Source organism: Rhinolophus hipposideros (genome assembly GCF_964194185.1).
Source record: "Rhinolophus hipposideros genome assembly, chromosome: 6".
In the NCBI taxonomy this organism is placed as follows: Eukaryota; Metazoa; Chordata; class Mammalia; order Chiroptera; family Rhinolophidae; genus Rhinolophus; species Rhinolophus hipposideros.
In genome coordinates, this window is record NC_138052.1 from 39,539,249 (window position 1) to 39,664,796 (window position 125,548).

General features: G+C 35.0%; 1 protein-coding gene across 7 annotated transcripts; it reads left to right on the plus strand.

Annotated features, from left to right (window-relative positions):
• Nucleotides 1-10,901: 10,901 nt before the first annotated feature.
• Nucleotides 10,902-72,918, plus strand: TANK (TRAF family member associated NFKB activator). 7 transcript variants are annotated; one of them, XM_081051394.1, is made up of 8 exons: nt 10,902-10,997; nt 30,320-30,467; nt 43,519-43,627; nt 44,739-44,929; nt 61,390-61,466; nt 62,083-62,198; nt 67,578-68,158; nt 71,627-72,918. In XM_081051394.1, the coding sequence occupies exons 2-8, from the start codon at nt 30,369-30,371 to the stop codon at nt 71,801-71,803; spliced, it is 1,350 nt and encodes a 449-aa protein (XP_080907520.1). In that variant the 5' UTR covers nt 10,902-10,997; nt 30,320-30,368; the 3' UTR covers nt 71,804-72,918. The 7 variants fall into 7 exon arrangements, with proteins under 7 accessions (XP_080907520.1, XP_080907517.1, XP_080907521.1 ...); XM_081051391.1 differs by having other exon boundaries at nt 10,907-11,001; nt 43,516-43,627; XM_081051395.1 differs by having other exon boundaries at nt 10,907-11,001; nt 43,516-43,627; nt 62,086-62,198.
• The last annotated feature ends 52,630 nt before the right edge of the window (nt 72,919-125,548 follow it).

The window sequence follows — 125,548 nt, forward strand, 5'->3', positions numbered from 1 at the left end:
TGTGAAATAGCCAAGACACTCTATCCGGGCAGAGCAACCAGATACTCAAACAAAGCAGCTGTTCCTACATTTTGTGCAAAAAGCTTTCTCCCTACTATGACAATGCTACTTGCAGACTTCAGTTCAGTTACAACCAACAGTGGTATGCAAAATGAGTGTCAAGAGTGTCAATGAGTTAATCTTGTACTGATTTATATTAAGAAAATGTATGCTGAAAAAGAAATGTTTGTAAATTACTGAGAATTTTTGCTTTCATATTCATAAGTAAAATTAATCTGTATTTTTATTTTTTGATAAAAATACCAAAATTTTCCATGTTCTAAAAAAGTTTAATGGGCGTTATTTGCTCCTTGAAACGTTTAAAGAGGAAATTAACACTGATTGTCCTTGGCACCCACTTTGGGAAGTAATTCTTTAAAAGCTTTCTAATGTTTTCTGTTTTATTGATCCGTTTGGGTTTTATGCTATTATTTCACACAGTTTAGGTTATTCGTTTTGTATATAAATGATCCTTTTCAACAAATTTTTCAAATGTATTAGCATACATAGTTTTCTCTTGCACTTTTTAAATTATTTTCATAGCTACATGGATAACTCTTTTTCATTACTAATTTTGTCCAGTTTCTCGCCCTCCCTCTCTTTTTTTTTCTGATTGGACACGTCAAAGGGTTAATCTCTTGGATGTATCATTTTTATGCTTAGTTATTTTAAAAATAGTTTTTGCTTTCATCTTTATTTCTATTTTATTAACGACTCATTTTAGAACATTTTACTTTTCCTTTTCTCTGTTTTTGAATTGAATGCTTAGTTCATTTATTTTTATTCCTTCTTAGTTTGTAATTAAAGTATTTAAGGTTAGGAAGTTTTTCTGAGTACCATTTTAACTACATCTCACATCTCACTTTCACATAATAATTATTTTATGGTTTTTTAATTGCAGTCTTATTTCTTCTTTAATCCAAATCATTCAGTTATTAGGTTTTATTAGATTTAGAGAAAAACTGAGTAAACACTACAAATAGTTCCCATATACCACCCTGCCTTCCCCTGCCATACACAGTTCCCACTATTATGAATATTTTACATTAGTATGGTCCATTTGTTACAATTAAGGAACCAACATTGATACCTTTTTATTAATTTAGTCCATAGTTTATTCAGATTTTCTTAATTTTTTTCCTCTTTTTAAAAAATTGAGGTAAATCACAAAATATAAAATTATTTTGGATGCTATTGTAAATGGAATTGTTTCCTTAATTTTCTTTTTGCATTGTTCATTGCTGATGTATGGAAACATAGCTGATAATTTTGAGTATTGGTCTTGTATCCTGAAACTTTGGTAAATCATTTATTAGTGCTAGTAGCTTTCTTGTGGATTCTTTGGGGTTTTCTATTTGTAGGATAATGTCATTTACAAACAGAAACATTTTTCACTTACTTTCTAATTTGGATGTCTTTTATTTCTTTTCCTTGTTTAATTGTTCTGGCTAGAACTTCCGGACAATGATGAATAGCAGTGGTGAAAGAAAGCATCCTGTCTTCTTCCTGATCTTAGGGGGAAATCTTTCAGTCTTTCACCATTTAGTATATTAGCTGTGGGTTTTTCATACATTCTCTTTATCATGTTAAGGAAGATCCATTCTATTTCTAGTTTTCTGAGTCTTTTTTATTTTTTAATCATGAAAGGGTGTTGGATTTAGTCAAATGCCTTTTCTTTATCAGTGGAGATCATTACGTAGAGTGTTTTTCTTTTATTCTATAATATGGTATATTGCATTGAATGATTTTCTTACGTTTAACCACCTTTGTATTCCAAAAGATACATCATACTTGGTCATGATGTATAACCCACTTAATATGCTGTTCAGTTTACTACTATTTTTGTGGAGAATTTTTGCATCTTTATCCATAAGTAATACTGATTTTTAGTTTTCTTTTCTTGCGGTGTCTTTGTCTGGCTTTGGTATCACAGTAATCCTGGCTTCTCAGAATGAGTTAGGAAGTATTTCCTCCTCCTCTACTTTTTTTTTTTTTTTTAAGAGTTTAAGAAGGATTGATGTTAATTTTTCTTTAAATGTTTGGTAGAATTCACCAATGAAGGTCCTGGACTTTTCTTTGTTGGGAGGTGTATGATTACTGCTTCAATCTCTTTATTTGTTATAAGTCTACTCAGATTTTCTATTTCTTCTAGATTCTGTTTTCGTAGTTTGTGTGTTTCTTAGGAATTGTATATCACATCTAGGTTATCCAATTTGTTGACATACAACTCTTCATAGTATTCTCTTATAATCCATGTTATTTGTATTTGGTTGGTAGTAATGTCCACACTTTCATTTCTGACTTTAGTTATTTGTTATTCTCTTCCTGTTTCTTATAAGTCTAGCTATAGCTTTGTCAATGTTGTTGATCTTTTCAAAGAATTAACTTTGACATCATTCATTCTAGTGTTTTCCTATTCTCTATTTCATTTATCTCCGCTCTAAATCTTTATTATTTCCTTCCTTCTGCTAGCTTTGTATTTAGTTGTTTTTTTCTTTTTCTAGTTCCTTGAAGTGTAAACTTAGGTTATTGATTTCTTACACTGCATCTCATAAGTTTTAGTATGGCATGATTTGGTTTTCATTTATCTCTAAGTAAATATAATTTCCCTTATGATTTCCTTTCTGACCATGGTTGTTTAAGATTATATTGTTTAATTCACACATAGTTGTGAATTTTCCAGTTTCCCTTCTGTTATTGATTTCTGGCTTCATTCTTATTTGGTTGGATAAGATACTTTGTATGATTTCAATATTTTTAAATATAATGAGATTTTTTTATAGCCTAACATTTGATCTATCCTGGAGAAGGTTCTATATCTACTTGAAAAGAATGTGTATTCTACTATTGTTGAGTGGAGTGACATATATTTTATATATATATATACACATATATATACACACACACATATATATTAGATCTAGCTCGTTTATACTATTCTTCAAGTCCTCTCTTTCCTTTTTCATCTTCTGTTTTCTATCAATTATTAAAAGAGGCGTAGTAACATCTCGAACTGTTTGTAGTACTGTCTATTTCTCCCCTCAATCTTATCAATATTTGCTTCTTATATTTTGGGGCTCATTGTTTGGTATATACGTGTATAATTGTTACATCTTCTTGATAAATGACTGTTTTGTCACTATATAATGCCCTTCCTTACCTCTTGTAACAGTTTTGACTTAAAAGCTCTTTTGTCTCATATTAGTATAGCCACCTCATCTCTCTTTTCGTTAGTATTTGCATGGAGAATCTTTTTCCATCGTTCTACTTTTAACTTATTTATCTTGTGATCTAAAGTAAGTCTCTTATAGACAGCATCTAGTTTGATCATATTGTATTATCCATGGTTCTAAGCTCTGCCTTTTAATTGGAGAGATTAATCCATTTATATTTAAGGTAATTACTGATAAGAAAGGATTTCTGTCACTTTGCTCTCTGATTTCTGACATACCATTTTTCTGTTATTTACTTCCCCCATTACTGCCTTCTTCTGTGTTTAATTAATTCTTTGCTGTGTACCATTTTATTCCCTTCTCATTTTCTTTTATTTTTTTAAGATATTGTCTTAGTGGTTACCATGGGGATTAAAATTAGCAACTTAAATTTATAACACTCTAATTTGAATTAGTACTAAGTTAGCTTCAATAATATATAAAAACTCTACTTGTACAAAGCTTGGTTCCCTCCCTTATGTTATTGTAGTCACAAATTTCATCTTTATATGTTGTGTTCTTATTAACATAGATGTAGAATTATTTTTAGGCATTTGTTTTTTAAATCATGTAGGAAGTAGAAAAAGGAGTTATAAACCAAAAATACAATCATGCTGAATTTGATTTTTACCTATGCGGTTGTCTTTACCAGAATTAATTTTTTTGTATGACTGAATTATTGTCTAGTGGCCTTTTATTTGAGCCTGAAGAACTCTTTTTATCATTTTTCATAGGGTAAGTTTACTAGCAACAAATTCCCTCAGCTTTTGTTTATCTCAGAATGTCTTAATTTCTCCTTCATTTTTGTCAAATAGGTTTCAGACTGGTGGTGGCATGTTTCATTAATACCAATTGTAATAGCTATCCTAAATTCAAAAACATCCAAATGTGCATCTTGGAATTTCAAGCACGATGCATGTCATAAAGCAGAAAGGACAGAGTGAAATAGGAGTCCACAGGTGAACACACAGTTCTAACCTGGAAGGGGAGTCAAGTGACGTCCTGCTTAGATCAGACCATTTTTCTGAGGCCTCAACAAACCAAGTAAAACATAAGAGAAACATGTTCTAGGATGAGGAAACCACATGGGCAAACACTTGAAAAGGACAAAATAGGGAGCATTTGAGATATTGATAGAAGCCCAAAATTACCAGGAAGAAGAGGGAGCCTATGAGTCTAGAGAGGTAAAAAAAAAGCTTCATAATGAGTCTAGAAAGGTAAAAAAAAAGCTTCATCCCATGCTTAGAGTTTGGATTTTATGCTAAAGGTAATATGAAACCAATGAGAAATTTTAGATGACACAGGAACATAATAGCACTTAGAATTTGACAATAGTAAAAGTGAGGAGAAGAGCGAGGAGGCTTGTATGGTAAATATGAATTATGGTGGCTTGAACAAGGCAATAGAAACACAGTGGCCATGAGGCCAGAGTGTAACAATAGGGACACAGATGTGCATGCAAGAAATGTATTCAGAGAAGTATTCACCTGAGTTACCTTCTTGGGTGATTGATTAAATGTTGGGAGGTAAGAGTTTTATATCTTTGTTATATGGGCAATATGTTCATTCTTCCTATATTTACAAGATAAAAATGAAGGTACAATTTTTAAATCTACTTGTAGTTACTTACCATTACATTTAAAGAAACTAAAATAATATATGTTCAATTATCATAGTTAAAATGAGAGTCTAACTATTATTTCCTTATTTCCACACACAGAAGATAAGAAAATGAGTAAATTAGAACTTTTTACTTCCTGCCACCTATGTTTCACCCAGTTGAATTTTTAGTGTTATAATCAGGAAGTTTAGAATTATTATTATTAAATTATTTACTTATTTATTTCTTTACACTTATACCTTATGTTTTAAAAGTTCCCTTTAATATTCTCATTATATTTGCAACAAGTTTTTTCTTAATCTAATATTTAAATTATTTCAAATATTTATTTTATATCAGAATTTTGCCTTTGTTTTTTTAATTATGATTCCCTTAATGACCAACCAAAGTGTATCTTCAATTATTTCAGGAAATAAGTGGTATATTAGATACCTTGAGGTATCTAAAAATGTCTTTGTTTTTATTTCTTACATGAATGATAACTTGGGTGGGTATAGAATTTGAAAGTGAAAATTTTCCAGGCAACTGTAGATGTTATTCTAGTCAGCTTCTGAAGTTTAATATTGAAGATAAGTCTACTTTTCTTTATTTTTCTTCCTTTGTGAGTGATTTTTTTTTTCTGCCCAGATTCTTGTTGAATTTTTCCATACTTTAGACACAGGTAGTCTTCCCTCACCCTCTCAAGCCTGGACTAAGGCCTCTCCAATGTGTTTTCAGAGTATTCTACACTTACCCCTATTATAATATTGTACTACTACATTGTGTAGTAATTGCCTGCTTCTTGTGGGTCACCCACAATAGCACTAAGTTTTTTTTTTAAGGTAGAGCTATATCTTGGTCATCTTTATATCCCTAACTTTTAGCAGATATCAAGGACTCACATTTATTGATTAAATGAATGAATTGATATATCATTTAATATCAAATTCTTTATCAGGATAGGTATTTGGTACCTTTAATATGTTTCAAAACTCATTGAATCCTTTTCATTTCTACTTTGCATTGAAGTATTATTTCAGACATCTTTTGATATATCTTTGGTTCCTATTTCTGTTTAATTTACTCTGATCTCTTCTTCAGGAAGAAGTTGGAGAGCTATCTTTCCTCTATTACATTTAATGGTTTTCATCTATTTGTCCTTTCCATTTACATTTTGAGAGAGTTTTGCATACTTTTACTCTAATCATTGATTTAAGGTTCTGCAATATTGATTCCATCCTTGATTTTGTTCAAATAATATTTGAATTTTGCCATTGCATGTTTTATGTTCTTACAGCCTTAACTTATTCAACTTTGTTTTTATTTCTCCCTGCCTCTTAACTAGGTCCCTCCTTATCTTAGTCTAACATCTTATTTCATCTCTTCTTTCATAGAAAATACAAAGGAGATCCTTTCCATTTACTTATGCTTCTGGTAAACCATTCTCCAACTTTCTCTGCATTTTGAAGACTCTGTCCTTCTTGATGCAGCGTAATCTTTTCAAAGGGATACTTTGTTTTTTATTCACTCATTCTAAGCCTTGTGTATCCTTTACTAACCAGATGTATGGATTTTCCTTGGTTCTTCTTATTATCTTTCAGATTTCTATTAGTTCTTCTCATGAGCTGCCAGATTTCTATTTGTTCCTTGAGCTGAGAGACAAGTAAACATGCATAGTTCACAGGAAAATTTTCGACCTGAAGCTGACATTGTTAATTTTGTCACTATGGGTATTAGCCTGTGGTGAGATCCTTCACCTTTATTAGCTGATTATTTTACTATGAAGAGAAGAATTCCTGGTTAATATTTTCCTTGATAGGAACCACATATGAAAAATTAACTCCCATGGAGAGACAGACATACGTCTCTCTGTCTGCCTCGCCCCTTTCGTTGTTGGCTTCACATATCCTTAAATACGGAGAATTACATCTATCCACTCCCATTAGGGTCATGTTGGTATATTCCAAACTATATCTCCAAAGTGGAAAATAGAGAGAAGTACTAAATGAGGAACATTGAGTCAAGAAGGTGTAAAATACTATTTGTGGGTAACACATAGTAGTGAAATTACTGTCCAATTCACGAGTAGGTACTTTGAGGCAGATAGCTTTCTTAATATCTTTCAGGCCAGCAGATTTGCTCACTTGCATACAACAAAGATCATGTCCATTTCAGCCCCACTGTCAAATTTTGTCATTAGGATCCTTGTCAGCAGGATTACAGCTACTCTTTTGTTACCTTTTTGTGACTTAGGAAAAGTCTCCCTCTGGGGAAGATTCAAGCCCATGGGGGTAAACCTTGGCAAGTGAGTATGTCTGTCAGGAGGGTGGCCTGGACAAGGCACAGCCTGCTGAGCCATACACACTGGGCCTGGTAATCAATCTTACATTTTGATGCTATTATGAGTTCTCATGTTTTTCTAATTTTTCATTAGGCATTTAGTTTAGGGAGTCTGAGACACAAACAGGTAGTCCAGATGTCATCCTAAATCAGAAGTCATCCAGATTCTATTAATAGGGATATTTCACATCAAAGATTTGAGTGAGATTATTACTGCATACCTGACATGCCAAGTTGTAGTGTTTATACGGGCAGCTTTCTTAAACCCAAGATTTCTATCCAGAACTCAACAAAATATTAAGCAGTTTTTTAGATCCTAAAGTATTTTTAATAAGACTGCAGTTCCCATTTTCATCCCACCCTACCTCACAGTACCACTTGTTAACCTAAGGTATGTAGTAATATGAATAAAGGAAAGGAAAATTGGAGTAAAATTATATCACTCATTTAAAAGATTATTCCTCAAATAAATATTTTAACTCAATTCCTAACCTTGATAAATATATTGTATGTCAATTCTAAAAATTTCATCATCATTATAGAAGAAGAAAAATGTTTGACACTGTTTTAGCACCAAACTCATCCATCTACCACAGTATTCATGACTGTTTCACACATTGGAGAAGCATGCAGCCATTTCTCTTCATAACAACAACATCATGTGATTGGAAAGAGAAAACATATATATTTCAGAAATGTGTATGTTTAATTTTTTTCTTCCTTATTCACAGTTTTCAGCACTTCCATATTTCAAAATGCTTATGCACTCAGTTTTAGGTTCTAAGTGTATTATGAAATTCTACTACTTCAACTATAAATCATGAAGCAGCCCTTCAATTTTCTCCAAACCAATGCTGAATACGCTGATCTTCACTAAAATTAAAAATTTCCGCTCTGCATGAGACACTACCAAAAAAATGAAAAAACAAGCCACAGAGGAGGAGAAAATATTTGTAAAAGATACATCTGATTATTCAAATTATACCATGTACTCTTAAAATTCAATAATAGGAAAATACAAACAATCCAATTTTAAAATGAGCCAAAAACCTTAACAGATACCTCACTAAAGAAGGTATACAAATGGCAAATAACCATATGAAAAGCTGCTCCACATCATATGTAATCAAGGAAGTGAAAATAAAAACACAATGAGATACCACTACGTACGTATTTAAATGGCCAAACTATGGAACACTGGCAACACCAAATACTAACAAAGACGTGGAGCAACAGAAAATCTCTTTCACTGCTGGTGGGAATGCAAAATGGTGTGGCCACTTTCGAAGGCAGTTTGTCAGCTTCCTACAAAATTAAACATATTCTTACCACACAATCCAACAATGATGCTCCTTGATATTTACCCAAAGGATTTGAAAACTTATGTTCACACAATAACCTACACACTGATGTTTATATCAGCTTTATTCATAATTGTCAAAACTGGGAAGGAACCAAGATGTCCTTAAGTAAGTGGGTCGGTAAACTATGGTATATCCAGACAATGAAATATTATTCAATGCTAAAAAGAAATGAGCTATCAAGCCGTGAAAAAACATGGAGGAAACTCAAATGCATATTACTCAATGAAAGAAGCCAATAGGAAAATGCTACATATTGTATGATTCCAACTATGAGACATTCTGGAAAACGCAAAACTATGGACACAGTAAAAAGATCAGTGGTTGCCAGGGATTGAGGGGAAGAACGAATGAATAGATGGTGGAGCACAGAAGATTTTTAGGGCAGTGAAATTAGTCTAGTATCATATGATGGACATACGTCTTTATACATAAGCTCAAACCCACAGAATATATGTACATAGAACACTGAGAGTGAACCTTAATGTAAACAATGCACTTTGAATGATAATGATTTGTCAATGTAGGTTCATCAGTTGTGACAAATGTACTGCTCTGATGGGAGATGTCCATAATGGAAGAGGCTCATGCATGTGTTGACTTAAGGGGAATATATGGGAAATCTCTGTAGCTTCCTCTCAGCTTTGCTATGAACCTAAAACTACTCTAAAAAAATAAATTATTTTGGTCACAAGGTTATATACCAAGAAGTTTCTGTGTGCTAAAAAAAAACAGTTTTTAAAACTATGTCTTGGCTTTAACTTTTAAAAGTAAGCCCAATTTTTTAAAATGCATTGCAACTTGGTAAGTTTTTAAATCGTTGGAGATATCAGCTTAAGGAAAGAAGTTCACACGTCCGTGGTTCAGAAGTGCAGGTAAAAATTGGGGCAGCCAGAACCTGATCCTCCTGCTCTACCAAGAGAAAAGATACTATCACAAGTTGCTGGACTCCCCTGTGGAAACAACAGCTTCTAAGTTATATGGACCACATGACCAGAAAAAAAAAAAAAAAAAAAGGAGCTCAAGAACTCCAAAGCTAGGCTTGAGTCTTTAAGGATGAAGAAAAAAATCATGGGCTGAAGTCGTGTTCTGTCATGGTTTGGCCAACACCACTAGAAGGAGAATTCTCAACTTCAGAAATTTTTTCAAGTCTATGGATATAAAGTTATGTTCCAGAGCAGGCTCCGCAGGACAAAAATATATAGTATTCACGGTCATTTTAATCTTGGCTATCAAACTGCTACTTCAACATCCTTAGTATGCTTGTGGTTGGTGGTGAGGTCTTTTCGAAACACTATGAACCCATGTCAAACATGTGCAAAAGCAGTGAGAGTTTTAAAAATATTTTAAATTAAATAAATAGGTCATCACCATAGAAGATTTCTGAGAGTGCTACATACATTCAGCCAGATGCAATCGTTCCAGTCAATGTGGAGAGTCCCAGCCTTCGGTGTTCTCAGGAAACTTCCACATGTGCTGCGGATTTGACTGCTCTCTTTTCCTGAAAGGAATCCCCCTGGCAGCGGGGAGAAGCCAGCATGACATGAGTAACTCTGGACAACACTTTTCATTTGCAGAGCATTCTAAGCTTTACCACATGCTTTTGCTTACATTATCAGACTGATTCTCCCAACTATCCATCCAGTGAAATACGTTATCATTGTCTGCATTTATCAGATTAAAAAAAAATAAGATTCATTAGGTGAAGCAACTTGTCTTAGCCAGGTACCAGAACTAAAACTGGGAGTACACCTTTCTTGAGTTATCGCTCTAAATTTTCTGTCTTGAAGAATGTTCAAACATGACTAGGAAATGGAAAAGTAGGGCAGTCTTAATTCATGGGAAATTTTCTAATAAAGGTCTACTTACGTTTCACAATTTTTCAACTTTAGAAAATACATTTAGTGAAAGGTGTTACTACTTGGGGAAAAAAACAAGTGTGTGTGCGTGTGTGTGTGTGTGTGTGTGTGTGTAGTATAGTGTTTCTCAGAATATGGACCTTAATTACCTTCATCACATTCACAGGGGGATCTGTGGAAAATAGAGGTTGCGCGTCTTCATCCAGTTGCTCCGAACTCTAGGAATCTATGGGGGTGAGTTGGAAGAATCTACACCGTTAACAAGTTGTAAATGCACGCTAACTCACATAAAGGGTGATGTTAGACCTAGTTATTGTTTGGCAAAAATCTAGCTCCTTCAATTGACCTTTCAACTTGACATTTGACGCCTCTCAGTGACTGTTTCCCCGGCGGGGCGGGGCGGGGCTTGGGTGGGCGGGGCAGGAGGGGTGCGGCCCGGCCGGGGCGTGGTGTAGAGTGATAGGTTAATGGCTCCGCGCGCAGGCGCTGCCCTCTGAACTGGAACGGAAAACAACTTCCGGTTGGAGTCACTCTGCCGGGTGCTGCCGACCCGAGGTGTGAGAGACCGGCCTGGAATCCCTGAACTGTGGGTAAGAAACTTCGTGACCGAATTGGTGTTTGCGAACACGGCGACGGAGAACTTGTTTGTGTGAGAGGGATGCGCTGGCAGGATTCGCGCCGCAGGGAGAGAAGCTGAGGAGTAGCGGAGACGACCAGCTCTCAGAATGGGGTGGGACTTGTGCAAGAGAAACCACCGGGTCTGCATCCCGGTGCGGACCCGGGAGGGGCTTTCCGGGCTCGCGACGTCAGCGCCGCATCGACGTCCCCCGGAGCGACGTGCGAGGGGAGGGATTCTGCCCCACGCGGATTTGACGTCCTCGCTTGGAAGCTGGGGCGGCGGGGCTTGCGATGTCAGGGCGAGCCGTGGACCGCGTTCGGCGTGTCAGACGTCCTTCGGGACGGGCTGCCTTCCAGAAGCTCGTACTACCGTGGTTACTCTTTCGAAAATTTCTTACTAGATTCTTTCAGTTGTTTTATCCAAGGTTGTTGCACAATTCTCTGCTTTCTTGTGGGGTGTCATCATAGCTCTGTCAATGAGAAGTTGGGTAACTTCCCCGAGGGTCACGGAGATGATGGGTGTCGGAGGCGGAAAGAGCGAAAGCTAACCCTGCCCCTAGCGGGAACCCAGGTGTAAACTGACGGGGAACGACCTACAAGTGTAAAAAAGCTACATTTGTTAAGAAGTGAAGATATTCAAAGCAAAGAGTAGTTGTGTCGCTTACTGTTACGCTGTAAGAAGCAAAAATAGAGCAGCCTTGCTATGGACAGTAACATTTGTTTCCCAGATGCTTTTGACAAAGTTATCATAAGGGAGAAAAGGTAGGAAAAGGAAGCGAATGACATGGAAGCGAAAGAAAACAAAATTATCTACTACGGTTGGAATACACATTTCAAATGAGAGGTAGCAGAGAAACAAGCACTGTATTTTATTGAAAAACTATTTTGTCCCCGTCTTTTGGGAGGGGAGGAAAAGCTGAAAATGATATACAACCGTATATAAAGCAGAAAATGACCTTCCTTCTCAGCCCTGCCCCCAACCAGAGGTACTCCAAGGCCTTTCGCATTTCTGTCATATGTATATAAACATGTTATTTCGCTTTCTTATAAAAATGAGATTATACATGCATCCTATTCCGTTATCTGCTTTTTCAGATAAAAAATATATATATATATGGTGGAAGTCGTGCCGTATGTAGCTCTACTTTATCTTGTCAGAATGGTATTCCTTTGACTGGATGTACCATATCCTAGGTAACCATCTCTTAATATGGCCTGCCCATATATTTTGCCCTTTATTCTTCAAAATTATATGTCATTAGGATACAGATATATTAATCCTTTGTGAAATAATATGGCAAATATTTTCAAGAACTGTTAGTCTAATGCCCAGTTTTTGTAATACTAAAGGTGATCCCCACTCAAAAATTATTAAAATATTTTCCTATATTGTCTTAATTCCTCTCATAGCTTTTTATACTCTCCTCATTAAAACATCTAAAAATTATTTTTGTACATTGTTTAAAGTAGGGATTGAGCCATTTTTCCTGAAATCATTTTTAGAAACCAGTTGCTTCCCAACTGACTACCCAGGTGTACTTGAGTGTTGCTTTCTGTTTTGGGGGGGGGGGAAGGGTTGGTTGTTTATTTGTATTTTTGTTTTGTATTGTTTTTTGTCTTTTCTCATACAAATATTAATCTCTTTGATTATGGAATTTGGTTTTTAGTAATTTGTAAAAAAAAGTCCCTCTTCATTTAACGTTTTCAAATATTTTTAGAATATTATTTCATTCTGTATCAAGCAAAATTTAAAGCAAACTATTCATGTTTCATTAAAATAATCCTTTGGAGGGTTTAACTATTTACTCTCCAATAAATTCTGTTTATCAAGGAAGTGTCTTAGCTTACTAGGATTTTGCAAAGAATGGCTTTTGGATTGCATCTGAAGTGCTTTGGTTTTTTTGGTCTGTTTGCATTGACAAGCAATTTTAAATAATAGATGTTGACTGCTCATTTGGTCTATTTCTTGTTCTTAGGACGATTGATGTCTTTTTATTACTACCTTAACTAAAACATTTTTATCAGGAATGGATTTGTCCTATGACTTTTTGGCATCCATCATGACCTATCATATGTTTTTCTTCTTTGACCTGTTAGGGTGGTGAATTATTTTAGCAGATTTCCAGTTGTGAACCAAGCTTGTAATTGGTCATGGTGTAATATTGAAACACCATATTTAAAATCAATAATTGAGTTTCATCTGTAGTCATCTTTTTCTGTTATCTTTGTCAAAGTTTGATGTCAAAGTTATGCTGGTTTCCTAAAAGGAACTGAGAAGAGTTCTTTCTTTCTCTGCTCTGAAGTAGTCTGGATAACATAAGAGCTCTCTGTCCTTTGAAGGTCTGAAAGAATTCATTCATGAAACCATCTTGGCTTAGAAGTTCATTGTTCTTAAAACAGTAATAATATTCAGCAAAAGGTCCAGAATTTTAAAAAGCAAAAATTCCTGAGAGTAGTTTGAAATAAATGAAAGAATCTGAAAACACCAATTATGCTGTGAACAAAGAACTACAGTACTGATCCTGGTAATTTTTTTACCCTCTCTCCCCCCAAACACTTTTTTTCATGGTCAGGGAAAATGCAGTAGGTAGGCTGAGGCTAATAATAAAGTTTGTTGCTGTTCTTTCTCTCCTCTTCTACATGGGTTAGTTCTTCTATGCTCTAAAAGGAAACAGGAATGGAAAAGCATCAATTTCAATTTTCAACTGGAAAAGCATCAATTTCAGTTTGTTGTTACTTTCCCATTTTTGTTGGGAAATTTCTTGCTTTAGAAGTAATAACCAACCTGAAATTTTACTGTAGCCAAATCCCATAGGGTGGTTTCAAAATAAGTGGGTGAGAAAATACACAAACGCAGCATGTTCATACTTATTTAAATATGAAGTGGAAATCATTAGAGTGCAGGTTATGTGTGTGTTGTGTGCACACATAGAGCAGGGCTGGCTTTTAAGGAACACAAACAGTTAGCAACGTACTTTTGTGAACTGTGGAGGATACTTCAAGACAGTTATAAGTGTTATTTACAGAGGGATGCAGTCATTATATGAATGCTTCAATATTTAAGTATTTTAATTGATCATCTGTTAATTTAGGAAAAAAACAATTGACATGATTTGGGAACATACCCTATAACGAAGAAAGACTGCATGTGTTTTAAACCCATTATCCAAAAGTAAATGGTAAACAAAAACAGTCTATTGATGTAAAACTTCACTGTTCTAACTACTCTGATATAATACTTTAGCTAATTAGCTTTTACTACTATTTATCCATTTTGTTTTCTAACACCTTATAAGCATGAATATTACTGTTTCATTTTGTTTTTAATTATATTAAGGGCCAGGTTTTAGTTTCTATTTCCTGTAGGATTTATGCTGTGGCTGCCATTCCCCCCCACTATCTTTTATGCTTGCTACTGTGGTTTTCTATCATAGGTAGAGGGAAAGAGGAGGCTATTATCTAGAAGGTACCAGCAATCTCTTTATAGTCTAGGAGCAAGGTTCTAAGTCATCTTCAAAAAAGGATAACAGAGAATATGGAATGAACTGCCTTGTGGGTGGGTGGCTAATTAGTGTACAAAATCTTTTGAACTAGGTGCAGTATTTGAACAGTTGTTCAGAAAAGTTGAAGAGGATAGGAACAGGCAGTGGCACCAGGTCCTTTGCAACTGAAAACAAGTCTTTGGGACCTATGTAATACATGTGTCATAGTTTTTCAATCCCTAGTCTATAGAAACCTTTTATTCATTAATTGTGGTAAAATACGCATAACCATCTTCACCATTTTCAAGTGTTGTACCTTTCCTTAGTGTTGAATGTGTTCACATTGTTGTACAACCAAGGAAAAGATTTCTTAAGAGACTTATTTTTTCTTTTTTTTAGAATAAAAGCTCTGGAAACTAAATAATATGATAGTTGTTTGTTTCTTGGGCAAATGTCCTATACAGTAATCTGATTATTTTTTCTTTTACCGTCAGAAGTATATTCACTATGAGGGTAATTATCAGTTCTAAATTGTAAGAGTAAACAGTTTGAGCACCGATGATCTACAACAGCTTTCACTTACCACCAATACTTTTCCTTTGCAAAAAAGAAGTGTCTGCTGAAAGTAGCCTAACAGTGAAAATAAAGCCTGTCTTTCAAGTCATTACAGTAAGGAATTATTGGAGTTTGAGTGTAATAAGGAAAAATAATACGAGTTTCATTTTGATGGTTATTTAGTAAGTTTGAAGTTACAAGAATCCTTGAAATATTTGTGTAGAATGAGGTATAGAGAATTGTTGTCTTGAGCTGCAGAATAAACACAAATCAGGTAATTTTGCTATGGAGAGTGACTTGCTGAAAGAACAGAAATCAGGGACTCAGGTCACGTCAAGATAATATGTTATTTTAAATTGAAAAAAATCAGCTGTTACTGGGGAATATTTAAATGGTTTTACTATTCATAACCATTTGTTATGTGACATTTACTATGATGTAATTTCATGACTTCATATATTTGCTATCCCTAAACTAGAAATGCCATTGCTTTGATATTGATGTTTCTCAAACTTTTAAAATCCATATTTCCTTTTGATAAACACTGAAATCTCAAAAATCCTAGGAGATTTTAATATGTCGCCTCCTTCCCCACAGTCGTCTCTTAACGTCTCCTCATACTGAATATAAACTTTCTCTTATAATTTCTTCATCCAAGAATATTCTGCAGAGCCCTATTTTATATGCTGTATGACAATAGATTTTTAATATTAAATAGCTATCTTCAAACTGCATAACCTCCCCCATACCCATCTCCAGATTCTACCATGGCCCCTACTCAGAAGAGAGGATACCCCTTGCGTAGCTGAGCAAGCTAACTGAGCAGTGCCATGTTTATTATGTTTACCTCAGAGAGGTAGAATATCACATGTCCAGTTTTCCCTTTGTTGGTATATTTGTTTAGTTGTGTAGTTTAACTCATAGAATTTGATAAACAGTCTAAAGGAAAGTACTATGGGAGAAAAAAAGTAAGTGAGGCAAAACTGGGACTCATGGGTGTGGTCTCTGGCTGTGAAGTCTTTTAGAAGACAGCACAAAAAGTTTCAGAGTTCTCACATTCAGCAAAACGGAGAACCTGGTCTAGGGAGCTTTCGGTTTGATCTTTGGGATTGCCTTACCTTGTTTATCCTGATGTATTTAGCCAACCAGTTTATGGAAGATATGCAGAATCCAAACTCTGACACTGTTGGATTTATGATATTTGAGTTTCTATTATTTCTGCTGGCTGATTGGGACAGTATGGTGCATTGTGCTATGGATATATCCATAACTGAAGTTTACAACCTGGAAAGTGAGACTAGAAATGCAAGCAATCATTTTGGGGAATTGGTTGCTAGTTATCAACCAATTTGCTTGCTCTCTTAAAGGTGGGAAATGATCATGAGTAAATGTTAGGAATGACAGTTCTCTTCCATTTTCTTTCTTCAAGTAAGGAAATACATATATTGAGTGTCTTTAAAGGTTTACCTTAACTATCTAAGAGAGAGGATGGTCCTTTTATTTATGTGTATGTACATTATTGACTTATTTTCTGTCGTTTGCTTTTGATGCTTTTTGTGGGTCATGAGGCAAACATAAAACTAAGATATAGAAAAGACAGGATGTAGCCCTCACTCACCTCTTTGTTTGCTAAGGTGGCAACTTTTTGAAATAGAATTTCAACTGTTGTTATTCATACACCAAAGGACCGGGAAAGGCAGGTGCCTTTCTTTTCTAGGGCAAGGAGGAAGAGCTAGCAGTTACTCACGGTGATGTCCGTCCTCCATCCTGAAACCGTCTTAGGTTTAAACTGGCCTCTCACCACCAGCATAAACACTGGCAAAACACCTACCCAGAGACACAGTGGTCTCAGCAGTGGGAAAAACCCAGCAGCAGGGCCTTTCCTATTTCCCAAGTCACCCACACTTCCTATCACCCCACAAAAAGTATAACTTATTAAAGACTTATAAATCATTCTAGGGAGAAGGTGATGGGAATATACCTTTAAGCCTGTGATTCTTTTCAATCTTGAAAATATATATATGTTTATATATATATATACACTTACATATACACACACATATATACAAATATATGTATATATATGTATATATATAGAGAGAGACAGAGAAAGAGAGAGAATATCAAAGTTGAGCTACTCTGGTTGAACTGGACAATAGGTGGTGGAACATTGTTTGGCTCACACACTCAGCCTCAATGGGGCTCTAGAAGCACCGCTACTTACCTTGATTATTCATTGATTCAGGATGGGTTAACTATCATTTGTCAGCATAATACTGGTTGTCAAAAGACAACAGGCTTAAGATATTTTGTGTATAAAATAGGAAAGAAGTTCATTTAAAAAGAAGAAGGAGGCTGGAAGAATTACAGTACCACTTCAGAAGATTCAATATTTCTACAGTAGGAGAAAGAGATACAGAAGGAATGAAATTGCCCAAAAACACAGTTCAAAAAAATTTCCGAGAACTGAAGGATCAAATTCCAGATGGGTTAAGTACAAGATCAGGAATCAAAATGGCTCTGAACTTCAACAAAAACAAATGGAAGCTAGAAGAGAGCATAGCAAAGCTTTCTAAATTCTGAGGAACAATTACTTTCAACCTAGACCTCTTAACCTGGCAAATTATCAGTTAAGTCAGAGGATGGAGTAAAGATATTTGCAGTTATGCAAGGTCTCAAAAAATTTACTTCACACTCTCAGGATGCTACTAGAGGGCTAGTTCACCGAATGAGAGAGTAAAACAAGAAATGAAGATTTGGGATACTACAAATGAGGGATCCAACTAGAGAGAGATGAACAAAGGCAATCCTCAAATTCAAGGTGAAAGAAGGTCTCAAGATGAAGGCTTTCCTCCAGACATAGAAATAAACAAGTCTAGACTGGAGCAGTCAGAAAACTCATGAGAGATTCTTCTAAGAAGATGAAATTAATATAAAATAACTGAGGTGTCTGAGCGAATTAAAGAGTTGTATTGTATTCGTGATGATAAGAACTAAAGCAAACAAGTTTTTTTAGGGAATAAGTTTTTCAGGAATGGAAAAGGAACCATAGTATATTACATGGCTCAGCAGTGAATAGCATTTACATACTCATAGGAAAATAAAAGCTGAACGTGAATCTAACCAAAAATAGGGTATAACGAACTATATTGGGAAAATAGAGACAATATAAAGTGGGGAGGGTGGTTGTTAAAGAGAGCTTTATTCTTATTTTGCATAGGGGGAAGACAAGTAAAACTGAAAAATCAATAGTGGAAATATTAGCGTGTTATCTAGAATCCAGAGATAAATATCAGAAAGAATCAACCAAAAGTGCTGAAAAGTGTTGCCAAGGTGAAGCAGGAAATGGGGAGGAGGGAGAGGCGAGCAAGGGACTACTGTTTTTCTTAAGCCTTGTAAAGCTATTTGACTAATTAAAATATAGATATGTATAGCTTTGACTAAAAATAAAATAACTAAATTGGGGTGAAATGAGCTAGAGATTGAACTTTTACGTTCAATCCTAGAGACCTGGATTTATATGGATCTTCCATTTTCTAAATCTGTGACTTTAGTGAATTGACTTAAACTTTTGAAGCTCGGTTTCCTTGTCTGGAAAGGGAAGATAATATATGCTCCTGAAGAGGGACTATTTAAAATAAGGCAGTTGATGTAAAACACCTGGCAAGTGGTATTACTTCAATAGTCCCTAGCCTGTCCCAGGAGAAAATAAGGAACCACCTCCTTCATTGTTGAGAAGCTTGCCATTTGGGCACAAGACTAAGATTGTCCTTCTGGTCCATGGCTGGATGCCTCTGCCTCTTTGGATTGAAGGCTTGTCATTGGGATATATGTCCTTTCTTACCTATCTGTAGGTCGTTTGAGAATTTAAATAGAATTCAGATGATAAGAGTATTGGTAAAGGGGCCACTGCTGCTTGGTGAGAGAGAGCTGTGGTCACACTCACATTTCTCTCTCAACATGAACTTCAGTGCAAATGCCATTAATGGAGTGTCTTCCATTAATAGATAGAACACTTGTCATATAGACCGATTTGAATTGTGGAAATTTTATGTAGCCAAGATCTTTAGAGTCCTATTGCTCGGCCATCTGCCAAAGTATTAAAATACCTTTTTTCTTTTCTTTTTGAAGAACATTTTCTACCTTAGCAACTGCTGTTTTTGTTTCTGGATGCTATACATTTCTGGAACAATTCAAAAAGCAGATCACTATGGAACAAAAGAACACTCTGAAAGCCTGTTCCCCTGCGTTGGTCCATATTTGTGTAGTGTTTTACACAGTACAGCTTTCCCAGTTATGACTAGACCCCCTATGTGATTCTAAACCTGTTTCACAGCTGTCCTTCCCTCTCCTTCCCCCGAATATGATCCAAGAAGTCTTGGACAGGGTTTACTGATCTTTTTTTTTTTTTTTTTTTACCACCTTAGATGATTCTAATGTACTGACTGGTTGGGAACCCATGTGCTACAGCGTGTTCTACCTCTAACATTTTAAACGGGGGGCAGAGGAAGGAACTGAGGTCCAAAGAAAGGTTAAATGACTTGCTCACTCATATCAATAACAAGCATGTCTAGACTGGACATGTATTCTATATGCCAACTCTGATTTTACCTTTGGTTGACTAGGCTTTTCAATTTTGATTATAATCTATAAATTGTCATAAGAGAGAAATTAATACATTTTAAACAAGATGTGGTCTCAGTTAAAAATTAAGTTTTGGAATCTTTATTTTATAGTATCTTTCTATTTTTTCTAGATACAAAAGGAAGTGAAACAGCAAATCAAAAATTTTAATAAACTTTTACTTCCCTACAGCAAGTGTTAGGGTTTACTAGGTCTGAATATTCATATTTGAGAAAAATCGGTGTGGCCCTGAAGAGTGGAAACTTGGGTAATTTTGGCACAAATACAGGTTTAAGAGGTTGGTTTGTCACGCTACCCAAGGATTTTTTTGGTCCCGTCTCGAGTATTCAACAGTTAGAGTGAGCTAAGTGTGTTGCATGATGTATCTGGTTTTAAATTTTTATCATATTATGCATTTAAAGTCATACCCTAAACATCTTGGGAATGACTGGAAATAGAGATCTGGAAATCCTCGAAACCTCATGTATTTTCTCATTGGAGTTCTCACAATTCTTTCTCATAAAACAAGTTGTGACTCGCAAACATTTGCCCAGCAGCCTCTAGGTGTCCTCAGGGAAATGAAAAGCAGGGGTATAAGGAGCTATCGAGTCCTGTGCCAGTGGTTAAGAGCACAGAGTACAGCTTTATAATTAGTGGGCTTTTGCCTGTTCTCATTTTTCATCGGTAATATTCGCAAGGCTAAATGACTGCTCAGCGCTTTAAACTGTGATTTAAGAAAAAACAGGCTTATCGTGAAAAGATCCTCTGTCTCCTAAAGTTTCATTCTTTATAGAAGAACTCTCTCCTTTCATAAATGGTTTTGTTCTTATTCAGTAAATGACTCGAGATGCTGGAGGGGCCCTTAATTTGTTAACTAATGAGATTTTAACTACCTCTTTTTCAAAAACAACTGGGCCCTTTATGAATCTGGTGCAACCCGTGACATCTCTTATATTATTGTCTTCTTTTGGGGGGGACCTTTTTAAAGATCACTTGCAATTATTTTATTTCTCAAACTTTTGTGGTTAAGACCAGAAGATAGGTACAGTGCCCTACTCTTGTGCAAGATCATTATTAATACTATTTTATTGTCATAAATTTCGTAGAGTAGAAGAGACTTAAGAAAAATCACGCATTCAAACACTCTACCAGAGAGTTATTTTTCCTGTTCTTTAATGATGTGTAAGGATTAACAGAACAGAGCATTAGATAACATTCCTACCTGTTTAGCTAACAGTCTCTGCACATAAGACAATAGACTTCTACTAAAATGCCTTTCTACTTTATGCATTTCATAGTTTTCCTTCTAACATCATCCAGATTCTCTTTTTCGATTTACATTTGGGAGCAAAAAAGTGTACATCTTGTGACATAAAATGGCACAGTAATGAGTATTGCTTCTTCCTCTCTTCGCTTTTTTTTTTTTTCAAAAATGTACTTTTTTTTCCTGTCCTTTTTTGTTTGTTTGTTTGTTTGTACAAAGTTTTGGTCTGGTTGACTGTCCAAGGATTTACCAGTACCAGAGAACACTGGACATTCAAAACAGGACTTGAAGAATATAAGCAGGAGGGAAGGCATATTTCGCCTCCATTTCTTCCTCTAGATTTGTTATCACACAGTTGCTACATTTTTTCCTGCCTATTGTAAATTATGTCTCTTCAAGCACCACTTTTGTCCAAAATTGAACTAAATATCTCCCTCAAATTTTTCTTCCTGTTTCTTTATGTCTGGCTATCATCTCTGTCTGCCTAGCATTTTGAAAAATATGGCTGGTGAACCATCTTCAACAAAATCACCTGGGTTACTTTGCTTATCAAAATGCACATTTCAGGGGCCAACTAATATGGAATTGCAGAGATGTGAATGCTGATTCGTCTATTAAACAGATCCAGTTGGCCAATGAATCCTATTGATTCTGCCTTTAAAATATCTCTTGAATCCATTCATCTGTCACTTCCCCTGCTCTAGTTTATGCCCTTATCTTTCACCCAGAATCCAGCAGTCATTTCCAATAGATATCCTCACTTTGTCTCCCTCATTAGATTGTATTCCGTGCTGGTATCTAGTTTGCCTTTCTAAAACATGTCGATCTCCTGCTTGAAAATCCTTCATGATTCCTGACTGTCAGCAGGGTAAAGTCTGAATTTCTTAGAGTGACATTCAAGATGTACTGTAGTGTGGTCATAACTGAGTCTGCTACATGTAGTTCATGTAGTTAGTACCTTCTATATCTCTAGGGGGTTCTGGTCCAATTGCGGTCTATATGAATGGTGCCCCTCGGGGTTTTGCCATGCCTGGTGGCCCTGACTATCTGTCTTAGCAGCACTGCCCCCCCCCCCGTCCTCTCTGCACATACACTGGACTTCCATAGGTAGAGTACTCACCTCCAGTCCCTAAATGCACTGTACTAGTGACTTCTCAGTACCTCTGCCCTTTCATAGTGAATGTTCTTTCCCCTCTCACTCTCTACTTGGTGACATCCTTCTCATATTTCAGGGCCCAGTTTGTCAAATCCTCTCCGATGTCTTCCACAACCACTCTTTGTAATTGTTCCCGCTATTGAACCTTTATCCTGCTTATACCTTTTATTTAACAGTTCTCTTTTTTTTCTTTTGGTAAAACTTACATACAATTAAATGTACAAATCTTGAGTGAATTATTTGGTGAGTTCCTACAAATACTTCTTTCTGTTGTGCTTCCCCTATCAAGACATGCTCCGACCGTTTTACACATTAAAATCGATCTGCTGGTACGGTCAGTCATTTTCATGTGTGTCTACCGTATGAAATTAACAAGTTCTAATTAGGGAGAAAGGGCAAGACTATGACATTGTCTCTTTCCCATGGGAAAAAAGGAGCACCTACTATGTGTTCAGCATTGAACCAGTCTTGAATATTGTACCAGTTAGGATACAGCTCAGCTCGTCTCTTACAACACCCCCATAAACAGTGGCTTAAGACAGACATTTTATTCCATTCACATATTACAATTCAAAGTCTAAGATCTCTGGAGCTGACCAGGCAGCTCTATGATGTCAAGAACCTAAACCTCTCCATTCTTGTTGTTCCACCATTCCCTTGTTCACCCACCCCGGAAGTGTTCCCTCACCACAGGGTGCTGGGTGACTCACCCAGCATTCCACCCCACTGGGAAAGGAAAAAAGGTGAAGAGATCTCGTCTTGGAAGTTATGTTTACTTGCCAATGTCCAGAAAATGTGACTACATGACTACACCAGCTAAAAATCAGGAATACAAGAAGAGAACAGATACGAGGAACAGATGATGACATACATGCTTCGTGTATGATTTCATTTATTCTTCATAATAATCTTGCAAGCTGTGATAAGACAACTAATCATAAGTGAAGCTAAGTGGCTGTGTTAGTACACGCAGACTCAGGAAAAGCCCCCAGACTGAAAATCGACCTCCGTGAGGGGAGAGCAGGGAAAGACTGAAAAAAGAGACTGGCCACTCCAGTCCAGTAATTAGTAGTTTATTCAGGGAAATTTGGGATGCTGCAAAATGAACTGGATCCTCACGCTGCTGGGCAGGCGCCAAAGAACCACCTCACTCCAGTCAAAATGGCTATCATCAATAAGTCAACAAACAACAAATGCTGGCGCGGATGTGGAGAAAAGGGAACGCTAGTGCACTGTTGGTGGGATTGCAGATTGGTGCAGCCTCTATGGAAAACGGTATGGAGGTATCTCAGAAATCTGAAAATGGAACTACCCTATGATCCAGTAATTCCACTCCTAGGCATCTATCCAGAGAAATCCAAAACTCCAATTCAAAAATCTGTATGCACTCCTATGTTTATTGCAGCACTTTACACAATAGCCAAGATATGGAAACAACCGAAATGCCCATCGGTAGATGACTGGATTAAGAAGCTGTGGTACATTTATACAATGGAGTATTACGCAGCCATAAAGAAGAAAGAAATCTTATCATTTGCAGCAACATGGATGGATCTAGAGAACATTATGTTAAGTGAAATAAGTCAGAAAGAGAAAGACAAGTACCATATGATCTCACTTATATATGGAATCTAAAGAAAAGACTATGTGAATGAACTAATCAGAAACAGTTTTGGGGACACAAAGAAAAAACTGAGAGTTGTTAGATGGGTGAGGGGGGGGGAGGTTGGGGATAAGGGGAAAGGTGAAGGGATTTGGAAGGAGCTGGTAACCACAAGATGGCCTCAGGGTTTTTTTTGAAAATTAATTTGGGGAAGGTATTCAATAATGTTGTAAAGATTTTGTTGGGTATCCGATGGACATGCGTCCTATTTGGGAGACCACCTCAGGGATACTGTGGATACCTGATCATGGCATTGTACACCAGAAGCTAAACATTAATGAATGCCAACTATAATTTTATATATATAATGTGATGGTTCAGTGTGAGGTCGGAGGGATAGTGGATGGGGGGAGGGGGGTTCACAGTGTGAGGGATATAAATGATGAACGTCTAAGTATTACCTTGTCTTGTACACCTGAAACTAATAAATAAAAAAATAAAAATAAATAAAATAAAATAAAATAAATAAATAAATAAAAAAGAATTATTCAGGGTAAGGGGCCGGCGTTGGGGGGTGGGGACTGAGATGGGGGGACGGGTAGTCACAGGTACTAGTGCGTGAATGTTACCATGTGTGGGAAATGATATGGTGGACCATGTCACGGCAACAATGAAGGAAGCCTGTGCTGGTGCCGCCGATGCAGTGGGAACAGGAACCAGCACACGGCAGGAGGCAAGGGAGGAGCGCTAGCTTATGTCAGTATGGAGGTGGTCAGACAGCCTCGGGGTGTGCAGAAAGTAACTTCTGGCCTGTCCTGGGTCCAGCTTGAAGGACAGACAGCAGTCACGTCACGGAACACTGTCTCCTGCATGGGCTAGAAAATCACAGATTGGAGATCCTGAATCCAAAGGCTACACGTTTTCTCATTCTACCTAGTAAAATGTTAGGAGGGAATATATAAATGTTATTAAACAAAGTCATTAATTTTCACAGTGTTATGGCACATTTTCATGTCATATTTTCTCAATATCGTATCATCTTCTTTAGGACATCCTATATAACTTTGCTCCATGTTTCTCACCATCTTGAAATTAAATGCCGTCATCGACCAGTTTGTAACCAAGGCCTAGTTTGTAATACAATTTGAAACAAATATCTATTCCTTTTAAATCTATGATCTCATTTATGAGGAAAAATAAGTCACCGTATTTGCCAAGCAAAAGCTTCTATTCTGTTATTTGTTTGGAAATGCTATAAAATCATAAAATTGAAGGGGATTATGTCATTTAATCCTTTCGTTTTAAAAGCAAGGAAAATTGAAGTCCAGAGAAAATACAAGATTTGTTGTTTATTTCATTCCCACCCCTATTTCTTCTCAAATGTCATAGGAAAAGCTCTAGCCTAATCAGTCATTTCTATGAGTAACCATTATTGTTGTACATAAGAATTGTCTCAGGTTTGCAGAGTTGTTCTAATCAGTAGAATCAAGGTGAACAATGCATATAATCCTGGCCTGTTTTAGTGAAGAATGGATATTATCCAACACTAAAAAACGTTGTTATAGCTCTCAGGAATCTGTTTTAGAAAGGATGACTGCTATTTGATAAATCAAAAGGAATGGGTGAGGTCACTCCTACCCATAATTCAAAACCTAATTCAAATGTCACCTACCTCCAAAGCTTTCCCTAAACCTCATAAATAGATGTGGCCACTTTCCCAAGTCTATAGCCTTTGGATATCTGAGTTTAGTCATATACAGAGGGTGCCAAAAAAAAAATAATGCATATTTTAAGAAAGGAAAAAACTATTAAAATTGTAATACTCAATATATACTGATAACAAAAGGTGAATACAAGTCACGTTTGACTTCTGCAATCACAAGAGGTGCTCCAAGTGGTTACCATCAGCATCCAGACACTTCTGATTATGGCGAGCTACTGCTTGAGCAACGTTGAACGAATTGTCCACTTGTATACATTTTTTGGCGCCCCCAGTATATGTTTTAAGTTGCAGCTAATGGTGCGCTCGTGAGGATAGGTTTCATTTCTTTTTGTTCTCACTCCATCAGTGGTGCCCAGCATAGGCTTCATTCATAGTTGGCACTTAGTAAATGTAGTGAATAAGCATGTATTATGCCTATCCACCATGGTACCTTGGAAGAATACTTTGCAGCACGCTTTCGTGAACAATCTTGGAACTGAGAATTCGTAGCTGTAAGCAACTATTTTAACTCCTCTGAGCCTTATCAGTCAAATGGGAATATGAATAATAAGAAATGCAGAATTGGTGGAAAAAACTTTGTAAAAGGAACACAACTCTAAGGCAATACTATCTCTGAAGCCCTTTGCTGCACCCAATATGGTGCTTTATATGTAGTAAGCAAACGAATACTTTTTGTAATTGAATGGAATAGTAATGGGATATATTTTATTAAAATAAAATTTTGGCTCTAGCAGTTGACATATCTTTGTTGGAGCTGAGAAACTATACTAAGGGAAGATAAAATTCTCTCCCTTGTGCAGGCTGCCTCTCCTATACCCTAGGACAGTTCCATTATTGAAGGTATCAGGGATCAGTCAAAGAGGAAGCAGCATGCTGCCCAGGGATTTTCTTGGTGCTTCCCTGCTGGGGAAGACCTGGGAGGCAGAGCAGGAACTTGCTAACTTCCATTTTCCTTCTAGCAGCAGTCACCCAGGGGGAAAAAGGAACTACTGATGTGGGTGGGTGGGGACTGTCCTGGCTTCTGGAAAATTGCCCTGATTGGGAGGGTGGGGGAGGAAGAGCAGTGCTTTGCATTCTATCTTCCCAGCTACCTTTAATCTTTTCCTAGTGTGATGGAAGCAATCAGCAAACCAGACCCAGAAATAAATTACAGTGGAAGGCTTTCTTAAAAATACATTTAACGGAATGAAACCTTAACTACAAGAGTATTTCCAAGGCAGAGTTTGCTCAAGCTTGGACTTCCTTGTTTTGGGGAAGGAGAATGGCCATAAGATTTGGGTTTGAGCATGTTTACTATAAATAAAGTCATTTCCCTGGAGCCTGGCAAGTTTTGCAGAAGACATGCCAAACTGTAATTGAAATGTGACTGCCTCTCAAATTGTGAAATTAATTTTACACTTAACAAATGCTTTAAAAAATAGAGGAACAAGTGGCTTTAAGTTCAGGGTGTTAATATTTGAAATCTGTCCAATTTAATTAGCTGGGTCCCAGAGAATTTCGTTTTTCTCTGATCAGTGTCACGGATCTCACACCCAATTCTCTTCTTGGTGGTGAGATAGGAAATAAATGTATCATTTATTTACTTCTATTGACCTGAATTATATCTCCCCAGCATACATTTTTATTTCAGGAAATACGATGCATCCATGTGGGATTTACTCTATAACTCTTCTTAGTGACATTTGTGTGATCTAATTCGAGGACCTGAAGTGAAGGCTTCACATAATTTACTTGCATATGATGCAGCTATTTTTAATTCTGCATTTACATTTTAAAAAACAAGAATGCACCTTCTTGATGGAACAGACATGCATTTTTAGATTCACAGACTCAAGAACTGTAGAACAAAGAAGATTTTTAGAAATTGATTGCAATTTTTTTTTTTTGTATTGGAGAAAAAGAAACTTGGGTCCAAAAAGATTAGTGGCCCTGAACTAAGGTCACAGGATCAGATAGTGATAGAACAAAGCAAGAAACTAGATGGGTTCCCTAGTCAAGGCTCTTGTTTGTCCCAGATTTTAAAATATAAGTGAGATTTACATTGATAGTTGTCTTGACATGTGCAGCTTTTTAAGAGTGATAGATAACTTAGCTACTTAAAACCTCCAATTTCTACATTAGCATATCACTGTATATTATGGTCCCTGTAGCTACCCTTATTTTTCATTCCTTTTTTGTATACTTATTTTTAATCTTGTATGTAAGCCACCTTAAATCCTGTTTTGATTGATTTAGTATATAAATAAAGTACTCGAGGTGATACTTTGTATTAATGCTAATTACTTATGTTTCCAAAGTGTCTGTGGCATGTCAGAAATCCTGGCAATGTTAATTATTCTAACAGTATTTCATCTTTTCCATCTATCAGAGGTAGCAGTAGAAACAAGCTTCCTAAACTGAAAAACTGGCTGATAGGATTGAAATATTACCTAAGTATTTAAAAGAGCAGTGTGATTTATTGTCATCCAATTTTTGACAAGGGTGCCAAGGCCAGTCAGTGGGAAAAGAATAGCTTTTCAACAAATGGTGCCAGGACAGTTGGATAGCCACATGCAAAAGAATGAAGCTGGACCCCTACATCCTACCATATACAAGTCGACTCAGTATGGATCAAAGATCGAAATGGAAAAGCTAAAATTACAAAATTCTTAAAAGGAAAAGTAGTTGAAAATCTGTGTGACCTTGGATTAGACAATGGTTTCTTAGCTATGACATGAAAAGCACAAGCAACAAAAGAAAAAATAGATCAATTGAATTACATCAAAATTGAAGACTTTGTGTGTCAAAGGGTACTATCAAGGAAATGAGAAGACAATCTACAGAATGGGAGGAAATATTTGCAAATTTTATACACACACACACATAGTATATCGTCTTGGAGAAGCATCTAGTCAAGTCCTTTGCCCACTTTGTAATTGGGTTATTTGTCTTTCTAATGTTGAATTGTAAGAGTTCTTCGTATACTATGGAAACTATATATATAGTTAAATTATATATTTTATGTATATATATTATATCTGATAAGTGTCTAGTTTCCGTAATACATAAAGAACTCTTACAACTCAACATTAGAAAGACAAATAACCCAATTAAAAGGTGGGCAAAGGACTTGACTAGACGCTTCTCCAAGATATACAAGTGACCAGTAAACACTGGAAAGCTGCTTAACATCATTAGGGAAATGCAAATCAAAACTATAGTGAGGAACCACTTCACATTCACTAGGATGCATATCATTTTAAAGTGGACAGTAAATGTTGATGAAGATGTGAAGAAATTGGAATTCTTGTACATTGCTAGTAGAAATATAAAATGGGACGACTTCTTTGACAGTTTTGGCAGTTCCTTAAAAAGTTAAACACAATTATAATACCATCTGACCCAGCAATCCTGCTCCTAGGTATATATCCAAGAGAATTTAAAACATATGTTCACACAAATACATGTATACAAATAGTGACTTTATTCCAAATAACCAAAAAAGGGAAACAACCCAAATGTCCATTAACTGAGGAATAAGATAAACAAAATGTGGTATATCCACAATGAAATATTATTCAGACATAAAAAACAGTGAAGTACTATTACATGCTAGAACATGGATAAACCTTGGAAATTTTATGCTACTTGAAAAAAGCCAGATACAAAGGTCGTATATTGTGTAATTCCGTTTGTGTGAAATGTCCAAACTAGGCAAATCCATAATGTTAGCAAGCCGATAAGTGGTTGTCAGGGGATCGGGGGAGAGGGGAATTGGGACTAACTGCTGATAGGTACAAGGTTTCTTTATGTGGTAATAAAAATGTTCTGGAATCAGATAATGGTGATTGTTGCACAACATGGTGAATAAACTAAAAACCACAAAAGTGTACAATTTAATATGGTGAATTTCGTGTTATGTGAATTATATCTTAATGTAAAATACTAAAATTTTTTAAGAGCATTATGTACCCAAAGATAAAATGGAAAACTTTATGAAAGATTACAGACTGAGATTACGAAGGATTTCCAATCATAAAGAAACTAAATAATTTGGTACCCCCCCCCCCCAAAAAAAGAAAACCTGATATAGAACTGTCTATTCTGTGGCTTTCAGAAGATTAAGAGAAAGCTCCTGTGGTTTGATTTTTACAGCTGGACAGCAGGAATCAGTCATTAGATCACCCTCTGCTCAGAGCCCAGGAATATGTTTAGAGATGTTGTGTAAATTGCGATGATAAAACCAAATTACCTTCACTGAGTAAATCACCTATATTTCAGAAACAACAGGGAGGTTGGAAAACTGATAGGGAATGGAGGTCGGACTTGAAGGGATGTGATTTTTCTTTTTTAATGTACAATCCAACAGCAGTTCTTCCTAGATTTTGTGCTAAAATAAGAGCATTTTCACACATCTTAATTGCTCTGCGATAACAGCGTGAACTCCATCCACAAACATTTATTATCTATTTAATTTTGCTCTAATTTCAGTGTAGCAAGAATTCACCTTGTAAGTGGGAGTAACTGTCCATTTAGTAAAAATAAACCCCTTCCCACGTCACTAACCCTGTTGTACATTTCTAAAAGTATTAATAACAAATGGTCATTTATATTTCTCCATTTTTAGGTTGCACTTACAGATTACTGTTTTAAAAGTAGCATCTTTATGAACTGGAATCCCACTTGCTTCTTAAACATTAAAAAGAATATTAAAAAATTATAGAAGTTAAAGTTTCACAGTCTTATTAGGATTTTAGATGAGACTTTTATGCCTTTATAAACCTTTATAGTATTTGGTGGTAATTTAATATTCGTAATAAACCATATAGAACTGTCTTCAAGATGCATTTTAAAAATGAGACTTACATAACTTAATAACTATATATTGTTCTGATTACTTTCCAGACCTGTCATTTACTCCATCCTTTATAGTGATGCTACAGGACAGAGAGGAATGGATAAAAACATTGGTGAGCAACTCAATAAAGCTTACGAAGCCTTCCGACAGGCATGCATGGATAGAGATTCTGCAATAAAAGAACTGCAACAAAAGGTATGTGGGTTTTGTTGTGAAAGTTATTTATCCTGCTAAATGGAATTTGAGAATTTTTCGCAACTCAAAAAAGATTGCATTGTGAGAAATGGCCTTGAAGAACTATAATTACTGAAACATGGGGATATGTTAATGGATAAAATTTGAGATTTTCATTTGTTGTCTTAAAAACATTGAGACCTGTGGGAAGAGTTCATTTTAAGGTGATTGTGTTAAGGAAAGATGACAAATGTTATCTTTCATAAAAAATTTTTAAATAAAATGACGAACTGAAAGGTAGAAGTATCACTGTCTCAGCTAGTTTTATTTAGGGGTTTTTACGTTGTTTCTTGGCTGGCAGGAAGACAGTACAAATTTTAAAATACGTAGAACTAAGTTTGTTAATTTATAATAGTCTTCCATTTTTTAACTATAACAGTTAAAAATAGACTATTTCAGTGAAATCTTTAATGACTTACCAGAAGTTTTAGCTTTTTAAAATTACGCCTGTACATATTGTACCATAAGGTGATCCTGTGGTTCCAAAAGAACTGGAACTGCAGTCCAGGAAAAGAAGCTGTGGAGGTAGATTAGAACCCTGTCACGATTACTATGACGAAGTAGTCTGTACTACAGTCTTATTCAATCAAAATTTACTGAAGGAGTAGTACGTGCTTTAGAAAAGTCTTCCTGACAGTGGGATAGAAGATAGGTTAGAGAACAATTGTGGAATTCAGCTCAGCAAACATATATTGATGCTAAGCAATGTTCTAAGATCCAGGAATGGAAAAATCAGTGGCAACCATCAAGTTGCACTTTAATATATATATTAATAATAATTATATGCAAATATCTTTTTATACATATATTAAATATATATCTACACATTATACTAATATTTTTAAAAGAAAAAAATGAATGGCAGTCATTTCAAACAATCAAACTAAGGCCAAATTAAGTATTAGGGATGAAATGGGGAAGAGATCTAAGATTTATTTAGGAGATAGAATGGAAAGCAGGTGGCAGCTGAATGGAGGCCACTTCTGAGGGTGGCAGGATAGATGCTAGGACGATACCCAAGTGTCTGGAGTAGAAGACTGGGTTACTGGCGGTGCTGATGGCTGAAACCAGGAATGGAGAAAAGGTGCAGATTTGGGGATAAGGAGAGAAGGTGTACAGTTAGATATTAGTTATTAGGTTTGGTTACTTGTGGGGCATGCAGGGAAAATGTCCAATGGATGTTTGCAAATATGGATCTAGCAGCCTATGTGGAGTTCTGAATTGCGAATTGTAGGTACAGATTATAGAACAACAAATTTTATTACAGCCTTGAATGTGGATAACATTTCTGAGTTACAGTGTATAGGGTAAAGAAAGAATTGAAGGACAAAAGAGTAAGAGGAAGGAAATAAGGTAGTCTAGTTGGTCACTGGAGATTCAGAAACAGGTTAAGAAATTTATGAACAAGAGGAGAAACACCTATTGCTCTGAGACTGCAGGGAACAAGATGGAAAATAGCTACAAATGAAGATAAGTTTGCAGATAGGAGGGGGTGCTGGCCAGAAGTTAGAAGGGTTATCATGTGTCACTTATATGTAAAATATAAAAAAGTCAAATCTGTAAAAAAAGTTAAATGGTGGCAACCAGGGCTTGATGGTGTTTAAGGGTACACACTTGTAGTAAATAAGTACAAACAAGTAGTAAATAAGCCATAGGGATCTAAGGCAGAATATACTGAATATAGACAATGATATTGTGCTATAATTCCGTACTGTGATAAATAGCCCTGCAATAGTAATGATATTACAGTATATAAATGTATCAAAGTAACACACTATACACCTTAAACTTTCAAAACGGTACGTGCCAGATTTGTTCAGTAAATTCATCTGAGCCTTCAGTGAATCGTAATCTTTTTGCTAGTGGAGGGTCTTGCCTCAGTGTTGATGAAAATGCAGTTATTTACAAAGTGCAATAAAATGAAGTGCAATGAAACAAGGTATGCCTGTAGTATAATGAAATAAGAGTTCTGACATTGGGTTTTATACTTGGATCTCATTCAGTATATTTTTTAAATTCACTTTTTTTGTAAAACTTTTATGGTAATACATTTGTACTTCCTTTTGACGTTTCTTGGGATTTTATTTTATGGAACATTTATTGTTTTTGAAATTATAGAATCACATGTACCAAGTGTAAATCACTAATTTGTCCTCATATGTCTACTCCCAGAAATGAGGTAGAACTTTGCAATAAAGCAAGCTAGGTATTTCTTACTTAGAATCTTTAATAATAAGATGAGATGTACAAGTTCTCAAACTTCTAGTATGAGGATAAGAAGAGCAGAGGCTCTGAAGTCAGAGCTGAGTTTTTAAATACCATTTCTGCCATTTCCAAGATCTCCAGCCTGGATGACTGGAAGGTTGATGATGCAACCACAGAAATACAGAGAATGCTGATTCTGGGAAAAGAAGTTATTTGATTTGATTTGGATATTTTGAATTCACGTGTAATAGAAAATTGGCCAGGGAAAGATGATCAGCAGGCAATTGAAATGTGGATCTTTGGAAATAAGGTACCAGTTGGGGGTTCTTTGTAGAGATGAGATTTGAAGTAATAGGAGAAGGCGGTACCAAGGGAAAAGAGAATAGAGTAAGAGAAGAAGAGAAGCAAGAGGACAACCTTGGAGAAGTCGCCTGTCATTCCGATGACTGAAAAGGCCCCAAAGGATGTGCTGTGAATAAGACTAGTTGCCTAACATTATACTTAAAGAATTGGTCTGTCGAGTGACATCAGTAAGAGGGCAAACGAGGAAGTTCCAGGCCCTGATTATTCCACAAAAATGCCAAGCTATAGACGGACTGAAATACATTGACAGGAGCTCTGGAAATCAGTCAGTGATCTAGAAGCACCAAGTGAACAGCTAATCAAGAAAAAGCCACATTCAAAACAGTAGGACATTTCATGGCGTTTCTACTCTCCCCTGATCCCTACACCAGGGTGTGATGTGCAGTTGGGAGAAAGCAGCCCGATTCTTGGGAATGGTAGCATAATTAGGGTCTCAGGCTGGCAGCAGTAGAAGCCAGTAGCGGGTATCATAGGACATGGAAACGGCAGGAACACTGCAGTCAACATGTGGGCGCAAGAGATTGCAGGAAGAGGAATACAAGAAGATATCTAAGGCCCCAAGAAGAAGCTGAGATAAGACTCTGGGAAATTAAGACACTTCCAAACAGCCAGGAAAATCAGGGAGAAAAAGAAAAAGCACATACACGCACAGGCCCAGAGTACACACCTAGAAAATACCTGAGAAGACCTTTACCTCGGGTTAGTTTCAAAGCTAAGGAACCTACTAATTAGTGAAGATTTTCCATGCCAGGCTATAAAGTCTGAGAGAGGTGGCTGTTTATTCAAATGCCCAGTTTCAACAAATCACAAGGCATACAAAGCAGTAGGAAATGTGGCCCTTTCAGAGGAACAAAATAAATTTCCAGAAATAGTTCCCGAAGAAACACATGCATCAGACTTACTAGAGAAAGACTTTTAAAACAGCTGTTGTAAATATGCTCAAAGAGCTAAAGGAAAACACAAAGAACTAAAGGAAGTCAGGAAAGCAATAATATGAACAAAATGAAAATAACAATGTTAAAAAATTTTTTTAAAAAGAACCAAACAAATTCTGTACCTGAAAAAGACAATAAATAAATTTAAAATTTCACTCTAGGGGTTCAGGAGCCAACTTGAAACATGTAGGACTTCCAGGACTGTGTTGAATAGAAGTGGTGAAGGGGGGGCATTCTTGTCCTGTTCCTGATCTTACAGGAAACGCTTTCAGTCTTTCACAGGGGACTATTATGTCAGCTGTGGATTTTCCACATAGGACTCTTATTATGTTGCAATTGTTTCCTTGTATTCCTAGTTTGTTGAGTGTTTTTATCATAAACGGGTGTTGAATTTTATCAAATGCTTCGTCTGCATCAATTGAGATGATCATGTGGTCGCCCCCACTTCATTCTGTTCCCACACTCTTCATTCTGTTAAAGTGGTACTACATTGACTGATTTTGTATGTTGACCCATCCTTGCATTGCAGGAATAAATCTGACTTGGTCAAGGTGTGCAATGCTTGTAACGTGCTGCTGAATTAGTTTTGCTAGTATCTTGTTGAGGATTTTTACATCAATATTTGTAAGGAATATTAGTCTAGTTTTCTTTTCTTGTAGTATTTTTGTCTGGCTTTGGTATCAACATAACGCTGGCCTCACAGAATTAGTTAGAAAGTGTTCGGTCATGATCAGTTTTTTTGGAAGGATGTGAGAAAGATTGGTGTTAATTCCTATTTCAATGGTTGGTAGAATTCACTAATGAAGCCACTGGGTTCTGCGTTTTCTTTGTTAAGAACTTTTTGATTACTGTTTCAATCCCTCCTAGGGTGTTTCCCCGAAAATAAGACCTAGCCAGACCATCAGCTCAAATGCGTCTTTTGTAGCAAAAATTAATATAAGACCCGGTCTTATATTACATTACATTAGACCGGGTCTTATATTAAAATAAGACCCGGTCGTATATTACTTTTTGCTCCAAAACACGCATTACAGCTGATGGTCCAGCTAGGTCTTATTTTCGGGGAAACACGGTAAATACAGGTCTATACAAATTTTCTATTTCTTCATGGCTCAGTCTTGATAGGTTGTGTATTTCTAGGAATACATCCATTTTATCAAGGTAATCCAATTTGTTGGTATGCAATTGTTTTTAGTATTTTCATAACTCTTTGTTTTTGCTAATATGGTGGTAATGTCACCTCTTTCAGTTCTGATTTTAGGGATCTGAGACTTTTATTTTCTTAGCCAATTTAGCTAAAAGTATGTCAATTTTGTTGATCTTTTTGAAGAACTCTTGGTTTTGTTGACTTTATTAGTTTTCTATTCTCTATTTTGTTTATCATTGCTCTAATCTTTACTATTTCCTTCTGTTAGCTTTGAGGTTAGTTTGTTCTTCCTTTTCTAGTTTCTAAAGGTGAAATGTTAGGTTATTGATTTGAGATTTTTTTTAATATAAGCATTTATAGCTAAAAGTATCCCGCTTAGTGCTGCTTTCAATGCATCCCCTAAGTTGTGTTGTGTTTTCATTTTCCTTTGTCTCCAAGATATTTTCTAATTTCCCTTGTGATTTCTTCTTTGACCCATTGGTTACTTAAGAGTGTGTTAACTTCCACATATTTGTGAATTTTCCAGTTTCCTTTCTGCTATTGGTTTCTACTTTCATCCCCTTGTGATTAGAAAAGATATTTTGTATGATTTCACTCATTTCAGGTGCTGTGCTATATAAATTACTTTTTCTTGTACTGATAAGAAAGGTGAAGGATACAGAATATTTATAACCATCCCATTTATTAAGCAAAGAGCCTTTTGACTAACCAGTGAGTCTAAGGTAAAGGCCTCAAATAAAACTAAATTTAGGGGTGGCTGGATGGCTCAGTTGGTTCGAGTGTGAGCTCTGAACAGCAGGGTTGCCTGTTCGATTCCCACATGGGCCAGTGAGCTGCACCCTCCACAACTAGATTGAAGACAATGAGCTGCCGCTGAGCTGCCCAAGGGGTAGCTGGATGGTTCAGTTGGTTAGAGTGCGAGCTGTTAACAACAAGGTTGCCAGTTCAGTTCCCGCATGGGGTGGCGGGCTGCACCCTCTGCAACTAAAGATTGAAAACGGCAATTGAACTTGGAGCTGAGCTGTGCCCTCCACAACTAGATTGAAGGACAACGAGTTGGAGCTGATGGGCCCTGGAGAAACACACTGTAATGTGCCCCAATATTCCCCAATAAAATTTAAAAAAAAGAAAAAAAGACTAAATTTGTGCTCTGTCTTTTTATCATAAATTACAGATCCAAACCTTTTTCTGACAATAAATGTGAAGCCATAAGGATTGTCTTGTTAGATTGGTTTTTTTCTAGAGATAATCTTGATCCATCTGAAATATAAACTCTCAGCCTGAAGGCTTATGTTACCTCTAAAACCTTGTAAAACATGTTTTAAAGGATTGCATGAAGGCATAAAATGCCTTTATTGTACATACTATTTTTTTTAATTCCTTTACTTTTACTTAAGGTGTAAATGGCCTTATTATTGTTTACCACCCTTTTTTTCCTTTCTTTCTTCCCCAAAACATATCTCTGCGGTGAGAATAGAGCAGTTCACTCTGTTTTTTTCCTACTGAAGCTACTCTTATTAGAATAAAGATGCTTCTGACTGTTTCTAATCAAAGGCTTATTTCTTCTGTTGTACTTGTTAGTACTTTGCCATCGTCTCATTTTCCACCTATCAGAATTTGGAATGATTGTATCCTTTGTTCCAGGTTTTTATTTCCAAAAATATGTCCTGTCAAAACTTTCAGACAGGTATGCTAGGTTCAAGAAGATCCATTAATAATTAGGAATATTTACATTCTGATATTTATTCAAAACTATTTTGAGCACCTATTGAATGTACTGTATCAGGAACTGCTCTAAGTACTGGGTCTACAATGATAAGCAGCTGTGCTCCCTGCTTCGTGGTACAGTGGCACAGTCTAGGAAAGCAGACACTCGTCAAACAATCTCATAAATAAGTTTCAAAGTCTGAGAAGTATCAGGAGAAAAAGGTTAACTGCTATTAGAATGTCTATTAGGGGCTTGACCTAATCTAAAGGTGAGAGAGAATAATCTTTATGAAGTGATTTTTGAAAGAGCTGGGTTGGGACTTTCTAGGTACAAAGGCCTGTGTTATAAAGACCCATTGGACTAAAAGAACTGAAAGTATAAGTGAAATAGTGCAATGAGAAAAGTCAGGAGCAAGACCATGTAGGGTCTTAGAGGCCATATTGAGAATTTTTGGTTCTTTATTCTAAGAGCACTGGCGAGCAATTTAAAGTTTTTGGGGGGAAGGGGTGGGAGGAAAGTGGTTGTTATGATTAGATTTGCATTTTGCACATAACTCAATAACTAGAGAGTAGAGAATGGATTGGTAGATTTAAAGAGAGCAGTTAGGCTATTGCAGTAGTTTATTAATGGCTTGAATTGTGATTACTACATTGGAGATGAAAAAGTAGACAGATTTAAGATACCTAAGATTAAAATTGACACTTGCTAATGGATTGGCTATAGAACAAGTAGATGTCAAGTATGGTTATAGCTTTCTGGATAGGTAGTGGTGCCATATACTGAGAGACGGAATACTAGCAAAGGACCCAGTTTTGCAGCGAGCAGAGCAGCAAGAGATGGCATAGTTGGAAGGAAGAGATCATCAGTTTTGAAGAAGTAAAATTTGAAGTATTTTTTAAGTAGCACTTGGCTGCATAGATCCAGAGCTTAGAGGAGACGTCTGGGCTAGAAGGAGAAATTTAAGAGTCTGGCATATAACCAGCCACCGGGGATGAGAATGCCTAAGGGAACACATGGAGCAAAAGGAGGACCTTCGTAGAGCTAGATGCACTCAGATGGTAAGCCTTAGTGGTTAGTTAGGGGTTTGGGCTTTGTAGTCAAAGCCTGGATTCAACTCCCACCTCTACCTCTGTGCCTCACTGTTGTCATCTATAAGCTCAGAAGGTTAGTGTAAAGACTAAATGAGATAAAATAAACTCTGATTTCGGTGCATAAGTATTCAGTGAAATAATCATGTGGTGATAATGTGTTGTTGAATAATTGGGTTACAGAACAGTTACAGAAGAGTTCGCAGTTTTTAAAAGTAACATGTACATTTGCACAGGAGTTCTGAAAGGGCACATACCGAAGTATAAGAGCCAGAAGCACCTTTATTCTTTCATTCCTGCTAGGAATGAAAGGCAAAGTAAAGGAAGAAACTCACTTTTTACTTTGTACATATCTGGATTTTTATTGTGGTGGTGATGGTGGACATTTTGTTGTTCTTTGCCTTTTTTCAATAAATGTGCTACTTTTGTAATTTTTAACAGCCATTAATTATTTTGACCTTGTTTTTCTTAGACTTTATAAACATTCTTTGTAAACTTTGAACAACCAGGCAACCAGGGTTTTTGTTTTTTTGCTTGACAGAATGTTTTTATTCATTGGAGATACCACAATGATTTCTCAAAAAGAAACTTCTGAGTCCTAGGTTACAATGAACTATTAATACGAGAAAGACTGAGAAATCGGGCTTAGAGCAGGGGGTGGTTGTGTGGTACGTCTGGTGACAAATTGCTCAATGGTATTCAGAGCTTCAGTTAATGCATGCCATTAAATAATAAAGACCTGGTCTTATTAAATAAGACCTGGTCTTATTTTCGGGGAAACACGGTAGTAGATATTATGTAGATATCTTGATCATTATTAAAGGAAGAGAACTAACATTTGCAAAGAGTTTATTATGTACCAGATATTTTATACATGCAATCTCCTTCAATCCTTCAGTCAAATATTATTTTCATTTCAAAGAGAAAGAAACCAAGGCTTACAGAGACTAATTGAATTAGGACCAAAACACAAGATTGTAAAACGAAAATAGTTTCTCTTAGTTTACCACTTGACATACTGCGAAATCGGTGGCAGCCCTGTCATCTACTAATAGATAATCAGATTGATAATCTGATCTGTCAAATTGGAGACCTCCTAGATAAGTCTTGGTATTGGTAGGGTGAGGGAGGGTACGACTTACAACCTAGTTATAAGCAAACTCAGCAGAAAATGGTTGAAGGATGAACTGTGTAAACCAGGATCTCTGAGTTGCTAATCCTATACATCCTCATTTTTTTAACTTAAAATTGAAGTTTATGTTTAGTTTACCCGAGTGTCAAAACATTTAGTTTGTGTCTAAAGTGCTGTGTATTGGGACAATTAATATTTAATAATCTTCCTTCATGAACTGTGGAGCTCCTGTTGAGAACATTTGTGATAGCCAAGCAAATCCTTCAAGAAAGGTTTTGTTTTCTTTGTTAATCTTGGCACAGTTTGAAAGGTTTTTAAATTGAGACTTTTTTTTTTAATCCATTCAACCCTTATTAAATTTTTATTCTTTTTATACGTAGAGGAAAAGAGTGGTATTTTTCAGGATATTGAGGTTAGTTCTTGAGGATGAGAAGAGATAATGTTTGATCTATTTTAGAGTATTATAGATGACTTAAGGACACTTGAACTTTTTTCTCCCCATCTAGGAAATAAGTGCTTTGGAAAATACGAAAAAGGAGAATTTTCAATGTCAACAATAGGGAAAAAAATTCAATTTATAAAGCTCTGTTTTAATATTTATGAAACTCACAAAAACTTGAGCATCTGTATGTCCAAAATTATAAAGAACATGCTATCATAGTTTTGAAGAGGGATAGAAATTTTGCCTGGATAAAGATAACGGGACATTACTTAAGCTTTTGCTTGATTTATGATAGTCGAGAGGATGTGTGCACAACAATTTTAAATAAATTTAAGATGTGTACTTATGATCACCATTGTTTTAAGTTTTGCTTCTGAAGACTAAGAAAGAATACAAACTACATTGTGGCGCAAGTACCTAAGTACCTGTTTTACCTCTTTAGATGATGTAGACCACTTGTTTTGCTAGTCGTTAGAATTGGAAGGAGTGTCAAATACACAGAAGCCAGAGTCATCTTGGCCAGATGGTGTTTGATACAGATGGATGGTTAGTTGTCATGCAGATCTCTTAGTTGGTAACTTGTTGCTGCCATCTGACTCAAAGAATCATTCACACACACTGGCTGTCAAAAGCATCTTCTCTTCTGTCTGTTTTAGCTGTCATGTCTGTGCTCTGTACAGAAGTGTTGACAAGACATTGCTGTTGTACATTTTCAATGTGGTTGTTAGTGATTTTCTGTTTTGTGGGGTCTTTGATAGTGCTGAAATTTACTTGCTTTGTAACGGTTTTTTAAAAAATACTGTGACTGCGCAATAATTATCTGACCTTCTAAAAGGACTTTTCAGGTTATAAGTTTATTCAGATCTGTTCAGTGAACAAAATCATTTAATAAAAAAAAACACTTCTTATTTCTTTTAGTTTCCAAATACAGCAAATAAACTAAATTCTACTGGTTATTTCCCAATATATATACCCTTTGGACTTTCCCTCTCATAGCCTGTGGTCAAAATCTTTATATTATTTTCTCAAATTAGTACCCTTTTTTTTGACGGTATAAGCTTCCCCCTCCCCCCCAAAAAAACAACACTTAAAACATTGCCTATCTTTTGCATCCATTTGTTCTTTTTTTTTTTAATTAAAGTTTATTGGGGTGACAATTGTTAGTAAAGTTACATAGATTTCAGGTGTACAATTCTGTATTACATCATCTATATGTCACACTGTGTGCTCACCACCCAGTCAGTTCTCCTTCCATCACCATGTATTTGATCCCCCTTACCTTCATCTATCATCCCCCTCCCCCCTTACCCTCTGGTAACCACTAAACTATTGTCTGTGTCTGAGTTTTTGTTTCTTCATTTGTTTGACTTGTTCTTTTGTTGTTTTCAGTTTTATATACCACATATCAGTAAAATCATGTGGTTCTCGACTTACCCAAAAAATCTGAAAACATTTTGTATCTTTTTTTGCATCCATTTTTTCAAACTTAACTTCCTTTTGTCTTCTTCACCCATTGACCTTGTCTCTATTTTTCCTGTTTCCCTTATAGAAATATAAGCAAAGCGTTTTCTCCATTCCTTCTGGTCACTTCTGAAGGCGTATCTATTTCTATGATATTACTTTATCAACTTAAAGTAGTTTAGGTATTTAAGTAATGTGCCAGACACTCTGCTATACTCTGGAGATACCAGAAAATAGTCTCTACCCTTGAGGAGGTCATAGTTTAAAGGGAATCAGACATATAGACAATTAGAATATTATGATTTCTATAATGTTAGTATGTGAAAGAGCAGTGAAAGAACGTGGACCATTGCTATTCTATTTCCTTCCTATACTTTAAAAGTATTAGTTTTTAAGTTATTACAAAATTTGCTTGAGTTTATAAAGTACTTTATTACGTGGTTTAAGAAGTAGTTCAAAACTTCAACATGAAATTGTTGATCTATTGATTTTGCTAAGCTAATGAGGATATTTTCAGCATTGTTTATTATGTTACATGCAGATGTGCTGAAGTGTGATTTTAAGCCAGAAACTAGAAGATGACAATTACTTGGCAGAGGTTTTCTGAATTGGTTCCAAAAGAAAATACAGGTCATTTGGTTTTTCATTAATGTGGGGAAAAAAATATATAGTAGATGGAGAATGGGCTGACACTTGAGTAAGTTACACATTTATTCTGGGCCTGTCCCTAACTTGCTAGGTTTTTTGGTACTGGTTACTTAATGTCTGAATAGCAGTAAAGAATGGGCAATTACTGGTCAATGTTTGTGAAGAGCTTTGAGTTCCTTGGAGAAAGTTCTGAATACACAAATGTACATAGAGAAGACTGTAACATCAACTTGTTTGCTGATTCCTCAGCCCTGGTGGCTCTGTGTAACCCAGGTGAATTTAAGGTATTACAGAATTTGCTGTAGACGTTTGAATCCTTCTTTCAGTCAACCTACCCACTCTTTCTAGGGCCTTGAATGTAAATTTATGTAGGAATAAGGCGTCACGTCCTGGGAAACCTGGCCTTAGACTGAATTTTGGTATCTTAAGATTTAGTTCTGATACTCACAATTGTAGGACATATGGTCCAAACAGACTCACAAGACTTACTCTTCTATTCGTAATAATAAAACTTACTTGGATTTTTTTTAACTTGGATTCTTTATTTCCTTTAATTTTTAAAATTATGTCTTTTCAATAAATATGTACTGACTACCTCCTATGTATAAGTGTATATATGTATAAGTGACTTTGCAGAGCTCTCTGGGAATATCAAGTTATATAAGACTACACTCAGGCAACATGCAAGGATGGTATATCACTTGAGTTATTTATCAGTTCTGTCAGTTATGTTTGAAGGGGATTATAAAATTTCACCTTTTATTTGGGAAGGTGTGGTATTTTGCTTTAATTTCTTAAGCTAATTTATTTTGGGAATCTAGGAACGGCTATGTAATTTATAAAGAACTTTAGACTTACTGGCCTCTGAAATAGATCTTTAGACTTAATGGGATAAAGGTCTGTGGAACTTTAGACTTATTGGTCTCTGAAATAGAGCTTTACTGATTTTGACCTTTGATTATGAATCAGTTCACAATCAAATATTTAGTATCTACTGAAGTACATGCTGAGATTATTAGGACTCCATTTCATATTTCAAGAAATTTACAATTTAATCATTTATTTGTTCCTTCAGTGAAAGAAATTGGTTAAAAATCCTCTTATTTTTTGGTAACATATTTGTAAGACTTTGTACTAATTTAATAACTGTAATGTAACATGTTCAAATTTGTTTTTATGTTTACTCTAATGCAAACCGTGTCTTCTTTCATTACTTAATTCTCACAGCCATTGCTAAAATAGCAAGATGAATGGATTAAAAATATAAGGGAAATTGTGGTATTTAAGATATCCGCTAAAGATTAACCATGTGTTCTCTTGACTTCTTAAAACTTTTCTTAGAAATGTTGAAGATCAATATGATTTTATAATTTGTACATGTCCCTTTAGTTTTCATAGTATCTTAATTATAGCCACACGTCCCTTTTGGTTTTGTCCTCTAAAAATAAATTCAAAAGTATTTATTAAAAAGACATGAAATCTTACCTTTTTTAAAGTTAGTGGAATATTTTTATAGAATAACTTAATATATTATTCATTTTATCATTCAAGCCTTTTTTTTCCTTATTATTAAGGATTAACTTCTAAATTACAATTTGTGTCCTAACTGCAGAACCACGAAACCGTATGTTGATCTCTTAACTGAAATTTTCTTTAAGATGATTTTTAAAATTTTACAGTGTTTCAAGTATTTTGAATCACAGATGTCTGTAATGATTATAAATACATTTCTGGAGCCAGTTTTTAGCTCACAAATAAATGTTCAACACCTGGGAAATAGTGATATGGGCAACTCCTATGTATACATAATTATTAATAAGACAGTAAATGTTATGTACAGATATTTCAGTAAATATCAAACTAACTGGTTTTTATATCAGCAGACTGAGAACTATGAGCAGAGAATACGTGAGCAACAGGAACAGCTGTCACTTAAACAAACTATTATTGACAAGCTAAAATCACAGTTACTTCTTGTGAATTCCAGTCGAGGTATGTTCATGCTAATTTTTTGTGTATTTCTTGAACCACTTATAGAAAAGAAAGGTGGAAGTCAGGTTTTTCTATTTTATTACTCCTTTGTTTCTCATTAGTTCTGATATTTTAATAGCGGTGGTACAGTTACATATGTTTAGTTAAGAAATGATCATTGTGGGATATGGGAAAATGGACATTAACATATCCTATATGGTGGAACTCTAAGTTGATGAAACTTCCTAGAAGACAATTTACCAATAAATAACAAAAGCTTTTTAAAACGTCAGTATCTTTTAAACCAAAAGTGTAAGTTCTAAGAATATAAGAAAATATTTGTTCATGTCCTAGAAGATATGTATGCAAGCATGCTCATCACAGCATAACTCTAATAATGAAAAACTAGAAATAAAGAAATGTCCAACAGTTAAATTACAGTCATCCATATAAGGAATAGCTACGTAGCCAAGAAAAGTGATGATAATACATTAAACTTACATGACATGTAATATATAGCAAAATAAGCAAAACAGGATACAAAAATAAATATTTTATTTTATTTATGCAACAAAATGATTTTTGTGTGATATATGCAGGGGGAAAAAAAAACCTCTGATAAAGTATAAACCAAAATGTTAATAGGAATAACTCACTGGTGATAAAAATTGTAGATAGCTTTTTTGTTGTTGTTTTTTTTGGCATGTATGCTTTTAAAACTTTTTCTGTAATCATGGAGTAGTTATGCAAATGATTATCTTAAACAAGAAATGCATACCTGAAAATATGACTTATATAAAAGTTTAATTGCTATTACTGATGGTTCAACTGCAAAGAGCATAATTCTAGTTTTCTAAATTCTACAGGTTTTATACACCACTGATTTTGGTAGAGGAAGGGTTTTGTATGTTTAGTGGGAACGAAAAAAACAAATATGCAGCAAATGTGCCAAAATCTAAATGGGTAAATCTAAATTGTCAAAGTAATTATTTTCTGAAGAATTTTTAAAAACTCATAGTTTAAAATCTCTGCTCTTTAATATTAGGGGTATGGATTTCTATTCTTTTTCTTTTCCAGGTAGTACCAGAAACAAGGGTTTCCTACTTATGTCCAAGAGGGTTTTGTTTTACAGATAACAGTTATGGCTTTGTTCCCCTGCTTGAAGACAGTGAAGCAAGGAAGAATAATTTGACTCTTGACCAGCCACATGATAAAGTAAAATCAGGAATACCAAGAGAAAAAGAATCAAAGGTAGACTGCGCTGCTGGCTTATTCCCTACAGGAAATGAGAAATCAGGTTGCACAGACTTCCTGGATGATTTGGTCAGTATTTTATAATAACTTGGGTGGGCAGAAACGGGGGAGAGAGTGGACAACGTTCTCTTCAACACTAACATTGCTTCTGCAAAAAGCAACATTCAAATGCGGATACATAACACGTCTTCCTCATTTTCCTGCAGTGGATCCACCACTGGAAGTCTAAACAGAAGTTTTGTATATACAGTTAAATGACTTGCATGTTCCTAAATAGAAGCAATATTTTCAAGTAAAAGAAAGTCTTAAGTTTCATATTTTCTAGTATTTTCTTTTCTGTATCACAGGTATTTAACAAAGAAATAAAAGATTTAGCAAAGAAATAAAAGATTAAGTTAAGGTAGATAGTAAGATCCAGATAATTCTGCATTAGGAAAGAGCATTCTAGAGTTTTCCTCAATTGTCTGTGCTTAAATTAAAAAAATAAAATAAAAATCCACCTAACCAACTGATGCAAAAGTCTTCACTGAAGCAATATAAAAAGGAACATTCCATATCTGCAAGCAGACAACTATTACAAAAGGATGTTCATGCTACATTGGTTAGAAACAACCTAAACATCCATCAATAGCAAAATGGTACAGCTTTATAATAAAACATTTTAGAAAAATTAAAATAAACTAAACATATATTAATATTCTTAGATTTTAAAAGATATGTTGAGTAAAAAATGGAAATTACAAAAACGACAAAAGGAGAATGATTTATATAAATTTTTAGATGTATAAAACGACATTTTTTATAAAAACACAAATATGTAGTAAAAGTATAAAAACGTGGATAGGAAGGGTATATACATCTTTAGAAAAATGATCACCTCTACAGTTGGAGAGAGAAGAGACTGTGATTCTGAGAAAAGAGCAAATTGGCAAAATATTAACACTTTTTAAAGCAGGGTAGTGGGTATATAGATGTATATTATTCCCCATGTTTTTTTTTAATTTTTTAAATTTGTTTAAAAAGGAATTTTTTATTAAATGTATTGGGGTGACGTAGGTGAGTAAAATTACTTAGGTTTCAAGTGTATATTTCTGTGATACATCACCATATACAAAGGGTGCCAAAAAAATGTATACACATTTTAAGAAAGGAAAAAACTGTATTGTAATATTCAATATATACCGATAACAAAAGATGAATACAAGTCACGTTTGACTTCTGCAATTACAAGAGGTACTCAAAGTAGTTACCATCGGCATCCAGACACTTCTGATTATGGCAAACTAGGGCTTGAGTATAGATGACATGTCTTAAAATGTATATACATTTTTTTGGCATCCCCGGTATTTGGTCCCCTAAAAAGGAATTCTTTAAATGAGATGACTTGCGTTTTAGTGGATGAAACAGCTTTTGAATAAAATAAGATCTCCTAACAAAGAGGACTCTTAACATTCACAAGGCCAATTAAGTCAAGAGTGCTATATTTCTTTCCTTCTAAATAATGTAGATTTTGGCTTTGTGTGTCAAGATTATTCTGATCCAATAACTAAGACCGTCTTAACTTGTTTTTATTTAACATCAAATCTGACAAATCCAATTTTGATATTTTTCTATAAATAAATATTTTAGAATGAGAAGTTCTCTGTCGTATCTCCCAGTTCATATTTTTTAATTCAGAATAATTGTTTTATCTAAAAATGTTGATAAACACAAGAGACCATGGTGCTGGATCATGCTCATGTTTATTTTGCAAGAGACGAAATTCAGAAACAATGATTCTGACTTTTTGAATACAGTTTCATTATTGGGTCTATTATAGTACATTATAAAATCACTGACCTACTGTAAAATCCTGACAGAAATTTAGTGCTTAAACAATAATTACATTCCCTTTTTCTGTTTAAAGGATGTCTAAATGTCATTATTTACTATTAATTTTTAATCAAAATTCTTATATTTATTCCAGTTATAACATTTCTTTGAAGATAATAAAACATATCCAGTTCAAAATATATAGACAGTATTTTTGAAAATAGTAGTCTTGGTTAGAACAAAAAGGATGATGTGAAAGACTTTTAAGATATGTTAATAATTTAGTTTATTTCATATTTGGATAATTTGTCATTATGAAAGTTTTAGAGTTTATTTTTCAGTCAGTAAGTGTTAAAAGGAACTCTTCAACAGAATTAATTTTTTAATTACATTTGTTTTAATTTTGTAAGATGTCTTTTATCTATAAAATATATATTTGGATATCTAGGCTGAAATTAAGTAGAAGTAACAGGAATAATGTCAGAGATAGCTTATTTCCAAGAATTACTGATATTGCATCAATTTTAGCTTCATTTGTGGACAGACAATAAGAGGAAAAATGATAAAGCTCTTCGTAAGAACTGAGTTTAAATTTAGTGAGTTCTCTTAATTATCTTTACTAATAGGGGAAAGATTTATGTGACAGCCACATATATAATACTTTTAATAATTCATCAACTCAGTCTTCTAAAAATAAACTGTATTGAATTTTAACTTTTTCATCTTCCTTTACATATCTAGAACCAAAGTGCCAGTGAGCACCAGATATATAAGGGATTAAAGAGAAAGGGAAATATATTCTAAAAGAGGATAAGTTGAATTATTGAGTATTTGAGAGTTGGCTGCATATTCATTGTAAAATATTAAGCCTCATTTAGAAAAATATTGCCCAATCCAGTACTGAAATTAAAATATTTTCCATTGGCCTATGTTGATCTATACTTACTGAGTTATAATTAAATTCGCTCTTAGGTAATACAAGTAAAATCCTTTTCTAAAGACCTTTGAATAATTTAGATATATTAGGGTTTTCTGAGATGAAACAAATTCTATGTTAGTTGATTTCAATTTTGTAAAAGTGTGTATCTACGATACAATACAAGAACTAGAAGGCAGAGTGCAGAAATGGCTAAGATAATGGTACATTTGTTTCTATTTTCAGTATATTTTTATATTATTAGTCTTCTCAAAAAATGAATTGATTTCCAGAAATCACATTTCCAATCAGTTAGCCTAGCCTCTGTAATGAATTAGGAAATTAATAGAAATGCTTTGAACCAGTAACAGAAGGAAGCCAGTACCAACCACCCACGGTCCTTTCCTCCTTCTGTTTGGTGGGTGGTTTGAGGGTTTGTTTTCTTTAGACTGTTTATTTTGCTTAGGACTTGGTTAGACTATTTGAAAGGGAAAAGACCCATGGACGTTTCGGCAAATGGCAACCATGGCCGCCTTGGAGAATGAGACAAAGAGTAGAGGAAAGAAGGGTATGTTGAGGGGAAAGAGGCCCTTTTAGAAAATTTCATTTGAAAACACGAAATTCATAGTTCAGCCTCTGTTCATGCTAATCCTACACAAACAGCATGCAGAATCCTTTGAGTTCTAAAAGGTCATCCAGAAGTCAAGACAGAGCACCTATCGTTGGATGACCTTCAGTACTCTGCTTACAGTTTAGAAACATTAGAGAAGTACTCAGTTCAGTTGGAGAAACAAAGATTTGGAGACTCAAAGCATTTAGCAAACATTATAAGACAATGTGAAGTCCAAGTTAATATGACAAAATGAAATCCTAATTATAATTTATGGTGCAGATAAAACATACAGGACCTTATTTTAAAAATAACAATTCCCAGTGAACTCAAGGAGGCTTGAGCAGGAGCTCAGCAATTAGTTCAAGTAGGGAAAAGAAAACAAATTCTTACTTGTCCGTATCTTGCTGTTCATAGGTACATAAACTTAAATTGTCTACAAGATTTTAATGGAGAAAGAATAATTCCTAGACAAGAACCAGAATTATTCCAGGCCACTTTGGAGAGCATTATGTAAACTGAAAGCTAAAACTGAGGAGTATGAAATTACTATAATCTTTTTGTTTTGTTTTGTTTGTTTTTTTAATTTATTGGGGTGACAATTGTTAGTGAAATTGCATAGATTTCAGGTGTACAATTCTGTATTACATTATCTATAAATCCCATTGTGTGTTCACCACCCAGAGTCAGTTCTCCTTCCATCACCATATATTTGATCCTCCTTACCCTCATCTCCCTCCCCGCCCTTACCCTCTGATAACCACTAAACTATTGTCTGTGTCTATGAGTTTTTGTTTCTCATTTGTATGTCTTGTTCTTTTGTTGTTTTTGGTTTGTATACCACATATCAGTGAAATCATAGGGTTCTCTGCTTTTTCTGTCTGACTTATTTCGCTTAGCATTATACTCTCAAGATCCATCCATGTTGTCACAAATGTTCCTATATCATCTTTTCTTACCGCCGAATAGTATTCCATTGTGTATATATACCACAACTTCTTTATCCATTCATCTATCGAAGGACATTTTGGTTGTTTCCATGTCTTGGCCACCGTAAACAAAGCTGCAATGAACATTGGAGCACACGTGTCTTTATGTATAAATGTTTTCAAATTTTCTTTTTTAAGTGACATAATCATGGCTTCAGAAGAGAGAGTGTTCCCTCCCTTTTTGTTACTTTGTCCTAGAGCCAGTCCTTCAGTGAGAGGCATTTACCAGCGGTGTGTTCTCATTATTATGTACGAGTTCCAGCAGACAATGTATGAACTTTAACCCTGTTCTGCTTTCCGACCTTCTGTAGCTTATAAAATAACACAAGTCTAGTTCTTGGATGGTATCCCCTTCCTTGAACTGTTCATACATCATGTACTCTAGACTTCGGGTGAAGCTTTCACTTAGGGGTCTTCATCTAGTTTTAGGCCCCCATGGCTTCTCTCAACACTAGATAGTTTCTCAATTGCGAGTCTCTTAAACAGTATTCATGTGTTTGTTAAATTGCTATATATCATCTAGGTATCTGGTTTCATATATATTATAAAAGCCTTAAAACAGAGGATCGTATACAGGTATATGGTAAATATGTCTTAAGTCATTTGAACAAAAGTTAGAAATTAGACCATTAGTGAAGATATGTAATTACCAAGTGATTTCTGTGGGAAAGCCAAATCTGGTTTACGTTATCTAAACAGAGTACATTTTCTAAGAGAGGAACTTGAAATAAATGTGACTGTTTATGTTCATTACTCAACTTTGTAAAAAAAAAAACTGTCCCTGTGTTCCTTTAATGCTTGATTCCTTCTTTTCATCATCTTTTATTAGGTAGCAATGGTGATTGTGCCCACTATATTATTCCTCTTTGGAGACTAGTCTTTGTAGACTCTCTAGTAGAATAATAATTAGAAGGAAAAACATATCTTCAACCAGTTCATTCATTAAAGTTCAGAGTTTTTTGCAAAGTGTCATAGTAAATGTATCACAAACTCTAAGAAAAAGTATATTGATATCCAAAGCATTTTAATATTGACATTGAAATTTCTGTTGCAGAAATTTTATTTCTGAATCTGAATTATTAATTCATCCTACCCCTTTCCTGTTCTGTGTCTCTACTTTTTAATTCAATACATCATTTTAAGGGTTTTGCCTTGTCATAATACTGGAAATAATTTGGGGTAGGGGGGCGGAAAATGAGAAGTAGCATATCACTTTTTAAAGTCTTTTCCCTGCTTCTAAGCAAATTTGAGTATCTCTAGTGTGGCTTTTTTCCCTTTATTTCCCCCAACTCCTCCTTTCTCACATTTCCCATTTTTCTTTTTTCTACTTTTCTCTAGAACTCACAAAACAGAGCTTGTATATTTTATTTAGCCCCGATTTCTCTTGACCAAGGCATAAGAGGCTATTCTCTCAACCTCAGTAGGTTAGGACTAGACATCCAAAACCATCCAGTGTAGTTTCCTTATTAATATATTGTAATCTGTCATCCTAAAAGTTTTCAAAATCTGTTTTGAAGATACTCGTTTTTCAGTATTACAAAATATGTGTTTTTTTTGTTTTTTGGGTTTTTTTTTGGTTGTTGTTGAATTATGTGAAGAAAATCAAGCTTCACACAGATATGTACTTGAGAAAGGGAAGAGTATTTTAATAACCTTTTTAGAAATTGTGGATATTTTTCTGCGATACTACACCAAAACTCAAGAAGTAGTAGATAAATGTGTTACCTGCAGTATAAAAGCTGAAACTAATAACTGTCTGCTACATTAAAAGCCATTGATCTGTCTGGTACTTTGAATCTATCTTTTTCCTCTACATAATTTTGTAGCATCATGAATTGTTCCTTTGGAAAATAGTGGCTCACTGATCTATGCTAGTCTTCCATATATTGAGTTAGTTCATCATATATTTTTTAATCACATTTAACATCATTACTGATCTTATTAGAAAAGTGTTTGAAGTACTGGACAGCTGTCAAGCTTACTGTAATGGGTACAGATGTACCAAAATTTTAATTTTCAGGTGAAAACCTAAATTTTTTCATGGATATCAAATCTTGTCAGTTGTATTTTTGTTTTGTTTTTTAAGTGAAAGGCTAACTTCATTTGCTTATGAGGAAATGTCTGAATAACCAAGCTTGCATGTCAGTCATTCTTTCAAGTGAAAATGGTGTTCCATTAAAAAGTGGTTAGTTCAGCTTGCAACTCAAACCATCGCACAAGTGCTTTTCCCCAAGTCAGCCCTTCTACTTCAGTGTGAAATGCAAGCCCTTTTGTGTGTATTTCTCATCTTGTCATACAGAATATTAAAAATATGTTAATATATAACTTGGGATCAAAATTCCATAAAATTAATAATTGTTACTGCCTCATCAAGGACATTCTTGAGTGACATTGGCTTTTTTTTTTTTTTTTTTTACTGGGACTGTGGCATTGAAGAATACAGTGACTATAGTTTGGTACCATTGCCTTGGTCATACTCAGGCAGCAGCAGTTTTACTCACCATTGCTTTTGTATCATCAGTGTAAGTGCCAACACAGTAAAAAAGACAAATAATATAGTATTGTGACAGTGGTTGACCGCATGGATGTCAGGGTCTGGGATTTGATTTTACCCTGTTAACAGGCTAATAAGTTAACCAGTTACTGCTTCATGGATGCTGGAAGAAGACATGCGACTCCTAGATCAGAGAAAAAAAGTCTTTATTATTCATAGTACAGCACGCAACAAGAGCATTACATTTGCATTGGTGCCACCTAGGGAGTGACATGGTAGACCAGTTGGATGCATGAGCATGCAGTGGTTGCATTAAAGGAGAACACTGAGCTTGGGAACCTCACCATTTTATAGCAAGTAGTAAGCAGCCTGTTCATTATCTGAGAGGGAGACGTGATACCTCGTTCTTCAAGTTTTCCCTCTACAAGCATAACCCCTGAGAAATATCTCGGGCCTTGTATTCTTGGCATGCACTACAAAAATATGCGGGGATACTCGGGGGCTCTGCAGATTCTCTCTCCCAACAGTGGATCCCTTGAAAGGATCTCAGGACCTCCAGGGATCCTAAATCAAATTTTAAGACCCACTGATTTACCAGATTGTAATGTCCTGTTAGAAAAGTCATGTTGCCTTTTTCTCAGTAAATTATTTAGTTTTCATGCTACTAAGAAAATGTCGTGCTCTAAGAATACTCTGGTATATCCTCAGGAACCCTCATTCTTACATAGAGGTCATATTGCTTGCTCATCAGTCATTTTTACATTTATTGGATAATAAATTGTTTTACATCTTTATACTTTAAATCACGATACCTGTAACTTACTCCCAATTACTTATCTATATACCTACTACATCTCGAGCAAACTCTGAATTTTCACTCTAATCTATTAAAACATAGTGTGGTGCCTGCATACTATGTACTCTGGTCATTTTTAAAGGCACAAGAATGTATTATAGGATCTGAAATCAACAGTAAGAAAAACACTTAACTCCCTTTAACCACAGAATCTCTAGCTAGCACTTTTCCCAATATAGTATTTAACAACCTCTTACTGGATTTGTAGTCCTCTCTAAGATATTGCTAGAATTTGGCAGGGGAATGGAGGGGAAGGCTCACCTAAATTTTCATTTGCACCAATATGTTATGCTCTCTAAACTTCTCTGTTGCTTGCTTAGGTAGTCTTGCTATATTATGAAAGCTGACTTTTTCCCTGAGATATTTTTTTTCTTTGCCAGTTATACATCTTTCCATATGCTTGATAATTTGCTCTAAGATAAATAGATATGCCCCAAAATTCTAATTAAACTATTGTAAAATATATCCCAGGCATTATATATGTCATTACCCTGTGATTTTTTTTCTTTCTTTCCTAATAAATCCCTTTTGGAAAACCAAATAATTCTGAGATGGGTATCTTTTTGTTTTCTCTCTCCCATTGTGTTTATCAATAGTGGAGTGATTTTTGTATTTCAACTAAGTAATTATATATCGGATGGGTTTACCCACTCTTATTTTTATTCCTAATTGCTCCCCACTGCTCAACATTAAGGGCAGCATGTTTCCCTGTACATTGCATCCAAATAATGCTATAGGGGGTCACTGACTTGTCCATATTCCCTGAAAGTGTCATCTGGAATGTATTCCTGCTGGATGGCAAAATGGCCACAGTAAATCTTTTTCCTTCTTGCCACTATTGATTGAACATTATCTCCTCCTCTTTCCCCATGCTGCAGCCATTCCTGTCCCTAGCTCTTGCTTCTCATTTTATCCTGAGGACAAAGTGATTACATTTTTGTAAAGCTGAATCTAAACTCTCTCCCTACTTTTCTGATAAATGTCTATTCCTTTTTGACAAGAAAAATATATTAGATCTTGGTAATTAGCTGTTTTGACTAACTTCTTTTTTGGCAAAATAAAAGGCTGTTTTGGGTTTTACTGTTCCAGGAAAGTCTAATCTGTTTCTTTAAGGTTTTGTCTTGCCTTAATATTTTTTGATGCTAAGGAGGATGGCCTTAATGTTAAAAAATGGGAGTAAAGATTAGAAATGTGAACCAGATATTGAGGGTAAGGTGATTATATTATGTTTTTAAACTTTGTGGTGTATAATAGACAACAAGTGAAAATGTATTGGATCAAAAGAGAATTGAGAGTGGCTATCGAGAGAGGGTGTGCATGAAGATACAGACTTTAAGGATGACTATCAATAGACCTGACATGAGAATTAACGATAACAAGGGTGTCTAATGAGGGAAGAACAGTGGGCCCATGTAAGTCTGAAACTGATAGAATGTCCACATTTATGGTCTACAAAGAAGAGAGACCAAAAAAAATACTGAAACTTAAAAAGAAAACCTAAATATATCAGTTGCCAAAAAATAATGTTTCGAGGAAGAGAAGCTGGTCAGTAATGAAATACTGTCAAATGAGCATTAAACAGAATGAGAGCTTTGGGAAAAGCGATTGGTGATTGTCATCTCTGGAAAATCATTGTGAAATTTCAGAAGAATGGAGGGATTTAAAAAACAACACCTGAGTTTGGGAGTCTATTCTAAAGGAATGGGTACCGAACAAATCAATCCTCAAATCAATCCTAACAGTAATAACTCTCTATATTAACAGTAATAACATACAAAAATTAACTACCTAAGGACTTTGGAGACTGAACTTCACACATTTTGGAGGGGAATCAAAATGTAGACCAAGTATGAGCTCAGGGTAAATTCCCAGTTTTCTGTGATTTTTTTTTTTTCCCTAAGGGTGGCCACAGTTGGCTGAAATTCCAGTACAAAGCCCCACCATCTTTCTGGCTGGAAGCACCAGGAAGGAGAATGAGCCCAAAATAACCATGGTCACCAAAGTGTGAGGAAAGAAGCCCCAGAGAGCAGAGAGCCAGAGGAAAACCCTACGTTCTGTGTGTAAACTCAGCCCAAGTCTCTGGCTATCCCCTGAACCCATGGATGTGTAGGTTCACAGGATAGACAGCCAGAGGCTTAAAGGACTGAACTGAGATGGGAGCTACTGTGCTTCAAAGAAGTGACAGTTTGGAGTCTCAGCCTAACCAACTTAATTGCCTACAAACACATCAGTACCCTTCAGCACCATGTAATATCTCCACAGCGTAATATTCACAATGTTAAGGGTACAGTCCAAAATTATTCAACATGTAGAGAGTCGAGAATAGCACCCATTTTCAAGGGAATAGATACCAACCCTGAGATGATCCAGATACTGAAACTGCAAGACAAGGATTTTAAATCAGCTACTATAATTGTGCCCACTCTTCTATTAGAGGATAGTTAGGGAGCCGAGGACAGGAGTTACGGTTTTGAAAGGATAGATTTAACAGTAAGATACTCCATTGTCATGCTGTCGAATGGTTAACTTCTATTAGCAAGTTTGAGAAGTACTTAGACTGTGAAACTTTGGTTAAGAAACTATTGGCAAATTGCCTATGTAGAAAAGTGAACTGGGTTGGCAAAACTTGAGAAATCTTTCTATGTTATTTTTGGATGTAAATTTCTACTTGTGCATTCTTGAGCACAAAACAAGCCATACCAAAGGGTTTTTACCCCAGGCAATATTTAAACAGCAAAGTTTGGCTTATAGCTACTCTTCAGTAAGAAATATTTTTGTTGTATGGCAGACAAGTTTTAGAATCTTAAAATTACTTTGCACTAGTGCACTGTGTAAATGTTATAGCTACCTTACCAGATAACCTACTGTAGTATTTTTGCTTCTCTAGGAGCCAACCAAGCCCTGTGCCTGCCAAGTTAAGAGCATGGGTTCCAATTGCAGCTACTCCAACTACTGGACCTGTAGACAAATTATTTGACCTCTCCACAGTCTTATTTACTATAGCAAACTTTAAAATCAAATTAAAGTACTTAACTCACAAGATTCTGTGGATTAAGTGAAATAATACATGCAAATTGCTTAAATATCTATTTTCATGAATATATTTTCTGTTCACCTTGGTAATGGTATAACAAAATGTGTGGTTAATGGAAAAGATTTTCACAAATCAGTTCATTTCAAATGTAGTGTTTGGAGAAGGAATGAGGGGCTAATGGGAACCTTATTTTTTTTTAATTGGTCATTTAATTTATTCACTTTCTATTTTGCATAAAAAGCATCCCCACCATTAGATGTTTCTTCCCATTAAGAAAATAAACTCAGACATGCAAAAGGAACCTAACACAGAGTAAAAGACTCAAAAGACAGACAGTGGGAAAGTATTAATCTCACTCTGCTTAAAATTAACTTCTTAGAATTAAATTATAATAATTGTGACAGTACTGGTAAAGGATCTTAACTTTTTTTTTTTAAGAATGTTTTATTGTAACATTGAACTGATAAGAGATTTTTGGGGAATTTACATTAAACCAGAACCCTGTAAAGAACTTGGAAGTAATTGGAGTATTTAATTTTATTTTTATATTGTTTATTTTTTTGCCACTTCCTTCAGAACTCTGGGATGGATCCCATTTTGCCCTGGAATTGTTCCCAAACTGGCAGTGGGTTTGCCTAGCACACTGCATTCATGCAGAGCAGACAAGACTCCTAGAATTTGTGTTCCTCTTGCTTTGCTAGATTTTCAGTAATGTTAATGAGGGTGAGAGCAGCACAGATTTCACGTGGCCATAAATTCTTGTAAATGCAATTGCCTTATATTTTTTAAATTTACCTTTTGTCCTCAAACTTTCCTTTTACTGTGCTTTTATAGTTGTTCTTATCAAATCTCTTTTTTGTATTTATTTTCTGTTTCTACTTTCTACTTTAATCTCATGTCTCAGCCCGTTTCTCACTTTCTTCCTAGTTCAACCATATTCAGTGTTTGAATTTAAGCATAACATCTTTGTCTCAATGTGTCTAAAACTGGTTAGGAAATATTCAACCTGTTTCTCCTTTAACATTTCAGTCTTAGTTTTAAAAATCTAAGTTATAAGTGAATCCTTATTTTCACTTTCTTTTTCCATTGCTCATTTCTTTCCTTTTGCCATAGTAAATTTTATCAAGCTGGTATTTATAACTATTCCACAGTTTATATTCCCTTTACTAAATCATCCCATCTCACCTCAGTTTATTTCTTGGTTTATATTGTTCCAGAAAGGAGTGTAATTCTCTTTTTTTGTTTTAAAAGCGTAATTCTATTAAGCCTTATCCAGAAATAAAATCAAATATTAGCTACACTCGGGTGCCTAATCTATCCAGAAATATTCCTTTTGTATGCAAGGATCTCAGCTAAAGTTTAGAGGCAGTCTTTGATATCATGTTTCCCCAAAAATAAGACCTAGCCGGACAATCAGCTCTAATGTGTCTTTGGGAGCAAAAATTAATATAATACCCAGTCTTATTTTACTATAATGTAAGACTGGGTCTTTAATACAATATGACGTGATATGATATAATATGATATATTATATAATAATATAATACCGGGTCTTATATTAATTTTTGCCCCAAAAGATGCATTAGAACTGATTGTCTGGTTAGGTCTTATTTTCGGGGAAACACAGTATGAACACTGGAATAATGTGATGGTCATTGCTATTGGTCAAATACATATCGTTGAGCACTTACCACCTATATTCAGTATTAGGCTTTAAAGTTTAGATTACTTCCATATGAGAGAATATACATTGTATTGAGTTTAGTATTATCTTCAAAAGTTTCATAACTCAATTTAATTTGCTGACTTTAGTTGCTTAATATTTTTAAGAAAAAACATTCTAAATTAAAATTTTCATCGCATTTTTTTCCCTCCAGCTTTATGGAAGTATAATTGACAAATTAAAAATTGTATATATTTACAGTGTACATGATTTGATACATATGTACACATTGTGAAATGATTTATCACAGTCAATCTAATTAATATATCGCTTCACATAGTTATCTTTTTTAATGTGATGAAAACATTAAGATTTACTCTCTTAGAAAATTTCAAGTGTACAATATAGTAGTATTAACTATATCACTAATGCTGCACTTTTGATCTCCAGAACTTATTTGTCCCAGGTAACTGAAACTTTGTCCTCTTTGACCAGCATCTCCCCATTTCCCCACACCCCTAACGCTGGCAACTACCATTCTATGAATTAGACTTTTTTAGATTCATGCAGTACGTGTCTTTCTGTGCTTGGCTTATTTTACATAACATAATATCCTTCAGGTTCATCCACGTGGTCTTGAGTGACAGAATTTCTTTTTTTTAAGTTTGATGTAGCCTTAAAATATTCCTATATATTTAATATCCATATATGTGTGTATATATCACATTTTCTTTATCCATTCATTCACCAATAGACACTTAGGTTGAATCCATATCTTGACTGTTGTGAATCATTTCTGCATTTTTCAGATTGGTTTATAAAAGGAATAAAATACTCCACTTATAGTACCAAATATTTTAAAAGGAAAGCCTTAGGGAAAACACACATTTCTTTCTTTGGGATGTTGATAACCCAACAGATCCTGAACTCTAACAAAAATATTTTCCATTACCTTTGTGTTAAGAATAAATCTGACTTTGAACTAATGAAGTATTAGCCACTTTTTGTTTTTTCTCCTTAAATAGGATTGCTTATTCAAATAGCCCTTGAACATATATTTTTTCATAATACTCATCTAGGAGATGGGTAAATTGATTTACATATATTAAGCTTAAGTTGATTTACATATACTAAAACAAAATTCTCCCGTTTCACATAAAAGGAAATTTAAGAAATCATTTCATAACATCTTCCAACTGTTTCAAATGGGTTTATCTTAATGATTTATTTGAATGATTTATCCAGCGCCATACTGGAAGTGTAAATGAAAAGTACGACGTGTAAAACTCTTATTTCAGTATTCATTCCACAAGTTCAGCATTTCCAAACTAGTACTTGGAACAGTTTATAATGTTAAGTATTTTAAGTTTTGGTACCTCAATATAAGTTCATTTGTTGAATGATTTAACGTTTAAAATCTCCTAAAATATAACGTTCAAAGTTCCTTGCTTTCTTATTTGAAGTTGCAATAATTCAACTCCCTGCAACACAGCGTCCACCAGGATAATTTTTGAGAATAGAAGAAAAAAATACAAGTTATCTCCTCTAATGCTAACTTACTCTCTGGGATGTTCAACAAACTGAGTGATCATCATTAAGTAAGATAATTTAGCATTGAAGGGAAAGTTTTAGTTTTTGGGAAAAATGTTGGAGTTGCCATTGACTACAATAATCCTAAATTCTTTCAAAAATTAAACAATCGTTTTCAGAAAGATGTGTTAGATTGCTAAAATGGAAAACAGCGTTAACATGATACATCTTTTATAAATAAACCCTACTTCAAAATGTCTGTCAGAGTTTTTGTTTTTTGTTTTTTGTTTTTGGAACTGATGTTAAAAGGTCCCTTTTTGAAATTTTTTCTTGGGATGCTGGAGATCTAAATTTTTTATTCAAAATACATCAACAGATTTATTTGGTATGAATGATAGAAGATGCAATGTATTGCTTAGTACAATTACTAATACTTTTCTTTAATAATAACAGTAAGCAGAGCTAAATAATAAGAAGCAGAACTGTATTTATAGTCCCAAAGAAGGTGAAGACCTTAGATACTTCCTAGAAATTCCTCAATAAATGAGTTCTCCCTTTACTCCCTACCAGTACACCCAAGGATCTTTTTCACATAAATGCACTCATACCAATAATCACATCTAAACATCACAGAAATAAGTTGACGTGTTATTTGCCAAGCCAAACAACGGTTTATTACCTTTCCCTTCACCTCCTTCTTCTGACCCTTTAGTTTTTACAGTTTAACATCAGAAGCAGTCGTTCGTAGTTTATTTCAAAATCAGTACTTTGAAAATTAGAATAGTCTTTATCACATTCTGTAACTGTCTTCATTTTTAGGCTAAAATTACAGAGTACTTCTTTTTTTGGTTCTTTCTAGCTTCCATTAAATATTTCTTCATATTGAGAATTTCTAGTAGTAAAATTTAAAAGATTAATCATTCCATTTAATTTACTTATTTTTTATGATTTGTTTAACATATTAAATTGTCAAATGTTTCTATTCTCCTAATAGTACCTCTTTTGATATAGATTTCATATAATATAATCTTTTAAAGGTTCATTTTCATACTTGTACATCCTGAATGGTTGGCTAGATTTAAAATGTTGCCTTTCTTCCTAGTCCACACTAAAAGCCATTGAGTGTTCTAACTGCACATAACACTAAAGAAATACTTTGTCTACCACTTTTAAAAACAAACTGTGAATGTGAAAATGTCTTCTGATGTGACTCCTATTTTATAAGCCCAGTAAAGCAGTTGTAATCCAGAAAAAGACATGGCCTAAATGTTTGTCAAATAAAAAGTTTGCAGCAGCAAATTATCTTTATTTTACCTTAGCTTGACAACATAAGCTATAAAATCACAAATTGTTTGGGTTGCCAAGATTTTATTTTATTAATTACTGTAAAGTCATACTCTTTTAAAAATGTAAACCAAACACTGGTATTTAGAAAATACCATATTATGTTAGAAAGCATATTAGAAAAGCTACATTAGAAAAAGCTGGAAAAGTATAGCAATAAACTGAAATAAATTGGAAAATATATTAATTTTAAGAAAAGCAAACAGGAAGCAAGTCTTAATAAAGAACAAATAGACGCCTAAGAAATTGAAAGAACATTTCAATTTCAAACAAGATTAAAAGATGTCTCAGATGCTAAAAAACAATGAGATAAAGTCACTCATTTTAATAATAGCTATGATGACCTTAATTGAATAAAATCTAAAGAGTTACTGCATAAATGTAAATGTCCACTGGTTTGAATTTGAACTTATATATAAGACCTATACAGTTTGAACTGAATTATAATTTATGAGTGTATAATATTAGAATTTCTTAAAATCTTTGAATTTGTAGGGTTTTTTTAGCTTTTTAGGTAAACAGAGTTTTCTAGGTATATTGAAGATTTTTTAAAAATCCAAACCATATAGTTGATTATCATGTTTTTCAGTGTTGACTTTTAAATGTCAGAATAAGTGTAATACCAGTGTAAGCCACAGGGTGGGAGTGAAAGGCAAGAACTTGTGTTGAAGTAGCTTAAATCCCTAATTGGCACTATCTTTAAAATACTTGTTAAATGCTAATACTGTAGCTTGGTTTTCTTCCTCTTAATACAGCTGCATTCCTCAGCAAAGCATCTCTGACAAAATATAGAGACATTGATTTAAATGTTTAGGCCAATAATGGAAAAAAGGTGTAAACACATAAATAGATTTTTTTTTCCTAGTTTCTGATCATATCAGGTGCTACTGGTGATCAGAGGAGCAATTTTGATCTATATGTGAATTTGAGGAAATTCCTTGAATTATCAGTATTGGAAATAGTAATTGAAGACATAGTTCATATCTTCATCCTATTATTCTACCTTCATTTTTCATTTTCCCTGATCTCATTTAAAGAAAAAACATCTATTGTACTATATATGTGTGTGTGTGTATATATATGTATGTATATATCTATATATATGTATGTGTGTGTATATAAGTGTGTGTGTGTGTATATATATATGTATAAATATATCTGTAAGCTCCCTAAACTTATTTTTCAATGAGGAATATAAATTTTCCATTGCGTTTTCTGTTAACCCAGTTTTATTTGAGTTTAGAAGCAATTTAAAGTGGTAATCATTTTTGTGTCTTTAAGGAAAGAAGACAAGAAGTTTCTTCTCCTAGAAAAGAAACTTCACCAAGGAATCTTGGAATTCCTTTATTCCATGAAAGGTAGTTCTTTCTGTATCCTTTTTTGCCAACACTGAAAATTATAAATATTGAAATACATTCTTATGTACATAGTTTTAAATTTTAGCAATTGTAAGAAAATTGAGCAGCCTCTTAAAACTAGAAAAGACCAACCCAAGCCTCCTCCATATTAAAACGACCTAATAAGTCATACAGTTAATAACAGAAATGGGTCTAAAAACGGAATTCTCTAACGCTCTAATATTTCAATAGATCAAGTATTATGGCCGCATTGTTTTATACAGACAGCTCTTAATGTGAACCTTATCAAAGTGAAAAATACTAAATTTTCTTCTTAAGAGGCTTACAGTGAACAAAAGTCAATGAGAGAGCCAGCATAAGTGTGATATATGAATAAGTAGATATGCCAGTCTGCGCTACATACATGTATTAAAACTTTTAATTTTTCACCTGGCTCTCCAAACATTAGAATTTTTTTTTAACATTTTCTAGGAATTTAAAATTTTTTTTAACTAAAGTTAAAATCTTTCAATAATTATTTTGTGGTACACAAAAAAAGGTGCTATGTAAGTTTAATTATGATTTTAAAATGTTTGAAGACATAGCCTTACATTTTTAAATATTGATTTATTTTTAGCAGTTATCTAGAGAAGACTTTCTGGGACCTGAAAGAAGAATTTCATAGAATATGTATGCTAGCGAAAGCACAGAAAGACCACTTAAGCAAACTTAGTATACCAGCCACTGCAGATGGTAAGGTTTGATTTAATGTAATATTAATTTTGCTGGTTGAAAGTGATTTATTTTTGATTGTGAAAATATTTCTAAGTGCTTATTAAATGCCAACAATCTGCAACTTGTACCTCACACCACTTATAATTGGTAAGTGCTGTTTAAGTTGTGTAATGTATTACATTATATAATTACTGGCTTTTTCCTGTCTCTGTTGTGTGTGGTAAGACATAGATTGAATTGAATGACATAATTTAATGAGAAATTTCACCTTGGAAAAAATACAAAATAAATATAGGATGTATCTCTCAAAAGTTTTCAGTTGCTATTTGGGGTCTTACTAAACATAAATTAAAATGTTAGTAACCAACCTTGAAGCTGCACTACCATATATGAGCTAAGTAAAATTATAACATCAAGTTTGTTTTTAACTTCTGCCTGAAAATTAATTGAACGCTATGGATAGATTCTTGCAATTTGGTTCGAGACATAAACATTACACATTTCACGAGGCCAGTTCTGTTGGAGGCACAAAGTACAAATTTAGTAAAAAAAATAACTTAAAACGAACATCTGTTTTACACATGTGTTAACAGTGTATTCTTTAAAAGCTCCACCATTCCCTAAAACCCTGGACTCTTCCGGGTGTTTGCATCAGTTCCATATGAATGGCATAGTACTCAGGATTGAATCTGGCTACCAAACACTTCTGTAAGCAAAAAGAAGGTAAACTGATCACTTAGGATAAATTCTCATTTACCCTTGTGATCTGAGATATTCTACATAAAATTCCCAAGAGATGTGACTAACAGTTTTTACTCTGAAAGATGTTGCTGCAGTGCTAACGCCCCTTTCATTAAAGATCACTTTCCATTCCTTATAGCTCTTATATCTAGGCTATTTAAAAAAATCATTCTATAGTGTAAATTCATTTTTTTCTTACTACTGCCGTTTTATTTTCAGAAAAGGTATACAATGTGATGTTAGAAGAGCAAAACAATCTTTGTGGATACACACAATTTATTGCTTCTGCTGCCTTCCTCCTACCTCTCCAAAAAGAACTCCAATTTTTCCATCTTAATTTTTGTCATTTTCATTACAGATTGATCTTTTGTGCTGAACAAAGACACTAAGTACTTCTAAAGTAAAACAATTCTTTTTATTTAAAATATACTAGCTTTAGAAATGTAGTACCTAGAATTCATAAACATGATTTTTGAACATCAGCATCTTATCAAAACATTGTATGGTGATATATTCATTGGCCCTACCCCATTATCAATGGCTTAATACTTTGACCATTTTTAAATTGCACAAGTCTAAATCTGAGTATGTATCTGTCAACTAGAACACTGAGTGTTTGACTTCAGTTTCTTCCCCACTGAAACTGCTTCCTAACATTTTTCTTATGCTTTATATTAAGTGTCACAAATAACAAATACAGCATTATTCTTGAAATGTTTTAGATCTGTTGTGCTATAGATTCCAGTGAAGTTTTGTTGGGTACAAAAAGAAACCAAAATAGCAACTATTACGCTTCTGACAGTAGTAGTAAATCAAAAGGGAAAAGAAAGAAAAAGAAATATTTTGGAAAAAGATGACTGTGTGGGGTTTTCTTTAAGGATAAAAACTACATTGAATGAAAATATAAAGGAGCTATTTCAACTGTGATTTGCAAAATACATCTGGGAAAATTATACTTAACATTATTGTCCTTATGGTTTTTTTGTTGTTGTTAAGATTTGATTTTTACTTTTAAATAAACAGATATAATTCATGAAAATGGCTGAGTTAGTAGAATTGTACATTTCTTTTTTATTACTTTCTTTTTCTCATCCACATAATCGCCTTGGGAAGGGATAAAGACAAAATGTATGTTAAAGCAATTGTGGCTTCAAAAAAAAAGCAGTATTTGGTTTATAAAAGAGGGTCCTATTCCAGTGGTGATCAGGATAAAAGAATATAGGATTCGAGATTACAAACAACCATCAAATCTTTTTCTTTTGTCAATATGCAAGGTAGTTAAATTGTAAAATAGTTTAAGTGGGCAGCCCATATTTAAAATTTAAAAATCTAAAAATATTTCTCATTTTACTGTTTTTCCTTGCAAAAATAAGTTTTCTTGCAATAAACAAAATAGAAAAGCAATTTGCTTACCTGATCATGGTTCTCAGCATAGTGTTAGGATGACAAGTGCTTACAGCACCTCGTCTGAGCTTTAAGTTTTCTAAGCTTGGATTTCTAGTAGCCTTTTTTGGGGGGAGGGGGAGGTTAGATAGTAACTCCCATTGCTTGAGCAGATTAATTCAGAAGATTTTAATGTAGCCGGGGTATGCCAGCTAGCTATCCTGAAAGAAATTATCTGCTTTATTACAGCTGTTTGGGTTTCCCTGTTTTGTTCACAGGAGGATATATCAAATACTAGAAAAGAAATTCAAAGTACATCTCTGTCATTTTGTGGGTTCTACTCTATGTACAGAAAGCATCATGTTCAAATTAGCATAATGGTTGCAGGCACAGGCTCTACAGTTAGGCTGCCTGGGTTCTTGTACCAGACCTACTGTGTTTCCCCAGAAATAAGACCTAGCTGGACAATCAGCTCTAATGCATCTTTTGGAGCAAAAATTAATAAAAGACCCGTTCTTATATTATGTTATATTATAGTAAAATAAGACCGGGTCTGATACTAATTTTTGCTCCAAAAGACGCATTAGAGCTGATGGTCTGGCTAGGTCTTATTTTAGGGGAAACACGGTACCACTCGTTCATTAGCTATACAGCCTTCTAGCTGTCAAGTGGGGATAATGTGCCTACCACGTGAATATTTTGAGTATTAAATGAATTAATGCACATACAATGAGCATAATAGTGCCTGGCACATAGAAGTGCTATTAACATTAATCATTGTCATTATCAGCAGCAGCAGATTCTTCTATATTCTCCGTCTTCTTGCAAAGATCATTTTGATAAATGTTTCCTTTCTCAGGTGTTACAGAATTTGAGTACCCCAACAGTTGGTTTTTCTGGATATTTTATAGGATTTCTTACCACTCTTAAATCTACTACCAGGAAAATGACTACTTGAGAGTTAGTGGACTTTAAGAATCTCAGAGGACAAAGAAATTCTGCTAAACAATGGAGCTTGTTCTCAATTACCATTCCTACTCCCGGATTATCTAGTAAATGTACATTATTAGACTAAGCTCTGTAGGGAAGAGCATACAGATTCATTCAGAATGCGATTATTGAAAGCATATTATGTGCCAGGCACTGGGCAGGGTGTTGGGAATAAGTGGACCTCAAGAAACCTACTTTAATGGGAGAAAGAGAGAGATGCTTACAAATACAATGCAGAGTATTTAGTCCGCGGAGCACTCAAGAGTCATGCCTAAACCAGTCTTGGGAAGCTAGAGAGAGCCATTCAGAGAAATCAATGTTTAAGCCAAGAAATAAAGAACAAATAAGAGTTAGGTAAACAGTAGTGGGAGGGTACACTTCGGGCAGCCTGCACAGCATGTGCAAAGACCTGAAGACAAGAAAGCCTGGCTATTTTGGAGAATTCTACCAAAGCTTATTATAGCTGGAGGAAGGAATGAAACAGGTATTGTGAGAAGTGAGAGCATGGAGAAGTGACCAGAAGCCAATCATGAACAGTTTTATATGACTGAGGGCTGAGGGCCTTGGAGATCCACGAAAAGGTTTTGTTAGAAAAGTAGCACGACCAGACTTGTACTTTAGAAAAACTGAGGGAGGGTGAGGGGGAAGCAATGTAGAGAAGGAATTGAATATGAGATAAATTTAGAGTCAAGGAAGCAGTTCAAAGGCTATTGTAATAATCCGATAGTAGAAGATGGTATGTACTAAAGAGCTGCAGCGAGTATATAACGGTAAGCCAAGGAAGTTGGTTGCATTGTGCTACCATCATGTCCAAAAAGAAAATACTGTGTTGGAACGTGCTATGGCATGAGACTGCAACAACCAGAGGAAGGGAAAGGAAGTGACAGTAAGTGCCCACTACCCTGGACAGACACTTTGCAAGGTGCTGTGTTTACCCTGTCTGCTTAAATCGGCATGCTTGGTAAATTTTGTGAATGTACAGCTTCACTGATGACTTTTTAGACTGCTCTTTTTTTTTTAATTTTTACCATTTGTCAATTTAATGAAAATACACACATTACCAACCTCACTGCCTTCTTAAAGTACCAGTGTGGAGCATAGCTGAGCTTTTTCTTGTATCGGGATCATCAACATGGAGTGCTTTGATCATTGGAGGTTTTTGCATTAAGAAATGGAGCCCTTGTTGGCCCAACACTAGACAGTAGTGTTTTCTGAGTTCTTATCTTTGTTTTTTTGTTTTTCATGTCTCCTCTCCTGCATTCAGCTCTTGTTGATGTATATATATATGTGTATACATATATATATCTGCCTTCAACAACTCATATCCATACCTTTTAATTTGGTACTTAACCAGCTATGAGCTGGTGAGAAACATCATCAGATTTTACAATAAATCTGTAATAAGTATAAGAGTAAAATGTATGTATCTGTGAAGCTTATGGCTCCAATTGTGACTCCTCAGATGCTCTGTTTACTTACTTTTTAAGCTTTTGCCTATGTCTTGGAGAGCTGGATTTGTTGCATAGTGACTTCTGGATAAATGAGCTACAGAGGCCCTGGTATCTACCTAATGTCTACCTGTTATCTGCAGAGGCCTTTTGTTTTTATCTGTAAGATGAGAGAATCATATATTAACATAATTTTCTGAATATATATCCCAAAATGTCATCCTTCTTTTGCCTCCGCTGTCTTCTTTCTCCTCAACCCCAGCACCACCACCACTCCCTCACATAGATTATTGAGAGTAGACAGTGGCTAAATTGATTGGTGATATACTTTGTCACACAGTGATATTAGGAAAAATAAATGACCTAATTCATATAGATTATTAACCTGTATATATATATATATATATATATATATATATATATATATGCGCCTACTAAGGATTTTCCCTTTTAATAACTTCTTTGTCTAAGCAAGCTCACAGTTGCAGCTTTCATTACTGACAAAATGTTTAAATGTATACACTACAAGCAAATGTTTTTTTAAGTGTGGAGCAGTGGAGCTGTGAACAAGATACAAAGCTTACAGCAAAAGACCTGGGAAAAGACAAAGCAGTTAAACTGCGACTAATAAGCTACGTTCTAGTTCACCCACTGGAGACTGCTGATATTTCTGTGTAAGATAGTAGCAAATGAAACAAATCCCAATTGCGATCAGCTTGTATTAAAAAAAAGAAAAGAAAAAATAATATTCATCTGTCCAAAGCTAATTGAACATTCAGATTGTTAAGAATGATTGGAATGTGACTGTTTTCCTTTTGTGTTCTTTTCCCTGTAGAAACACAGTGCTCAGTGCCTATACAGTGTACAGATAAAACAGATAAACAAGAAGTGCTGTTTAAGCCTCAGGCTAAAGATGATATAAATAGAGGTACACCATGCATCACATCTGTCACACCAAGAGGACTGGGCCGAGATGAGGAAGACACCTCTTTTGAATCACTTTCTAAATTCAATGTCAAGTTTCCACCTGTGGACAGTGACTCTACTTTCTTACATAGCACTCCAGAAAGACCCAACGTCCTTGGTCCTGCCACATCTGAGGGTGCGTGCCAGGAAAAATGTAATTTGGAGCTCAGAGACAATCCAGGAAACTTTGTTAAAACAGAAGAAACTTTATTTGAAATTCAGGGAATTGACCCCATAGCTTCAGCTATACAAAACCTTAAAACAACTGACAAAACAAAACCTTCAAATCTTGTGAACACTTGTAACAGGACAACTCTGGACAGAGCTCCGTGTTTGCCACCTGGAGACCATAATACATTTTATGTAAATACATTCCCACTTCAGGACCTGTCTGATGTACCTTTGCCTTCACTTGATTCCCCAGGAAAAGCTATCCGAGGACCACAGCAGGTAACTGTTTTGTATTAACAAATGTATTACGTGTGAACACACATTTTTGCCAGACATGCACAGATATGCACCTCTTTCAGGTTACCAGACATCTTTTTTAAACTAATGACTAGCCAAACTTAAGCTCTCAATGAAAGATCCAAGCCCTATAATAAATGACATGAAATTACAAAAGATGAATATGGTAAAGCCCTCTTATAAAGTACCTTAAAATTTATGGCACATTTTAAAATACATGTAAGCCTTATCCATATCTAGGTAGTTTGTGTCACTTTCTTAGTCCCTTATTCAAAGCTCTTTTACTTAACCATCAGTGTTATAATAGGATTCTGTATTAAATTTCATACTGCGAAACAAATGGCATTTTTCTATTAAAAAGTTTGTGTAGATCATATTCATCTTTATAAGAATGCATGATGTTTCATAAGTAATCACATGTATATTCCTATTTCTTAAAATAAGTGACCTGTCTTTCAACTAATACTGTTTTACAACTAATAAAGTAATACTCTTACATTATCAGTGATACAGTACATAGATCTGTAGGGTTTGGTTTTGGTTTCTAATCTAGCACTAAACATGCAGCCTAATATATATTTTTTTTAAAATCTCTCCATATATATGGTTTTAATCAAATACATTAATGTTCCTAAAGCGCACAGACAGCATACAGCCCCCCAGTCCACTCCTACCATCCCTTTTATTTAGGTCCTATCACAGGATGATTCTTTCAGTTTAAAAAATTTTTTTAATGCCTGAAGGCAAATGAAAATATATAATTGTTAAAATAAACAGAAACTCAGGAAAGTACAGATTGGTGTATGTGTCGATGTAAATTGCACACATTTGTTTGATTTCTCTTTGTCTTAAACAACTTGACAAATATCCTTTGGCTTTATAAGTACTCTCATAGGCTGCAGACTTTTAAATCAGCATACAGAGGAGACAATAGTCAAGCTGCGGTATATTTTAGTAGTAGTGGGTGAAACTAGGCATCTCTGACAATATGCTTTAATTATAAACTTACTTGTCTCTTACATTGCACCTTATTTCATATCATAGTCTCAGTTATAGTTGCTACTAAATGAAGCAAATTAAACAATTTCATTTATTGCAAGTAGAATTCCTGTGGAGCTGTGAAGTGCATCAGTTCTAATGCTTGGTACTTTTTTCTCCATTATATCTCTTGCTTGTTCTTTTACTAGTTAGTCTGTGCATTCATGTTTCAGTAGATGGCACCCTGCATTGTGCATTTGCTTTCTGTGCCACGGCAAAGGAAACAGCTGGTATGTGATTACAACTTGATGGAAAAGTATTCAGCTTAAAAAATGCAGGAGCATTGGTGTTGAGCTGTCACAAGACATGGGGCATAAGGTTAGATAATTGATATTTTGGCAGGAAAGGGAAAATTATCTTGTTTTGAAGGCTATGTTACAGTTTAGGATTGAAAGAATATTCTTAAAATGGGTGTTTTTTTCATATTTTGCTATTTTGTTTATATTAATAAAGCTGTTATAATAAATACAAAATTCTTGAATTGATAACAAAGAGTGAAATCATGGTTACATATTTCACATTTTTACTTTTTATTAATTATTACTACTTAATACTTTTTATACAGTCAGCTATCATTACAAATCTAAATGTATCTGCTTATTTATGCTCTATGTGATTTTCTTTTCTTCCTACTTTTGCTGAGTCAGTGATTGGGATCCCAGCTGAATTCTATGAGGAGATCAAATCTGAACTAATAGTTCCTAATAAAGAAGGATAATACGGACTTTGAAGATAAATTGGCAGATTGGTTCACCAAATTTAGAAGCTAAGTTGCTTCTAAGTCTTTTTCTTATTATTTTATACGTCTTAAATAAGAATTATTTTAACATAATCTTTCATTTATATCCATATCAATATCCCATTAGAGTGGTGCATATTAATCAATTGTACTTTTTGTTTTAACTGCAAGTGGTAAAATTTAAATCTAATTAACTAACTAGGTTTTTTTGCTTATACATTCACTATTACTGCTTTTCTTTTATCATGGAAGAAAGATTTTTCTAAAAATTGTTTTACCCCAAATTTCAAAATATTTTATTTTAAATATTACTATTTCTTATAATAAAATTACCACTTCTCACAAAATGAATTGAGTCAGTGTTATTATAAGCCCTCTGTACTGATAATTGAATGTATCTCAGTGCTTTGACAGACTTGGTATATTTACACCAACTGTACATAGCTGTCCAGTAAAATGTTTATAAGGAGACAGTGATGTCCTGAAACCCAAATGCTTCAATTAGTAATATGTATACTGTTTATGTAAATGATAGGTTAACTAGAATGAAAGGGAATGAAAACCAAAACTGTATCAGATGTTGGACTAGGCTGTTACTTTAAAAACATTATTAATAGGAGCACAAAAAGGTCTCTTTCAATTGACTTTTTGAAGCATGTTTCCTCAAAGTATCAGAATCTAACTGTGTCAAGGTAATTTACCTATGTCAAGGTAAGAAAGCAAATTTAAAAAATAATTTGGTTTGCAGCATTTTAGGAAATACGGTCTTCCAGTTAAATATTTATTGAGCACCTACTATGGAACTAAATGCTTTTTCTTGCCCTTTTAGATGTTTTTTTTTTTTTAAGAATAAATTCAGTTTTTTAAAGGTATTTATGTACTGCTTATAATGGAGGTGATTCTATTGAATTAATGATTTTCTGTATTTCTTTAATTGAGCAACTATTGACAGGTTTCACTTCGTTTTGCCCCAAGAAAGAATAAATAAGGCCAGACTCTGCACTATGTAACAGGAGCAAAATAAGAAATCAAAAGAATGCATTGATGTTAGCTTTTGTTAAATGGTTAATTTAATTTTTAAGGTTTCAAGAAACAAATGATCAGTGGAATATTTGTAGTACTTTCAAAGAAAAAACTTTTCAAAAATCAAAACAACACTTATTCCTACGTGATTTATTCATTGTGTATTTGCTTATAAATAGTGAAATTTAAATTGCTCTTCATCAACATGCATGTACACATACATTGTGTTCAGTGTACTCTGTATTAATAAAGGCTCTATAACTTAAAATTTCTACTGTAAAATTGAAAAGATAGAATTTAATTTTTTTAAAGTCTCAATTATTGACTGTTGTTTCCAAAGTACTACTTTTGTGACAACATGCATTAAAATAGGCTGGTATTAATCTGGGAGATTTTTAAATATGTGAAGATAAAGTTCATGGCTTTGTACTTTAAGTTATTCTTAATCAATTTTAGTTATGCCCTTTATGAAAAAGAGAATTGAGTCATGTCTCATGCTAACTCTATGGAAAGGTAATATACTTTCTTTCACATTAGGGAATTTCATATATGTGTACATAACCCATTCAAAAAACTTGAATTTGAAATACAATGAAGTTGATTTTAAATATAAATAACGTAAGATATTTTTGTTTATTTGTTTCCTGCAGCCTGTTTGGAAGCCCTTTCCTAATCAAGACCGGGACTTATCGGTACTAAGTGGCACAGGCTCAGAACTGCATATACCTCGAGTATGTGAATTCTGTCAAGCAGTTTTCCCACCATCCATTACATCCAGGGGGGATTTCCTCCGGCATCTTAATTCACACTTTAATGGGGAGACTTAAGATGAGTTTGAAAGCAGATATATCAAGTTCTATATGATGATTTGGGGTTTGTGATACTATAAATACTTGATGGCAAACTTAATACATTTATTAAAACATCACAGCTAATTGAATTTTTTCTAAATGTATATGTAACTTTTATTATCTTTTAAAAGGTCATTCTGTACAAAACTGTTATTCATTGTATTCATGTTTGCAGTGTTTATTACTGTAATTCAAAATTATGTATGTGACTTACAGAATTATATAACCATAATTTATGTTCTTTTCAAATATCTAAGCTTATTGCTTGGATTTCTAGTTAGATATATTGAGTTTGGTAATGTCAAATGTTTATAGGGTTTTTTTCATTTGTTTTCATTTAAAAATTTAGATTATTTATGCTATAGGTGATATTCTTTTTGAATAAACCTGTAATAGAGAATAACAGACAATATAAACGTCTAAGTAAATACCAAACCTAAGATATTTGTTGCCCAGTGATAAAATCACTGGTAGAATTATTTGAACACTTTGGGTTTTTTTTTAAATGATATACATAGTTTTAATTTTTACTGTGTGTATAGCTATGTGATGAAATGAGTTAAATATTAAGAGTTACTTATATTGTGATCATTAATGTGTTCTTTGTTCCTAAAGTAAAAAATATAAAGGAAATAAATCACATTTTGGGGAAGTTTATAAAATTCATGTTTTCTTTCCAGTAACTTGACAGAAGAGTGATACCAGATCTGGTGATAATTTTATTACATCTAGTAGATCACTTTGAATTTTTAAATTATTTTTCAAACTAACTTATTAAAGATCGTATTTGTATTTAATTGGAGCAAATCTAAAACCCTGTAAAGGCTATATTCATATTTATTAGCTTATATTAGTAATATTCACATTCTTGTTGAGAAATTTGGTATTCATTGTTAGCAGTCTGATGGATGGCCACTGGAAGACATTTAAGAGAGAGGAAAGCTGCAGAATTTTGTTTAAAGTGACACTTCCCTTTCATTTGTCTTCCCTGTGATTCTTATCTTTTAGGTTCTCTCCCTTTCCCCCTGATTTTTAAAAATGTTTAAGGCATGACTTCAATTTTATGCAGTAAACATTGATTTGTAACTCTCAGAACAGAAATTTAAGCCTTCTTTGGAGCAAGGGTTTTGAAAAGCTGGAGTGTCTAGGATGAGGGAATTGCAGCAGACCCCTGTGCTACAGTGAAGACCCTTAACTTGAGAAAGAATGAGAGTGGTGCCTCAACTTCTCAGGATGCCAAGCACATCACATTGACGTCTTCCTCACCGAGGTGACATACTGATTATTAGGTATTCACTGTGAAGGATTCTGAGGCATGTACATCTTTCTTTCATTGCCACTGGGGCTGAATAGAAATGCCTAGACAATTATCCAAGTCTTTTCCCTTCTCCCTCCGCCACCTTCCACCTACCCAGCCTCCCCTCTCGCTTACTACACGCAGATACACACACATACACACACACAATTAAAAAAAAAAACTTCCCAGCGTGTACCAGCTAGAATATACCACTGTACCTATCTCGTGAAAGGGGATTCCTTTTCCTTCTTTTCTAGAAGAGGAAAAATCCCTCTCACACAGTTGACATCTACCGGTGCTGGCCTGCTGAGAACCAAAAGAAACTACAGCCCAAAAGTGACTCAAATTAGTCAAATTACACTATTTTTTTATCGCGGATCCCCCTTCTCCAGTCCACTCTTTGCCCAACTCTACCACTTTTAGTAAGGGCAGGGAACTCGTTTTCTTTGGGGTTCCACTGCTATCCTAAGCTCCAACTTCGAGGGACGGAGGCCCTCTTGGGCCACAGGAGAGGCAGTCATACAAACAGGCTCCTGTCCCGCACTGCAGAGGTGGCGCTGGCTGCAGCTTGAAATGTGGAGTGGGCACCAGCCATGTCTCTGCCTCTGTCTTTTATTACTGAGTCGTGCAGGGGCTGCCTCTTGGCATCTGCTAAGCGTGGCCGGGTAAGAACAGCTCCCAGGTAAAACTGCACACGCGAAACGCTGAGTCTGAAAAAACCACCCCCGCCGAGGCGAGGCAGTTGTGAGCGGGATGCCTGAGAAGTGGGAGGTGAATGTCCTCGGGAGGGCCCCCCGGTGCAGCTTTCCCCGGAGGCTGAGGCTGCTGCCAGCGGGGACATCTGCTTTCTTACACTCCCGCCTGGCTCACCCCGCCCCCTCAGCCCGGGTTGCGTGGTTATTTTACCAACACGGGGGGGAGGGAGAGCTCGGAGGTAGAAAAGGGGTGGATGGAAGCTCAAGAGATGTTCTTCCCACTCCCTCACGTCCCCTCCTTTTTCCTTCACATCTTTTAACCTTCAAGGTAAAGACTTTATAAATATGAAAAGATAAGCGTGTCTGCTGGCTCCTAGGCCCGCCTTCTGCTCCCGGGGCTCTCGGGTGCCGGGCCTCGCCCTTCTCTCCATCCTCCCGGGGGTCCGGCCAGGTTCCGACGGTTCAGCCAAGCCGACCGGGTGCGCCCAGCCTGTGGCGCCTTCTCTCCCGGGCTGCTGCCTCGACAGCTGCTTCTAGCTACAGTAATTAGACTGTCAGTGCTTGTTAGAGGAGAGAGGGGAAAACACGCTTCTGACAGCAGATTCCAAGACTCCCCAGTTAATTTCTAAGAGATCTTTAAAGCATTAATTGAGGTCCCCTAACTCTCCCCTCCCGTCACTCTCCCCAACTCCTCCTTTCCCAAAAATATCTTCAGAAGAGAATTCTCTCCGCGTGGAAGCAGTATTTCCCGCAAAACTGCAAGCCCGCCCCCGACTCACGCACTACACTATTTTACATCTACACATAGGTGCATGCAGTATACGTGTAAGGTTAACTCCGCGGACGCCTCGTCCAAATAGGAACCAGGATTGCGTTTAAAATAAATAAATAAATAAATAAATAAATAAATAAATAAATAAATAAATAAATAAATAAATAAATAAAATAAGAAGGAAAGGGGGGAGGGAAGCAGAAGTCGGGAAGAAAAGAGAAAAGCAGCAGGCTGATTACGAGGTGTCAAAACTGCCAGGAGCAAGAAGGTGATAGCAATCAGGGGTGAGAAGAGTGCGGCATTCGTGCGGGGCAACTAATTATCCGTCTCATTTGAGAAGAGCAGCATTTGAGGCAGCAGCGTTCGCCTGCTGAACGGTGACAGATTGGCGCGGAGGAGAGGGGAGGTGTTAAAACAATGGAGCCGGGCGCGCGAGCGCTGCTGCATGCTAATCAGCCCTCCCTCCGCCTGCCTGCCGCGCTCTCTCCTTCCTCCCGGCCTCCCTCCTCCGCGCTCCCTCCTCCCGCCTGCGGCGCTCCCTCCTTTCCTGCGGGCCCGCCGCCACCCGCTGCCTGCTCCCTTGCTTTCCCGCGTGTCCTTCCCGCCGGTGGCAAGTGGAACCCAGCCACCGCCACCGCGTCCACCGCGTCCCTCTGGCCGGGGGTCCCCGCGCAGCCCCCCGCAGCCCCCCGTGTCTGGCCCAGGCCGCACGCGCAGCGAGCACCGCCGGTGCTGGTGCGCCCCCGGGGGCCGGCCTGACTGAGGGCCCGCGTTCTCGGTTCCAGGTCTTCGGGAAGAAGCCAGGGAACATGCATTCTCTTGCCCACTTGCTTTCTGCTGGCAGGTTGCACGCGTTGGGCAGCTAGCGGGAGCCCAAGCGAATTCAGGAAGGGCGCGCGACTGCCAGGGGCCTAAGAGAGTCAGGGCCAGAAAGGCAAAGAAGGTCCCCGGACCCGGTCGTCCCGCGGCTGCCACCTCACGTGCCTCCTGCCGCCGGCAGCCCGCCTGGGAGCAGCCTGTAGCAAAGTCTCCCTTGCTCGTGGAGCCCCGCAGACTCCAGCACCCTTCCATCCCCACCGGGCCAGAACTAGACCACATGCTTTAGTCAGCCCAGAGAGGAATACAAAGGGCCTTAACACTAGTTGTGCTCCCAAGGCTTAACCTCCTGACCCCAATACTAGACCAAGGGGCTTCTGGACCCCGAGAGAAATACCATTAAACGGTGGCGGGTAAGAGAAAGCCTTTGAAAAACTGGCCACTCCACCCTGTCCCTCAGAGACTTGGAAGCCTGAGGGGGCCGGGGCATTTCGGGCAGCACTGCACCCCGTCTGGCTGCTCAGCTCGGTGCTCTGGTTTGAGAGAAGTTGATCAAAACAGCAGGGCTTTGGCCGTTCCTCGACAGAATCCACCAGAACCCGAGTCTCTGCTGGAAAAGGTCTCCTACACCTGTTGAAGCTGGCCTGCGCGACCTGAGGTTTTGGATATAATTTCCTCCTACTTTTTGAGTTTAAAAGGTGCTTGTTGAGCTTAAAGCTTTTGCTTAAAATACACTTTATTCCTACATTTACCATTACAGATTTACATAAACTACCCTTAGAAATTAAAACACATTGAAACATTAAGGCTCTTGTGGCTTAAGTAGGTTAAAGGGAACACAGCTACAGAGAACTGGTAGGAATTTGGACTGAATGGGAATACAATTCCTTCTCACGGGGTTCCCTGCTATTTAGTTAACTAGGTGTGTCTCAATTAACATAAAACTTCCTTCCCCCAAGCCATAGATGGAAAAGGAAAGCAGCTGAAAAATAATCCATGCTATAGAATTTTTTTTTCCTTCTGACCTTTATCATTGCATAACTTTAAACACCCAATCATTCCTTTAAATTGCTTTAAAATGTGAAGATTTGGTAAAGCTTCGCATGTACATGAGGGCTTCATTGATATTCTCTCTACCCTTCCTGTTTGTAATGTTTCATAATAAAAGTGCAGCACAAAATAGAAGATAAAAATCACGAGAAATTTTGGTATTTTATATCATCATCATTGATCTAATCATATATGAAAAACTACACAGAGTGAATCATTTTTTGCTTTTAGACTATGCCCAGGCATACCAATACAACAGCTGAAAGTAAAATTGTTAGGATCTACTAAAATAGTACAGAATGTTTAACAGTTTTTAAATGGAGAATTCTTAAAACCATTATATAAAGAATTGTGTGTAAATAAATGTTAATGCTTTTTGGTTTCCACTGTTTGAAAAACCACTAAGTATAGGCCTCTCTGCCCTTAGTGCATCACAGACTTTCCAGGGCTGGAGTATCGTCTGGCATTTAGAAAACTCTCTGGCATCTGAATCTGTTAAAATAACAACCTATCTAACAGGGGAAAGAAATTAACTTTACATTTATTAACGTAAACTTGGAGACTCATGCTCTATCAGCATCAAAATTAAGCACTCTATTAACTATTCATCAGCCTTTTCTTCATTAACCAATTCTATAGAAGCAAAGTATCTCTCTGAAGCAGTGAACCTATAGAGTTCAAATAAATTTAGTTCAATTCTATGTTATGTTATGTATTTTTTAATATCTAATCAAATTCATCACCTTCCAACAACTGGGTTGTTATGGGTTTAATGTAATTTCTTCTCAGTCTGTAAACTGCACACATTTGCATCATGGTTTTAATGGTGTATTTACCGATAAGTTTTTATTTGCACATAAGGACAAAAAGGTGAAGTGAAATTTGGTCCCAGTGGAAACCTGTTAGGTTCCCTGAACATATGGCTCATTGGGCTGTTACTTCCTTTTTGAGATCAATTTCCAAGATTTTTTAATATATACATCAATTTGACACCAGTTATAAAGAAAATATATTGGCTTTGAAGATGCCTCCACCTGGGGCATATCTCTTAGTAACAAACCGTCTAATCAGGTGTATCTCTGAAGGAACAGTTTTCCATTCTCCAAGAAAGGGGCATAATTTGAACCCAGTCAGAACTGACAGTTGATTTACACTGTCTTTGAAGTTAGGTGGTTCCTTGGGTTCTTACAATGCCACAATGATTTGATTAATACAGTTTAGGGGTGATTGCTTAAATCTCTTTTTTTCTTTTTTGGAAAGCTATGCATTTGGAATCCACAGTATTACAATGATTTGTCTCAGTAGATACAAGTGATGCAAGTCTCTTGGAAGTGTGTGGTGCCAGCTTAAGACTTAAGGGGAAAATCACAGCACATTGAAAAAGATGTAAATGTTCAATTGGTAAAAAAGGGGGGAAAACCCATGCTAAAACATGTGCCTATTTCCATTAAGCTTAATTTACTATTCAAAACAAGTTTTTCCTAATAAGCTCTATTGTTTCTTTCTGTTTTGTAAAATTTAATATGTGTGAGACAAAAACCAGATTCAGAATGTGAATGAAGTCTGTTTAGTGAAAGCTTGTTGGAGCTTACAATTCAAGGAGGGCCTCACATTAAAAGCCACATCACCTTATAACACTGATAGGATATAAGGAAGCAATTTTCTTAGGTCAGTTCTAGAACCAGTTTCAACTAGATTGCTAACGTCCTCCAGCCTCAGAGTTCCTCATGAATGAATTGGTACACTCAAAGTGCAGCAAACACTAGAATATTCAGAACGATGTTATGTTGATGTTTACTTAATAGCTTTAGCTTTCTCTTTATTGCAGTCCTCTTCTTTCTGAAATCTCAATCCTCAAATAGGACTGGAGATAAGTTCTCAAATACGTTATTTCTTTGTCCTATCTGTACAAGGTTGTTTGCGTTTAGGTCACTCACACTTCTCCAGAGTATTTGCACCTGATTATGGGACCCCTTGATGTTGAACTGGTCTCCCTCATTTGAACATCTCCTTGGAATCTGGAATGCCTGGATAACCTGGAGTGTGCCCATGCTTCCTTTGTTATTTAGGGGTATATTGTGAATAAGCTTTTAAAATATCTTGCTTATATCCTTTGGAAGCAATATACAAAAGATGAGTTGTCGCTTATTAATTAATTCAAAGAATAATTGTTTTAGAAATATCAAAATCTTAAAGATCACATAATCCAACGTTGTTTTTGTGTGGACAAAACAAATCTGGGTCTAAAGAGAATGAGTCCACGGGGTGGCAGGTTAGCTCAGTTGGTTGGAACATGTTGCTATTAATACCAAAGTTGCGGGTTTGTTCCCCTGCACGGGCCTGTGTGAGCTGCGCCCTCCTTAAAAACAAACAAATAAATAAGCAAACAAACAAATAAACAGAATGAGTCCTTCAAACCCACTCAAATAGCTAGAACCCAACTGAAACTCTTGTGCCTTGGAATCCACTATTTTTTCCATAATAATCCCTCACTTCAAAAAGATACACTTTTTCATTGGCTTTGTACTTGGCTTCAGAGGAAGCCTAAATCATCCTATCAGAAGTCTTTTCTACAGAGAGACTAATCATTAGCTTAAACCACAGAGACAGTAGGGAACCTGACATTCCTTGACCAGGTAGGTGTATTATTTATGGGTTATCAATTTATCAGCCCCCAACAAGGGCCCAAAACATTTTTGCTGGGAGGAAGTAGCACCTCAGCACACTGAGTGTTGAGCCTTTCTCACTGCCTGCCCCAATAAGGGAACAGCCAGTGTTAGAACTTATTTTTGAAGCTTGAGATACCAACCAAGATCAGAAATAAGGCAAAAAAGGATTTGTACCTCTAAAGCATGGAGTTAAGCCTCATCATAACTCCGAAAACACAATGCTAACTTTTTAACACTCCAAATTCTAAACCAAAAGTTATATGGGAAAGAAAAAAAAGTAAACCAGTATGAACTGGAAGGGCGCCTATGTATTTTCTAAAACTATTAAACTCGAACTAGAGCATTCTCTAAAGCAAACAAAGATTTCATTTGGTTCAAGAAGAGTTGGCCTTCACTTGTCTTGCGACAGCCTTGAGGCTCCTCAGGAGGTCTGGGCATTAATTTATTATTATCTTTCCTCGACTGTTGGTGAATCCACTCTGAAAGCAGCTCTCGTTAGACAAGTAGTCTCTCCTTTTTAAAGTTGTTAAATTGCAGTAATCGCCAGTGAGAAAGGGGCATCTTGTATGAATGTATTCATACAACTTCAAGCAAAAGGAACCAAGCTCCCTGGGAGTCCAAAGGATCAGTAAGGGTGATAAAGCTTCCTTGAAAAAGCTTCTCTAACCAGGACAGAGGAAGAAATGCCTGCAGCAGGTTTCCTCTCTCTCTCTCTCTCTCTCTCTCTCTCTCTCTCTCACACACACACACACACACACACACACACACACACACACACACCCCTCACACTCCAATATGCAAAGACCCTCTGTTTTGTTTGTTTTTTCCTGAGGTTTTACCATTGACACTTGGAAAATCTTTCAGCATCTACAAGGCCTGGAAGAGATCCGTTTGCGGGTTAGAGCATTTGATGAACTTCAAAGCAGATTTTGCTCTGTCCTTCCACCTGTGAAGTTTTCAAGTCCCAACTTTGTTTCTTTCAAAATATTATAAATACCAATGAGTAATGTGGCTCCATAGTAAGAGTTCAGAAAAACTATATAATTCTGACATAGGAGTACCATAGTAATGGCTCCTCTGCTTTCAGACACGTTAAGGTACCATCTACTGTACCAGCTTGGAAAGGAGCCAGCCTCAGGGAAGAAACGCTGGTCCGTTTTCTAGACAACAATGACACTGCCACTTCCTCCAAAATATAAAGACATTTCCTAGCGTTTCAGTCATTTCTTCCTCCTCCATCCTACATGTGCTTGGAAAAGTATGCTGTGGGGGTGACTCATTTCCTTTCAAAGGCAAAGTCCCAATAAAAATGTCCTGAGTTTCCTGGTATACATTAGAGAATGAGCCTTGATTCTTGTATGGTTTCTTCAATAAAGTATTTTTTTAGTTATGATAGCCACGTTTAGCAAATAAAAATACAGGATGCCCAATTAAATTTGAATTTCAAATAAACAACAAATAATTTTTTACCAGGTATGCCCTGTGCAATATTTGGCAACCCTGCTTTTAATATATCATTGACTATCAAGATGTGAAATTAAGCCTTACTTAACAGCTTTTTGCTTTTTGTGGGTTTTGGGGAGAAGGGTTGTAGAGGCAGTGATTAGGTGTAGAGCAAATATCCCTTTTTGTGTCTGGAATTTTCTTTCTTCGTTTCTCATTCTGCAGGGAAAGTCTCAGGGCCTCTTAAAATATCTCTCAGCATTCGCTGTACGAACTACTCCCCTAGCTTTTGATTATATAATGTTTTGTATTGTGTTTAAATGTGTTTATATAGTCTCCTCCATGATAATGTGAGCTTTTCAAAGAGAGGGAATGCGTCTCACGCCGCTCCCTCCCTTCCACCGAGTTCCCTGGCGTCTTTCTTGCCTCTCCTCCTAGGCTGCCTCAGGTGAGTCAGGAGACACTCCGGGAATTCATCACTCCCACGTGGGGCCCAGGTGTATAGGGAAACCGACTCGGGAGTTGAGCCCCCGGAGGCGCACGTTAGGGAAAGGGGAAAGCACGGTGGGCTTTAGGGCCCTTCCAGCCCTGCTCTGCGGACGGGTGAGGGCCTGAGACAGGCCCTTCCCTGAGGCCTGGATTGGAGGCCGCCTACCGGCGCCTTCGCGGGACTGTCCCGCCCGCCGCCTGCTGGAGCCGGCGAGGCCCGGAGCCCTGGCGCCTGGGCCCCGGACGCCACTGCCCCGCGAGCGGCGCGGGCCACCGACTGCTCGGAGCGCCCGGGGTCGCGGAGGCCGGGAAACCTCGGCTCCGGGGCGGGGAGCGCCCAGGCCTTTCCTGGCCCCCGGCTGCGCCGCGCTGCGCCTCGCTTCAGCCGGGCGATTCTTCTCATTTGTTGCATTGTTTGCATTAATATGAATATCTTGTTCTGTTTGTTTTGTCTCCTGGGAGCCAATAAAGCTGTGAGTTTTTTCTTGACACCAAATGCAGCTCTACGGGCGATCAATCAATGGGTAGTCTTCGGATAATCTGTGAGAGTGAGAAATCTAATAAAGCTAGCGACTAAAAAAGGAAAACAAAATCTATTTTTCTCTTAGGTTATCTACGTCAGGATGAGTGTGTTCCACTTATGCTGCTTGAGGTGGGTTTAACTCTTGTTCATTTTTTTAAAAAAACAAATGTATTTAAATGTCAAGATGGGAGGGGAAGAGAGCTGAAGGAAGAGTGAGAGAAAGAAGAGGGCTGTTTCGGGGCCTCTTACATTTTCTGGTGATTGGTGGGTTCTTGCAAGAAGAGGAAAGAAGTGCCGCTCTAACGACCCAGAAAATGGAGAGAGATGTAGGATTCTAATAAGATGCACTTGGCAAAGAGGTCCTTCCGCAGTTTTCCAAGCAGACAGGAAATGTAAATTAATAAGGAAGTTAACGAAGTAATGATAATAAATCAAGTAATTATTAATGTCCCTTGCCCCAATCACTTGTTTCCTCCTGCTAGACGCTAAACTCCCAAAATGCATCTTTTGAAGGCGCCTCATCTCTTCAGAGCAATTCAAGACAGATGAGAAGGGTCTGCCTCGGCTGCTGCAATTCTCCTCGCAGCACAATGCAACCCAAATCACTTATAAACAGATCAAAATAACAATCTGAATTATCTAACATTCACAGCTGAACTGAAGAGCCCAAGATTATGTGATGAATTGTTAAATTGCAGTAGCATTGTTTTGGATTGCTAATTAAAAAAAAAAATAAGCAAACCCCATGACTCTAGATATGACAACTGAAAATACCCACAAATTATTTAATAAATGAAGCGTCTAACAACTTTAACACTTCCTGGTCGCCTTGTTAATAAATGTAATTTGAGGTAGATTTTTTAAATCTTCAATCTAAACAGTGAATTCATTACGCGCCATTCAGATCTCTGGATGCCTATGGACTTCTTGGAATTAGGTGTTAAATAGACAAAAGTGAACCAAACTGCCTTTAAAAGCACAGCATGACCATGTAATTCTTTTTCCAGTTTGTGGTAAAAAATGATGAAACTTCTTTCCAAGTAGCTATCACCCAGATTTAGTGTGAAAAGTAGTGTAATTGTAATTCACGCCATCAGGGTCTATCGCTGATAGACGATCAGCTGTTCTGTAGTGGGGAGAGGCTTTCTTTTCAAATAGGAAAGCTGCCAAGTGCTCTGCGATACCTCCAGCAAGCTTATCGGATTGAGTTCAGAGCCAAAACAGCAGCTGCACACATATGCAAATTGGCAATTAATAGTATAACATTCTGGGAAAAAAATGTTAAAAAAATTTTTTAAAGAAAATGGAAAGAAGCTACCTGAACATTAACCTTAACAGTAACTGGGACTTCTAGGATGAATAACTAAGGATTAATTACCCTCTGGAGAGGACTTGCTCTTTATTTCCTTCTCTCCTGCAGATCAAGTCTTTGTTGTCTTGCTGAGTTTTGTCTGTGTCATGGAACACAACAATGGACTCTATGGGAAGAAGTTTAAAAATAACTAGAAAGCTCTTATATTTTGGTTCCAGAAAAGAGGACGATTAAGTTCTTTCCATTGATCATTCATTCTATACACAGAGGTCACAAAGCAAGAGCTTCAGCATCCTGGTGGAGAAGACATTTTGTTCTGGATATCATCATCTCCTTCCACCACAGCTCACAGTAGGAACAAGCTTGGCATCCTGGGGGTGCTGCCTAACTCTCTCTTGATTTCTGTCTGTCTCTTCCATTGACAGGGAGGCTTATTGTAGGCTTCATGCAGCAGTTTGCAGAAATCCAGCAAGATTTATGGCTTCTGTTGCCCAGCATATATAAACACAACACTCTCAAATGTTTAAAGAAAAAAAATCATATGAATTTGTTAAATTTCTCAACATTCTGGTCCCCCCCCTCCCCACCCCAGTTCTTACACACAAGTACACTGTTTCCCTGATACAGTCACACCACAGTTGTGGCTGGGATTAGGTTAACAACTTAAACCCCAAGAAGGGCCTGGCATTTTCACAGCAGGCTTTTTTTCCCCTAATGCTTTGAGTCTTCTTCTCCCTCTAGTATGGGAGTGGGGTGATTAGCAATTGTTTCAGAAAATCTGTGAATTCTTAATAGTCATATTTCCATGGTTGAAGATCTGCCTATTCTGGGATGTGGTAGGTTTCAGAAACGTTGATGGTGGGGGTTTTTACAGATATTTCCAAGTTCCAGGAGTTTGAAATTTGGGTCAGGATCCTGATTCCCTTCAATATGTAAGAGTGAAGGAGGTTTTATTTTGCTTTATTTTTCTAGATGTTTTGGAATGAGATTGTATCAATCCTGGCTATAACATGTACCATAAATGCAGAGTTTTGACCATTATTTCTGCCTTTTTCTCCATTTATCACCTACACTTCTGGCGTTATTACTTTCAGTTTTGTTGCAATTCAAGTGTGACTTTAGTTTCAAAACACTCTTTTTCTTACACCCTAGGGATACTTTATAATCAAAGACAAGTTATGGGTTATTAACATTCTGGTTGGAAGGATACCATGTACTCTTATTGCCAATATAGGTTTTGAAGCTTGAATATCAAATTTTTAATAGGAAATTCATCCATGTGGAATTTAAATACATTTGTTTATATTTCTTGGGAAAAAGGTTTTAAATAACTGTCAGTTAAGCATCCAGTCCCATTTGAAGTACAGAGAGATTTGAGCCCCCTAATCAGAAGGACAAAAACCCCTTCCTCTAAATAACCAACTCTGGGTCAGTAGATGGCACTTTTCTAAATATTTATGATTAACAAAACTTTTTTTGTCTGATTCCAGAAGTATTATATGTTCTGAAGATTATAATGAATGAGAGAAAAGTTGTCAAGCCTAAATTTTATTTGTAAGTATTATTTTTCTTGATATGTAGTTGATTTGAATGCATTGTTAGACTTTTCTTTATTCTTGTGACATGGTTTAAAAAAAGTGGTTTAAAATGATGTAGCAAGTCAATTGAGAAGTTGCTTTTGAATAAAACAGAACAATGGAAATGCCAATTTTCTTTCCTTCTCTATAACTTCATTAACATGGTTATATAGACATTTGCATGTAAAATGTAGTTAACAAAGATTACACAGAAGTACCTTTAGTCCTTTAGTGCCTACCTCTGTGGTAAAATCAGACCATTTGGCAAGTCTTCCAAGGAGCCTCGTTTCCACCTGGAAAATAAATTACTAAATTCGAATGTGTTACTTATACTATGGTGAGTTGTCTATCTGTTACATGTTATTTTAGTGCATATACTAGCAATTGTATTTAGAGTTTTCTAAAAATTGTCATCTGTCAAGGTAGAGAATTATAATAATATAATTATACCCAGAAAAAGTATTCTGACTTTAGATTATTTTGGTACTGTTACAAATATGATGCCATTTTTAAAAATTCAAAATGTTTGTCACGGATTCATGTTTTCTTGTCAAAATTTCAGATTAATGTAGATTAGCTATAACTGTTATAACCAAAGTTTATTTTCTTTGCATTTGTTGATGCATAGATAATACTTATGTATGGGCTTCAATGCACACATATCCACTATTGCAGTCTCCAGCTGGACTTAACTTTGTTCTATCTGTAAGTGGAACTTCATTTCAAAATTGTCTAAAGTTTTATAAATATTGGATATTTATCAAAGCATTGCTATAGTCTCAATTTAGTATATCCTACTGTTTGCAATCATAAACCGTTTGAGTTATAAGAACTATTTTGATTAATCAAAGATTCTGTGTTGAATGACGCAAAGTATCATGAGGTGATTGGTGAGATGTCATGGATAGAGAAGACAGCACTCAATTAACTTATCCAGATAGAAACCACGTTTTATAATGCTGCAGGTGTACACAGTGGGAGGAGATGAAGACGTGGGACCATGGCTCAGTAAAAATTTGTTACCAACGTTAGTAAAAAAGGGGAAGCCATGTATTCATTACAATATATTTGTAGATTTTTCTTCATCTGAAGGGAGTGTGTATTAATCTCCAAACGGAAACAATATTTTTTTTCCAAAGTATACATTTTCTAAGTTGAGTTAAATAACCAGAAGAGGTGTGGTTCTGGAACTCTACATTCTCAAGCCCAGAGACTTTATAATTCACTATAACATATGCAAATATGTCTAATTCCTATACCACTTTCATAATACTTATAATTTTTATATTTGTCATTTTTTAATTCTAAAGCACTTTGTGAATCCAGATGAATATATAATAGATACCACCTTCTGTGAAAAGAAGAAAAATTGATTCATATTTAAATGTGTTATATTTGAGCAATATGATATTAAAATATTTTATCTTAGCACAGGGCATTTGTTTTGAAGAATATATCTGGTGGACTCAGGACATTTTCTATATAATAGTAAACTGAATGAGTAGCCTTTACTTCAGATGTTGAAATGGTAATATTTTTAGAAAGTTGTGCCTCTAGGATATTTAGGTGGCCATTGGATTAACAGTCTAAGAAGTGATGGTGATAGAATAATAATAATAATAATTTCTTGGTTAAGTACTTTCTCTGTGATAGACACTTCACACGTATTCGCTCATTCAATCGTAATAACCCCCTTCTGAGACCAGCATTATTGTCTTTATTTTGCTGATGGGGCAAATGTGGCTAAGTTGAAGTCACTAGTAGTGGATGAGCCCTTACAGAGGGGCTGAGCTCTCTTACCATGTGAGGCATTCCACTTTGGTATCTGAAGGATTGAGGGACGGAGGTTAGAAAACCATGTCTCCCTTCTTAAAACTCCATTTTTCCTTTACTAAATCAGAAAGAGTCAATGAAGTAGTCCAAGACTTTAGCAGTGTAGTTGAGGTCCTTTTGATTAGGAAATCTTTATAGGACTAGAAACAGGATTGCTTTGGCACATGCAGAAAGACTCAGGCGATCTACACATCCAACCCCAATTTTAGCAATTCGAAGCAGTTCGCTGCACGGACAGTTTTGTATGCATTGCTAAATGCAGACACAAAAACTGCATTTGCAAAAAGAGGAAACCCAGTTAAACTAGGTTGCAAATTTGGCCCTAATTTAGCGTAGCATTTGTGATACATATAGGTTAGAGTGACATTTATATAATGGTGTGAAATATGAGAAAGTTCCAATGCTAGACACAAAGACTTTTTAAAATTGCTTTTGCCTACTTTGGTTAGTTTAAGAAACAGGAGGGAGAATTTGGTTTTTCAAGTGATGGGAAGCCTTTAAGGATGTTGGAACACTGTTCGGTCCCCTGGGGTTCTGCCTGCTGTACAATTTTAAATGTCTTTTAGCTAAAAAATTGGCCAACAAGGGAAACATAGACATGAAATCTCTTCTTCCTTATCTGGAAAGTGAGAAGCTATAGGTGGTTAGCGTCATCCAATTATGATAGTTAAATAAATGGTCAGCTTTTGGGCCAGAATGCCGTAAGCGTTTCTCTTAGCTAATATTTCTGTTTAACTGGAGTAACTACCTATAGATTAGAATTGAATTGGGGGGTTTTGTTTGGTTGTAGACATAGGTTTCAGCTTAAGAAATATCGCTAGAAATGAGATTAGATAAATACACGGTGTTTCGTGTAAATGCTGCAATTATGGTACCTGAAATTATTTCCATTTTTTCCAATGACGACCACTGGAGGGCAGTGTTTTCTCCTTTGGGAACAGCACCCGTTTTAGATGGAGCACACAAGGATGCTTTAAAAAGGCATCTGGGTTATAGAAAATGAGTAGCACTTGGAATTTACCCCCTTCTGTTTACACGTCATTCAGGTTGTTGTTTATACTGCCAGCCAGATTAGTTATGCCTAAAATCAGATCCTAAAAGAAGATCACATAAGATATTTGTTACTTGGGAGTCTTTCAAAGGTTTGTATTAACTATTTGAGGGTTATGCAGTTTGCTTTACTAACATAAACAGCAAATGAAAGAAGGATATACAAAAAAAAAAAAGAAATAAGGATATACAAAAGGCAGTTTTAACTGCTTTACATTTCAAAATGTTAATATTTCATTAAGTTCACATTTATTTCACTTTCAATATAATATGTGCACATATGTTTGCCACCAGATCAACAAATCAGCATTTTCTAGAAAGAGCAAATGAAGACTTTTCCTAGAAATTGTTTGCCATATTTTATGGTATGACTTGTTCCCTAGGGATAGTATATGAAAAACTATTTCAAAATTTTTTTAAAAAATTATTTAATTCGGGCCGGCCGGGTGGCGCAGGCGGTTAGAGCTCCGTGCTCCTAACTCCGAAGGCTGCCGGTTCGATTCCCACATGGGCCAGTGGGCTCTCAACCAAAAAAAAAAAAAAATATTTAATTCTGTGCTCGCTTCGGCAGCACATATACTAAAAATTATTTAATTCTGAGTACTAAATTTATAAAACTATACTTTTTGGTGTTCCCATTAAGCCAAAAATGTAGCTGGATTATGTAATTTGAAGGAGAGAGCCATTTAATCTCAAATGCATATAATGATAATTGAATTCTTAAAATTATAAGTCATTTGTTTCATTTTTTAAAATAAAAATATCGTATTTTAGCTCTGTGATTTGGTCTAGCAAAAGATTGCTCCTTTTTACAAAATCAACATATAATTTTATTCTAATGATTTATTAGAATCTGACCTGGGATTATGCCTAAACTGCACAAAAGAACCCAAAACAACCATCACTTGAAGAAAAACAAATTTCAATGTCTGCATCATAAATATTTGTTTAAAGTACTTTATTTTATTACATTATTTCTGATTATAAAACTATTGTTTGTAATGGAAGTTATGGAAATAATATAAAATAAAAACCACTCATAATTCAGCCAGTTAGAGATAACCATTGTTAGATATCCTTACAGCATATTTTTCTATGCAATAATATATATTAAAAATAGTTTAAATACATGACACCTGTCATTGTGAGCTTACACTTTTCATTTAAAATATGTCACAAATATTTACCATGTCATTAAATCTTGTCAACAGAATTATTTTAATTACTATATAGTGCACCATAGTTTATCTAACAAATTTTCTAACATTGTTTATTTGGTGGTTTCTAATTTTCCTACATTATAAACAATACTATGACGAACATCTCTGTGGATAATATTTGCATACATCTATTATTATTTCCTCCACATAAATTTTTAAAAGGGTTATTTCAGGATCAGAAAGTTGTTTTGTTTTGTTTTTACAAATTTTGAACATAAGGCCAAAGGGTCTTCTAATATAGAAGTGAATGAATGTCCATTTATCCATATCTTCACCAACACTAAATGTTTTTAATCTTCTCTAATTTGATGTTTGAAAAAAATTTGTTCTGGTTTTTGTTACTTTGGTTATTTGAAAACTTTAATGTGTTTCATGCATTTATTTGCTATTTATATTGTTTAATTATGGCTTGCTTTTTTCTACACAATTCATTTTTTTCTATTGAGATGTTTGTTTTTTAAAATTAATTTAGGAGAGTTCTTCATATAAGGACAGTAACATTCTGCCATACATTTTACAAGTAGTTTTCCAAGCTAACATGTTTTTTGTTGACATTTTCATTTTTAAATTATCAATTTCTCAAATGTTTTCATTAAAATTTCTACCTTTACTTACACTTAGAAAACATTTCTTGCAAAGATGAGATATTCACTTATATTTTCTTACATATGTACAGTTTTCTTACATATGTGCATTTAATGCTTTAATTACTCTGCAATATATTTTGGTTTATCATGTGAAGTGAGGATGTGGTCATTTTTCCAGTTGTTAAGCTATTGACCCTGAATATTTAGTGAATAATATACTTCTTTCCTACTGATTTAAAAATACTTTGAATCATACTGAAAGCTTTTATATTCCAACGTCCACTTCTGAGATTAATTTCTGTTCCACTGTTTTCTCTGTTGTCCCACCTTTATCACAATGTTTTAATTATACATTCTTACATCTGGTATTGTAAGTCCTTCTTCAGCAGTCTTTTTCTTCCCAAAGTTTTTTTGTCATTTGTTTTCCCATTTATTCTTTACATACTTCAGAATTACTTTAGTAAGTTAAAAATATTCACTTGAGAACATATGTTTTCCTATGGAAAAATGCCCAAGATATATTAAGTGAAAAAAGCCAATCGTAGAACAATATGTATGATATTATACCTACGATAATTAAAAATAAGTCAGAAAAGGCATAGAAGTGTGTGTGCATGCCCATGTGTATGTGAGTATGTGCCTTATAGATGCACACAAACTTTCTGGAAGAATAGACAAAAAAATTAACTGTAGTTACCTTTGGGGAGTGGGAATGGACATTGTGGGGAAGAGGAAATTTTGCTTTTTTTACTATAAAGCAGTCTTTTTAGGCAGTTTGGATTTTAAAATTTACCTGAAATTCAAAACAGAATTATATTAAATTTATAAATGAATTGAGGCATCCTTATAATATTTTCATTTTCTATATAGGAACACTTTTCAAAAACTTTTATACTTCTCAGTAAAGTTTTGTAGTTTTCTTCAGATGGGTCCTACACAAGCTCTATAGTTTATTAGTTTATCCCTGTATTTATATATTTATAAGTATATGTAAATTATGTATCTATATCTGTAGATTTATATTCAGAAATATAGCTATATAATGTTATAAATACACATTGCATAATTGCTATGTTTGTAAAATTAAAATTTGTCTTATTGAAGACTATTTTCTAATTGGATTTTTTTTCTTTAAATAATTGAGGGAAACTGTTGATTTTTTTTTTTTAATTAATTTATTTATTAGTTTCAGGTGTACAAAACAAGGTAATACTTAGACGTTCATCATTTATATCCCTCATACTGTGAACCCCCCTCCCCCCATCCACTATCCCTCCGACCTTGATTTTTAAATTTTCTTGACAGGAACTTTAAAAATAATCCTAAAGTAACTGGTCAGTTCAAATTGATCAGTTCAACTTTACGCTAAAATTAATGGTTTATGTAGAAATCCTCTAAATTTACTCAATGTAATGGTTTTTATTTATATGATTTTTTGAATCATATAAAGATGGCTTAAGAAAATAGCAATTATAAGGAGTATTCTAAAATATAAATGACATAATACCTGTCATTTTCTGAAAAGAAATGCAAAGAAATAATGAATAAAAATAACGAATAATTTATGAGAATCTAGACAAGGAAGAAACAATAGATATAATCTATTTTGAATCCTGTAGACTTTTTTTTCCATATTTGTAGTAGAAGGTACTGCTATTTTTCATATTTTTTATTTTCAAAAAGGAAAGTGTTTTATTGCTATTCGTTTTTATTTTTATATATATATATATTTTTATTTTCAGGTGTACAAAACAATGCAATAGACATTTCACCCATCACAAAATGATAACACCGCTCCCCCAATCTACCAACCCTCTGACGTTGTATATAACTGTTACAATTCCATTGACTCTATTCCCTATGCTGTACTCCATATCCCATGACTATATATATTAAATTATAGTTGACATACAATATTATTCAACTTCACCTTCAGGCGTACAGTGCAGTCAGAAAAGGCATAGAAGTGGTCATATTGCTGTTATTCTTGACTATAATATATAATATTCTCATTGTAAACAACATTAAAATATTATAGAAATAAAAGTACTTTTTTATGTACACATCAGCCATAACCTTGTCATCTAACCCTAACCAAAATACTATTTTGCCTATTCTTCAAGAATTAATTGTATTCATTTACATTTCATATAATTATAAAATGAGATCACACTATACATACTGTTTTTAGCCTCCTTTTTTCTTTTAATGTATAATAATTACTGTCTTTTAGTGTCCATAAATGCAGATCTTCATAATTTTAAATAGCTACCTTTAAAATGTATTTTTTATTTCATGGTGTTCCATAATTAATTTGATTAATTCTCCATTGATTAACATTTAGGTAGTTTCCAATATTTTACAATGAATATTCTAAAACATCTTTTTACATTTGACACATTATTTCTCTGAGAAATAAAAATGCTAGATCAATGAGTTTGCATAATTTTGAGACTTTTGATAATGCTGCCAAATTGTCCTCCAAAAAAATCATAGTGATTTTGCTCTCAATATTGAGTGTTGATATTATTTTTAAAATCTTTTATAATCTGATGGTGAGAAATGGTATTTCACTGTTCTTTTAATTACAAGAATTTGATTACTGATGGAGTTTATTGAGTTTTCATGTGTTTATGATCTATTGTTATTTCTATATTTGTGAATTAACTATTCTACACTATTCCTACTTTTATTCTGGAGTATATATCTTATTGTTACTGACTTGTAAATGGCTCCTTAAAGATTAAAAATATTAATCTTTTGTTTGTGATACGTATTTCTTTCAGTAGGTCTTTTGACTTTTTACCTTATTTGTGTCATTTTTGCCACACAAAGATTTTATGTAATCAAATGTACAAGTTGTCACTGAATTCAGTGTCTTTGGTATTCTTAGAAAGACATTCTCTATGATAAGATTAGTAAGAAAAAAATTCTATGTTTTATTCTAACTATATTTATATTTTGTACTTATATCTTTAACCTATCTAGACCTTCTTTTTTTTAAGACATAAGTAGAGATCTATCCAACTTTTTTTTTACAAATTGTTAGTTAATGTTCCCATACCATTTTTGAGCAATCCATATTTTCTCCATTAAGTTTTTTAATATATTGTAATCTAGGTCCAGATTTTATCTTTTGCTTCATTTACCATATTAGCATCATCTGTATTAATGAGATTCTGAGAATATTGGTCAGGTTTTGCTGCAGTAGTGTTGTGTAACAAACATCCCCCAAATTTCAGTAGCTTACAACTACTGCACCAACTACAACAACAAACATTTATTCCTCTCCCATGGTTATCTGGGTCAACTGTGTCATTGCAGTATCCTGATGGACAGAAATGGCCTTTGCTTCTGGCTACAAGTCAGGTTTATGACTGTCCCACGAGCTTTTATTCAGGCTGAAGTAAAAACAGCTCCCTAGAACATACTCTTCACATGACAAATGTCCATAACAGGGCAGGTGAAAAGTTGGCCACACTTCGTAAATCGCAATTCAGCCCATTCTCTTTTCCATCCACACTTCCATTGGTCTAAGAAGATCACATATAGCCAAGCCCTAAAAAGTGAATGAGAAAGTAAAGTATATTGCCTTCCCAGGGAAAGCATGCCAAAGGCTTGGAGAAAATGAAGACTTATAAACAAACAATACTATCTATCACATTGAGGATTATATTTTGTAGCTCTCAGGTTCCTCACTGTTAAAAACATGATTATTGTAAAGATTCAATGATATAGATAATAAATGTTAAATACGTTACATCTGGAATCTAGTAAATTCAATAAATGTGTATTTGTTTTCCTCACAGAATACTCTAGCTTTGAGAAATAATTTAATATGTGGGAAGGTAGAGTAGCTCCTACCCCATCATTCTTTCATTCACAGAAATTTTCTGACCATTTTTTCCCCAAGTGAATAAATAGACTTTTGATTCCATTATATATGTTCATCTCATTAATTACCGAAGGAAATATCTTCTCAATCTAGTATAATACCTAGAATGATGAGCAAGCCCTTACCATGAGCGGGTTTAGGAGTTACTCTTGGGACCCATAATAATCAACATATTTTCTGTTTATTCAAAAAAGTCAAAACTATATTGCACAAATTTTCAAATTATATTAAATTAATTGAGGTGATTAGGATCCTAGAGAAATGAACTAATCCAATTTAGGATAACGATCATATAAAAAAATAATGGTCAAAAAAAGCAAAGGCAAGTTGCACTCATAAACATTCAGTGCAACATAGGATTGTACAGAGTGTGTAGGCAAAAAGTACAGAAGAAAAAGACTTTAAGGTTTATCTACAAAGTACAAAGAGTCAACAATGTGGAAGAAAACATAATTTTTATGATTTCCGAAATAACCTTAAATAGGCAAAGGACATTTTTCCCTTTGTATCATGTATTTAAGTTTTGTTTCAAAATTACTTCCTGTTGGATTACATTTTTAAAAGATGTGGAGAAATTGAGGAGAGTTCAAGAAACCGAAAAATAGCCAGAGATGCAATTTAGGTCCCTGCAGAAAGTTAAAGGAATTGACATTATTTAGTATTAAAATGCTAAGGTGTGACTTGATTAGCATTCAACTGTAAGATTTACGGTATTTTCAGAGAAAAGATGCCAAGCAGAGATTCTCTGTGTTTAAATAAGAACAAAAAAAGTTTTATTGTAGAACAGTTTTATGTGACTTTTATAAGGAAGCATTGATTGTTAGGTCAGGGAAACACTAAAGATAAATCTCAAGAAAGATTTTTCAATTTATTTTATTTTATTAGGGAATATTGGGGAACAGTGTGTTTCTCCAGGGACCATCAGCTGCAAGTCATTGTCCTTGTTTTTAAGAGCTCGCTCTCTAACCAACTGAGCCATCAGGTCGCCCCTCCGGCAGCTCAGTGGCATCTCTATGACTTCAATCTAGTTGTGGAGGGTGCAGCTCACTGGCCCACGTGGGAATCCAACCGGCAACCCTGTTGATCAGAGCTTGCGCTCTAACCAACTGAGCCATCTGGCCGCCCTGAAAGATTTTTAAATTTCTGGAAAGAGAAATAATTCTATTTTATAAGTAAGAGAATAGACAATTATCAGTCTCATTAAAATAGTCATTTGAAAGTCAGTAACAGACCAGATGAATCCTCTAACACTGCAATCCTATGAATTTATCTCAAAATAAGTTGCCTCAAACTTTAATTTGTATTGTTAATAAATTAATTCAAATGTTTATTATGTAGTTTCATCATACCAATATATTGACATATTTATGTACATTTTGAACATGAAACAAAATAGTAGAGTGGTCTAACTGCACTTATTTCTTCTTAAATAACAATAGATATATTAGAAACACATTTGGGTCATTTTGGGATTATTCATAAGTGTCCAATAAAATGTTGCCAAAAGTATATCCATTCATTTTTTTATAAGGTTTTATTGGGGAAGGGGAACAGGACTTTATTGAGGAACAGTGTGTACTTCCAGGACTTTTTTCCAAGTCAAGTTGTTGTCCTTTCAGTCTTAGTTGTGGAGGGTGCAGCTTAGCTCCAGGCCCAGTTGCCGTTGCTAGTTGCAGAGGGCACAGCCCACCATCTTTTGCAGGAGTTGAGGAATCGAACCAGCAACCTTGTGGTTTAGAGGTCGCGCTCCAACCAACTGAGCCATCCAGCAGCTCAGCAGCAGCTCAGCGGCAGCTCAGCGGCAGCTCAGCGGCAGCTCAGCGGCAGCTCAGCTCAAGGTGTTGTGTTCAATCTTAGTTTGCAGGGGGCGCTGCTCACCATCCCTTAATGGACTGGAGGACTTGAACTGGCAACCTTGTGGCTTGAACTGGCAACCTTGTGGTTGAGAGCCCACTCGCCCATGTGGGAATCAAACCGGCAGCCTTTGGAGTTAGGAGCATGGAGCTCTAACCGCCTGAGCCACCAGGCCGGCCCCTATCCATTCATTCTTGATTATAACTAAAAAATCTCCGGGTTTAAATGTGCTTTTAAGCATTACATTGAGACTTAATTTTAATGCCATATATTTTAAGTTGTTCTCCACAGACCCAAGTTTTGGAATTAAAATGCCCTTTTCAATGTTATTTATTAATTCTGAAGACATGATTTTTGAAAGTGGGCATTTCAATACATTTTAAAAGGGGTCTGTAATAAAAATAAAAAATCAAGAAATTCTCAATAAAAGGGCAGTTGGAAGGAGCTGAAATATCCTTTGCTTTCAGTCTTATGAGGCCCTGATTGTTTCTTCTGTGTATATACATATATATATATATATATATATATATATATATATATATATATATGAAATGAGAAGTTTTAAGAAAGAATAAATGTCAGTTTGTCCGTTTTGAAAAATATAACACAAACCTGTCAATTAATTTAATTAATTTAGATCCAATCATAAGAAATGTGTTTTGGTGGAAAGCAAGAATGAAGTAAAGTGGTTTTTTTTTTGTTGTTTAATCTGCCAATGGGTCTGAAAAATATATGCATATATGTGGAAAGCACATTAGTTTATTGCCAACTCTTGGCTCAGTGGTGTGACCTTTGTGCAAGAAAGCAGTGCATTTGCATATTATAAATGGGTCAATTACTCTGCCGAATTAAAAAAATATATTCTTTCAAAACTACTGATATTATTGTCACTAATTTCCTTTTGACTCAAGTAAAGGCCTGTTCTCAATTTTTGCCTGCTTTACTCATCTTTACCTGATTAAACGGCCTTCACTGCTAGAAAGCCTTCCAATCAGTTCCACATTTTAAAAATTGCATTATATCAACTATTGATAACTTCATGTTTGCATGACCAATAGGCTGTCAAAGTGTGTTGATGTCTTTGATAGTTTTGCATTAATTAAATTGAATATCCCTTAAAGTGTTCTTTGCATCGAAGCTAGAGAGATCAATCCATTTGAAAGAATGTGATCAAAAGGGATAGTCTTGCCTTCTTGGTCATAAAATCACCAATGCATGCACAGAGGTGCACAGGTTGGAAATAATTTCAGCTGTCTACTTCAATTTCAAAAATCAATTTAGTTTTAAATTATTTTGAATTTTATTCAAATATTCATTCCTTTTTTGTAAAGCAAAGAGAAATTGCATGCAAGGTTTCTGCTGTCAGAACTCTGAACTTGATGTTAAGGAGTATTTATTGTGCCTTGTAACTTACTGTCCCACTACTAAACAGCATGTGAGGCATGGCAGCACTCAATACTTATTTGTTGGTTGGATGAACTGATAATGTAATATAATAGTATCAAAACTGGCCCTTTGGTACTTTGAACTAATAATTTTGCTGTTTTTAAAACTACAGTTTAAAAGTGCTTAGCAGGCATTTTCATTCATTGTGGTTGGCAATTTGACAGTGTTCATCAGAATGTAATACACATGAATTTGACCCAGCAATTCCAGTTCTTTGAATCTATCCTATAAAATACTGAAATACACTCACAAAGATAGGTATACAAGGACTGCGTTGCATCATTGCTTTCAATACAAAATACTTGAAAGAAACTAAATGTTCATCACTGGCAGATAGTTACATAAATTGAGGTACTTGGAACACTATGCAGCACTCTTAAAAGAAGGAGGTAGCTATATATATATATATATATATATATATAGATATAGATATAGATATAGACATATATATATACATATATATATATATATACACATATATATCTCCAAGATATACTGTTGAGTTAAAAAAAATCTCCCCAACAAATGTATGTGATGTTAATGCGTAACGATATGTTCTGAAACAATAGACACTACACTTTAATTTTATTTACCTTTGGGATGGAAAGATATATTGATGATAAAATTATGTGTTTTAAAGTGCTCATAAGGGCTTTCACTTTTTGCTCTATTGTACTGGTGTATTGTTTTAATTTTTAACAACAAACATACATTAATGTATTAAATAATTTTTAAAAACCTGTGATTTTTTTTTTAAAAAACACTACTTATTTACACACAGAAAAATTTCCCTGGTAAACAATTGTTAAAGTATGACGTGAAATATTTATAATTATTCTCTACATCTCTGTCTTTCTGTCATTCCTCTCTTCACACATCCCACCCATTACACAGCTACAAAAAGCAAACAATTTCTCTAAAAAACAGAAAAAGGGAAATAAATAAAAGATATACCGAGAAAATTCCTCATTCAGATTATGTGCCTCTCTTTGTTTAGTGGCAAAAAAATTCTGTTCAACCCAGTGAATACTATTCATACACATGGTACAGAGGCCACCACTGAGTCTTGGCCCCTCTTATTTACTGTGCAGGGAGACACAGCTGATCATTTCTACCAAAGGTTAAAAATAGAAGAGTTCTTCAGTGCTTTTGAATGAATAGATACACCCCATGTTAGCATTTTATCTGATTGTCTTACATTGAATAGTATCTGACTGGATCAATATTTTTCTTTAAGTACATCTTACACTGCTTTAATTACACTAGGTATTAATATTTATTAATGTATGTTCTGTTGTGATATATTATTTTTTATTTATTTGTCTACCTCACACAGACATTATTTATTGCTGAGACTTAGTCTTGTCCATGCCTTTGTAATTCAAATATAAGAACTACTAAAGCATTATTTGTCTCTTGTCATTTCTTACTCTCTACTTTTACATAGACTTATATATAATCTAACACAAGTATAAAATTATTTCCTGTTTCTATCTATGTTATATTATAAGAAATATTTTAAATAATGAACAAGAACGAGAAATGCTGATATATAATGAAAAATTGCCCCCCAAAACAAAGTAAACTTTTAAAATGTTACAAATGTTTAAACTTTCTTGTTATATGTAAACTCTCAATTAGATTTCAGCTACAAGTTTTGATGTACACTTTTCAAAACTGAATATCTAAAACAAGTCTTTAATTATTTCCTCTGAAGACTAATTTAATCTGAACAGATTTCTTTCTTGAAAAGAGAAGAAAATTTTTATGATTGAAGCCCAAGTTTGTCTCATTCAATGCAACTGACTTCTAACATAAGACTAAGAAAGGAATGTAAGCATTAGCCTGTCCCATTAGCCTCCACAGAATCTGATCTGGTCAGTATAAGAACTATAAACCAAATAATTGTTTCATAGAACTTACTGATCTTTTCTGAATAAAAAGGCATTATTATACTAATCAGATGAAACAAAATCTTATCATAGTTACCCCCTTCTGCTCTAGCTATTCAAATTCAGAAACAGCCACTAGTTTTCCCAAGGGAAAATTTTTAACTAAACAGGTAGAAAATAAAACTGCTTTCATACATTTTTCTGTTAAATCATTCCAAGGAAGAAAGAGGCAGGTAAAAACCTACAGCAGGAAAATACAGCAAAAAATAGTATGGCTTTTTGTTTGTTTTTAATCATTTATGTTATTTTCATTATTTTTTTTAAATCTACTTCCCTTTTCTTTGTAAAAGAGTTGCATTTCTAAAATCAATGGAAAATTATGACATTGTTGCAGACCTAGTAATAAAAGATATGTTAACGATGTGGTGAGCACACAATGTGATATATAGATGATATATTACAGATTTGTACACTTGAAACCTATGTAATTTTACTAACTATTGTCACCACAATAAATTTTAATTTAAAAAAATGTGGAAAATCCCATCAAGATCTTAACGGTCCTTCAGGACATTGGCCTCTCCTTACATCCTCTTTTCTCACCTCCCACCACCTCCGTTTTCAATCAGTACTGCCGTCATTACTGAGATGAGCAGAATAAATGATGCTCTGGGAGCTACAATTTTCATTTAAATTAGTTCATATTTTTAAATAGTTGATGTTCTAATAGGAAAGACAAGATAAGCCTGAAATGAATTCACTTAATACAGAGTGTCAAAAAAATGTATCTATATTTTAAAAAAGGAAAAAACTATTAAAATTGTAATACTCAATATATACCGATAACAAAAACTGAATACAACTCACGTTTGACTTCCGCAATTTCAAGAGGTGCTCAAAGTGGTTACCATCAGCGTCTAGACACTTCTGATTATGGCGAACTACTGCTTGACCAACACTTTGACAAAATACCACTTGTGTACATTGTTTTGGTATCCCCGGTATATGCTAATATGGATTATTTAGTTATTCTAGTTATTTATTTGTAGGTTTGCTTATTATATAAATATTTATATGCATCCATTACATATATTATTAAATATGAACACATGCACATGAAAGCGAGGAAGTGGACAATTGCTCTGTATTAATCAGAGATGGCTTCTAAGGGAAGCAAACTCCACATATTTCAACATATGGATGGCTGATAATTCCGTGCTTGAAGAAAGCTTTAAGATTATAACAGACTGAAGGACTACCTGAACTTTTTACTTCTAGAAATTGCCGTGTTGTCATAGGAATGATTGTTCTCTATGGGACAACTAACTATACACACACACACACACACACACACACACAGATGGTGCCCAAAAAATGTATACACACTTTAAGAAAGGTAAAAACTGTATTAAAATTATGCTGATGGTAACTACTTTGAGCACCTCTTGTAATTATAGAAGTCAAATGTGACTTACATTCATCTTTTGTTATCAGTGTATATTGAGTATTACAATTTTAGTACAGCTTTTTCCTTTCTTAAAAAGTGTATACATTTTTTTGGCACACTCTGTGTGTGTGTACGTGTGTGTATACATATATATAAAATATGTGTATAATAATAATTATATTCAATTATTAGGTTGGTACAAAAGTAATTGTAGTTTAAAATGTTAAAAATAATTGCAAAAACCTCAGTTACTTTTGCACCAGACTAATATTATTGGCCTATTTGCATTAAGATGAAAAACTTCATTTCTTTGAACTTTGTTTTGAACTGAATTTTGATGAACCGAAAATAACTTTATATAGGAAGAAGAAAATTTTCTTTCTGTATTCCATTTCTATACACAGAACAACACACACACAACAAGCACAGTTTGATAACTGAATTCTACTTTAGGTCTATTTTTCACACAAATCTAAAGAATACACATGGAAAGAAATGTCTGCTGTAAGCAGGAACAGAAATTTTAAATTACTAGAAATATGAATGTCCTCATGTAACCATTCAAAAGAGCCAAGAGCAAGATAAATGCATCCCATGTACTGAAACCACCATTTATCTTTCCAGTATTGATGATTTCATAAAATGGTACTTTTTAAAAATTAGCAGGCTAAATGTGTTACATTTATCTGTATTTGTAGGAAGGAATAAATGACACAATAAAACTCATTTTATCTATTTATTAGCTAGCCTAGGTTTGTATAGGAATCAAGCTTCAACAAATCTGCTTCTAGTAATCTTTTTCTTGTCCTTGTTGGGGTGAGTTGGGATGCCATGTTTTGATATTCTTTTTTGTACTGAGGATACTTCCAAATCCAAATCTTGAAGATCCCATCTAGCACAACTTTGATTAAAGATATTATTACCTACCTGCAATCAAAGTGCAAAAATAAATTTTTGTTCAACCACAAAGTGGGAAAAGTATTCTGAGTTATGTCTCAAACTTGGTGCATTTCTCTTTAGGGTACACTGACCAATTAAACACTTTCTAAATTTTCATGGTTAAATGGACTCTCCATAGTAAAACAGGCCACCTAAATGGTTTTCCTTTGAGATGAGACGTCCTATAGAAACATTGGGGTATTTTACCCAACACTTGTGCAGTGACTAACGAACTTATGGTCATGTTCTGAACTAGATGGTGAACGTGCCTTCCACTGCCTTAATTTTACAGGTTCCAAGGAATGCAGCTTCCACTACGTTCCTGGGAAGACAACTCTCCGCTGTAGTCCCTCGAATTCTTTCAGGTAGGTCTTCATTTCTTTAACATAGCTGGGTTATTCAAGTTGGAGAAGCAGCTGCTGCGTAAGCAGCCTGACTTAAGCTGACAAAAGCAAGGCAATTCTGGATCCATGATTCACCTCCCACCCCTTGACCTCACACACCGCCATATTAGCGCGATCACACCAAAATACCAGCTTGTGTTTACAGTCTCAGTCCTCCTGATGGCGGACGGGCGCGTGTACACGAGCACTCGCTCTGTGTGCACTGAATAGGATCACGATCCGGAGAGCTGAAAATGTAAACACAAGCTGGTATTATGGTGTGACTGGCGGTTTGTGGTTCTTTGTTTGGATACTTTAAAAATGGGCACCCTGGCAAGAACGAAAAGAGGCAGAAAGCAGAACTGCTTCCAAATGACTTCTCTTTGTCCCTCCTCAGGTAGACCCAAAATAACTGATGTATTTGACCGGGTTCTCCCTCCCCCCCCCTCCCCCCCCGCCCCATTGTTTTTGCCTTGTTGGCTACACTTCAACGCAATAATTTTTTTTTTCTAATGCAGGCCGTTAATATTTTGCCTTGTATGATTTAAAACTATTTTCTGAGTATTTGCAAGCACTATACTGCTCTAGTTATTTGTATGAAAATCTTCCACGTGGCAAATTTATTGTTTGATGTCCTTAAGCAAGAACCTAAATGTCTTATGTGGCCATGTTTTAATATTTGCAAATTGACAATGGTTCTTTTACCCCAAATGAGGATTGGCAGCAACATCACTCTACTAGACAACATATCTACCTACTGTTCTTGCTTATGCTATTTATTTGTTGATTTTCAAGTGCAGAAGTTGACCTCAAGAGAAATGTAAATGGTAAAAAACCCTAAAATTACAAGCCTTCTTTTAGCATAACATCTATTTGCATACTTGGTCCTTTAGTTTTCTCTGCAGTCTTTGTCATTTCTCCATCTTAACATGAAATAAATTTAACCATTCGCTCTTCACAGTGAACTGTGATTCTGAAATAGATTTCCTTGTAAGATGAAGAGATGATATCATTTCAGGGAGAAAAATTAGGACATAAAGAAGGAAGTTTGAAAAAAAATATTTCCTGCAAAATGTCAACATAGCTCATGATAGGCTTGATTTTGTGGTAAAGTACCTCATCTTGTTTTTTAAAAAAAAGCAAATTTTTTTCTTTCGAATTAGGTATGCTATCACTATCAAAAATCAGTAACTAAAGGAACAGTGGATAGTTTGGCAGATCCCCTTTCTTAAATCAAAGATACAAATTGATTTTACACCTATTGAGGCAGCCATTCACCACTGTAAACTTATTTCTGACAACTGTTTCTTTTAGAATCCAGTAAGTAATTGAAAAACCAAAGTAATTTTCTCATACAATCGAAAAGCAGGTAATGTAAAGGCAAATACAAACAACTTACGGTTTTAGACAGTTTGATGTAGACTGCTGTACTTAATAAAGGAATAAGAGGGATCTAAGCTTGGGATTTTTAATGACGTGCCACTCAAATGGAAGCAAGTGATTTCAGAAGTGTTGTCAGTCACTTGAGACTGAAAAGAAATAACAAGAAATAGCTTTTCAGATATCAAATCATTTGCACTAAAATGCTGTCCTATAGCACCTTACCTTTGAATAGGCCAACAATTTGCCTTGTTTGTTTAAAACCTATTGTACTTGATCACTTCATGAAACTGCACAACTTGACTGACCTTTGCCATCTTGTATCTTGATTATTTCTCTCCATATGAGATCCCTCACCAAGAGAGTTTGCAAGCATTTTGCAAATTATAATAAAGGAACCACCCACGTGTACATCAATACTAACAGATCTGGGTCATCTTATTTTCACCTGATATATGTTCAGGCTCAATTGAAAACTAAATTATGGAATGAATAGATTTACTGGAAGAGTGAGTTTGGCCTAAGATTACCCACACATTTTGAAAACGACTGTATGAAGCTATTTTGGAGATTCAATATCTGTAGTAATAGGTTCAGATATATAATTAATGTACAAAGAATTGACATTTTCACAAGTTTTTATCCTCCATAGCATATAAATTCCTATCTTGTGGGCTACATTTTCAATTCTGAAGAAATATTCCATGCTACAGGATTTGATAGCTTTAAACTAGCTTTTAGTTTTAGAGATTTTTAAAAATTCTTTATGTCAAATATGTGATTGTAATTTTACAGAAAATTTAAAACATCTTTGACCTGCAAGCATCCTTATTACTCCTCACAATTTGCTTTGCTCCATCCAGTTTCTAAGGTCAACACTTTTCCTAGCTACTTCATACTATTAGTATCTTTTGGTAGTAAAAACAAGCAAACGTGGCCTTTTAGATCAGAAGGTCTTTGGCAAATTTATCTTGTGGAAACCAGCTAGGAAGGTAAAGTGGGGGTCAGAAAAACTGCAGCAATGGCCCAATTCTACATCTCTAGCAATAATGGTTAAAAAAAAAAAGATGGATGGTGATGGATGGTTAAAATGATTATACAACAATGTGATTGTACTTAATAACACAGGAACTATATACTTAAACATGACTAAAATGGTAAATTGTATGTTATCTGTATTTTAACACTGTTTTAAAAATAGGTATTAAGATTAACTTGAATGAAACATTAGGGATTGACTCTAATAGCTACTTGCCCCACCAATAAAGCAATTATACTAAAGCAACGATGCAAACATACTTGAGAGATCAAACAGAAAAACTCAACTTTCTTAGTAGTTCATTGGTGCAAACATGTAAGAATTGTTTGTCGTTGAAGTTCATTCAAACACAAATTATCATGTAAAGTAGCCGAAAGATAATAAAGTAATACAAACTTTATTAAATATTCTTTAATCCCTCCTCTATATATTTTTCTAACTGGCCATCTTTTCCCCCCCAGTTTATTATTTTAAAGCCCATGCACATGAGCATATAACTTGTCTGCATGACTATTTATATAAATGAAAAGAATAAAGTAAAAAGAAGTGAAAAATAACACTGCCTTAAATACTAATGAATTTTAAGTACTTGAATTTTTGAAAGCAAACTCTAAGTGGTACTGTAGGGCCTACTTTCCCACCTTTTAATAGCTTTCTAAAAAAACTCAGACCTTGAAGTGCATGCAATTAGAAACATGCAACAGTGAGGCTAGGCTTAGTCACAGTACTATTTCAATGCAAGCTGCTTCTATTTTTGGTGTCCTACAGAGAAATAGAATCAGAATGTTCTAACCTCAGCTCATGCTGTAGGTGAGAGTGCAAAGCTGACTGCTTAAAAAAATTGGGGTGGAAGGGGGCATCCTTTCTAGCCAATTCTCTTGTTTTATGTATTAGGTGACTATTTTACTATGATGTAGACAATGAAGGATAAATAATTAATACTGTATACATAATTAGATCCAAACTCTCCTGGACAGATTGCCATGAATGTGGCCTATGAGCATCAGAGCATTGTTTCTGCCTCATAATTCTATCACCCTAATAATTTTGTGTGCCCTAGCTGTATGTTTTTCAAGGCTTCTCCAAGATCTAAAACAGAGCAGCATGACATAAATGTAGAGAATCTCAGGGTTGGACGAATTTTAAATTTATCCAGTTCAAGCACCCATCTGATGCTTGAATCTCTTCAACTACTTAACACAGCTTTAACATGAATACGTATTCTAGTGATGGTAATGCTTACTTCTGCTGGAGCATGTAGAATTGACAACAGGAAAACTAATACGCCAGGAATAAATCAGTTTCTTCATAAGCCAAAATTTTATAAGATTGAGGATTAAATTAAATGACATAACCTATGCAATCATATATAGTACAGTGGTAGAACTACAATACCTACTAAAAATAGTTATATTTAAATCCATTTATATCACACTCACTACTTCTTATGTTTCAGGTACGTACCTAGTGTTAGTTAATGTCGCATAGTTATTTGAATATCTGGTTGTCTGCTATTATGTTAAGTTTAGAGTTACTGAAGTGTCATTAGTGTAATATGACATAGAACCAGTTCAAAAATTTTTAACGTGAAAAGAAATAAAGACACTTATATTGTAGGTTCTTTTGGTGTTAGGTTCATGGCTGTACCGTGATATATCTACATAAATATTTACCTGTTATTAAATTCACCTTCCCATTCAGTCACTAATGCAAAAATCTGTTATAAACTATAAAAACACCCAAAATTTTGGAATCTTATGATAGCCTTAATAAATGCTTATCTTCACAAATGCGAGATTGCTCTTCTACTTCATTCATACCCTTTATTGACTGGATATTGAGAAGTACAAAAACCTACTAACTTCTACATCTAAAAGATCTACATGTCTATTTCTTAATTTTATATTCAGGTATTAAAAACCCTACAAAACTTCCCTTTGGTAAAATCACATTCAACTAGATATTAGAGTCTTTGAGCTATGTTTTTAAATGTTCTTAAAGATTTCTAGTTGTATGATTATTATTAAAGCAATCTGAATATAAGTAGTTTTGTTGAAGATAAATTAAACTTATGAGTGTGTGAGCTAAAATTTCTTAAAGTAATTAGCAGCTCTAGTTTACCTGAAAGATGCAGTTATCAGAAGCATGTAGTTTCATATCAGCACATCTCTAATATCAATGTTATTTAAAGCCATACATTAAGAGTCATAAGCATCTGTAGTGACAGAAGAAGCATGCAGCAAAGCACTGAAAAACTGGAATAGAATTAATTGGTTTTGGTCTACCCACTTCAAATTAGAAAATAGCAACAGAAAAAAAAAATTAAACACTAAATGTATTCGTTAGGCAGGATCAGCAATCATGCTGCCCACACATGGTCTACAATTAATTTGTAAATAAGAAGATTCATCACCTGGAGGATAATAAACTCCAGTTTTATGGTCCAAAAGACTAGACAAGTAAAAACCACTAATGAATGCACTGTATAAACACAGGGGCAAGAATGTACATTGATCGAGCAAGTGAGGATAACGAGGAGACTCTGTTTTGCTATAAAGTAGACCAAAAGATACATGACACATATCTGGAGATTTTTCTGAAGTGTTAACACTGTTCAAAACAGGGTCACTGAAAAGGAACGAAAAAGTGTTACTACAAGGTAAGGAGGGCAAAGGTTGATTTTTAGAAAGAGCATTTTAAAAATAAGTAAGGATCGGTGTAACAGAAAATGAGATAGTTACCTTAATTTTAATTAATTTTTCATAATTGCATATTAGAAAATCCTACTAACATAATCTTCAGGGCCTTTAGTTTACCATCTTCTGATGTGATTTGGAATGGGAAGAGATGTCCCCAAACATTATTTACTGAGAAAAGAAGTATTAAATGGAATTATCAGTGTTGCCTTACTTTGGAAAAGGCTTTGATGTGAAAACTAATTTCCTTCCTTTAAGTTACAGTTGTATAACACACCTTAATTTTGAATACAAAATAAAACACTCAACTTTATATCCAGTCAAGTGAGAATTTCTTCTTTAGTGTCAGCTAAGAATTTTGAGAAACACAGAGAGGTAAAAGAATCAATTGGGATGTTTATTTAAAATAGAGTCTGGTCTCTACCAACTTGAAACACAATTTCTGGATTGGGCCCTGTTATCTGTATACATTTGTAACAAAATCTCTACTTGATTCTGTTGTATACTACAGCTTCAAAAAGCTTTTATTGGTTAATATCCATGTTTTCACAGTTTTTTCAAATATTTTTTATAAACAAAATTATTTTTTTCAATAGACATATGAAAATACATACGCAAAGTGTAAAAATTAGACCTGAAATTACTTATGTGAAATAAATTCTCAGACCTGGAGTCACCTTAATGGAATCAATGATATTATTAATGCTAAAATGAAAAGGAGAAAGAAGCCAAAAGGAACTCTTAATACACTAAATAACATTCAAATTTCTGAGTGCTCTGTACCTCAATTATTAATTAAAAATATAATTAATCAATTCAAAAATAGCACTTTTAAAGCAATTTCAACTATCAAAACATCTCAGTACTCAAAACTGATGTCATAGAATACTCAAAACAGATGCCATAAAACATAAAGTCTGTGTAATCCATCAATAGGACTTATTTTGACCCAATTTTAATAACTTGATCTGGTTTATATGATCATGATACATTAATTTTAATAACTTTATCTGGTTTATTTGATCATAATACATTAGAGGTAGCAATATTTCTAAACACAGGTTGGTAGAAGAAGACATTTACTCCTAGAAGTTATTTTTAAAAAGTAACATCTGGAAAAAAGAGAAAAAAAATTCTTATTACAAAACAAGCCCCAAAATACTAGACTAAACTGCTGTAAAGAGTGAGCTCAAAAAGCACAGTTATCTGGAGCTGTTTAATGTAGGGTCAAACACTAGAGTAATCTGTATATGCTTGTGTAGTATTGTAATTGATGTTTATGATGATCACGATCAATCATTAGGAAACAGGTTTATATGCTCTAGTTTAAGAAGGGAGAGAAATGTATAGCTCAATTGAGAAAGATTTTAATCCAAATTGTCTAAAATAAACAATTCTTTAAATCTTAAAGAGAGAAATTTGACCTATCATGAACAGTCACTAGCAGGATTTACCTCAAAGGAAGACAAAGATTATTTCCAAATAGTTTAATTTAAAGAATAGAGGTTGTGTTATTTAGACATAGACGCCATCTCGTGGCAAAAAGCGGTAGTTTCAGGGTAATTGTTTTGTCATTGGATTGGGACCATGTGGAGCTGGTTACTGCCAGAGGTTTTGTTTAAATCTTAAAATAATTGTCCATTTTAAATTGTACAGATCACACTGAAAATTATTTATTTAATTTCAAAAGATTGGAGACTAGTGAAGATCACAAAGTGAGGAAGAAGTTGAAGATGATGAATGTAGGTCAATATAAATAGTAAAGATATGGGGGGTATAAAATGAAAAAGACAAATAGAGTTTAAGAAAAAATCTTTGTTGAATATTGATTATAGATAACGATGTGGATAAGCCTAACATTGAAATGGAAAAATAAGTATAGCTTAATTGTGGGAGTTTTGGAAGCACGATGGAACTGGACAATATTAATATGGAAGATGGAACAAGAGTTTATTGGAGTTCAAGCATCTTAAGATCCTTGGTTTGGGAGAAATGAGAGAGATACTGACTAAATTTAGACATTGACAAGTGAAATAGTCATGTTAAAATTTATGGGTAGTGACTAAAAAAGGATTAAATGTGTAATGTACAAGCTCAATTGATTCCTAGATCATATGCAATAATTTAATGACAATTATCACATAATCTTTATTAAGCGCTTTATAAATACTATGTCGTTTAATCCTTACAAAAACTCTGTTGAATAAGTAGCTTGAGTGTCTCCATTCTGGCTCCAGAATTCATGCGTTTAACCACTATGCTAGTGTTTTATATATGTCTTATTTGGTTACCATTGCAGTATATGTCAATATGTTTTACAGAGTTGGCAAGAAAAAATAGTAAATGTGGTATGAAAGGTATGCAAAATGGTAACAATTAGTACACAGAACTGAAAGTCTTCATAATTTAAAAAAATCAGGACTATAATATATTATTTGTCTTGGCAATAGGTGAAGGATGGAGATAGATAGAAGCATCCTTAAAATGAAAGTACTAGAAATAGATTTGATGACATGTGAGAATTTATTATAGGAGAAAGATAACATTTGAAAGCAGTAGGATAAAGACATTAATAAATGGAGAAACAATTAGTACATAGTAATCTTGAAAAATGTGAATTTGGAGATCTACCTTATTCCTTACATGAAAATAAAATCCAGACAGATCAAGATTTAAATGTAAAAGTCTTCAAAGAAGGAAGATGTAATTGTTTAGCAATTTTTATGCTGTGAAATCCTTTTCTGAGTATATACAACCTAGAAGCAAAAGCAAAATCGTCAGATTTTTTTTGAAACTTTTATACAGTGAAAAATAGCATAAACATATCTGCAGGAGTCTCCAGGTTTTCCCACCCACCACCTCAACAAAGCAGTTCTGTATTTTCTGCTTTGTATTTGGTGCTGCGTGTAAGACTGTACTTGACAAAATGCTCTTTTGCTAGAATAAGAAAAAGAAGAAGACATTGAAAACCACTCTCTTGTCATGCACACTGCGGCTCAGAGCAGTTAAATGATTTAAAGTCACACAGTTAGCAGCATAATCTCATCCAGCCTGTAGTTTTTCTTTTAACTATCCCTTTTTAAAAACTAAATGAAACAGTGCACTAGCCATTGAAATAAATCCTCTTTTGCAGTAAGTAATTAAATAAATAGTCTATTGACTTTTTCAGTTTTAGTGCTTAGTAGTTTTAGTTGGTTTTAAATCTTTTGCATGTGTCCCATTGTTGATTATTTAATTACTTATTACAGCATTGTAGAATCTAGAAATGTGCATATTAGAAAAAATTGAATAAACTTTTCGAAGAAATATACAACGTGTGTTTTAGAGTCATTATTAAATTCCTCCAACACTTAAAAATTTATTAGAAACCAACTTTTATTTTATAACCTAATGAAATTTGGCACAATGCTAAATTCCCACAGTATTTTATCATGAGGAGATGTTATCTTTGAGGCAATTCCATACGAAGGATACTATGGTTAGCAAGCTTTTTTGCATGCTGTCTCATAAGGATACATATAGATATACCTGTATAAAAGATTTGATGTGTTGTATGTGAATATTTTAAAATGTTTTTGGTCAGAGTGATTAATAGTTCAGTTGCTCTGTTAAATATTATGGTCCAATTATGTTTTGAAACATAAAATAAAAAACAATCTCTCAGTAAAGAATAATAACCTGCCCTTTATTTAATTCTTCTTTGGGGGGCTCTTTTTAAAAGTAATTGTTGTATTTTTCAATTACAGTTAACATACAATGTTATATTAGTTTCAGGTGTATCACATAGTGATTAGACATTTATATAACTTATAAACTGATCCCCCCAATAAATCTAGTACCCACCTGACACCATACACAGTTATTAAATATTATCGACTATATTCCTTATGCTATAATTTATATCCCCATGACTGTTTTGTAACTACCAATTTGTACTTTTTAATCCCTTCCCCTTTATCACCTACCCTCCGAACTTCCCTCCCAGCTAGCAACCATCAAAATGTTCTCTGTATCTTTGAGTTTATATATCTGTTTTGTTCGTTTATTTTGTTCTTTAGATTCCACTTATAAATGAAATCATATGCCATTTGTCTTTCTCTGTCTGACATACTCCACTCAGCACAATACTCTCAAAGTCCATCATGTTGTTGCAGATGGTAAGATTTCATTCTTTTTATGGCTTAGTAATATTCCACTGTATGTATGTACCAGCTCTTGTTTATTCATCCATTGATGGTCACCCAGGTTACCTACATATCTTGGCTACTGCAAATAATACTGCAATGAACATATGGATGCTCATGTCCCTCCGAAGTAGTGTTTTGGTTTTGGATAAACATCCAGAAGTAGGATTACTGGGTCCTTCTTTGTCTCTTGTTATAGCCTTTGTATTAAAGTCTACTTTGTCTGGTATAAGTATTGCTACCCAGCTTTTTGCTTGTTTGTTTGTTTCAATTTTCATGAAATGTCTTTTCCCATCCCTTTACTTTCAGTCTGTATATGTCTTCTGATCTGAAGTGAGGCTCTTATAGGCAGCATATATAAGGGTCTTGTTTCCTTTTCCATTCAGCCACCCTATCTTTTTTATTAGAGTATTTAATCCCTTTACATTGAAAGTTACTGTTGATAGATATGTAGTGATTGCCATTTTATTATTCATATTTTTGGTTTTTTCTTTTTCTTCTTCAAGAGGCCCCTCTAACATTCCTTGTAATTCTGGTTTGATGGCAATGAACTCCTTTAGCTTTTTCTTATCTGGGAAGCTCTTTATCTGTCCTTCAATACTAAATGATAGCTTTCCTGGGTAGAGTAGCCTTGGTTGTAGGTCCTTGCTTTTCATCACTTTGAATATTTCGTGCCAATCCCTTCTGGCCTGCAGAGTTTCTATCGAGAAATCAACTGACAGTCTTACGGAAACTCCCTTGTAGGTAACTAACTGCTTTTCTTTTGATGCTTTAAAGATTCGTTCTTTGTCTTTAATCTTTGGCATTTTGATTATGATGTGTCTCGGTGTTGGCCTCTTTGAGTTCATCTTGTTTGGGACTCTCTGCACTTCCTGGGCTTGTATGTCTATTTATTTCTCCAAGTTAGGGAAGTTTTCTGTCATTAATTCTTCAAGTAGATTTTCGATTCCTTGCTCTCTCTCTTCTCCTTTTGGTACCCCACTGCTGTGAGTGCTGTGAGAGCTTGATGTTATCTTCATTTTTTTTAAATTCTTTTTTCTTTTTGCTGTTCTGATTGGGTGTTTTCTGGTACCTTCACTCTTAAATCGCTGATTTAATCCTCTACTTCATCTATTCTACTGTTGATTTCCTCCAATGTAGTCTTTAGTTAGTTACTGTATTCTTCAGTTCTGACTGGTTCTTTTTTATTTTTCTATCTCCATTTTCATGTTTCCTATCTCTTTGTTAAAGTTCTCACTGAATTCATCTACTCTTCCCCTAAGTTCATTGAGAATCCTTAGAACCACAGGTTTGAACCGTGCATCTGGTAGATTGCTGTCTCTATTTTGTTCAGCTTTTTTTCTGGAGCTTTTTTCTTTTCTTTCATTTGGGACATGTTTCATTGTCTCCCCATTTTGGCTGCCTCCCTATGTTTGTCTCTATATATTAGGTAGGGCTGCTATATCTCCTGGTTTTTGTAGAGTGGCCTTATGTAGTAGGTGCCCTGTGGGGCCAGGTGGCATAATTTCCCTCATCACCTGAGCCAGGTGCTCCAGGTGTGTCCCTATGTGGGTTGTGTGTGCCCTCCTACTGTAGTTGAGACTTGGTTGCTGTTTGCACATCAGTGGGAGAGTTGACCTTCAGCCTAATTGGTTGTGACCTGTGACTACAGTGGAGGACTGTTCTGCAGGGGCTGACCCGATGTAGCAGGATTTGCTTTAGCAGGGCTCTGGTGCCTGCAGTGTCTGCCCTTTGGGTGTGTTGCCTGCACTGTGTCCCATAGATTTTGTGTTGTTTTCATTTTTGTTTATCTCAAGGTATTTTTGAATTTCTTCCTTGATCTCATTGTTGACCCATTCATTATTTGTTAGCATGTTATTTAGCCTCCGTGTGTTTTTGTGTTTTCCAGCTTTTGTCTTATAATTTATTTCTAGTTTCATACCACTGTGGTCAGAAAAGACGCTGAATCCAGGACCCCTTCCTTTTCAGGGGAGACCTCTACCATCACGTGTCCCTCCGGGTGTTCAGCTACTATGTGGGTTTGGGGTCAGCCTGTTTCATGTCTCCATCCCTCCTACCAGCCTCAAAGTGGCCCCTTCTTTATATCCTTAGTTACAGGGGTTATGTTCAGTTAGTCTTGAGATGATTTTTGAGGTTCATTGTTCTACTATTTATAATAGTTGTAATTTTGACATGATCCTGGGATACACATTTGCCTAATCCATCATCGTGGACGTTCTAGATGGCAACATTTTAAATAAATCTCAGCCATTGCATGAAAAATTCAAAAGTGGTAATTCTGAGACTACAAATAACTTGATTAAGAATTAAATAGGATTTCTAACCAAGATGACAGAGTAAGTAAATGTTGTGCTTGTCTCCCCTCATGACCACATCAAAATTACAACTGAACTACAGAATAACCATCATGAGAATCACCTTACGTCTAGTTGAACAGAAGTCCTACAACTAAGGACATTCAAAAAAAGCCACCTTGAGAGTGGTAAGAGGGGCGAAGATGCGGAATGTCTATATGGTAATTTAATCTATGACAAAGGAAGCAAATATACATTGGGGTAAAGACAGTCTATTCAATAAATGATGCTGGGAAAACTGAACAGATATATGCAAAAAAATGAAATTGGACTACCTTCTTATACCATATACAAGAATAAACTTGTATTCTTGTATATTGGATTAAAGACTTAAATATAATACCTGAAACCATAAACCTCCTAGGAGAAATTATATGAAATAAAGTCATATTTCAGACATGACCCTTAATAATATTTTCACTGATATATCTCCTTGAGCAAGGGAAACAAAAGAAAAAATAAATAAACCAGACTACATCAAACCAAAAAGTTTTTTTCACAGCAGAGGAAACAACCAACAAAATGAAAAGACATCCTACTGAATGGGAGAATATATTTGCCAATGATACATCTAATAAGAGGCTCATATCTAAATTATTTAAAAATTCATGTAATTCAACACACACAAAAAAAACCCCAAACAATCCAGTTAAAAAATGGGCAGAGGACCCAAATAGACATTTCTCCAAATAGGACATACAGATGGCCAATGGACATATGAAAAGATGCTCAATATCACTAATCAGAGAAATGCAAATAAAAACCACAATAAGATATCACCTCACTCCTGTCAGAATGACCATCATCAATAAATCAACAAACAGCAAGTGATGGTGAGGATGTGGAGTGTAGTGAAGGTGTTGAAAATTTGCCTTCATTGGTTGATGTGAGCTTTTGTCTATTAGCTTTTGTCTGTTTCTGTGTGTGAGTTGATTTCTGTGCTGTGATCAGGGGTTGAGTAAATTCTCCTTTGGTCCCATTCTCCCAAGCAGGGGAGATATGCGGTGATGTTGCTTTTCTGTTACCCCTTTGATCTCATTCTCCCGAGCATGGGAGACATAAGGTTTGGTCTCATTCTCTCAAGTAGGGGAGATATGAGATAATGTTTGTTGTTCTGTCTGTGTTGTGAGGTGATGGTTAGCTTAGGGTTAAAGAAATTCTTGATCAGGGGTTGAGAGAATTCCCTCTTTGTTCTGTCTGTTTCGTCCACATCAACAGATGAAGTGAAGAAGTAGCTAAGTTATATCAGGATGACAAGACAAGCACATTGCCAGGCTTTGGAAGACCTTGGGCTGATGGTCCCAAGAAGAACAGTAGATATTGCTTATCCGGATGAATTGGCCCTTCGGCCGGATGGACAGCATTCATATCAGTAACTGTAGGACCCTCCCAGAACTGGCCATTCCTGGAGGGGGAGGCAGGAACAAGAAAACATATAAGGTACATCTGAGAAAACACATAAGACAGACCTCAGTTGGCAGTGAAATTATTATTTCGTCATTTGGTCATTTGTCATTAGTGATTTTTTATCATTCTAACATTTTGAAGACTTCCAGAAACATGCAGATTACAACACCAGGGGATGTCCTGAGTTTCAGCCATGAACCTGGTGAGCGCTGGCTAGTTCCTGGCCTCTCCAGTGCTGTCCCCCACAGTTAGCCTTCTTGAGAACTTGTTAGCATCTAGAAAACTCGTATGTAGCTTGCAGCTTGCAGTATCAGAAGACGTCCTAACTTCTAACAACAACAACAGCAATGACAACAACAGCAACATTCTTCAGATTGTTAACACCTTGAAAACTTATATGCAGCTTGCAGCTTATAGTATCAGAAGACACCTTGACTTCTAACTTCCAACAACAACAACAACAACGCCAACCGCAGCAACATTCTTGGGAACTAGCAAACAGTGGTGTGGGACACGCCTGAGTTTCTCTCAGCTACATGGCAAGGTTTTGATTTATGACTTTTCCAGTGCTGTTCTCCCCCAGTTTGGTGAGCTTGTGGCATCTACTGTAATAGTTACTATCCTACAGAGCTTATTACTGCTTTTGGATACTCCTTACTGATGTTATTTGTGTATTTAGCCAAGTGATTTCTGATCAATAGTAAACATATATTGGGATCTCTTAAACTTGTATGTATACTCGTTTGACATGACATTGTTATCAATGTATATAGTGTAGTCTTAACCACCTTTACTTTCTGACATTAACATATTCTGCTAATTACATTTGTCTTTTGCTCTTGCATATTGCTAAATAAATTTATTAAATATTACATAAATAATCAATTAGCCCCATTCTAGCATGTGTCCCTCCTTCTTTTCCCCGCTCATCATTACATGGAGAAAAGGGAACCCTTGTTCACTGTTGATGGGGTTGCAAATTGTGCAGCCACCATGGAAAACAGTATGGAGGTTCCTCAAAAAATTAACAATAGAACTACCTTATGACCCAGCAATTTCACTCCTGGGTATTTATCCAAAAAAAATCCAAACGCTAATTTGAAAAGATATATGCATCCCTATGTTTATTGCAGTGCTGTTTACAATAGCCAAGATATGGAAACAACCAATATGCTCATTAATAGACGACTGGATAAAGAAATTGTGGTATATATATCCAATAAAGTATTACTCCGCCGTAAAAACAATGAAATCTTAGGGCCACTGGGTGGCTCAGTTGGTTAGAGCACGAGCTCTGAACAACAGGGTTGCCGGTTCGATTTTCACACGGACCAGTGAGCTGTGCCCTCCACAACTAGATTAAAGACCATGAGTTGCCACTGAGCTTCCAGAGGGGTAGCTGGATGGCTCAGTTGGTTAGAGCATGAGCTCTCAACATCAAGGTTGCTGGTTCAATTCATGCATGGGATGGTGGGCTGCGCCCCCTGCGACTAACGGTTAAAACTGGCAACTGGACTTGGAGCCCTCCACAACTATTGAAGGACAAAGACTTGGAGCTGATGGGCCCTGGAGAAACGCACTGTTCCCCAGTATTCCCCAATTAGTCTTTAAAAAGAAAAAGAACGAAATCTTACCATTTGCAACAACATGGATTGACCTAGAGGGTACATATGTTAAGTGAAATAAGTCAGACTGAGAAAGACAAATACCATGTGATCTCACTTATATGTGGAATCTAAGGAACAGAATAAATGAACAAATAGAACAGAAATAGACTCATAGATACAGAGAACAAACTGATGGTTGCTAGATGGGAGAGGGTTGGGAGGATGAGTGAGAAAGGCGACGGGATTAGGAAGTGCAAATTGGTAGTTACAGAATACTCACAGGGATGTGAAATACAGTATGGGGAAATATAGGCAATAGTATTGTAAAATCTATGTATAGTATCAGGTGGGTACTACACTTATCGGGGATCACTTCATAAATTATATAAATGCCTATCCACTATGCTGTACACCTGAAACGAATATAAAATAATATTGAATGTCAATTATAATTTAAAAAATATATATATGTATATATATATATATATATATATATATATATATATAGTCACAGGATGTAAAGTATAGCATAGGAAATATAGTCAATGGTATTGTAATAGCTATGTACGGTGTATATACAATGTAATAGCTATATACAGTGTCAGATGGGTAGTAGACTTGTTGGAGTTATCACTTTGTGAGGGATGTCAGTGTCTAATTATTGTGTTGTTTTGTACACCTGAAACTAATAATAAAAATATATAAATAAATAAAATGTTACCATCTATCTGTAAAGAACCCTTGTCATTTTGTGAATGAATAATAAATTTTCTTCGTGAAGGGCTCATTTTCACCCAAATTGTTAGGAAGTTCATCTATTATAGTAACATTTTAAAGCATTAAGGTTATTGCTTAATGTATTAAATACACAATAATTATAGAACAAATCACAAAATGCCAAGGAAAGTAATGTAAAGATTAAAAGGGTTTATAGTGAACTAATCTCCAAATCAAGTAAGTTCATTATAAAAATAGTTATACTCTAATAATAGGATTCTTTATAGACCAAATTAATCTCCTCCAACAAAGATGATCTTGTTTAAGCTACCTCATTAAAGGCTAAGAAAGCTTTTGAAATTTAACTGAAGCAATCTTTTCTTGATACTTAACACATTTTGATTTAATTCTCATATTTTAAGTGGATCAAATTTATTTTATAAAAGGTTCGGGGCTTTATGTAAGTCTGAACCAATGAATCACTAATGTTTTTACTCCTAAAGTAGGAGCTAATTGTCAGTTTGGTAATATCTAAAGTTCCTTAACTTGATAATTAACTCATTTCTTATGAACTCCACTTGAGACAGTTGAACTTCAATTTCCTTCTAAAGCCCTAAGGACACAATGATAATCAAGGCAGGGCAGTCCTTGTCCTGTGGAACCTGGGATTGAGTGGATAATAAAAGCTGACATTCTTTTTACAGGACCAGTACTGTGCTCGGTGTATTATATACACTATTTTGTGTAGTCACATATCCTACAAGGTAGTTAATATTATTATTTTGATTTTACAGATAAGAAAACTGAAGCTTATAGCGGTTAGGTGACTTGCCCAAGATAAGTAAGAGATGGAACTGGAATTTGATTCTAGAACTGTCCAATACCACAGTCTGGATTATTGTAGCTGTATAATAACTCTTGAAGTCAGCTAGTGTAAGTCCTTCAACGTTCTTCTTTTTCAGAGTTATTTTGGTTAATCTAAGTCCTTTGAATGTCTATATGAATTTTAGAATCAACTTGGGGAGAATTGATATCTTAATACTGAATCTGGTTTGGTTACATAGAAACACTTTGATCCTTTGGGGTCTTGCTTTTAATGTTTTTAAGAAGGACCAGATCTGCATTTAGTCTAGGGATAATTATTCCCCACTACTTAAGCATACCTTACTTGGTGCTCTGATGATACTGCTTCAGTTATGAGGGGTTTATTCCCTCAAGTCTGTTGTTGTTGGGAACAAGTATTATTTCTGGCCTCTAGGAGCCAGTCACCATTTCCTCTAATCCTTTCACATGGTTTTTTCCCCAGCCACACACACTGCACTGATCACCACTCAACTGAATACTCAAGGGAGTCTCTCTGAAGATCCCTGGCATTCTCCCTCTGCATCTCTCTCCTTTCTGGTTCTCTACCCTGTGAATTCTAGCAGCCTGGCTCCCCCAGACTCCCACCTCTGTTTCTTCAACTCAGCTAGAATTCTGGCTTCTCCCTTCTTGTGCTGAAGCTTGGAAATTTTCTCCGGCCAGGAAGCTGGGACGACTGGAGGAGCTAGAGGGCTCTCCTCATTTGTTTTCCATCTCTTATGGTTCATTTCCCTTTGTTTCTTACTGTCTAATGTCTTAAGTTCCATTGTTTCCTTCCTCCCTACTAGAGATGACAGTCTCTTTTGCAGTTAGTCATTAGAATGTAAACAAAAGTGATATGTGTAAGTTCTACTTCATGCTCTTAATAGAAAGCTGCTTGCCCTATACTTCCTCTTTCCCCTTCCCATATGCTGTAGTGTGAGAAGATGATGGATTGAGAAGATGATGGGTTAGCTAGGTAGGACCCCAGGTTCTGGACAACCTCATGGAGCAATGCCACCCTGATTCCCTCACCACCTTGAACTTCCATGTGAGATAGGAAAAAATGATGTAACTTGTTTAAGCCATTACTATTTTGGTCTTTGCTAAAGCAACTAATATACTAACCAATTCAGCCAAGGAAGGTAAATAACTTTCCAAGTTCACACAAATAGGAGTGATAGAGTCAATTTATAAATCCAGATTTACCTATGATCAAAATCATTGTCCGGTGTTTCCCAAATTTTGGTCATTTCTGCATCGATTTCACAATTTTTCTCACCCACATTACTATTTGTGTTATTGTTTATTTTTTCTTTAAATAGATGCTTTAAAAATTCAAAAAATAATAGACATTAAGTCACAGATCAAATATGCTGTTTATGTATTTTTCTAATATATGTAAAAATAAGTATATATTAATTAATGCAGAAAATGCCCCTGGTCTATCTAAAATCATCTGTGTGCCACATGGTACTCATGATAAACAATGAAAAATACAGTTTATTTTGATTTTGCTTCTCAATCACTTTACACAGTGAGTACACAGATGTTAATGAGTAGACCGATCAGACTCATCTGGGGACCTTGATTATGCTACTCATTTCCCCCATTTCATCCCCCAAATTTGAGTTTCCAGGATAGTTGTTCACTAATTTCCTCTGTTATTTGCAAAACAATGAACAGACCTGTGACTTCTCAAGGTTCCCTATGGGTTTTAGCCTGTTTGGAGCAGCATTCCAATCTCAGTGGATGGCTAAGCCTGTATATCTGCCTAGATATGCAATCTAAATTATCATAGATGTAGCATTAGGACATGGTTGACCTGTTGACTATATGGCTACTAAGTGACTAACAGGCTGGTAGCATATGTAGCGTGGAGACACTGGAAACATGAATGATTCTCATCCTTTGCAGGACGGAAAGGACAAGAGATTTCATCCTGCTACTCAGAATGGCATGCAATTTAAAACTAATGAATTGTTTATTTCTGGGATTTTGTCATTTAATATTTTGGACTGCAGTTGACCAGGAGTACTGAAATCACATAAAGTGAAACTACAGATGGAGGGGGGGACTACTGTAAAACCTTTGTGTCAATAATCGTCTAATATCAATTTCCTTTTCCCATTATATACTGAATGCTACTTTCTGTGTCTCCTGTAAGGTTTTTTCAGTTAGAAACCCTTTTGTAATATGCAAAATTATTTTGTGATATAATCACCCTCTTTTTAAAATCTTAAGAATATACTGGGTTTCTGAAGTTAAAGCACACAATTTCGAATCATTTGAGTTATTCTGTATATTTTATTTACTTTGCTAGAATACGGTAAGTTACATTTTGGAGGCTTCTTGAAAACTGAAGTTTTGCTTTTTACCTAGTAGTAACTGAAATATAGACTCTGGATTCTGATGTATCCTTTTTATATTTCTTCTTTGTAGATCCTAAGAAAATTCTTCATTGAATTATTTGCTTAAACAGTCAAAGGAAGATAATTTGAGAAGATTAAATTTTATTGACACCAAGGATACTTAGACCACATCACCAAAAAATTTTATGGCAATATCAGTGGTTCCTTTTAAATTAAATGACAAATTGGAAGTGTTTAACAACATATGGTCGCTTTTCCTTGACATATATGATTAAGAATATATCTTTTCATCAAAATGTAAAATACCATCTGGCAGAAGTAACAGTCATTCTATTGGCCTTATACGTGAAATTAATTCACTGTACTTTAAAAAGTAAATATTTTCCTATTTTTCCTTTTTCTTGTGCTAGATCTATATTTATTTATAATACTCAAAAACTGCATAATTTAAAAACTATAATTAGGTATAACAATTAAAATGGATTTTGAATTTTGAACAGAAAACAATGTTTCTTAAATACATTCCAAACATTGTTTAAAAATTCAAATGGCAATAGCCCTTTTCTGATATTCATAATTATAAAGCTGGGCTATCTGAAAATTTACTGTTACAATTTCTTATGAGACATATAGTCAGATTTTTGTATATGAAAAGAATTATATGTATATGCATATAATGCTCTTTACAAATGGGAAGAAATTCTTATAATAAGGTTAATGCATTTTGAATGGCATATAGTAATACTACTTGCCAGAGATAATACATTCATTTAGCAGAAACTGTCAAGTTCAGAAGATACCAAATGAGCAAGAAAGTTTCTCTTTGACATAATGCATATTATATATTTAATAATGTGAGCTTTTGGTAATTTTGTGATTTTAGGAAATATACCAAATGTTTCACAATTCTGTATAATATAGTGTTCTCCAAAGTCACATTGGGATTACTCAAACCACGAATGCTTTAAGCATTAGCATGTAATATTCATATCAGATATGTAGCAATGTAAATTACATAAATTTGGTTATTTATTTTTAAAGAATTGATTATTGCAAGAGGGGCTGTATCTTGATTTAAAATGTTCCTGATTTTTTTTTTAGTGTTCTGAGCAAGCACAGTACTTAGACAAGTACTATTTTAATATTCAATAACAATTTTTAGTATCTATTATGGCCAGCAGCTGTGTTCTCCATTCTCAAGATGCCTAAAGTTTAGATCAGAGGGCAGACAAGTATAACAAGGATGACAGAGTTCAATTGTAGGGTAAGATACATGACTGGTATTAACTGACCACTCTCCAAAAAGGTGGGGTGGAATGTGGGGATAGGAGATGGGAGATAGGACATTTCAGATAGGAGAAACAAGAGGTGTGAAGATTCTGAGGCATAAAGTACAGTTTGATGAGTTTTGACAAACCACCACCACAATAAAGATATAGAACATTTCCAACAACCCCAAAAGTTCTCTCAAATCCCAAACTGTCAATCCTGCCACCTAACTCCCTTTTGAATCCCCAAGATAATCACTGATCTTCTTTCCGTCACTGTGTGTTTGATTTCATTTGTTTAGACTTTCATTAAATGGCATATGGTCTCTTTTGTGTCTCATGTCTTTTCCTCAGCATGATGTTTTTGAATGTCATCCAGGTTGCATATATCACTAGTTTCCTTTGTATTGCTAAGTATTATTACATTGTAAGGACATATCACACTTTATCCATTTACCAGTTGGGAAACATTTGCATTATTTCCAGTTTAGGGCTATTATTAATAAAACTGCTATGCATTATCTTGTGTGAGTCTTGGTGTGGACATACATTTTTATTTGTTTTTGGTAAATATGTAAAGTGGAGTTGTTAGGTAAAATAGTAATTGAATTTTTTAACTTTATAAAAAAGCTCCAGGACAATTTCCAAAGTTGTTTACCAGTTTAGTTACTGTTTGTACGATATATATATATTTTTCATCCTCTTAGTTTCAACATATTTGTGTCATGGAATCTAAATTGTGTCTCTTGTGGACTACATCTAGTTGGATCTTCTTTTTTTTTTTTTTACACATTCTGCCAATTGCTGCCCTTTAATTGGAATGTTTAATCTTTACATTTAATGTAATTACTGATAAGGTAGTATTTACAGTTGACATTTTGCTATTTGTTTTCTAAATGTACATCTTTTTTTTCTTCTCCATTACTGCTGCCTTTTGTGTTAAATACGTATTTTATAATGTACCATTTTAACTCTCTTGGCATTAATGTTATATATTTTTTAGTGTTTTCTTAGTGGTAGCTCTAGGAGTTACAATTGCCATGTTATAACGATATAGTTCAGAGTAATACCAACTTAATTTCAATAGTACACAAAAACTTTATTACTCTATAGCTTCTTTCCCCCCTTCCTTTTTGCTGTTACTGTAATAAAAGTTATATCTTTATACATAAAATGCCCATCAACACTGATTTATAAATATTGCTTCATGCAGTGGTCTTTTAAATCATATAAGAGGAGAAAATGACTTACAAACAAAAAATATATTTGTACTATCTTTTATATTTACTTATGTATTTACCATTACAAGTATCCATTATTCCTTCATGTGAATTTGAATTATTGTCTAGTGTCCTTTCATTTCCACTTGAAGGACTTCCTTTAGTGTTTGTTATAGCGCGAGTTTCCTAGTGACAAATTCTAATTTTGTTTATATGTACATTTTGGGAATGCATTAATTTTTTCTTCATTTTGGAAGGATAGTTTTCCTCGATATAGAATTCTTGGTTGAAAGTCTTTTGAATTTGTCATCCCACTTTCTGCTTCCATAGCTTTGGCTGTAGATATTAAGAATTCTGTGATTAGTGGCTTCTTTCTTGACACTTTCAAAATCCTCCCCTTACCTTTGATTTTCAACAAGTTGATTATAGTATGTCCAGGTGTGGATTTCTTTGTTTATCCCCTTTGGAGTTTTAAACTTCTGGGATGTATAGATTGTTTTTCATCAAATTTGGGAAGTTTTTGGCCATTATTTTCCAAATAATACATCTCCCGTTTTCTCTTTCTCCTCTCTTTCTAGGACTCTCATTATATATATTGTAGCATGCATGATTGTGTCCCATAGGCTTCTAAGGCTGTTTATGTTTCTTTATTCTGCTTTCTACAGGCATACCTTGGAGATATTGAGGTTTTAGTTCCAGACCAGTGCCATAAACTGAGTCACACAGATTTTTTTGGTTTCAAGCACATATAAAAGTTATGTTTACACTATATTGTAATCTATTAAGTTGCAATAACATTATTTCTGAAAAAATGTCTATACCTTAATTTAAAAATACTTTATTGCTAAAAAATACTAACCATCATCTAAGCCTTCAATGAGTCATAATCTTTTTGTTGGTGGAGGGTCTTGCCTTGATGTTGATGGCTGCTGACTGATCCCGATGGTGGTTGCTGAAGGCTGTAGCAATTTCTTAAAGTAAGACAATAGTGAAGTTTGCTGGATCAGTCAACTCTTACTTTCATGAATGATTTCATGCTGTTTGATTGCGTTTTACCCACAGTAAAGCTTCTTTCAAAATTGGAGTAAATCCTCTCAAACCCTTGCAGCTGCTTTATCAACTAAGTTTATGTAAAATTATAAACCATTGCTGTCATTTCAACAATTTTTATAGCATCTTCACCAGGAGTAAATTCCATCTCAAGAAACTACTTTCTTTTCTCAACCTTAAGAGGTAACTCCTCATCTATTGAAGTTTTGTCATGAGATTGAAGCAATTCAGCCACATCTTAAGGCTCCACTTCCAATTCTACTTCTCTTGCTATTTCCACCACATCTGCAGTTATTTCCTCCACTGAACTCTTTAACCCCTCAAAGCCATCCTTGAGGGTCAGAATCAACTTTTAAATTCCTGATAATATTGATATTTTAATGGTCATGGTGCCCCAAAATAATTACAAAATATCAAAGATCACTAATTACAGATCTCTGTAACAAATATAATAATAATGAAAAAGTTTGAAATATTGTGAGAATTACCAAAAAATGTGACAGAGACATGAAATGAGCAAATACCGCTGGAAAAATGGTGCTGTCACTTGCTCAACATGTGATTGGCACAAACATTCAATATGTAAAAAATGTAATATCTGCAAAGTGCAATAAATCAAAGTGAAATAAAAAGAGGTATGCCTATATTTGTTCCCCAGACTGGATAATCTCAACTGCTTTATATTCAAATTTGCTAATTTTTTCTTTCACCTAATCAAATCTCTATTGAGCTCCCCCTACTGAAATTTTCACTTCAGTTATTTTACTTTTCAATTCCAGAATTTTTATTTATTTAAAAAAATTTTTTTCTCTCTTTATTGATGTTATCTATTTGGCGAAACATTCTTCTCATATGTTCTTCTGATTTTAAGACATGCTTTCCTTTAGCTTTGTGAAAATATTTAAAATATCTTTTTTAAAGTCTTTATCTAGTAAGTCCAACATGTGGACTTCCTCGGGGATAGTTTGTTATTGATTTGTTTTATTCCTGTGTATGGGTATTACATTCTTGTTTGTATGTATGTATCTACTTTTTTTTTTTAATTTTGAAAACTGGACATTCAAATAAAATGTGGCAACTCTGGAAATCAGATTCTACTCTTTCCCCAGAGTTTCTGTTTGTTATAGTAGTTGTTGGTTTAGTGACTTTTCTGAATTCATTTTTTAACGTCTGTATTCTTTGTTATGAGTAACCACTGAAGTCTTTGCTCAGTTGGCTTAGTGGCCATCTGATGACTGGACAGAGATTTCCTTAAACATGTTCAACTAATAAGTCTCCCAGTCTTTGCCAAGGGTCTTAGTATGTGTGTTGGGGCATGACTTCAACACTCAGCCAGGAAATTTACAACTCTACCTTAGTCTTCACTTCTTGATTGAATAGCACTTCAAGGTCAACTAGAGGTGAGATCTTAGGGCCTTGTCAGGTCTTTCCTGAGCATTCACATAGCCCTAAGTATTCATACAACCCTAAGCATGCATATTACCTTTTAGATCCCAAGAATATGTTGGAGTTTTTAAAAAGTCCCTGTGGACATCTCGTTACCCAGCCTAATACTTTGGGATAGCTGGAGCAAGGATGCTCCAAAGTTGAAGGATTTTTGATCCTTGTATTGAATGTTATGAGGAACCACTGGTGACATTTAAGGAAAGAAGGGGTGTGACTGTATTTGTATAGCAGGAAAACAATCTTTGTCTCTGAAGTGGAGAATAGATTGAAGGGGGACAGACTGGAGACAGGGAGACCAAGGAGGTTATTACGGCATTCTAGGAAAACAGCAATGAAGGCCTGAGTGAAGGTTAGAGAGAATGGAGAAAGGAGAGTGGTGGACTGGGAAAGCTATTTTACAGATTAGACACTTCATGATTTACAAGGTGATTAATTGGGAGGCCAGTGGGAACAGGTGAATAAGGGGGAAGCGTCTACTCTCAGGCCTGATTAGGGAAAGTAGTTGAAGAATGGGGTCATGCATCAAAAAAAAAAAAAAAAAAAAAAAAAGAAAAAGGAAAAAGGAAAAAAGAAAGAAAAGAAAAATAGAGGAGACACGGGTTTGGGGGAAAACATAAAGATGAAGATCCAAATACAGTTGGTATTACTTCTCATTAAATTATCTATGTATTTTTTAGATAGAAATGGAGTCTCTTTGAGAGGGAAATTCTGTGTAATTGCCCCACTCAAATAGTTTTGGATTCAGATGCTATAATTCCTCTTTCCCCTCCACACAGTAGACTCATTACCATTCTTGGTTTAGGACTATTTTAAAGATGCTTATTATTTGCAACGTATTTGACAAAATGAGTGGACTTGATAAACATGCTGCCCTAAATAGAACCTGTACCTAAGTGTGATAACAAACTTTCAATAGTTTTTTTTTTGGGGGGGGCGCTTTTGCTCTCTCTGA

Coding starts and splice junctions, on each gene's coding strand:
- TANK (XM_081051391.1), top strand. CDS start 30,369: ATGGATAAAAACATTGGTGAGCAACTCAATAAAGCTTACGAAGCCTTC. Junction 44,930..61,389: donor CAGACTTCCTGGATGATTTG/GTCAGTATTTTA, acceptor TGTGTCTTTAAG/GAAAGAAGACAAGAAGTTTC. Junction 61,467..62,082: donor ATTCCTTTATTCCATGAAAG/GTAGTTCTTTCT, acceptor ATTTATTTTTAG/CAGTTATCTAGAGAAGACTT.